Source organism: Perognathus longimembris, chromosome 6 (assembly GCF_023159225.1).
Source record: "Perognathus longimembris pacificus isolate PPM17 chromosome 6, ASM2315922v1, whole genome shotgun sequence".
Classification (NCBI taxonomy): Eukaryota; Metazoa; Chordata; class Mammalia; order Rodentia; family Heteromyidae; genus Perognathus; species Perognathus longimembris.
Genome location: NC_063166.1, coordinates 75558932 through 75661156, shown reverse-complemented (window position 1 = coordinate 75661156; position 102225 = coordinate 75558932). Strand labels below are relative to the sequence as shown.

Sequence of the window (102225 nt, the reverse complement as noted above, 5' to 3'; positions counted from 1 at the left end):
TTGTTCTGAGTCTGTCTGTGCTCAAGGCTAGCGCTCTACCACTTGAGCCACAGCGCCACTTCTGGCTTTTTCTGAGTAGCTTATTGGAGGTAAGAGTCTCACTGACTTTCTTGCCTGGGCTGGCTCTGAACTGTGATCCTCAGGTCTCGGCCTCCTCAGTAGCTAGAATGACAGGCGTGAGCCACCAGCACCTGGCAGATGCCCAGTTCTGATTCTGTTTTCAGATACTGACTGGACATGGCCAGACCCGAGTGGAAACTCAGAGCTTGCAAAGCTTTTAACTGTGGTCCCACAGAACTGCTCACATTGAGCGTCCTTTGGCGGTAGCTGGGAGGCGGGGGGTATGGCGTAGGGGAGCGCTTTGGGGGTTAGAAGGGGCATTCCGGGTAGTGGGGTTAGCAGTTGGAGCTGCCAAGGTGCTCCATCTCCATTGAACTGAAGGCTCAGAAGGGGGAGACAGTCTTTCTGTTACCCCTCCCCCCATCTGCTACTGGATTAACATCCCCATCTCTAGCCTTCGTTAATGAAATTCAAGGCACCCACGTGTCTTCTTATTGGGGGGGGGCTTGAGGAGTTGCTGGCCCCTCTGAAGCTCTTTGGCCTGGGAAGCCAGGCCACTTTCCCACTTTACCCTTTGCTTCTGGTCCGCACCAGACTGTGGGGGGGGGGACCCCACCCCCGGGGGGGACCCCACCCCCACCCCCACCCCCACCTCCAGGACGCCTGGCTAATCAGTCACATGGTCTCTTTGGAAGGAAGGTCAGAAGGCCTGAGCTTGGGCATGTGAGAGGAGTCGGGGTGCGCTGGACCGCCTGCTTGTCAACCCATTTTGGAAAACCGTTTGGCAGGATTTTTTTTTTTTTTTGGAAGCTAAGCATATAACCATCCCAGGATCCAGTCTGTCCACTCCCACGTGTTTACTCCACATAACAGAAAACATATGCCTCAGAAGATGGGTGTGAGCGTGTTCCTAACAGCTTCAGGCATCACTGCCAAAACCCAGACACACACACACACACACACACAACTCTCAGCAGGAGATAGGAAAACACACTGCGCTCTGCCATTACAACTGACTCCCTCTCAACAAGACTGGAATAAACAGCAGGCAGCAACATGGGGGAATTACTAAGCGAAAGAGGCAGACGCAGATATACGGCTCTTTACACCCCAGGACCGACCTCCAGAGCTCCGCACGGCAGGGCCAGCCGCTCCTTCCTACAAGCTGAATTAAGAGACCTGGCAGGCCAGCGATGGTGTCTCACACTTACTTCTAGTGAGCTGGGGAGAAAAGTCCATGGGACTCTTTATCTTCACAGTTCCAGCAAAAGGCCGGAACTGTGGCTCATGGGGTAGAGTGTAGGCCTCAGTACTGCCACCGAATACATATACGATGATGAAGGGTAGAAAACGGAGATTAATTACTATTTGTGGTGCTGATAAAAGCTATACTTCCAACTATCACTTCAAATATCTTTGTTATATATAGATACATAGATGATAGATGAAGTCTACAAGTACCGCAAGCACCAATAGGGTATTATCAGAGTTCAGGAGAAAAGAAGATTCATTATGTGGCCCAGGCAGGCAGTGGAAGGCAGCCCTCAGTTCATCTTCAGTCATCTTGGAGCTATACACAGGAGCAAGAGGTTTAAATAGATGAGGAACAAGGGGCAGGAGTCCCAGCCATGTTCCCGTGGGGCTGAGAGGCGTCAGAGATGTTACTCGCTGCCTCAGGACTGGTCACATGGGACATGGTTACGATGGGAGTTGCTGGCACCTGGCAGAGGGTCCAGTCTCCTGTCCACTACTTCCCGGTTTCCAGAGGGCTGGACAGTGGCTGCAGCAAAGAACAGCTCAGGACAAGAGCCATAGATGCAAAGTTCCTGTGAAACGATTAGTAATTTGTACCTCAAATGAATTCCTTTTTTCCTCCCTCTTGGAATTGTGGAGCCAAAATGATGCTGCCACCTTTCTGTTGATACGACCTTTCATAATAGAGGCTTGGGGCCTCAGGATGGGGATGGGGTAGAAGGGAACTTCCAGGGTGATGAAAATATTGTGTATCTTGACTGGGATGGTAAGTGACAGTTGCGCTTGTCAAAACTCATTTGTCTGGGGCAGAGAATGTGGCTTAGTGGTAGAGTGCCCTAGCATGCATTAAGCCCGGGTTCGAGTTCCTCCATGCCACACAAACAGAACAAAAAGCCAAAGTAGCACGTGGCTCACATGGTAGAACACTAGCACAGAGAGGCTCAGGGACAGTGCCCAGGCCCTGAGTTCCATCTGAGCATCCATCTGTCTGCCCCCCCTAAAATCGGAGCAAAACCCATCAGTCTGTACCTCTAAAATCTGAGGAAACCCCTCACTACACACCAATTTACCTCATTAAATTGAATCATTCAGTGGGGCCCTAATTTGGGGGGGACAGGGTTGAATATGGAGACCAAAGGTGGCTGTCAGTGAGCTGTGTTTCTTGCCTGCGATGTCAGGATTCTACTCAAGTCCACTGTTGGCTCTGAAGCCCAATTTGGCAAATTAACTTTTCTGCTTAGGCCTAGCTACATTATGCTGCAGTTCTTAACTCTGCCCACAAGGAGACACCACCACGCCACACACAAATTTGCTCAAAACTCCTTAAAAAAGAAAAAATCATCATTACTTGGTGATTTAGCACAATACTAACAAGTATTAATTGGAAGCACGTGCTGTGTACCAGGCTTGGCACTAAGCACTTTAACTGATGGATTTCAGACATTCCTTGCTATAGCTCTAGGAACTGAGACCGGATTGGGTCACATAGACAAGAATTCAAGTTGTTGGTTTTCTATTTTCACTGCTATTGGGGTTTGAACTCAGGACCGAATGCTTATTTGGCTGGTGCTCTATCATTTGAGCCAGATCTCCAGCCTATCTTTAAAAACAAAAAACCCTCTTATTTTGGAGATGGAGTTTCCTGGACATTTCTGTCTGGACTAGTATTGAACCTTGATCCTTTGGATTTCAGCTTCCCGAATGCCTAGGATTATAGGCACGGGCCCAGGCCAGAAGCCTTGCCTTAGAATCAGGTCTGTAGGCCTGTCTTTAACCTATATGCTCAATGGAGATTGTAGAAGAGATGCTTGCAGGCTGAGGCAGCTGGCAAGCTTGTGAGATGTTTGTGGCTCACAGGTGTAGTTAATACACACTGAATTTAAACTCACTTCACTGTGGTCCTTGGTACACCCTCTGCCCAGTAGGTCAAAGCTGTCTTCCCCCTCTGTTCCTGCTACCGGCCTGATGCCATTGCGATCGCATGCTTATATGCTCCTAGTAACCTCGTGACTCCATTCATACAAAAGACGTCTTGTTGGTAGTGGCGTTACCAGGACTAGAGCTTGAACCCAGAGTCTGGGGGATGGAATGTGCCTTAGCTTTTTCCACTCAAGGCTGGTGCTCTGCTACTTGAGCCACACTGCTCTCTACTTCTAGCTTTTTGGTGATTAACTGGAGATAAAAAGTCTCCTGGACTTCCCTGCCCAGGCTGGCTTCAAACTGTGATCCTCCGATCTCCACCTCTTGAATAGCTAGGATTATAGGTGTCGGCTACCACAGCCTGTTAAGAACATTAAAATAATCATTAATAATTTTTTTTTTATACTGGAGTCAAAGGAACCAGGGGAAAAACTCGGGGTCATGGAAGACAAAACACAGTGTGGTCCCATGTCACGCTGGAGATATGGGGATGTGGCCCCATTCATGTTGGTTGTTTCTAAGTCACCAGGCCGGATGTGGGGACTCCCCAGGATGCTCCGCAGTGAGCAAGAGATGAAGTCCAGCACACCCTATTTCACACGCACCTCTTTGCAGAAGAGGGATATGGAGCCCATCCTGGTTTTGTCTGTTTCCTTTTACCTGGCCCAGGAGCCACTGGCTGGATTTACCCAGCATCACTGGTCATTCTTGAGTATTCTTTAGGGAATGACCCATGTCCCCTCAGATTTTTACCGAGTACAAACTCTTAGACCAGGCAAGGAGGGAGGGAGGGCCAAGCAGGAGCTGAGGGAGGACACGGCTGCTGGAGATCTGTTACAGTCCCGTCTCCGGAGCATGGAGCCCCCTCCCCTCCCCAGGGGAGGAGCTTCTATTGCTTGGGCATCCTGATTGGACAAGAGTGCCCAGTAAGCCCTGGGTGGGACTGAAGTGTCCACTCCAGATCTGCATGTGGAATTATGGAAGTGAGGCCTTCAGAAGATCGGTTCTGAGGGTGGGGCCCTCATTCGTGGGATCTGTGCCCTTATAAAAGTTATCCTAGACAGGTCCCCCAACACGGAGGACATAGGAAGATAGGGACACCCTCGGCTTTCCAGACTCCGCAAGAGAAATACATGTCTGATGGATGCTTACCAGCCCCCCTATGGGTATTCATCCTAGCTCACAAGTAGAAGGCATCCATCAGCCTTCTGTACTTCCCATTAGCCCATCTGTTCCCGTCGGCGGCTCTGCAGCTGCAGATCACACCCAAGGGGCAGCCCTGGTGGTCTGTAGGCAGCTATTTGCATTCAGTGTCCTGAGCAGCCAGCCCAGACCCCACCCTGGGCACATGGACACCTGCCGATGCCCCTCCCCCCCCAGCCCATGGTGCCACAAGGAGGTCTTGAGCTGTGTTCTGAGGAACCGGAGTCCCCAAGTTCTGACCATTTCAGGCTGTCTGTGTGGCTCCCAGGATGCTGCTCTCTCCCTCGTAAAAGCACAAATGGAGTATGAACCTGCCTAAGCTATCACTGCGTAAATGACAGGCTCCACGCAGGAGAGGAAATTGTAACCACATGAAATATTGATGTTCCACATTACCTGGCTACAGTGGAATTGACAGCCTGGTGTGTTTGTTTGTCTGGGACTTCTTTTTCCCAAAGTGGATTACAACCTGCCCTCCAGTGAGGAAATTGCACTTAGCAAGCCTGCTCCCCCCCACCCCCCGCCCCCCGGCTGTCAGCTGGAAAGAGGGGCGCCAAGCTGGGAGGGGGAGTGTCTGTGGGCCCTCCTAAACATTAGGAAACGTCTCTGCATGTCCTTGCCTGGTTCAAAACAACTGCCATGCCCCCTCCTCAAGAGAAGGGTGTAGCTGGGCATCACTGGGATACAATGCCGGGAATCCTAGCAAATCTGGAGTCCGAGACACAGAGAATCAGAGCTCAAAGCCAGCCCAGAGTCTGCGAGATTCTCATCTCTATTTAACCCACAAATTGTGAAACTGGAGGAATGGCTAGAATGGTAGAGCACCCGCCATGAGCAAAAGCAATAAGCTGAGCAAGAGTTCAAGATTCTGAGTTCAAACCAGAGTATTGTATGGACAACAAAAAGGAAAAAGTGTGTGACCGTTGTATTGGCCCCAAAACTCTCCCCGGCAGGCAACTGAATCCCGACAGTTAAAGGAATCACATAGGGGCTGGGGATATGGCCTCGTGGCAAGAGTGCCTGCCTCAGATACACGAGGCCCTAGGTTCGATTCCCCAGCACCACATATACAGAAAACCGCCAGAAGCGGTGCTGTGGCTCAAGCGGCAGAGTGCTAGCCTTGAGCGGGAAGAAGCCAGGGACAGTGCTCAGGCCCTGAGTCCAAGGCCCAGGAATGGCAAAAAAAAAAAAAGGAATCACATAGCATTCCTGGATCTAAGGGACGCCCTGCCCTCCAGGCCTGCGGCCCCCGGGGGAGGAGTGTGGAGGGAAGGCTGGCGGCTGGCACCTGTTAGTGGGGTCCACCGCCTGGTGGTGCTGTATCCGCAACCCTGCTCACCATTGGGTCTGCGCCCTTACCCTCTCACTCTGCCCCCAAATACATGAAGACATGAGCGTCTGCAGTGCACATAATCAGCTGCAATCTTTTAATGCCAGTGTTTCCTAGAACATGGGTGCTTTGGGGGTGTTTTCTGGACACTAGGGGTTTCTGGAGGGACAAGCTTCACATAGAAGGCTGATGTTTCTGTGTGTGTGTGTGTGTGTGTGCGATGTCTTTGACGACTTCAGCACACTTTAGTGACCACTTACTTTGTGACATGCACAGTGCTGAGTCTCGTATCTCTCTTCTGAAAAAGCTTTAGTCAGCAAGGCCTGTCAGTGTCAGTCCCCTACGGATTCAGTCTTGTCCGCGCACGTGGGCACGTGCACGCGTTCATACACACACACAAACACACACCACACTTGCTTGCCACTTTTCAGAAGTTTTATTATAAAGAGATCTGAGAGAAGCACTGGGCCACCAGGACAGACATGTGTCAGGGCCCAGAAAACAGCTGCAAACAACTTCAAGAACCCCAACCCAAACCGAACCCCCAAACACGCACACATTAGGATCAAATGCAACTTAGTTCTCATGTTTTCTTCATAAATAGGTGACCAAAAAACAAAAACAAAACAACCAAACAACCAGAATCATCACTGGCAATCTTTAAATAGATGGACACACGGTTTAAGAAATAATAAAGAGCAATGCCTCCGAGGGCGGCTAGAAATCGTCCGCTTTTCTCTCGCTATGCTGATAAACGGAGTGTCAGCTTGACCGCTGCTTGTGCATAAGTCTCCCTTAAGATAAAACTTTAAAGAAGAAAAGAAAAAGAAAACCATTGTGCTAAGGGTCATAGAAAACGCTGTTTTTTCACCTTAAAGGAAACTACTTGTCTTCCCCCCACAAAATAACCTCACAGATGCCTTCAGCACAGGTCTAAAACACTCAGTAGCTACTTACACGAAGCCCACGGTCTGAATGTTTCCTCACAGTGAATAACAGGAAACCAAATTTGCGCACCTGTGGCCGGCCAGGTCCTCGGCCCAACATCTGGGGTGGGTGGGTTTCTGTTGATAAAGGACCTTGCCGGGGGTCAGGGAGCTCAGTGAGCCCGGGCTGGGGCCAGACATCCAGACATAGGGTACAGGGCAGGTTGCGGGGTCCACAGCGACCCTGGTGCAAGCGGGTCAGTCAGCGGGCAGAAGGTTCCTGCAGGTTCTTTGGGCTGGCAGTAGGCGGCTGGCAGCCTCCGCAGAGGCTGATGGGACGGCGAGGAAGAGACTGAGCCCAGGGTGGGGGTGGGGGGCACTGGCACGTCACAGCTGGTCACCCCGCTTGCTGCCACAGCCTAAGTCCTGTGGACAGCCCTTCAGGTGCTGAGCGGTGCCCTCCGGCGAGCCTCGGGGACGGAGGGCGGCAGGATTAGGTGAGGTAGAGCGATTTATCCCTGGGGAGCAGGCTGCGGGACAGAGAAGGGGCTTGTCACAGGCACCCTGGTTGAGGGTGGCTCACCCTGAACCTTGATCTTCCCCTGGGTGTGTCAGAAGTGGGGGTACACAGCCAGGGTCCGCTCAGTGCTCAGGAGGGCTGTCAGGGTGAGAAGCCACATGCAGGAAGGTGGTGGTCGGGGGCCAGGGGAAGCTTTATTATTATTTACTTTTTGTAGGTGGTAGGACTTGAACTCGGTGCCTGGGCTCTGTACCTGAACTCTTTTGATCAAGGCTAGCGCTCTTGAGCCCCAGTTCCACTTCCGGTTTTGGAGTGGTGACTTGAGCTAAGAGTCTCACGGGGACTTTTCTGCCCCAGGCTGACTTCGAACTGCACTCCTAAGATCTCAAGCCTCCCGGGAAGCTAGCGTTACAGGCGTGACCCGTTGGCGCCTGGCCAGGAGTAGCTTTTGCTTGGCACAAAGAAGGCTACCGCACACCAAACACAAGCGCCTCATCTGCACGGCGTGGGTCTATGCTGAGCCAGGGTCAGTGCCACCAGCCCGGATGGAGCGGCAGGGAGGAGCTCTGAGGTCCTGGGCTCCGAGTAGGAAGAGAGGGTCGGCCCCCGGGAGCGGGGGTGCCTCCCCCAGCACCCCTTCTGCCCACCCAGCTGCCCCTTCTTCCAGGGGGATCGTCCTGCCTGGGTGGGGGGAGATGGGGCAGCTCCGAGGCAATGGCTGCCTGACTGAGCTCGTCCCTGGCCTTCACGGCATCCTCTGTGGCTGGGGTCTCTGCTCCGGGTCCCCGCGGTCAGGAAGCACCAAGTTTCCAGCCCAGGCTGCAACCGCTCCCATCTGTCCTGTCTCCCCTACACGCACGCAGTGCTGCATGCACGCACACACACTCACACGCACGCACCTCCCCTCCCCTATGGGCATCCTAGTTCCCATGGTCTGTTCTGCTTCGAAGACACTTAGCTCTACAGGCAGGGTTTGGGTGGGGGGACAGATGTAAGGGGCGCGGCTGGCCTCACTTTCCTAGGCCCGGGGACCAAGTCAGCCGAGATCCCCGGGGACCTTGCTTTGCTCTGTCCGTAGACTCTGCGCATGGATAAGCAGGGCTGCCGATGGTCACCCTCATTCTCCTGAGCGATCCCCCCATCTCCGCTCTTACCACCGCCCCCCGCCCCACCCTGGGCGGCAGGATACAGCAGGGCCCACAGGGGCAGCCATGGAGGACTGACCTGCAGGTGCTGAGGCCTCGCTCCGCGCCCGGGTAGCTGCTGTCCCAGTCTCCGCTGCTGCTCGTGGGGTTGGATGGGCCAGGAGAGCGGGAGCCAGAGCCACCGGGGAACTCAGCTATGTGTGGGAACTCCTGCGGGGACAGAGGGGCGTCAGAGGGGGACCGAGGTGCATTCTGCAGACCCTTCCCGGGGACCACAGAATGTCCACCCTGCCTCCCTTCCCCCAGTGGAGCACCCCACAGAAAGCTCCGCAGGACTCGGTGGTTGAGCCAATTGCCTAGCACGGGCCAGGCCCTGGGTTCCATCCTAGCACTACAAAGTAAAGGGGAAACGAAAATAAAAAGGGGAAAAGAGCTGGGTGCTAGTGGTTCACATCTGTCATCTGGGGATCACGGTTCAAAGCCAGCCTGGGCAGGAAAGTCTGTGAGACTCTTAACTCCAATTAAGCACCAGAAAACTGCAAGTGGCGCTGTGGCTCAAAGTGGTCGAATGCTAGCCTTGGGTGGAAGAGCTTAGGGACAGCACGCAGGCCCTGAGTTCAAGCCCCAGGACGGACAAAAACATTAAAAAAAATAAAAATAAAAAGGGAAAAAAGAGAACATCTGGGCAGATGCAGGGAGCAGGCGGCTCTGCGTTCAGGGCCTCTCTTTTTCTGGGTCTCGGCGGCCCAGTGTGTCCTGTGGAATTATCGAGTGGCACGAGAACATGGAATGGTCCCGTGGAACTGAGTGGGAGCGAGGCCTTGAAGGCTTTGGGGAAGGCAGAAATCACCACCCCGTGTGCCGAGGAGGCCTGGGAACAGCGGATCTACCCGGCAACTCGTCAGCCGTCTCCGGCTGCAGCGTCTCGCGTGTGAGGTGCATTGACCCATTACACAGATGGGGAAAGCAAGGCTGGAGACAGGCACGGGCCGTGGCTCAGGTCACATGGCGGGGTGGGGGTTGGGGAGTGTCACAGAAGGCTGTCCCCATCTTTCTTGCTTACCTGGGTCCCAGGAGGCGAGGGGCTCATGGCCAGCTGTACCTGGAGCGCCATGGGGGCGGGCAGGACAGGAGGCTGGGGGGCCGGGGACATGCTCACAGGGGGGCTGAGGAGGGCGCTCTGGGCGTGTGGGGGCAGTGGCAGCTGCTGGTGCAGTGGGGGGCTGAGTGGGAAGGAGGGGGGCGGAGAAGCACTGAGGCCGGGCAGCAGCGCCTTGGAGCCCAGCGTCCGGGCGAGGCTGGCGGGAGAGGCCCCGCTGCGGAAGGCCTGCAGGTCGGAGGGCGTCAGGAAGGAGGCCAGGCCGGGCATGGCGTACATGGGCTGCTTTGGGGGGAGCATCTTGGCTGGTGGATTCGCCTGGGTGCTCTTGGCCTCGCCGTCTGGGGGGCTCTGGAAGGAGAGGGAAGGCAGTCACTCCGGAGGCGAGGGACAAGTCTGAAGCTGGGCCGCGAGGCCCGGTGGCCCGAGCTGACCTGCCTCTCCCGCCCCCGGAGGGACAGCATGGACTGACCACTGCTTAGGACGCCCGCTCTGACCACCTCCCCAGGGGGGCCTGCCCGCCCATGGCACCCCTCATGCTTTGGCTTGGCAGTAAGGCCAGCACCAGCAGCCATGCCATCCTCCATCCGGGCTCCTCCTGGTCTCTCACGCACTGTTTCCTCAACTCTGAGAAGCCTCTTTGCTTAACCCTCACGGTTCCCCACACCTAGTGACCTCTCCTGTGTGACTGACCCCCGGCCCTGCTGGCGTGGATTCGCACACAGAGCAGCAGGTTAGGAGTCAAGTCTGGCAGAGCAAGGTTTGAACCTAGAACCTCTGCTCAACTGGACAGTTCCAAACATGCTGCTGACCACCTCTGAGTACTGGCTTCTTGTTGGAAGTGCCCGGCATGGGCCCCACACCCTACGGGTTTCCTTTCCGAAGCCTACGGCAGCCATTCGCATGGAGCCCAGCTCTTGCTCCATCCCTCAAGTGGTCCAGTAGTCTCAGGGCGTTGCCTAGGGATCCCGGTTACCTTGGAGACGAGGCTAGCCCTGTAGGCTGCCAAAGCTTTCAGGTACTCCTTCTTGGCCGCTTCAGTCTTCCTCTTGTAGGCCTGAAAGATGCAAGCAAGACATGGGCAATGGCCTGGATGCCGGGGCCAGGCATGGAGGAGGGCGTTGGGATCCGAACATGGGGAACCTGGAGGCCAAATTAGATCCCCGAACTTCAGCCATGTTTCTGTGTCTTCTTGGACAACATGCTTTACCTCTCTGGGCTTCCAGGTCACACTTTACTTCAAGAAAGGGCTCCGGAAGGCCCTCTTCTGAGGCAGCACAGGGTGGTTTTCTTAATAAAGATTCTATTTTATTTATTCTTTTTTCTGCCAGTCCTGGGGCTTGAACTCAGGGCCTGAGCACTGTCCCTGGCTTTTTTTTTTTTCTCTCAAGGACAGCATTCTACCTCTTGAGCCACAGAATCATGTCTGGCTTTTTCTGTTTATGTGGAGCTGAGGAATCAAACCCCGGGCTTCTTGTATGCGAGGCAAGCACTCTACCAGTAGGCAACATTGCCAGCCCCAGCCTCCTATTTTAATTCTGGCATGAAACTTACTTGTTCAGACACATCAGTCTGGATTCACGTTTGCTAAGAACAGTATTAGAAATGTTAGACCCAGGGCTGGGGATATGGCCTAGTGGCAAGAGCGCTTGCCTCGTATACTTGAAGCCCAGCCCCACATATACAGAAAATGGCCAGAAGTGGTGCTGTGACTCAAGTGGCAGAGTGCTAGCCTTGAGCAAAAAGAAGCCAGGGACAGTGCTCAGGCCCTGAGTCCAAGGCCCAGGACTGGCAAAAAAAAAAAAAAAAAAGAAATGTTAGACCCAAGTTCTCACTACTGAAATGTTGGCCTCAGTCTGTTTGTGCTTTCTTGTAGCACAGTCCTCCTACAACAAGCCTTGGGTCTCAGTCTTTGGGATTACTTTTGCGAGAGACATGGTTTTGTTTCTTCTATCAAAGTGGGTTGCTTAAAAGTCCCTGCTTTGTGAGTACAAAAGCACAGCAGCAGGGCCCATGGTCTACACTGGACCTTGATGAAAGGGAACTAAGTAACTCATGGGCGGAGATGGGAGGGAGTGACTAAGAGAGGAGGGAACAGCTGACACTAGGCAAAGGGAAAGAAATGTACCTGTCACCCAATATATGTAAAGGCCCCGCTGTATATCACCTCTAAAACAACAGTACTAAAAAAAAGGCTTGACTTTGGTCTGATGGCTTGGTGCTTGTTGATTATTCTTCTAAGACAATTATCAGCAAGAATAGAAAAAAGCACCTTTACATATATTGGGTGGCAAGTACATACTTATACACACACATAATAGACATAAATACATACACACAATATATACACATATGTGTGTATGTGTGTACAAGTATGTATATATCTTTTATTAATATTAACTTGAATGCTCAGGAATCAGTTGAAAACTCACTAGAAATAATAACATAGCTTAGCTCGGTGGATAGTGACAAAATAAATTCTTATCTTTTTAATATATCAACAACAACCTGTTAGAGAAATGAGGGGGAAATGCTCTATTTATAACACTCTTATTTACAATGATCTATTTATTATGTTCTATTATAATGCATTATGCCAAGTTCTTGGATGGAATGAATATACAAAAATATTCTTGGATTAAAAGAAAACACACACACACACACACACACACACACACACACATCTCCCTCTCAAAATAAAAAGGAGTGTGACCTAAATAACAGAGCATCTTTCTAGTAGGCCAGGAGTTTGTAGTTCAAATCCCGGTACTACTACCAAAAAATAAATGGGCCAACATGCTCATTCTCATTTCATGGGTGGGGAAGCGAGATCCAGATGTTAACCGGCTACGCCTGCCACAGCTGGGAAGTGGCAGCACTGAACTCACACCGTCCAGATAGGCAGACTGGGCCCAGGAGCCCCAAAGCCTAGGAGATGGCTCACCTGCTTCTGCTCCTCTCCCAGGCTGTCCCACATAGAGGCCACGATTTTGGACACATCTCCGAAGGTGGCACTGGGGTTCTGCCCCTTGATGGCTGCCTGAGTGTCTCTGAAGAAGAGCGCGTAGGCTGACACGGGCTTTTGAGGCTCATTGGGGTCCTTCTTCTTTTTCTTCTTCGGGTTCTTGGCCTTTTTTCCTGGGTCGGCTGACGGTCTCTTCTCTCCTGAAATCTGACCAGGTAAGAGGAGTCAGAACAAAGTCAGAAGACCGTAGAAGGTCAGGGGCATCCTGCCAAAGATAATACTCTAGCCACACTGAGCCACACTATTCAGATTCACCACTTGCTGGGTGGATAGACAGAAAGACACCCAGACGGAAAAAACAGACATAGACACACACAGTGACACGGGCAGACACGCAGACAGACACACACACACACACACACACACACACACACACACACACACACACACACACATTCACATACACCCTGGGTGTATACAGCCTTATTTCTTTCTCTTTTGCTTTTATCCTGGTTTTTGAGCTTAGAGACTTGAGCTTGTGAGACAGGTGCTGCAAGTAGTTAAGGGCACCAGATGGCAACTGCAGCCACCTGCTCTGATTTCTGGCTATGTGACACTGGACAGCTGACTTCGTCTCTTGGGGTTCCTCAGCCTGCCCATCTGCCAACTGGACACAATGAACAAACAGTGCCTGCCCTACAGGTCAGCCCGTCATGAGGGTCACGTGGATAATGCTTGCTGTGTGCTTAGAACCGTATCTGAAAAGCCAGGAGCCAGCAGCTCACACCTGACATCCTAGCTATTCCAGAGGCTGAGATCTGAGGATTGGGGTTCAAAGCCAACCCAGGCAGAATAGTCCATGATACTCTTATCTCCAACGAACCACCAGAAAACCTGAAGTGGTGCGGTAGCACAAAGTGGTAGAGCACTAGCCTTGCACAAACGAAGTTCAGAGACAGCACCCAGGCCCCGAGTTCAAGCCCCATGACCGCCAACGACAACAGCAACAAAAACAATAGTGTTTTACAAGTGTTTGCTAAATAAGAAGTATGATTTCATCCTGGCCTGGCCAATGACACAGGCTGAGGTGTCCTGAGGGTAATGCTGAACCAAGTGGCAGGGGCAATGCACATCACCCTGTCAGGAGTTCAGGGTCTCCTGGCCCGGGCACCATGTGTGCAGGGGAGAGGGTAAGGCCTTCCACAGACTCAGGAGCCAAAGCCCAAGGCCCACAGCATACTACCTGTTGTACCGGCTCTCCCTCGTCTTCCTCAGCTTCCAGCAAAGTACACGGCCTCCCTTCTAGACTCTTCCAGAGGAAGTGAGGGGGCCATGTCTAGGCAGGGCCCCTCCTCCACGGCCTCTCCATCCCACACACCTTGAAATGCACTTCCGACTCCTCTTCCTGGGTGGAGCTGGAGGGAGAGGGGGTGGCCGACTTGCTTCCTGGCGGGGACGGGGAGCTGTGTGCGATGCCGCCTCGGATGCCCATCTGGGAGATGAGCTGAGACTGGCTGAGGGCGCTCATGTGGCTGGCCAGCATGGCCGGGCGGGCCAGCAGGGGCCCTGGCCGGCCCGAGTCGTAGGCAGCCACCTCGGAGTGGACCATCTCCTGGATCTGGGAGGAGACAGAGCACCGGGTTAGAAGGCTCCTCCCACCGCCCTGCCCTCAAGCAGCACACCCAGGACTCAGAGGAGAGGCCTCAAGGAGAAGAGCAGCAGGTGGCACCCCACTGCGCCATGACACCCACAAACAGGGTCCCCGAGGTAAATCTCCAGGTGAAGTGTCATTCTCTTTTAACCTGTGCCCAACAGAGTATCTGAGGGGGGCACTGTCTTCCTGCTGGCATGCCCCCTGGGCATTTGCCCCCAGTGCCTAATGAACACAGTGAATAATGCCCCCACCATTTCAGTTCTGCCCAAGCTCAGCCCAGCTGGGAGCAGCCTGCCTTACAATCTCAAATGCGTCCCTTCTGCTCCTCGTTTGCAGTTCTTCACTATCTCGTTTTGTCTTCGTCAGTCCCTGGGTTTGATCATTGGCCTATCTGAAGATGCTACACAAGCACATGAGGCTTGTTTGAAAAGGGAGCCCCTAAAGTTCTCCTAAGGCTGCGCCTCTCTGAGTTCTGCCAAAATGGGCAAACAGCCTCATGACCCTGGCAGCTGCTCAAACACCAGTCTCGGTGTCTGCCATGCCCAGGCACCCTTTGGCCGGCCCTGCCCACAGGCTCTCCCTCCAGATCAATACCTACACCTCACCACCCTCTCCCTCCCACCGCACCCTCTAAGATATGTGTACCGGGCCATGCTGCCCCCCTTTTACAATCCAGTCTAAACAACAACCGCAATAATAATTGCTTTTTAAAAAAACCTCCAAGTTTCTTTAAAATAAGAAAAAAGGCACTATGGTATTTTAACATATGGACAATATTCTTAATTTTGCTGATAAGCTCCTCAATAGGTTCTCTCCAGCAGAATGTGTTCTACTTTCTCCCGATAAGCAACATTTTCTATTGCTGTTTATTTGATTATTGCCTCCCACCTCCCAACCCCCCAGAATCTCCCATTAAACACATCACGATCCTATCTTCTCCATCCTAATTTTGAGCTCCTAGCTCCCCCCTTGGAATCTCTAAGAAAATCTTGAGCTAATCATCTTGGCTTGCTTGGTTATCTGCAGTGTTGTTCTGTTATTCCCGTTGAGCTTTAAAATCCAATAATCACTTAATTTCCCTGAAAGCAATCTTGCCTGATTCTGAATTTTCCCTTCACATGGCTGCACTATGAAATAGAAGTTTGTTGAGAAGGTCTTCCTATTCCCTATTTATTTGGGGGGGGGGGAGAATCCACAGAAGTCACTTTCTTAGATTTTATAGAATGGGCCAATGACCTCTCTATACATTAGGAATGTAAATTTCTAATTCCTCGATTAGGGTCTGCATACAGCAAATGCTTGATGCATCTCTTGACTAAATGAATCCAGAGAAGTGGACTCAGGCGTCATCTAGAACAGATGTCAAATTTTCCACGGAGCAGCTTCTTTTCACTGTGATCACAATATATCCCCAACATGCTCTTGTGGAACTTCCCAGGAAGTGATGGGACAGGATGCTAAACTCTGGGGGTACAAATCCCTCCTCCCCCCCTCTTCTCACCATCAGGACAAAGACAGACACCCCCCCCCACCCCAAAGACAAAGTGTGCCTGACTGTGATTAGATGTGAACCAGTAAGGTGTGGCCATTGCACTCCACAGCCCAGACTTCCTAGGGCGTCTCTGGATGTGCCTGCCCTGGGCGCTACAGGTGCCGGACCCCATCCCCTGTGCCCCCATATGCTGGAACATGCTGGCGCACTTTCTTCCTTCAGGGAAGTGTCATTGGCCAAATGGGAGCTGCCACTTTCAGGATCTGTGACACCCAGCCAGCCTTCAGGGTGGTGAATGTCACTGTGTGGCTGGGCAGATGTGGGGGTGCAGCCAGCCAGCCCCTTCTTCTGTAGTACAGCTTGGCCCCACGGCTCCCCCTTGCATCCAGCTGAGGCATGGCCCAGCGGAAGCCACCTCCTCGCACAGCCATGCGCCTGCGACCCTGCTTCCGGCACCCCCATTGTTGAAGGCTCTGCTTCTAGGCATCTCACCTGACACCCCTCTGCCTGGACGCCTGGACCCCAACTGAGGAGGGACCCGAGTTGGTGGGCCCCTTGGCTTCCCTCCCCTCAGCGGGGCAGTTCTGAGTTGGACTCCAGTGGGGATGGCCTTGTTGCCCACGAGCCTGTCTACCACTGGTTGCCTTTCTGGTTTCAAACGCTTCATGGCTCAAAGGGTTTCTAGACTACACCACCCGCCCCCCAGGAACTGCTTGCACCCAAGCCTCTCCCTCAGGTCTGCTTTTGAGTGTTCCCAGACCATGGCCTAGCCTCTGCAGTACAAAATGTCTCCTCTGTTGGGACATGACGGTACATACCTGTAATCCTAGCACTCAGGAGGCCGAAGAAGGAGAATGGAGAGCTGGAGCTAGCTCTTCTGACTTTTTTGTTGTTGTTGTTGTTGTTGCCAGTCCTGGGGCTTGGACTCAGGGCCTGAGCACTGTCCCTGGCTTCTTTTTTTTTTTGGCCAGTCCTGGGCCTTAGCACTGTCCCTGGCTTCTTTTTGCTCAAGGCTAGCACTCTGCCACTTGAGCCACAGCGCCGCTTCTGGCCGTTTTCTGTATATGTGGTGCTAGGGAATCGAACCCAGGGCCTCATGTATACGAGGCAAGCTCTCTTGCCACTAGGCCATATCCCCAGCCCCCCCTGGCTTCTTTTTGCTCAAGGCTAGCACTCTACCTCTTTGAGCCACAGCGCCAATTTGGCTCTTTCTGTTTATGTGACGCTGAGGAATGGAACCCAGGGCTTTGTGCATGCTAGGCAAGCACTCTACTGCTAAGCCACATTCCCTGACCCTGTCTTAACAACAACAGCAAATCTCTCTGCTTAGCATCTTTCAGCATTCCCCTGGGCCTACTCAGCACTGATCTGGTAAAATGTCCCCAAAGACCCACACACTCTCCCTTTAACCCTTTCCTACAGCTTCCTGGGGACAGGTGGGCATCTCCCTAGATGTGGCTCCCCTCTGTCCTCGGCTTCCCAAGCTTCCCTGAACACCCCCCCCCCCCCAAACACACACTTCCCCAGAAGCCCTCCCCCAGCTCTTCCTTCTCCCAGAGCCCTGCCCCCAGAGTGCTTGGCGTCACTGATGGGAGCCAGGCCTCACCTGGCTCGCAGCCTGGCAAGGGCAGACACCTGGCAGTTGGTGCCAAACGATATCTGGGACGCTCACAGAATGGACGTCCACTTCCGGCATGGACACACGGGGCCGGGGCCAGGAGCCACATCTGCCTCCGAGAGGGGAAGGACTAGGAAGTGGGGGTGGCAAGGAGGTCACGGCCCCGTGAAGGAACTATTATATTCACAGGCTTAACAGAGTCCAAGGGCCGTGGGGACGCAGAGAAGCTCTGCACGGATTCTCAGCTGCACGTCTCTAGAGAGCTCCTGGATGCTGAGCATGTGTGCAGCAGAGAAATTGCAGTGAGAAAGTACACACATACCCCCCCGCCCCCCCGCCCCCCCCGCGCCTTCTGCTAAGCCTGGAACCAACGCGAAGCCTGGCACGCTTCCCGGAGGAGGTGTCAGTAAACACGGGCACAGACAGGGGAGCTGGAAGGCTCTCCCTGGGTGCGGCAGTGGGCCTCTCCACGTGTCCAAGTCCAGCCTCCCTTCCAGGAAGCCCCCAGATTCCCTCATCGTGCCCACTAGGAAACACGAGTGCCCTGGGCGGGGCTAGGGGGAAGGAGCAAATGAATAAACAACTTGCCACCAACTCAGACTTTGATCGAAAGCTCTTCCACACAAGATCGACCCTCCCTTCCTCCCTCCCTCCCTCCCTCTTGAACTTGTCTAAGGTGTGTACTTGAACCCGTAGAGACTCACAGGCCCATGATGCCCTTTTCTCTATGTGTCTGGGACATCTCAAAAGGAGCATGCTCACTCCAGAGGCCCCCACGGGAGGGGCCGAGGCTTCTGCAGGATCACACTTCAACTTGGGTTCTTTCTCTGCCCAATCCTGCATCCTTCCATCCTCACCAGCGATGCTCCTTGCATCCACTACCCTGTCACACCCCATCTCCATCAGTCTAATGCCAGGAAGTAGCTGGTGTATAGGGAACGCATGCATGGGCCCCGGGGCTGGGCACAGGGGCATCTTGGTCAGGAGGAATTCCTGGGCCTTCCTCACTACCATCAATGAAGTGGGAAGTCCCAGACAAAGCCCCCGTACCCTTCCCCAGAGGCCTCCTGCTTTTGGAAATCTCTTTACACATGAAGAACCAAATATTTGAAAACCATCCTCTTTTGGGGAAAAAAGATTCCAGGCCCAACGAAGAAGGAAAGAAAGCCAATAGAAAGCTTCCCCTGGTGCCTGGCCCTCACCCGGAAGCCTCATTGGTAAGAATTTCTAATAAACTTCCATGCTTGGTAGGAGATCTTTTGCACACTGACAAATTTCTTCTGAAATTTAGATGTCTTGTTCAGAGTAATAGCTCCAGTGCACAGGTGCCCAGCTGCTACTGTAAAATCAGTAAGCATTTAATTGAAACAAACGACTATAATAATAGTACATTATCCCTGCAGGCCAGGCGCCATCGCAGTTTTAATTATTGAGTGAAGAGTCACACTAATTTATCCTTTAAAGCAACAGCCCCGTTCCCGCTACACTGATCATCTCGTTATGAATATGAAGGCCCAGCAGGGAAGGGCTGAAAGGGAAAGCAATATGTTTTGTCTGTGAAGAGAGGTTTGCAAACACAGAAAGCTGCTGCTGGGCAAGACGTGTGTGTGTGTGTGCGCGCGCGTGCGTGCGTGTGTGTGTGTGTGTACTGTACAAGCTGGGCTGGGAACCTGGTCCTTAGGGTTGCCTTCATTCCCCTACACTGAGCCTGCACTGGCTCCGTACTGATTGCAAGAGTGCAAGCAATGCCCTTACTAAGCCATGGCTCCGGTGACAAGCTCCCCTTCACACACCCCTAGTGTCACCTGGCACCTCTCTCCATCCTCCTCCCCTCTCCTGTATGTGTGTGGGGGCTACCTCTCCGCACAGTACCTGGCACTGTCTAGGCTCCTCAGCAACAGAAACTAAGGCCTATGAGCTGTCACTCCCGGTGGCAGCCCACAGCCACAAGTCGTGGGACACAAGAAGGCAGACGCACAGGCTTTGCTATTCAGGAAGGGCCACTACATGGAGAGCCCCACAGACGTGTGAGATGACCACACCAACAATGCATGCACCGCATGCAATCCTCGGACACCCTCCCCCCACCCCTGCTAAGCAGACTCACCCTCACCCCTAGGCCTCCCTTCTGGAATGGCCAGGCCAGCCCTCTAGGAGTTCTGATTCCAGCTGCGCCTGCCAAGGGTGCTAGAGCATAGGGACTCACAGGCCACTCCTGTGGCCAGTGACCTACCTCCCCTACTGTCCCGAGGGGCTGTTTTTGCCCTTGATTCTGAACACCTACCACCAGAGGACCTTAACAGCCAGCCGCCTCTGGCCAGCTGCCTTCCTGGTCTTTCTCGACAGTTCCTCAGTGAGGACCCCATGGGCATTTCCAGGGGGAGCCTGTACATCCTGGAGGCCCACTGTGGCTTTCCCACGCTCTGCTCATACAGGGCCACACCCTCAGCACTTTGTCCCAGCTCTACTTTTTCCCCTGTCATCTTTAGGAGTTAGTAAGCTTTTCTGGGGAGGATGGTTGTACTTGGGTGAATGCAGCATCCGCATCTTTCCTCTGCTAAGTGTCAGGTGCAGTTCAAAGCGTTGTGGATCTGCCCCACGAAGCTAACTCCCAACCATTGCACAGGCTGCAAGATGGAAGACCAAAGGCAGCCCTGCGGGGCTGGGAATGTGGCTTAGCAGCAGAGAGTTTGCTTAGCATGCATGAAGCCCTGGGTTTGATTCCTTAGTACCACATAAACAGAAAAAGCTCGAAGTGGTGCTGTGGCTCAAAGAGGTAGAGTGCTAGCCTTGAGCAAAAAGAAGACAGGGACAGTGCTCAGGCCCTGAGTTCAAACCCAAGGACTGGCAAAAACCAACCAACCAAACAAGGGCAGACCAGGGCGCAGCCTGGCCAGAGTGGAGAAGCCGGGGAGGGAGGAGCTCAAGGGCAGGCAATGGGTTGGGAGGAGCTAGAGGACCAAGCAGGGCCAGGCCGGAAGACACTGGACTTTGTGTTGAGAGTAACCAGGAACTAGAAGTGTGTTGTCAAAAGGCCAGCGTGGCCACGTTGGTAGGTGGCCCTTCCAGGTGAGGAGTGACAGCCTGTGGCACTCAGCCAGGTGACAGGTGTAGGAGAGGTGCCAGGGGAGAGAAGCAGAACTTAGGTTGCTCAATGATGACACCTCCCACCAATGGTGCTCACAGCCTGGCCACACAGGGAAGAGACTGGACAAGAGGGGAGGGCGGGGGAGTGGCCAGCCATAAGCAGCCTGAGCTCAGGAACAGAACCCAAGTGGAGGTCAGAGAGAGGAGGAGAGGGAGAGAGGGAGAGGAAGAGACAGACAGAGCAGCAAAGGAGCCTGAGAAAGGGTAGCTTGGTGTGTCAGACTTAGGAGGGAGTGGCCAGCTAGACTTTTAAAACAGCCAAAGTCAAACCTGTGCCAAGTGGAGACCACCAGCATCTCTAACCAGAGCGGCTATGGAGTCATGAGGAGGTGGGCGGGGGGGTGTCAGAGTGAATACATATAACCAGGGCTGATGAACCCGCCTGGGGCGATGGGCAGTTGTCAGCCAAAGGCTGGCCTTCCACTCAGAGGCTAAGGTGGAAAGACAGGCAGGCACAGGGCCTTGCTAACACTCCTGGGGAGTTAGGCCTGGTTTGCCACGTCCTGCTAGGGACAAGCTCTCAGCCTCTGACAGTTCTGAGACAGCCGCTGCCACCTCCACTTCCCAGTGGACTCCCCCATCCGAAGCTCACAGGGAGCAGCGCCAGGATGTGAACCCAAGGCTGTCTGACCCCAGAGTCTCTGTGCTTCCCACTGCTGGGGGCGGTGAAACCCTGGCCCCCCGTGTGCCCCCCCCCCCCACAGCTGGCCTGGACCCACCGCTCCTCTCACCCCAGTGTCTGGGGCTGGCGCAGAATTATCTGTCTTGTTTTGACTGATCGCTGCCTATCTCTGAAGGGAGGGGACTGCCGGGGTCACAGCAGAGCAGAGCTGGGGAAAAGTCAGCACCCAAGGGGCAGAGGATGGCGGGTAACACAGCAGGGATAAAGCTGGGGGAGCAGAAGGGGCTGCTCACTGGGGATGAGGCTTATGCTCACAGACAGTGGGGAGGCAGGATGAGAAGACAATGGTCCAGAGGTCACTGTGTTCTGCGTAGGAAGCAGAGACAGGATCAGGAGACCCCTAGAGCAGACTTGATGGTGGGCAGGGGTGAGTCGATGTGTGTGTGGTGAGCATCCAGGCTAAGAGTCCTCCATGCTCCTGAATTTTACCTTCAGACGCTCTTTGGGAGGGCGCCTGAAGCCCCCCCACAACCTGGGGCTGGCAGGATGCGGGCTTCTGGGTAGCTGTGGCAAGGAGACTTCACTTCGCCATTTGGGCTGCGGGCACATAGCTCTTGTCTGTTAGCAGACCTCACTGGCCTATCAGGAGTGGAGGTCTGCCTTGCTCAGGGGGGAGACTGAGCAGCTGGTACGGAGTGGGGCGCAGTGAGAGGGGTCGAGAGAGTAAGTGGGTGCCTGCGTGGACCTGAGAAAACAGCTTGGAACGGGGAAAGAAGGCACCTCCCCTTCCAGCCACCACTTCCTCACGGGTGGATACCCTCGTCCTGTACCTGGCTTCCCATCCCATCCCCCTAGGCTGACCCCACTCAGGCTGCTTCTGGGATGCCTCCACCCTCAGCATCTCCCGGTGGAGCTCTGCCGCTGGGACTCAGTTTCCCCCCATATCCCCTCTCACTCTGCAGGTCTCTACTCTCCTGCCTAGGTCAGGGTCCTGGTGACCCCTTTCACGGCACCATGGAACTAGTCCGAGTTGTAATCATAGGTGAGTCTATGCCCGTGTGCTCTGTCCTAAGTGGGACCTGCCCCGACCTCCCCCCTAAGCACCAGAGGGGCTCCGTGGCCAGCTAGCTCCCCACCAGCCCTGAATGTGCCCGCCTGCCCACCTTTGCCTATGTCACTCCTTCCACCAGGGATGCGACCAGCCCCTGGCCCACATCAGCTGGCCCCTGGGTGCCCCCAACCAGGCACGTCATGTAACTGGGCTCCTTCAGCCAAGGGTATGAGACAGACAGACAGACAGACAGACACAGAAAAAGACAGAGCTCCCACTGGCTGCTCAGGGGTGAGGAGAGAAGAATTCAGAAGCAGGAACTGCCCAGTGGGCTTAGAAGGGCTGGAGACCCCTGTGGCAGGTGGTGAGACTCACCCCCCCCACACACACACGAGAGGGAAATCAAGGAAAGGCCAGGGTGACACACACCCTCCGCCTTTGTGCTGTAACACCCTACACTCTGAATTAGCACATGTGCTAATTAAAACCATCTTTCCAAAGAATTTATTATAGAATATTGTGAGCTAATTATATATTCTCTGGAGTGATCCCAACCACTTTGCTAATGCAGTGTTGAAATCTCTTTGGCCACCCTTGTTTAAATTATTCATCAGGCCCCGCAACAGTTGTGAACTGTAATTTAAACAGTCAGTTCATGCATATTCAATTAATACAACAAACACTGGTATGTTTTACCGCCTTGGGCTCAGTGTTTTCTATCCTCTGTTTACATGTTTATGTGTTTTTATGAACTCTTGGAGGAGGAATGTGCTGCCTGTTGAAATCCTAGGCTAAGCTGAGGCTGGGATTCCAGAAAGGGCCCGGCAGCTGGGAATATGGCCTAGTGGCAAGAGAGCTTGCCTCATATACATGAAGCCCTGGGTTCAATTCCCCAGTACCACATATATGGAAAACGGCCAGAAGTGGCGCTGTGGGCTCAAGTGGCAGAGTGCTAGCCTTGAGCAAAAGGAAACCAGGGACAGTGCTCAGGCCCTGAGTCCAAGGCTCAGGACTGGCCAAAAAAAAAAAAAAAAAAGGGCCCGGGGCCAGGGATAGGGCTCAGCAACCTCATCCTACCAATGAGGGATGGCATAAGGCCCACGGAGGATCAGAAAGCCTGAGGCACAGGCAGAGCTTGGCATTCTGGGCAGACTCAACTGGCCACAAATGGACTGCGGGAGGCAACAGGCTGCCCACAGTGCAGGTTGGCCTCACCTTTCAAACTCTAGGCCAGGGGTCCCCTTTCCCACTATTTGCTTTAGGACACCCCTCGAACCCTACCAATCCAACAGAAGCTCTGAAGCTTCCACCTGTCTCCTCGCGTATCCTCATGTCCTTCCTGGGGGACCAGCACTGAGTCTCACTCGACAGATGACAGCCCCAAGGTGGGGAGAGCTGTGAAGTTTTGGTAGAGTTGGGCTCAGGCTGGGCCCTGCTCGCCTCCCCTCCTCTCCTCTCCCCTTCCCTCTCCTCCCCATCCCCCTCCTCTCTATTGCATCCAATTGTTAAATGAGGGAGGGGTTCTGTCTTGGGGTCTGGTGGGGCTGTCACTCAATCTCGTACTTTACAAAATATGGAGAAATGTGGAAGTGAGGACAAACATAAAGCATCTTCTTTTTCATTGTGGGGACACTGGGGTTTGAACTCAAGGCCTTGTGCTTGCTAGGTAGGAACTCTATCCATGGAACCACATTCCCAGCCCTTTCTACTTTTCACTTATTGTTCAGATGGGCATTGTTTTTGCCTGTGGCTGGCCTTGGACTGGAATCCTACTTTTGTCTTCCATGTAAACCGGGCTTAAAGGCATGGACAACCGTCACCAGGATTTTTTTGGGGGGTGGGGGCGGAGGGGCAAGGAGATTCAAGTGTCACTAATTTTAGCTAGTTTTCCCATGCTGGCCTAGAACTCTGATCCTCCCATCTCTCTGCCTCCCCCATAGCTGGGAATGACAGCGAGGAAGTTCTGAACCTGGAGATACTTTCATTTCTATGGTCATCACCACCATACATCTTAACTTGGCCACATGCTTCAAATCACTGCCCACCACCCATTTGGATTTATTAAAAATAGTCACCCAGTGTCTAGTTTCTGTCCCAGGCATCAATTGAGGGGGACAGAGATGCAACTGCGAACGAGACAGGCCAGGTATCTGCTCTCAGGGGTAGCTGCGTTCTGTCAAGGGAGTAAATAACTGTATCCCAGTTTATCAGTGGCAAGGGCCCTGCTGCAGGGAAAGGGCTGCTGGGGGAGGCAGTGCAGGGGCTTGGGGATGCCATAAGCATGAGGCTTTTTCCCTTGAGAGATACAGAAGCCACTGGAAGCTTTTGAGCCAGGGCCTCTTAACCTCATTGTTTCTTCAGGAGAGCTCCCCTGAAGAAACAATGAGGTTAAGATGACTCAAGTGTGGGAGGGGAGAGAGGAGGGGAGGGGCACGGAGGAGTAGGGAGGGAGAGGAGTCAGGGCCTTGGCTTGGAAAGAGTTTAGATACCCACTGAGATAGTCAAGGCTGGAGATAAAAGGTGGACATTATCAGCTAGCAGATGGTGTTTTAAACCACAGGCAAGTACTGGCCCACAGGGTATCCTGCCACAGATAAGAGAGAAGAAGGAGGAGGCCTGAGTCCAGGGACCCCTTGTGCTCAGAGTGAAAACAAGGAGCAGAGAGAAGTGGGTGTCCTGGGGGTAAGGAAGGAGTATATTTGAGCAAGGATTTAAAAAAAAACTTTACTGCCAGGCGCCAGTGGCTCACGCCTGCAATCCTAGCTACTCAGGAGGCTGAGATCTAACAATCATGGTTCAAAGCCAGCCAGTCTGGGCAGAAAAAGTCCTTGTGACTATTGTCTCCAATAAACAATTCAGGAAAAAGCTGCAAGTGGCACTGTGGCTCAAGTGGTAGAGCGCTAGCCTTGAGCACAAAGAGGGACAGCGCCCAGGCCCTGAGTTCAAGCCCCATGACCAACAACAACAAAAAAAAAATTTAAAAAATGAGAGATGGTCCAAATGTCCACAAACAGAAGGTTAAATGGCAAGACATTCACCCAATAGAATGCTATGGAACCCTAAAAAGAAGGGCATGACTTCTAATTATGGACATGGAAATATATCTATAATGGGAGAGCTCAGATAGAATAGACTAGAATGTACCAAGAAGAGGCAACACATTGTGCCCCTTCATGAGCTTAATACGTGAAGATATGACTGGTAAGATAAATGGCAAATGGCTAGGTTAATAATGGTTATTTGTGAATGTTGTAGTTTTTGATGGATTTTAGTTCTTATTTGCATTTGCTGGTGTTTAATTTTTCTTTTTTAAAAAATAATAAAGACATTCCATTTTTAATAAAAATCCACAAAGCTATGTATTGAGAAGAAAAAAAAAGAGAAGATGGAAGAACATTTCAAAATTTATGAGACACAGTTTAAAGCCATCTTTGGAAAAAATATATACTGCCATAAACTTTTTGTTATTAAACAATAAACAATAAAAGTAAATGAACAAAAGGAACAAAAATGAAAAATTTAAAACAGCGACAGAAAGGGAGAGGAGGAAACTAATAAACATAAAAGAGAAAATGAATAAATTAAGAGGAAGGAAAGTCATAGCATTGAAACATAACTCTGACAGTTCTCTGAATAAAAATGAATAAAACGGGGGGGGGGGGGGAAGAAAACCCAATCACACTGACAGACCAGTAGAAACAAGCATAAAAACAGAGAAAGAAACGACAAAAAGCGCATCACTTCAAGCCTGCGAAGGGGTGTGGCCACATATAAAAAGCCTAAAAAAATAAGATTGTTCTATATCTATTCAGAGTAATAACAGCAGAAGTCTTAGGGAGAGGACCTAGTCATTGTATGAGGATGGAGCTGTGTACAAAAATACAGAGACCCACTTTAGCATACACAACAAGTTAGAGAAAAATCCTGAGGAAAATAGCAACATAAATCTAGCTTCATATTAGAATTATACGTGTGTTCCTGTACATGTATATTCCTGTACATGAGTGTTTCTGTGTGTACACACCCATGTACATGTAGCCAAGCAGACCGTTATCTGTGCTGGTTTCTATTAGTCAGCTCATCACCTCTATGAAAGGAAGACCAATGCTCCCAGCAGTTCTAGGCACTTGAACAAGCTCCACTGAAACTACAAGTGAAGTGGGAAATTAAGAATAAAAAAAGTGCTAAAGAAGATCGACTTCATATCCAGGGTGAATCACATTGCCCGTAAGCCAGAGAAGACGACAAAGGCTACTTGCCACTAATGTCACTTCTATTAAGTGAATGAAGGTTCAACCAGATGCAATAAACCCAAAATAAATGGCTTTCGGGCTCTGCAAAGTCTCTTCTTTGTCCATTTGAGAGCATAGCAAGAAGCTGGAAAACCTCCATTTCCAGCAGGGAAAAGTGAGTCTGAGACAGGGGACATGAAAGTTCAGGGACTGGCTGCCCCAGTGAAGCTCCTGGGGGCTGGAGGTTTGCACCTGCGAGGCCTTCCATGCCGAATCCCATGTACCAGTGGAGGTTAAGAAGGGGAACGGAAAGATTCTAATCATATTAGCAATGCAGACATGAAAAACAGTATCAACTAAAATTTAAAAGAAATATGCTGCATGTTAGCTTTATGTGTAAAATAATTAAGAACTTGCAAGTAGCACTTAATATATATCTAGAGAGAGACAGTTGCTTTATATAACAACTGTGTTGCTAGCTTCTGCTAGAAAGAATATAATTTCATTTTTGTGCCAGCATATTTATAACAATTAAAGTACAGACACGAGCAGAGTATGGAGCTGTGTTGTCAATGTATGGGCCCCTAACCATATTGGTACTATTGAGAAGTAATTGGTTATAAATTTTAAGCTGAAGTTTAAAGACTTACTATGAAAAGAAAAAGGATTTAAAATATCTTACTAATAACTTTTATGTTGACTATGTGTTTAGCAATTTTTGGATATGTTGAATTCACTAAAATGTTTTAAAATGTTAAAAAAAAAAGAGAAATATGCTGGATCTATCTATCCATCCATCCATCCATCTATCTATATTCACACACATACATATGCAAATATATTTAACTGAATTTACTTTAAGCAGAAATTCACATGATGTTTCTGAACAGTACAGTTCAACAACCATATAAATTCTCCAGCTCCCTTTTTCTTTTTCTTTTGGTACCAGTACTGGAACTTGAACTCATACTCTTGCTTAGCTTTTTTTGTTCAAGGCTGGTGTTCTATACCACTTGAGCCACAACTCCATTTTTTCTGGCTTCTTACTGGTTAACTGGAGATAATCTCTTGGATTTGTCTGCCCAGGATGCTTTTGTACCATGATCCTCAGATTTCAGCCTCCTGAGTGGCTAGGACTATAGGTGTGAGTCAATGGTATGTGAAATATGTATTGCTAGATATTAAAACATACGATGAGCCAGGAGTGGTGGCTCATACCTGTAATCCCAGCCACTCAGGAAGCTGAGATCAGTAGGATCCAAGGTCCAGTTCACTTCAGGCAAAAAGTTAGTGAGACCCCATCTTAACAAATAATCTGCACATGACGGCACATACTGTGACCGTTGCTAAGGGGAGGCATAGGTAGGAGACTCACAGTTAAGGCAGGCAGGCCCCAGGCAAAAAGACACAGAGGTATGGCTCAAGTGGTAGAGCAGCTGCCTATCAAGTACAAGGCCCTGAGTTCAAACCTAGTACCACAAAAAATGAATAACCAACCAATGAATAACCAATTTGCTACGAAGCCAAAGTAATTAAAAAAGTATAGTTAAGGACATGAAAGAAAAAGTGAGCACACCTAAGAAGAACAAAAGAAAACTTTTCTATCCTTTATTCTCCCTCCCTTCTCGTCTTCCTTAGGTTCTAGGCCTGCACTGTGGCCTAGCATTTCCCCTTGTGTCTCATCTATGTGCTGCCTACTTCTTGGCAGACTTAACACAACCAAGGTCCTCCTTGGGGATTGTGTGATGACCTGCTTGGGGCTGGGGGTGGGTGGACATTAAGGACACTCAAGCCAGACCCAAGGGTCCCTACACCAGCTTCTAAGCCAGGCAAGCCCTGCTATCAGAGGATGCTCTGCTGGGAGAGCACAGAGAAGTCTGGCTCTTGGGTCTGGAGGAGTTGCCAAGGCCAAGCTTCAAGAATATCATGAACAACAGCTCCAGAAGAGCCCGATGGAGCCCGCTCCAGCTGTGAGCAGGCTTCTCGGCCCCTGCAGAGCTGGGGGAACAGACCCAGAGGCCATGTGTCTCCGATGCATGAGGTTTGGGAGGGACCCAAGCATCTGCACCTGTGGCCTGGAGGCTGAGGCACCAGCGTCTGTGCGGTTTATACGCCATGGGAGCCACACAGAGCCCACTGGCAGCGCTGCCTTCCTCCTCAGAGCCGCCCTAGCCAAGGGAGCCTCTTGCCAGGAGGATACACACAAACTCACCACTCCTGGCTCCTGACCCATGCCTGACCCACACCCCTCATGGGGTGCTGATGCCAGCAGAGCTGGGCCTATGGAACCCATGCTCCAGTGCTCCCCCTGTGGGACCAAGCTGACCCCATTTAGCTCAGATCTGCAGAATGTCAGTGCTAACAAACAACCCCAGGAAGAAACGAGCACGGAGAGGTTAAACGGTGTGGCTGCAGTTACCCAGCTGTTTACATGGACTGCCAATGCATTGTCAGATCCCAGAGCCCTTCCTCCTGAGCCTGCAGGACAATGGTGATCCATGGATTTGTCTCCATCGTCTTGAGCAACAGCCTATCCCCCCCATCTAGGGATGCTTCAGAGACCCTCCCTCCTCAAGGCAAGGCAGGTTTGACTCTTCAGCATGTGCAAGAACCTGGGACTGGAGGAAAAGTGACTCTCCCCACCCCTCCCCCCATCTGTCAGTGGCAGCACAGACAGGAAGTAGACCCAGGCCCTTGCCCTCCAGTCTTGCTCTCCACCTGTGGGAGTGGGTAGGGACGACTCGCCAGGCCCGCAGCAACAGGTTTCCACTCAACAAAGCCTTTCCACCAGCAGCATTCAAGACTCTCCATCAACCCATGGGCAGACAACACTGGTACCAGCCTCTTACTCAGGGCTCAGTGAGAGACAGCGACTTGCCAAAGCTCATCCTCCACCAGGCAGAAGAGTGACAGGACCGGAGGCTGCTGGTGGCAGGCACTGGATGGCCTGGGCGCCTACGGCCACCGTCACAGCTGAGCTTCACCCTACTGGTGTGCTGAAAAGCCTTCACCAGAAATGCTCCCCTCCCCCATGCCTCTCACTTCCTCCGGGAGAGCGTTACTATTTAGATGAGTTTTATTTGTCTTGCTGTCTCTTAAGAAAGACTCGGCCAAGTCCTAAATAGACGAAGCCACACGATGAGAGAAGAGAGTGCACGAGACCGGCTTTTTACGACCCAGCCGGAGCAGTTGGAAAGCAGCTCCCATCAATCTCAAGTTTTATGTGCTCCAGACATGCCGCGGAGCCGGTGATGGCTTCTCAGCTCTGCTGACGGAACATTAAAAGCTCATTTTCCCAAACATGGCACCGAATATGCACTCAGAGGCAAGAGCCATTAGGCGGGACTCATAGTGAAGCTGCAGCTGACAAATGTCGCTGCAATTTCCCCTGAATTCTCCGCCGGGCCACGGGAGCAGGTGTCAGGGCTCGCCCTCAGCCACCCAGCATGGCCTCCTGCCCGGAATGGCAGTCAAACACCTGTCCCCTGCCCTCCGCCAGGCTGGGGGTCATGGCTCCGATTAGCAGCCTGGCAGGGGGTGGAGAGGCCGGGCTCCAGAGGGGCTGCTAAGTGACTATAAAACATCGCAATTGTTTTCTGAAGCCAAGCAGCAGAGGTGGGGGGGGGGGTGCGTGTGTGTGTGCGTGTGTGTGTGCGTGCGTGCGTGCGTGCGTGTGTGTGTGTGTGTGTGTGATGAAGTTGCCTTTCCTGTGGCTTCTATCGCTGTCTCCGGGCTCTCACAGCCCAGCGCTCACGTTACCACCTCCAAGAAGCACTCTGCAGTGTAAGAGGTACTTGCCCATCATTCATTCATGCGTGCGTTCATTCACACCTTGTCTCTAAGCCCCACAGAACTTCTCCTTTTCCAAGCTCTCTGAACATCTCGACTTGTCACTGCCCACACGCTGTGGGCCTCCATCCTGCCTTGCTTACTCTCCCCCTCATTCATGGGGAGGCCATTTAGCTTCGTGTGGACAGCAGTGAAGGTGGTCTACCCGGGTTCAAATCCATTCTGTTTTCTTTTTTTAAATCTGTGCCAGTCCTGGAGCTTCAACTCAAGGCCTTATGCTCTCGCTTGGCCTTTTCTGCTCTAGGCTGAGGCTCTACCACTTGAGCCACAGTTCCACTTCCAGCTTTTTGCTGGTTAACTGGAGATAAAGGGTCTCCTGGTTGACTCCAAACTACAATCCTCAGATCTCAGCCTCCTGAGCAGCTAGGATTACAGGCATGAGCCACCAAGCGCCTATGGGACTCTACATTTCCATAATTGTGTAGTCAGGTCATTACCTTCCTGAATCTCTCTTTCATCATCTGTAACATGGCAACAACATCAGCTTCTCCTCCCAGGCTCCAGGATGAATGGAGATGACAAATACACAGAAATAAAGCAGCAATCAGGCACATTGTAAGTGCTCAATAAATGTGAGACCATTATGACTGTAGAAAATCTATCCATTCATCAAGTAAAAGTTCTTTAGAGGTTGCAGGCTCAGACAAAAAGGCTGTGTCTGACCACGTGTGAAACAAGCGGTGCTCAGGGCCCGGCTATGGTGGTCTGTAATTCATGATACTACATCTGGGTGGGTAGCTCTTGCCTAGCATGGTGAGGCTGAAATGAGTTGGCCACAGGGAGCGCCCAATGATGCGAAGAGGAAATAGGGCTGCTAGTCCTTGGCCCACTCCTAGACTGTGAGCACCCCAGGGCATCTCTAAATCACTCACAGCCTGGGTACCACTCTGCAGACAGCGGAAACCCACTCCATCCATGTCTACAAGATGCTGAGAGCACTGGACTTGGAGCCAGAAGCCTGGGCTCAGGTGCTGGCTCAGCCCTTTTCCTAGCAGTGAGATCTTCAACAAGGAATTCCCTTCTCCCTTCCATGTGGGCCTAAGCAGGCACTGAGGGTTATTGCCTAACCAGCCCCTTGCTACTGCCAGGGAGAGGGAGCCCTCCTAGGCCAGGCCTTCTGGCTGGCAGTTCAGTCTACAGCCACATATTCTGTGCATTTATAAGGCTCCCACACCTTGATGCCAACTTCTGACATGTTGTTATCACGAGTTTATCTGGGGTTGCTTTTGAACTTTGTTATTTTTTTTTTTGGCCAGTCCTGGGCCTTGGACTCAGGGCCTAAGCACTGTCCCTGGCTTCTTCCCGCTCAAGGCTAGCACTCTGCCACTTGAGCCACAGCGCGGCTTCTGGCGGTTTTCTGTATATGTGGTGCTGGGGAATCGAACCTAGGGCCTCGGGTATACCAAGGCAGGCACTCTTGCCACTAGGCTATATCCCCAGCCCCTGAACTTTGGAATTTTTTTTGCATTCCCTTTAATTGGATGGAAGAGGAGGCCGGAAGGCCGGAGCCTTGCGTGTCTCCCTGTCGTCTCAGCTCAGAGGATGCGCGAGCCTCACAGAAGGTACCACTTTTGAATTGGGCCCGAAGCAAGGAACTGGGAGTTCACCAGAAAGACAAGAGAAGAGTCTTCCAAGCAGTGGGAATGGCATGCTGGGATTCTCAAACAGGCCGTTTTCCTTCCCCAAGGGACAATCTGGCATCATCTGGAAACATCTTTGGTTTTAATTTTGATTAGAGGACAGGAGCACTGCTAGACTCCTGCTGACACTCAGGACAGCCCTCCACCACAGACAATCGCCACACCCATGATGACTGTGGAGCTGAGCTTGAGAAATCCTACACTAAATAACAAAGGCGGGGGACATGCACACAATGCAGTTCGGGCTGCTCCTGGACCATCTCAAGCCCCAGTTTTTGCATCTGAAAAGTGGGAACAATCCGTGTAGAGCAGATGCCCATCTCCCTACCCTCTGAACACACCCCAAACTTTAGGGCAGATCATTCACAAAAGAGATGGTGCCCCTAGGTTCCAAAGAAAAGGCAAACACAGAAAAAGAACACGTCTTATCTCCGTCCTATTGGACCTTTCTCCTAGGGAAATCTATGAGACAGAGACAGACAGAGAGAGAGAAAGAGAGAGAGAGAGAGAGAGAGAGAGAGAGAGAGAGAGAGAGAGAGAGAGAGAGAGAATATGCAAGCCAATACTAGAGCTAGAACTCAGGGCCAGGGTGATGTGCTTTAATTTTTGTATTCAAGGTTGGATCTAATACTTAAATCAGAGCTCCACTTCTGGGACTTGAACTCAGGGCCTAGGCACTGTCCCTGAGCTTTTCTTTTGCTCAAGGCTGGCAATCTATCATTTGGGGTCTCAGCTCTACTTCAGGTTTTCTGGTGCTTAATTGGTGATAAGGAGTCTTATGGACTTTCTTACCCAGGCTGGCCTCAAGTCTCAATCTTCAGATCTTAGACTCCTGAGCAGCTAGTATGACAGGCATGAGCCACCAGCACCCAGCTGCTACTTCTGGTGTTTTGCTGGCTAATTGGAGATAAAGAGGCTCATGATTTTCCTGCCTGAGCTGGCTTTAAATCACAACCCTCGGATCTCAGTTCCTGAATAGCTAGGATTACGCACATGAGCCGCCAACACCTGGCCAAAAACACAAATCTTACCTCTTACACCAAATGTGGAACAGCTACTGTGTGCTGGCTTCTCACTGCTTGAGTTTGAACAAAGTGAATATTTGTGACCGAGTTGTAAACCTTTGCAAAAACCCTTTTAAAAATGAAAACGTGCCAACAATTAACTACTATAGCTACTAAATTAAGCATGAGAGATGGAGTGTTGGGAGGAGCGAAAGAAAACAAAAGAAGCCTTCTAAGAGTTAGTGGAAGTAAAATAACGTTCATTAAAAATAGAAAAACAAACACACACAAAAATCTTTTGTGTTCAACTTCACACTCGTACATCATAATGTTCTAGTAAAAGGCCATTTCCCTTGAGATAATAAAAGAATTGAATTTTTCCTTATCGGTCATCTATTTTTCTAGCCCAAGCTATTACTCCCGCTCTGGGGTTGCTAGGCAACAAGAAATATTAATAGCAGCTTTTATTAGCTTAGCTTTTGCAGCGGAGTACCAGAATGAGAAAATGGGAAACATAAATGTGTTACATAAATCTTTCAACCTTTCAGAGCCGGTGTTAGTCTCTGTTTTCATAATGATTTATTGAAGTGATGGTTCATTTATGAGCAAAAGGAGAGCAGGATAAGAAAACGGAGCTATCCAGTGCAGGGGTGTTGGAAAATAAATAATTATAGCCGGGGAGCAAAAGCTGTTTAAAACCATTTTTCTGAGTTTTAGAAAATGTAAAAAGACATATTTCTTTCGCTTACTGCCTCTGAAAAACAGGGGATGAGAATTTTACCCAGACTCAAGTGCATATAAAGAAGGCTCTGGGCCCTTACCCCGCCACGTTTATAGGGCCCTCCTTGGGCTTATTTTGGGATCATTCTCTTCCACTCTTACCCCCAGAGCGACAGCACTGTGGCATCCTCCGATTTTTACCATGGTGGGTCCATACTCTGGCCACAAGACCAAGGAAAGGTTAGGATGAACCCTGGGTACCCTTGCTGTCACTTTGCTGTTGCTTTTTTTTCTTTTTTGATACTAGAGTTGAACTCAGAACTTAGCAAGCAAGTGATTTACCATGTATACCACACCCTTAACTCTTGTTTGCTTTAGATTTTTTTTCGTCCAGGTAATGACTTGGGGTTCCCCCCCCCCACCACCCAGGACTGGCCTTGGACCATGATCTTCCTACCTAAATCTCCAGGATAACTACGATGACAGATAAGCACTACTCACCTGGCTTGTCTGCTGAGATGGAGTTTCACTGAACTTTTTGCCCAGACTAGGCTTCAAATCAAGAGCCTTCTATTTCTACCTCTTGAGTAACTGGGATTACAAGTATGAGTCACTGTACACCTGGCCTCTTGGCTGTGTTGGGTTTTTTTTGGGGGGGTGGGAGGTTGTGGGCTTGAACTGGGGCCCTTGGCACTATCCCTGAGCAATTTTTGCTCAAGGCCAACACTCCACCTCTTTGAGCTACAGCTCTCTTCTGGTTTCCTGGTAGTTAACTGAAGATAAGAGTCTCATGGATTTTCCTGCCCTGGCTGGCTTCGAACTGCAATCCTCAGATCTTTAGCCTCCTGAGAACCAGTACCTGGCTTTTGCTGTAGGTTTTAAACACCAAGCACTGACCTAGGTCCTAGAATAATAAACACATCCTGTCAGCTCCAGGTTGCTCCACCTACTTGGCCTCTGACTTGCTTTCTCAACACCCACCTCTGCAGGCTGTCTTAAGCACTTGGCCTGCAGCTCTGGACAAACATGGGCCACTACGTCCTGCCAATAAACCAACTGCATTAATAAACACAGTAGCTTACACTCATTAAACACCTACTGTGTGCTTCTTCCCTACATCTGACCACTGAAACTTCCAGAGTTCCTACAAGGCAAGTATCGTCGACCTCCATTACGGGAGGGGGGGGGAGGAGAAGAAACCGAGGCTCGGGGAGGAGGGCTGCCTTGCTCTGGCTTCCAAGGTGGAATGGGTTTTGGACTCCGGTCAGCCTGACCCCCATTGTAGCTCATGGAACAAAATTTCAAGAAAACAAAGACCCTCCTCGCCCCTGGAAGCAAATGGAAGGAAGTGGCCCTCGTCCTGCCTTTCACCCTGTGTCCAAGGGTGACTGCCACCTATCCCTTTAAGAAGTAGAGTCCATTTCTCTACTCATGATTCAGGGGTTGGCCATATGATTGGCTTTGGCCAATGGGAGGGTATATTGTGCTAAGTATGCAGAGGTCTGAGAAGCCTTTGCATCCAGGGGCCATTTCTTCTTGATGTGCCTGGGACTCCCACAGGCAGGTAGGTCACTGGGGAAGGAGGGACTCACAGTCAAGTCTCCTCCACAGTTCTCTATGGTTTCCATGAACCAAGGGCAGAGACTTGTGACTAAGACCATTTTAGACTGGGGGCCCCAGAACCCCAGAAATGATCTGTCTGAGCTGGTCCAGATAAAAACAACCACCTTGCTGGTCCAAAGAATCCAGGAGAAATAATCACAATGTGCTAGTTTAATCCTCCAAGTGTTGTGGTGGTTTGTTATACAGACAAAGCTGCCTGCTACAATCATAAAACAAAACTAAGAATGATAAAGGCAATTGTTTGGACTCAGGGTCTTCTATAGCCCTCAGGGACTCTGACATCTAGATGGTTGTGAGGAGGGATGCTGCCTATTTTGTCCCTGTGCCTCCAGCTCTGGAGGGGATCCCGTATCCCAACTCAAGCAGATCAAAGAGGGACACACTGAGCCTGGGGCAGGGGTGCAACGGGAAGGGAGACTGCAGGGGAGCAGCACTGACCAGGAAGGGCAGATGGTAGGAGATGTATGAAGACCTCTCAGAGCGGACTCACGGGCCCTGCCCCGGGCTCCAGGCCCTGGGTCAGGACTGCAGGTTCCCATGAGAAACACCGCTGAAGCAACTCAGGGGTCGTCGCTGCTCCTAGCAGCCATCCCAAGCCAGCAGCCTGCCAGAGCTGGCAAAGCAATGATGCCTAGTGATGCCCCTTTTCACAGAGGTGGATTCCCCACCACCGTCTCCTAAGAAGGCAAGGAGAGAAGGGACTTGTCTGAAGTCCCAGAGAAAGCCAGAGAGACTCAAAGCTGGGAGGAGAATGTCTGGAGAAGACCTGTACCAATGCTGTGCCACAGACTGGATCACTCACCCCAGAGACCCAAGGGCTTAATCTACGGAAGCCCTAGATCCCCCAGCTCTTTAGAATTCATGGCAAGAGTGGGGCTGGCCCAGCCTCCACCTGCCCAAAGCTCTCCTGGCTCCACCACAGCTAGCGGTTCCCAGGAACTTGGATCCACCCCTGAGCAGAATAATTCCTCCCCTGGGGGGCAGCAGCATTGTGCCGGGCCAGCATCTCCAAAATCAACCATGTCAGACTCAAAAGAAGCTCCTTAATAAATTCCACTCTTGGCGTTTTTCTTTGGGTATTTTAGAAACCTGATTTATACATACAATATCTCTCTCAAAATGAGACAATCAACACTGGATAAAATTATTGAGTTATGAAAATAGGGGTCAGATGGAGGTGCAGCACTTTAAATTAAACTGGCAAAATATATCTTTCATACTAAATTGACTCTTTTTTGTCTCGAAAATGAATGTTTAATCAGTTAAGACGCTGAAGTCGAGGGAGAAGCCTTGAGCATATTTAATTTGGTGGAAGGAGCCTGATTCTAATACTCTCCATGATTCTTGCTGGCAGGCATCCTTTCCAAGGATGGAGATCTGACTCCACACGCGTCCATGGGACTCAGCAGCCAGACAGGGGACCAGAAGAAATGAACTGGTGGCCCCTGACATCAGAGCCAATAGGACTGGGGAGTGCTGAGATGGCCCTACCCCCCTCTTCAGGGACAACATCCCTGGGGCACTGTGGTCTGCACAGATGAACACGTAAGGCATTTGCTAAGCTCCTACCTACCCCTGAACTCTAGCTCAAATAGGCATAGAGAGAGAGAGAGAGAGAGAGAGGCGGGAAATAATTAAGGATCCCCTGGGCTTGCAGGAATGGGTTGGGAGCAATAAGCAAAAGGTATGGGCTTTTGCTAGTGGGCCAGTGGCTCACACCTGTAATTCCAGCTACTCAGGAAGCTGGGATCTGAGGAACAAGGTATAAAGCTGGCCTGGGCAAGAAAAGTTTGTGAGATTCTTATCTCCAGCAAAAAGCTGGAAGCGGAGGTGTGGCTCAAGTGGTAGAGTACAAGCCTTGAGTGAAAAAAAAAAAAAAAAAAACTCCAAGGGAGCACAGAACGTAAGGTCCTGAATTCAAGCTCCAGTGCCAGCACATGTACGTGTACACACACACACACACACAAATGGTTACAGGTTTCTTTCAAAGGGTGATAAAAATGTTCTAAAAATCCCATGTACTGATGGCTATATGACGCTACCGATCTATGAAAAGCAACGAAATCATATACTTTCCATGGGTGAATCGTACGGCACGTGAATTACGTTTCAACAAAGCAGCTGAAAATAAAAAGTAGAAGTAATACAGCAAATCCCAGTTTGCCAGACAGACACAGAGCTTGCAGAAGCGAGAGTTTCCCTCCACGTGCGTGCCCAGCGGAATGCAGATCCCTCCCCGGAGGGTGGGGGAGGGGGTCAGGAACCTCAGGCCCCAGCGCTGCCATTCCGTTTCTCCCCATCCCATCCTGCAGGAAGCCTGGCAGGAGACGGGCACTCACCATGGGCAGCTGGCCTGACAGCAGGTGGCCGTCCTGAGCCAGCATGTTGGACACCATGATGGCGGGGAGGTCCATGGCCTGGTAGGAGTAGGCAGGGAGCAGACCGTTGGGTGTCAGGCCGTGGCGCAGGGAGTGGTAGCCAGCGTCGTGGTCTCCCAGGTGCAGGAGGGACGGCTCGGGGAGGTTGGGCGGTGTTATGGGGGGAATCTCATAGTCTTCGTTGCTCTCGTTCTGGCTGCTGTAGGTCTAAAACATCAGAAGGGGCATAAGGTTGGGGGGGGGGTCAGTGGTCTTAAGCCTGCAGAACACACCCACCCCAGTGGATGGGGTCCTCTGTCAAGAAAAGGGGTGATCCCTCTAGAAGGCGGTGGGGTCTCAGGGCTCCTGATTCACTCTGACTGCTGCTTCACCCCCAGGAAGATGCCCCCCCACACCAGTAGAGGGCTAAAGCCTGGCTCCCCAGCCCCGTGGATGCCTCCTCCCTGCTTTCCCACCCAATCGCCCATCCCTGGGATCCATCTTCCTGCAGTCACCACCTCACTGATCTGGGGGCTCAGGTCCCTCGGAGAGAAAGGACCATTGGAAGCTGCCCCGGGTTCTTTCTGGGCAGCTAGATGGTTTTCTGAGGAATTCCCAACCATCGCCTGTCTGTCTTTCTCCCATTTCTTTCCATAGAAGCCCGTGCTCAAAACTAGGAGCCATCCTGGGCCTTTCTCCCATGCTCACCGTTCATCCCACTCTGGGGCTGATCAGCTACAATGACTGGCCTGGACTCAACCTCACATCCCCAGTTCTCTGCATGGTGCTGCCCTGCACACCTGTCATGGCCCCCACCCATCACCTACCCACTGCTACTTGCTCTGTACCAACAGGTTAGCTCATGCATCTTCTAGTAAACATGGCTTAAACGTCATCCAATAAAAACCAGAGCAGGCCAGACTCCAACAGGACACCCAGGACCTCCTGGCATTTGTCCCTGAGAGAACTCCTGTAACTCGGAGGTGGCTGACTTCCGGTGCATTTGTTTCACGTTCAATGTTACTTCTGCTTGCTGTCCTCAGTGCTTCAGTCAGGCAAGTATGAACTCACAAATAATTCATAGAAAAATTGTTGAGTAGAGGCCAGGCCTGAGGGCAGACAGGCAAATAACGCACCTCACTTAACCTTTGGGACCACCCTGGAGGTGTGTGTGTGTGTAGTACCGTAGTCACTATGATTTGGGAGTCAGGGTGGTTGTAGTAGTTAAGAGGCATACAACACAACAGCAGGATGTGGTGGTAAATGCCTGTGTTCCCAGCATTAGCCTGAGGCAAGATATTGGCAACTTGAAGACAGTTTGGGATCTCAAACCAACAACAACCAAATAGACCCAGGCAGCTTGGGCTTGAGCCCTGGCTCTGCCACTTACTTCCGGAGTGTGATTCTAGGCACATTATTTCCCCTCTCTGTGCCTCAATTTCTCATCTGTGAGGAGGAAGGTAAGGAATATGCCTCTATAGGGTGGCTGTGCAGAGCCAATGAAGTAATGGATGGAAACAAATCGGGACAGTGGCTGGCACATTCAGCCCCGAGTGCTAGTTCTTACTGCATCCTTGTCATGCTTGCTGATGGCTCTAGATATTAAGACCTTCTCCAAGGACATGAACGGGTGCCTGGCCACTCACTGGCTCAGCAGCCTCTCTAGAGAATGCCCCTCACTCTCATGCCACACGTCTATGCATCGTGGGTGACATCTGTCTTCAGCTTCATCCTGGAGGTGGGCTAGGGGGTCGAACGCCTCACATGGAATCAGCCATGGGTATGACATTGCCCCAGAATGCAGTCTCCCCTCATCAGCCCTTTCCTCCTGTTCAGTCACCTCCTCCAGAAAGCCTTCCCACCCGCCTACCCATCTTACAGCCAGACAACAAACACCCCACACCTCCAACTTGCTCTCAGCCGCAGGTTCTTGCCTTCCCCATAGTGTGTGTGTGTGTGTGTGTGCGCGTGTGTGTGTGTGCGGGTGTGTTGTATATGTGCATTGCCACGTCTTTTATCTTCTACTTGTGTCCTCTATCCATCCCCTCCTCCACTATGATTTCACACTCAGTGAGGTCACAGGTTAAGCCTGCCTGGTCCCCAGTAACTAGGACACAGCAAGTACCCAATGACAAGGCATCAAATGGGCCCACAAAATGGAAAGACATCCCGGGCTGTGTCTCCTTGTCTGTTTCTCCCAGTAGGCTGTAATTCCCCCCAACAACCTACTAACCGTCGTCTGCAACCTGTGTCTGTCCCCCATGATCCGGAACAGGTGCTGGCACAGGGCAGGTGCCCAAGGAGTGCCAAGTAAATACACAAGCCCATTCTTTTCAGTCAAACTCCCACCAAACTGGAACCCGTCCAATGGACCAGAAGCCCTTTGAAGAAAATAAGCATATGTTGGATCCAAATATTGAAACAATGTAATGATGACAATTCATTTAAAGAGGCAATTAGCACACTTGAAAATAAGTATGCAAACACATATGCCTCTTCTGAGTACAGTGAATCCCCAAACACCTCAACACAAGCCAACCTGAGACGGATGGCCCTGAAGGCCCTACTGTGTGCCAGCCATACACAATCTCCACAAACGCCCTACTATGTGCCAGAGCCACCTCCACATTTCTATACACTCTGTCCATTTAATGGAGCCTGCCTTGTCTTTACAGACAAGGAAGATGGAGCTCAAACTGCACAGGTGCTATACAACCAGTGTGTGAGATTCAGATTTGGGACGTGTGAGTCCTCATTCCGCAGTCTGTGCTGAGCAGAGTGATTTGCACATTACAATGCCAGCCCACCCCATATGCATCGGGTCAGCCCCTCAGCATGGCAGAAGTGCCATTACTGCCTTCCTCCTGAAACACAGAAAGAGGCACCAGGTGCCTGAGCTGCATGAGCTCTGGTGTGGCCCAAAGACGAAGCGGGGGTTCTCCATGACCTGATTCCAAGATGGCAGACATGCTGGGCAAATCCAAAGACCAGGGGATCTGCTCTTGGTCAGAGGTCATCTCACAAGACTGGGAGGAGGGAGCTTAGCACACTGAAGGCACTGACTAGAGGAGGCAGGCAGGAAGGCCGGATGTAGGAAGGGAGTGACTGCTAGAGACAGGGAGGACACGGTAAGGCCTTAGTGATAGGGAGTGGTATCTTCATTTTCCTACAGATAAGTGACACTGAGCACCTTCTCATGCATTTCTTGACTATTTACATACCTTCTTCACAGGAATATCTGTTCACATCTTTTGCCTGCAACTGATTAGTTGTGGACTGTCTGTCGCTGCACTGTCAGAGTTCTTTATACGGCCTGGGTACTAAGCCCTTGTGACAAGTAACTGGCAAATGTGTTCGGTTCTCTCCTCCCTTTCTTGACCGTGTCCTTTTTGGTATGTGAAAGTTCTTCACTTGGATGAATCACAATCATCTGGTTTTTACTGTTCATGGGTTTGAAGTCAGATCCAAGAATTCATGGGAAAAGCCAAAGTAATGAAAGGTTACTTTCATGGTTTCTTCAAATAATGGCTTTAGCCCAGATGTTTGTTCCTATCATGGATCTTTTTTTTTTTTTTTTTTTTTTTTTGCCAGACCAGGGCCTGGGCACTGTCCTTGAGCTTCTTTTGCTCAAGGCTAGCACTCTACCCCTTTAGCCACATCACTACTTCCAGCTTTTTCTGTATATGTGGTACTGAGGAATCAACCCAGCACTTCATGCATGCTAGGCAAGCACTCTACCACTAGGCCACATTCCCAGCCCCATGGATCCATTTTGAAGGCACTCTTGCTGGCATGTGGCACCAGGCAGAGTCCAGCACCGTTGCTTTGCATGTGGCAGCTGGGGGGCCCCCGGCATCATTTGGTGAAGAGGCTATTTCTTTCTGATTGGCCCGGCACCCTTGCCAGATGAAGCTGTATACAGTACAGCCTCTTTCCGCGTCTTCAGGGCTCTCCCACTGTCTCCATGTCTTCACTCCAGTGCCACAATGGGCTCTTTTAAGAACTCTTATCTGTTTGGAAAGTGGGAGAGCTAAACAAAGAGGGTGAATGAGGTAGAATAAGGTCCAAGCGGTTAATTTGCATCTCTGGAAACAGAAAAATGAAGCCTGTAGAAGCTGTTTCCATAAGATGGAAGGCAATAGGGGAAAGCGAGGGAGGGGGCGAGGATACACTGTTGACACACGTGGAAATGTCACCGTGAAACTTTCCTTGTACACGTGCAGGCTATGAAAGTGATAACAAAATAGAACAATTTTAATGAAGACCACAATAAGCAAAAGGTGACAGTATTTAAAAAAATATTTCCAAATCTCCGGTGAGGAACAGAGAACCTGAAATAAACAAACATCAGAGCACAAAAGTATGTAATTACTCTGTTAAAAAACCTTTTCATCTGTCTCATTAAATCCAGCTGTCCTCCAGCTCTGGAAGCAGTTAGAAGGGATGATGACGTTGGTTACAAGCAGAGTTGGTCAGACAGCAGCTCGGCGCTCCCGGTCACTGTCTCTCTTCATCTCTCTTTCTCGGTGTTGGAAATTAAGCCTAGGGCATTGCACATGTTAGGCAAGCCCAGGACTGGCCTCAGACCACAATCCTGCTGTCTGTGTCTCCCACGTAGCTTTGACCACAAAAGCATGCGCCATTGTGCTCAGCTTGCTGGTTTAGATGGGATCATGCTAAGTTATTTTTCCTGAGGCCAATCTTGAACTGCGATCCATTTTCCAAGCAAGTGGGATTACAGTCATAAGCTACAGCACCCATCCTTGCATTTTGCTTCTCAGAGTCTCAAGCTAGCTTGCCTGGCTGGCCTCAGACTCACAATCTTCTTGCCTCTGCCTCCCATGCTGGGATGACAGAGGTGCACCACGCCTGGCTTGTGGACACTGATGTGCACTCTCTTGCCACACACCTGTTACCATGTTGTCTTAACTATGATAGCGGGAGCAACTGGGAACCTCCTGCAAGGTTCCTGGTGCTGTGCCGGCCCCTAGCAATTTCATACCCATTTGCTGCTGGGGTCTCACATTCCTGCTGTAAAGGCTGGGGTGCTGTGGGGTGGGGCTGGTGGACCCCCTTAGCTTACTGTAAGTCTCCCCTTCCTGGGGAGGAGGGGTGTCTCCCGGTCCTCTGCAAGGGCTTCTTCCCATTTCCAGTTCAGGTCTCTTCAGCTCCTTCCCCAGTGCTTTCTAGCTTCCGGTTCATGTGGCTTTCACCTTCCTGTTTGGATTTATTACCTCCTTGCTCCATTCTTCAGATGCTATTGTCTATCGGAACTGTTTTCCTGGCTTCTTTATTTGGTTTATCCAAATGCAACTGACTTTTCCACGTTAAAACCTATGTCTCGAAGCTTTGACAAATTCAATTATTAACTACTTTGTTATGGTGTTTTAAAGGAAGGCAGGAAATTCCATCCTATTCAATGAGCACGAAAGAAAAGGAGAACATAATTAAACCCACCAAACTCTTAAAAGGAAATAAAGATGAACTATGAGACTACCAATAGTCTTCCTGAAAATGACAGACGGTACTAAATATTAGTAATTACAATAAAGAGAAGTGGTTGCACATTCTTAACATATAAAACTTAGTATTTTAATCCAAATAAGTGAATTCAAGCCAGTCATGGTAACAGACACCTGCAATCCCAGCACTCAGGAGGGTCCCAGGTTCCAGTCGTTATACAGTGAGAAACTCCCAACATAACCAAGCAAAACAAAACACACATAAAAATACTACAATGCTAATGAAATAAAATAAATGAACAGTGCACATATAATTTAGAAGACATACTCAAAACAATGTGACATGGGCAGTTGAAAACAGATGTATCAAGCAAATGTAAAGGGAAGAATGGCTAAATTAATTGTAAACTAAGTGTAGAAGTTAATAGCAAATTACAGGCAGAAAGCATTAAAGAGACCAAAAGGAACACTTTCAACGATACAACCCACTATCAAGAAATGACAAGACGGGCTGGGGATATGGCCTAGTGGCAAGAGTGCTTGCCTCTTATACATGAAGCCCTGGGTTCAATTCCCCAGCACCACATATACAGAAAATGGCCAGAAGTGGCACTGTGGCTCAAGTGGCAGAGTGCTAGCTTGAGCAAAAAAAAGCCAGGGACAGGGCTCAGGCCCTGAGTCCAAGCCCCAGGACTGGCCAAAAATAAATAAATAAATAAAAAGAAATGACAAGACATAAACTTTTATGTAGACTGATAAAAGCACCAGAATATACAACGCTAGGGGCTGGGAATATAGCCTAGTGGTAAAGTGCTTGCCTCATATGCATGAAGCCCTGGGTTCGATTCCTCAGCACCACATATAGAAGTGGCTCTGTGGCTCAAGAGATAGACTTGAGCAAAAAGAAGCCAGGAACAGTGCTCAGGCCCTGAGTCCACACCCCAGGACTGGCAACAAAAACAAGACCAAAAAAAGAATATACAATGCTAAAAGCCATTAAGAGTTCAAAACCATAAGCAAACTGAGACACTTTAACACATCTCCTCAAATACTGACAAGTCAGCTGAGTAGGAATAAGAATAACTGACTCAAAGAAAACAATTTACCTTCTTTTTGTGCATGTGTGTATGCAGGCACTGGGGCTTGAACTAGGGCCTTGGTGCTGTCCCTGAGCTTTTTTGCTCAAGGCTAGCACTCTATCACTTGAGAAACAACTGCAATTCTGGCTTTTTGTTACTTAATTGGAGGTAAGAGCCTCCTGGAGGTTCCTTCTTGATTTATCTCTGAGGCACATTCATTCCTAATGTCTGTGGAACACTAAAAACACCTGTGTACTAGCTACAAAGACGATCTCAAACTTCAATCTCAATCTCAAACAGTAGAGAGCAAAATGATAGAGTCCACATTCCAAGGTTTAAACCAACCTAGTAATTAACACAAACCAAACAAAGGAGAGAAAGAGGGAGAAGGAAAACAATGGAAAGACAGAGACTCTCCTAAACATCGCATTTATTTTTTTTTTTGGCTGGTCCTGGGGTTTGAACTCAGAGCCTGCGTGGGCTCTGTCCAGGAACCTCTCAGTGCTCAGGGCTAGCACTCTACCACCTGAGCCACAGCACCACTTCTGGCTTTTTCTGTGTATGTGGTACTGAGGAATCGAACCCAGGCCTAAGGCATGCTAGGCAAGCACTCTAGCACTAAGCCACACTCCCAGTCCCAACACTACATTGTTTAAGAGCAAATTTCTAAGTTACTTTTGCTAAGGAGGAAATCACAATAAACTTCAATTAAGTCTGTGACCCACAATGAAAAATATATACTTGTTACCTAAATAACTTTACTAGAGACAAGAAAGACAAGCTAAATGAACGCAGTACTCAGTTCAAACAGATAGAATAACACAATAACCACAAGTCAGCAGCAGGAGAAAGGCAATAAGTAGAAAGCACACTTAGAGGAGAAACAAGCTGGGTGCCAGTGGCTCACACTTGTAATCCAAGCTACTCAGGAGCCTCAGATCTGTGGATGAAGGCTCAAAGCTGGTCTGGGCAGCTAAGTCCGTGAGACTCTCAATTCCAACTAACCAGCAAAAGACCAGAAGTGGAGCTGTGGCTCAACTGGTAGAGCACTAGTCTTGAGTAAAGAAGTCAAGTGAGAGTATCAGGTCCCGAGTTCAAGCCCCAGTACCAGCTCTTCTTGTGTTTCTTTAGCTATGCCACCTCATCAACAGCAAAGATGGATGGTATACAATTGTCCCACAATATGTAAGGAAGGAACATGGAACACAGACCTCAGATGGAAAGCAGGACCAGGAACTCACATTCCCAGCTTACACACGAGGAAACTGAGGTTTGACAGAGGTAATAAATAGCCTCTCAGGGAACAAAAAGTCCTGTCTACCTGAACGAAAGCGTGTTCTAACACATCACACTGTTCTTTCACTCTGAAAGGGTCCTGGGTTCGAGGATAAATGATATGGCCACCTGCCAACCTGTTTTAACAAGGGACTGCCCTGCCCCCCTGCCTGGGAAGGACTATGCCATTCAATGTCTTTCTCTACTTGGGTTTCCAGAACAAGGAAAATGGTTTCTTATCCAAATGGCTAACCGAAGCAGGGGTCTCAGAGCTACCACGTGCTGTGTGCACTGGGATTTGATGGGTTCTCCAGGGAACGAAACGCAGTTCTGCCCAGGCATGTCCGTGTCCATACTGACCGCGTCAAGTCATGCATGCATCTTGGATGATGTCCCTGCATTTAACAGATGAGGTGTTTCATCGAATCTTTCAGATTCCTAGATCAGAGCCTCTGAGACCAAGTTCTGTAGCACTTCTGAGAACCTTCCGGTGACCGGCCATTTTCCTGCACTACACTGCTCCTTGAAAATCGATCAGTCAATCAAGGAGCAAATAGGAGTGGGAAACCACATTGTTAAAATTCCAGGTGGATGCTAGATAGAGGAAGCAGGGACAGATTTCAGGCCTTTCTTATCCAGCTGGAGGAAGGGGTCCAACACCCTCCCTGGCTGACTGTCCTGCTGTCAGCCATGGGCACTCCGTGGCTTCTCCTGACCCTGACGTGGTTGGACCAGAAGAGGCAGAGGCTTGGTAATAAATAGGCAAGGACAGGCAGATGCATTCACCACAGGTTTTGTCCCTAAAGCCCTATCAGGGAATGAGTGAGTTGTGACTCAGATACTCGCTGAAGTTTAGGCAACTTCTGGAGTGATTCACCCGGGGGGCAGGGAGAGTTCTAGAGGGGAAGGATGTGGGCTTGGGATTTGGGCTTTCCAGGTTCTCAGGGGGCAGGGCTGGGGATGTGAATGAGGTGAGGCGGTCTGAGCAGAGCTGCCCGCCCTCCCAGCAAGGAGCAGAGGAGCATCCTGTCCTTGTCATTCACCAACGTTCTATAAGCACACAGTCATCTACCTCTCAGGATGCTCTGAAGGAGGACTCAGCACAAGGCCCTGACTGAGTTCAAGTCAGAGAGAGAGACAGAGAGAGAGAGAGGGGAGAGAGAGAGAGAGAGAGAGAGAGAGAGAGAGAGACAAAGAAAACTACTATCTTAAGCTAGTGTGACTAAGCTATCTAATGCTAACTTGTCCCAGACATGGGTTTGAACTCAGGACTTGCTTTCCCGCACCATAGAACAGGCTACAGTGGGCAGAAATGGAATCTCCTTTAGCTTTAAGACATTGTGAGATGGTGAGACTTCCCTTGAAGTGATGTCAGGGTACGTGAAGGCTAGCACCCTCCCCACATGTCAGTGCTGGGGGCTTCACAAAGAAAGTGGGTGTCCTGGCTCATCCACAGTAACTCTGCACTCGGGCCCGGGCCTCTCACAGTCCACGCCCCACACGGGCAAGGGCTGCTCTGAAGCTTGTCAACTCCAATTCTCAAGCTCTCTCATTCCTGTCCAGCCACATTGCTCAAGCATGCCGGGAACAGTTTCACCCCAGGGCTTTCCTAGCTCTCATTTCCTCAGCTCTTCAAGTCTTTGCTCAAATGTCACCTCAGCAGGCATTTCCTTGACCACCTTATTTGCAACCACGCCCCCACAGGTCAGGGGGCATAGCTAGTCCCCACGGCCTGCTGTTTCCCTTCTGAACACTTCCCTCCTGATATGTTTTACGAACAAGTACTGTCCATGCCCTTCACTGGACCACAAATCCCACCATTCGGTCACTGACAGTGCCTTGCACAAAGTAGCCCCTCAATAAACAAACAGTTGCCGAGTGAAAGAGCGCATGGTGGGATGAAGATGGGGGTCTTTGACTGCTTTGCTCAAGGTTCAAATTCAGAGCCTGCACGCAGTGGGTGCTTTAGTAAATAGGATTCTGAAGGGAGACATGTGTGAGCACAGGCGCTATGGGTCCCGGCCTCACTCTGTACAGCCTTCTCCTGAGAGCCACTGCCTGGCATGTGGTCATGAGTGGATGGTGAGGCTCTCCTGCTTCCAGATCCTTCGAAATTATTATTTTTTGGCCAGTCCTGGGGCCTGAACTCAGGGCCTGAGCACTGACTGTCCCTGAGCTTGAGCTTCTTTTTTGCTCAAGGCTAGCACTCTACCTCTTGAGCCATAGCACCACTTCCAGCTTTTTCTGTTCATGTGCTGAGGAATCGAACCCAGGACCTCATGCATGCAAGGCAAGCACTCTACCACTAAGCCACCTTCCCAACCCCAGAATTACCTTCTCAGGAAAGCTCAAGTCAGGCCGTGACCTTGGCCAAGTCAATGCTTTTGTTGTTGTTGTTGTGTTTTCAAGAGACACCAGCTGTTCAGAGAAGATGTTGGACCAAGGGATGTTTAAACTCAAGTTTCCTTTCCTTTCCCTGCCATTGGTTTTTGCAGGTATGCAGGCGCACACAAGGCCGAGCTGCTTTTAAAAGCCTTTTTAAATTGATGAGTAGGCTTTCTAGTTGTTCCTGTGCTAAAATAGCTTCTGGGAGAAAAAAAAAATATGTCTATTTGCAGCTTTTTTTTTTTTCCATTTCCATTTCTACCTTTTGAAAAACTATAGAAGTAGCATCGCCTAAAAGCCTGGCAAGCCAGATGCCTGTGGACAAAAGCTCCAAAGTCTTGCAAGTGCCCTGTGAGGGGCAGGGCGAGGTCTGGGTCCCCTCTGCGGGGAGACACTCACTGGCCGGTCCGGGCTCTGTCCCTGCTGGCTGCCGTTGGAACAGGGTCTCAGCATCAGCCTGGCTCACTACCACCCTCACCTGACACCAGGCCCAGGGAGCCTGCGGCAAATCCCACCCCACCCCACCCACCCTGGGTGCCCAGGCTCTGATCAGGCTGCTGAACTCTAGGTGACCATTTGCTCACTGGCTGTTCCTCCACTATGTCACCTGCCTTCCCAGGAGGAGGCGCCGAGGACTGGACTTGAGGCCTGCTCGGGGCAGAATGGAAAAGGCCCATTTATTCCTCCTGTAGTTTGGCCCCCAAGCATTCCAGGAGAGGGCTGTGACTCACCCATCAACCCCTCCCCCTAAGGTTTATGGAGAAGCCACCAGGAGCCAGGACGGTGCTGGGACACAGAGGTCCTACTGAAAGGGCCTCTCTCCTCGTGGTGGCCTTTCTCTACAGCTTAAAAAAAAAATGCAGGGAAATGGATGGACCTAGAACAAATCATGTTAAGTGAGGTAAGCCAAGCTCAGAGACACCAACAGCAGCCCACGGTTTCTCTCACAGGTAGAAATGGATGCCAGAAAATGGAAACAAGAGGTTTAAAAAAAAACAAAACTTTGTTCTGTTTTTGTTTCTTTTTGTCTTGTTCATTTATCTGTCTTTGGGAAGGTAAAGGGAAACACAGAAATGGAGGGACAAAGGGTGAACAAATGCAGCAGTGGTACTCACTAGTTGAAAATGCACCATACAACTTGTAGGTAGGGATGGGAGGTCAAAACGGGAAGAGAGTGAGGGAAGGGGTGACACTGTCCAAAAATAAATGTACTCATTACCTAACTTATGTAACTGTAACACCTCTGTACATCACCTAATTTAGAATAACAATAAAAATTTATTTAAAATGCAGTTAACGAGCCAGGTACTGGGGGCTGTGCCTACAATGCTAGCTACTCAGGCAGCTGAGGTCTGAGGACCGTGATTCAATGCCAGCCTGGGCAGGAAAGACCATGAGCCTCTTATCTCCAATTAATCACCAGAAAACTGGAAGTGGCACTGTGGGTTCAAAGTGGTAGAGCGCTTCCTTGAGCAAAAGAGCTCAGGGCCGGTGCCCAGGCCCCACGTTCACGCCTCAGGCCCGGAAAAAACAAATGCAGCAGCAGCAGAAAGCTTTTCTATAGCACTTATGGCATCTGTGGATGTGGGTCCCTGTTCTATGTGCTTCCCATACATGCCGGTATTCACCCATGAAGTTATAAGTGCTATCACCATGTCAATTCCATGCAGGAAGAAATGGGAGATCTTGTGATATGCAATCTGCCCATAGTCACACATCTGAGAAAAGGAACAGAACCAGGGAAACAACTCAGTGTCCTGCTAGGCACCGGGTTCTGCCAACAACCACCAGAGGGCGCTCTGCCGCGAGCCAGCCTTCAGATGAGCCATCAGAGGAGGTTACCCTGACAGCCACACCCCACATAGCCCCTGAGAGACCCCAGCCAGGCCACACGTGGAGTCCTGACCTGCAGGAACTATCATACCATCCATACATATGTACTTCAAAATAAAAAAAAGTTCATTGCAAAAATAAAGCCTAGGTCTTGAAGCTGGGAGTCTTCTTGGCTGTAGTTCTGTGTCTCTAGAAAGAGGGGGCCGGGCTTCCTCCTGTGTTGTGTGACCCTGAGCTTCCTCTGCTCACTCTTGCCTTCACAGGGTGGGGGGGGAGGGGGGAGGGAAGAGGAGGCGGGGGAGAGAGGTGCTGCACCTTGCCTCAAAGCATCTCAGCCTGCAACGTGCACACGGGGTTGAGGGGGGGGGGCTGCCGTGTGTGCATGCAACCCTGGGTGGCCATACCCACAACTGGGCGTGTCTGCAGACCCGCACACTGGCTTGGGAATGTGTGTCAATGCACATCTCCCAACAGGGGTGTGAGAATCGCTGGCAGGAACTCAGATCCTACAATCTGTCCACTCCAGGTCACGAAGCAAGTGATCATTAAACTGATGCAAAATAAGTAAATAAACAAAACCCTCTCATGCCTGTGTGCCTTGCACGTACACAAGTACACGAGTAATGCTCACGACAGCCCCAAGAATCAGGAGTCATTATTATTCCCATTTCACTGAGGAAACTGAGGCACTGAGAAGTTCAGTAAGTTCCCAAGAGTCACATGGGAATGGTTCATGTGTGGAGAGGTACATGTTGTGAGTATGCTCGTGTGAGTGCAGTGTGCTCATGAACACACGTGCATACAAGCACATGTATGTGCACGGAGAAACTGCCATAGGTGATTTCAAATATTCCAGTCACCAGATTTTGCAACGCCACAACAGAGCACCCTAAAACCACACACACACACACACACACACACGCACTTGGAGATGTTGGTGTGGAGAACATTCCCTAGAACTCTGGCTACAGAGAAATGGAGGTAAGGCTGCTGCCTGCACAGCTGAGATTCTTCAGATCCCTGAAGCCCAGCCCCCTCCCCTCAAACCCTGTGCAAGCCACGGCGGAGCAGTCGTGTTTGATAGCAGCCATCATCCATTGTGCGGCTAAAGGAATTCTTCTCATCCCAGGCGGTCCATTGTCCAGGCCAAGGTCAGTACATCCACATCGCAGTGGCAACACGTCACTCAAGAAAAGAAGGGAGCAAAGCCAGTTAGGCCTTCTCTTCCCCATTCCTGCCAGACTCTAGAAGAGATACTGAGGCAAGCACCAGGCCTCCATCCTGTGGCTCTGTATTGGAACACACGACCCCAACAGCAAAGTGCACGGTGTGTTTGCTCAAAGCAGACAGATTTCTATCACCAGCTCAAAGGAAGAAAGAACCATCTAGTGGCTTCAAAGACTCGCCCTACCTACCTACCAGGAAGCCACAGCGCCCATCTCTGCCCCCATGCGTCCACCTTGCCCGTCTGTTTGCATCCATGGCATCAAGTAGAATGTTCTGTCACCTGCTCCTTTCTCATTCATCTAGATGAAGATGGTTACAAATGGAAGCATTGTCGTGGCTGCATGGTGTTCCACCCGGTAAGAATATTCTACTATCATTTATCCACTCTACGAGATTGGTTCTGGTTTGGTGCTTTTATGAGACCATTCTTTGACACGTCTTCTCATGAAAATATGAAGACGTTGATGGAGTTGCTGATCATGGAGATGTGTGTTCAGCTTTTGATACAGCAGAATGGTTTTCTACAGTGGTTCTACCAACTGACAGGTTCACCAGATCCTTGTCCAAGGGCTTAGTACTTTCTGTCTCCTTCAGTTTCTCTATCTTAGGAGATTCTTTTTTTTTTTTTTTTTTTTGGCCAGTCCTGGGCCTTGGACTCCGGGCCTGAGCACTGTCCCTGGCTTCTTCCCGCTCAAGGCTAGCACTCCGCCACTTGAGCCACAGCGCCGCTTCTGGCCGTTTTCTGTATATGTGGTGCTGGGGAATCGAACCTAGGGCCTCGTGTATCCGAGGCAGGCACTCTTGCCACTAGGCTATATCCCCAGCCCAGGAGATTCTTTTATAAATTTAAAAATATTTCCTCACTGTTCCCCTGATACACTTCCATTGCTATTCCCAATGAGGGTTTATTTTGGCCCGTAGCAAAACCCAAAGAACTCTTCCACGTTTATGCATTGCACAAATATCACTATCAGCCCCAGCCACACACCCCTGGGGCCGCCTCAGCACAGTAGAAATGCAGAAAGGAGTTAATGCCAAAGACCTTGAGTAGCTACAAGACCTTCAAACCTGAACTTTTCTTGTAAGACATTAAAATTAAGGAAGATCCCATATCCTCCCAGGTCCGTCTTCCCCTCCCCCCCACCAAAGATCTGTACCCCACTGCCCGCCCATCCCGTGAGCCACGCTCCTGACTCTGGCTGGCTGGTGGTCACACAGATTGCCACCTGCCAAATAGATATACTGAGTTGGGCTGTAGGACGGGTATGGAGTGAGTTCCCCATGCTGGACTTTGATTTACATGAAGTGCAAGCCTCCTTCATCTGGTCCCCATCCTGAACAAAAATGTTCACAGAAAACAGGGCTGGCATTCTTCCAGCTCCTTTCCTACTTTGCTGCCCTTCCCTCAACTGTAAATTCTGATGGAATGACTTATCAAACCTCTCCCATCACCCGCCTCGGTGAGCTAGTTAGCTAGCTCCCACTTCTGGGTCTCCTAGCTATCTGCAAGGCAGGTATTGGCATGGCCAGCCGCTCAGGGTCCCAGGAGCACAGAGGTGCCCCCTGCGGCCACTAAACACCACATCTCCATGTTTCCCCAGGGTTCTTCTCCAAGCCTGCAGCTGGCAGACGCATCCTCTCCCTCTTGGTCCTTCCTTTTCCCCTCCGAGCCTCAGATTCGGGACCGGTGACTGATGAAAGAATGGGCAGTCAGACCCAGACAGACAGGCCTGAGCTCCAGACTCAGGGGCCTGAGCAGCCCGGGGGCAGTCAGATGGTGGAGGCTGTGGGTCTCCAACCAGCCAGCTAGATAAGATCAGGAGACCTGTCACTAGTTTTGTGATTTCAAAGAGGAAAGGCCTCTCTGAGCACATTTTCATCTTCACAATGTCCGCGTAACTAACCTAAGGATAACGCCATCTAGTAATAGCTTACCATTAGGTAAGAGCTGCCTGGCCTCTCCTTGCTGGGTTTCCTGAGCCAGCCTCGCTCCTGCCAGTTGTGACCTCAGTTTTATCACCTGTGCTATGGGCACTTTAGTAACACCTCATGCTCTCTATCACGTGTTCTGCATTAAAGACTTTGGGTGGAAATGACTCCCGCATCATTTTGAAGGGTCTTTTAAACATGCAGTTGAGTCTAAGAAAAAAACGCTGGTCAAGTGATCCAAGGTCTGCCAGCCACAGAACAACACGCTCTGTCTCCTCATGTCATTTCTCTGATAGTCCATCTGAACCACAGCGTCTCCTCACGGCCATCCTGCCGTCTATAGACTCCCACCCAGACACTCAAGAGTCACTGGCTTCATCTCCAGGCCTCTTCTGCACTAGCAAGACCCTGCCGGGGGGGGGGGAGGGTCACTCTCTGGTGTTGGCACAGAAGTAACATTGCCCCTCCTCGGCATTCAGGCAGACAGGGAAGAAAGCCAAGCTCAGGCGCAACAGGGCATCTATGAGCACCCATTAGCCAACGCAGGAGCCATGGCCGAAGAGGGCAAACCACCTGTCTAAGGCTCAGTGAGGGAGGTTGGAGGGGTGTGGCGGGAGGACTCCAGGCTCCTGAGCCTCTAGAAACTCAGAGCCTATGCCATTCTGGAAGGGCTCCAAGACACCCCATTTTCTGCTTGTTCACCAGAATGGGTATGTGCTACTCCCCAGCAAAGAGCCAGGCCCTGCAGGCATGCGAAGCTCAATGCCGCTAGGGAAGGGGGAGGGGGTGCTGCTTTGCAAAAAGGAAAAAGAAAACTGGAAAACACATTTCCAAGTGGGGAAGGAGGGGGGCTCCTCCAGCCAGGACACTTCCTGCTTCAATCTCATTGTTTCCATCCCATTTAGAGAGAGCAAACGCTTCCTGGGATTCAATTTCTCTCATAATAGTTGGAAGGAAACAAAGCTATATATTGTAAACATTCACTGCTTTGTCTGAGAAAGAAAATCTTTATGGAGGGTAGAGGAGAGAAGCCAGCACACATGTAGATCAGGACCGCCCCCCCCCCAATCCACCCATCCCTAGTACCTTCGCACGGTACCTTCGCATGGCACCCATCCCTTCACATGGTACCTTCAAATATTTAAACAGCTCACATCTCAAGCCAGGAATCCAGGGCTTTAAGACAAATGTATTTTTAGCTACTGAAATGCAAAATTAAGATTGGGTAGATGTAAGTACCGAATCCCTCTCCACAGCTTTCTCTCAATGAAACCAAGACAGAGGCGCGAGGCTCTGTGCTTAGGAAGTGAGTTCTGCGTGACATACACTCAGTCTTCTGCACAGACACAGGACGGGGGTTCCTCTCCCTTCCCCACGTTTCATTCTCCAGCTGTGAAGTGATATTAAATGTCATCAGATCCGAGCAAAATCTATGGTCTGGAAGCAGTTGCCTTTAAGGCCCCCTCATATTTATTCAAAATTCATGAATCATGTTCCGATAACACAGCCATAATTATTTTTAAAGTGCGGAGGTTTGTGGCTTTAATAGGAAACGCTCGCAAAAGGCCTTTTCTCTTTGATTGTTTGTAATCTTAGCAGTAATCGCCGTGGTTACCTTCACCTGCACCACAGCGGCGAAACACAATTTCATTTCAATATGAATCGCGAGCTCTTCACCCAGGTTTTAATTAAAGCAATAAAAGCCCTGTCATCTTTGCCCTTTCCAATGTACACAGACTCAGAGGCCAGAGTTATATAGGAGGACTAGATTCTGAGATCCCAGCTCTCGGGGGAAGAGTCTCCTACAGCCCCAGTGCATGGCTTTGTTTCTGAGAAGCCCTGCTCATCGCTGTCTATGAGCTGCTACGTGTGTGCATCTGTAAAATGGGCACAGCAAACTGTACCCCGTACAACGATCAGCTGAAAGAGGCCATGCTCCAAGGAAAAAGAGGGACTGGGCCTCATATCTGAACCCAAACGTTAATTTAACATTATTATCTATTTTTATGGCTAGGAAACCCAATAGACATTCATTCCTGATTAGCACAGGGAAACATTCCAGGTTGATAGGTGTGAAAGGAACCAAGTGGGAAGAATCTTGAACTCAAAACTTCTTGGATCTTTCTTTTTTTCCTTGTGTTCTGAGCATTCTATACCACCCCCTACTGGGTTGGACACTTCCAGCTCAAGGCCATAAGCACCTCAGGTATCAAGACTGCAGGCACCAGTTCTCTTCTCCTGAGGTTTGCTTGGTTGTTTCTCTATCCACCACAGATCCAGCTCTAGGTGTTTGCAAAAACCTGACCAGACACACTTGGGAATCTACAGAGGGCTGATGCACAGACCCAATGGGTGGTGCTTGGAACCAAGTGCAAGAATCCAGCCAGGCACCAGTGGCCCACGCCTGTAATCCCAGCTACTCAGGAAGCTGAAATCTGGAGATTGCAGTTTGAAGCCAGCCTGGGCAGTCCATGTAACTCTTATCTCCAATTAGCCACCAAAAAGCTGGAAGTGGAGTTGTAGCCCAAGTGGTGGAGCACCAGTCTTGAGCACAAAAAGCTCAGGGACAGGGGCTGGGAATATGGCATAGTGGCAAGAGTGCTTGCCTCGTATACATGAAGCCCTGGGTTCAATTCCCTAGCACCACATATATAGAAATCAGCCAGAAGTGGCGCTGTGGCTCAAGTGGCAGAGTGTTAGCCTAGAGCAAAAAGAAGCCAGGGACAGTGCTCAGGCCCTGAGTCCAAGGCCCAGGACTGGCAAAAAAAAAAAAAAAAAAAAAGCTCAGGGAGAGCACCCAGGCTGAGTTCAAGCCACCTCTCTCCCCCCCACACCCCCATCCCAAACAAAAACTCACTAGTGGTTCATGCCTGTAATCCTAGCTATTCAGGAGACTGAGATCTGAGGATCATGGTTCAAAGCTAGCCCAGGCAGGAAAGTCCCCACGAGACTCTGATCTCCAATTAACCACCAGAAAACTAGAAGTGACGCTGTGGCTCAAGGCTAACTGGCCTTGAGCAAAAAGAGCTCAGGGATAGTGCCCAGGCTCTGAGTTCAAGTGCCACAACTGAAAAAAAAAGAATCCACGAGGCTCCAAGTTCTTGCCTATTTGGGGCATGCAGGTGAGGTGAGACACCGGGAAGTCTCCTGTCATTGTTATGTTATTGAATGTGTCATTTTTCATGTGTGCACATATTCCTGTGGAGTACACTTCCCAAACAATTTCTGGGTTAGAGGTCAATGCATTTATAATTTTAATAGATGTTGACAATCTGCCTTCTTTCAAGGTCACAGCAATTTATTCTTCCTATAACAATATATACTATCTGCTTTTCTCTCTCTTTTTCGCTTTACTCTGACAGAGTAGGTTATCCAACCTTTGGATTTTTGTCAACCCTACAGGTGATAGATGGTATATATATATCAATGGTAAAAAAATATATCAATGGTATTTTTTTTCTCTTATGAACTATTCTTAGCATCTATTCATATACTGAAAATCCATGTGTAGTTTCCTTTCTGTAATCAGCTCCTTGTTCTCTTCCAGAGTTTTAAAATGGATTTCTAGTAATTCTTCATATATTATTAAGGAGGTTAGTCCTTTCGATTGTGTTGTAACTTCTTGAATGTATTTCTTGCCTGATTCGCCTCCCTTCTTAAACTGAGGGCCCTGTACTAAGCTAACTTCCCAACCCCAGTTAATTGTTCAATTTCAAAGCCTTTTCTTCTAAGGTTTGAGTCACAGGAACATCTTCCCTGCTCCAAACTGTAAAGTCCATAAAGATCCTTTATTGGTGCATTTGTGGTTTCCTTGAGTACATGTAAGTCTGACTTACTTAAAAATGTATGATAGGGAATCAGCTGTGAGCCTATCATCTTTCTCTAAATCTTTCTTTTCTTAATTTCCTCTGCCCTTGGTTTCTAGGACTCCAGGTTCTCCTACGTCTCAGAACTCCCCTCCCTCCCCGGCTTCAGTTTCAGATGTTGGAGCTCAGAATTTAAGGATCATAGATCCTCTGATCTACCATCTAGATCCACAAATCTCATCTAGGGTTTTGAGGATTTCTGGTACACTTCTCCCACAAGCTCCAGGCTGGTACCACCACAGCACCGACCACTTGCAGACTCCTCCACTTCAACTTGTACCCCAGATGTCACGTCCCAGCCTGACCCCATCAAACCTGCACCCCCCCCCCCCAGGCCCTCCCCACCTCAGAAGATGGCACCACCATGCTAGAAAGCAGGGTCACAGTAGAAACTTGTTACTCCCACATCTCTCTCCTCTTCTATGTCCATCACCCACCCTTCACTTCCTACTGACTTTATCTCTGAGACACAGCTCAGACCATCTCCCCACCTCGACCTCCATCACAACCTAGGGCAAGTGTCCCCTCACCCGGCCTCACTATGCTGATGACCACATCACTCAATCTCAATTTCCCCCTGACTCTATCTGTTACACACACTTACACACACACACACACACACACACTCAATCACTCTTTACAAAAACCTCAGATCTTTAGCCAAAAAAAAAAAAGATAAGGGCCAAGAGAGTGGAAAACAAGGCACCGCCAGGAGGGCGTCTCGTGAGGAGCTGACGGCTGCAGGTCTTCCTTCTCCTCCCCAACCCCCATGAAATAAATACACGAGCATTTTTGGAGGGGATTTCCATCAGAGGAAGTGTCTGTAAACACACAGAGGTGGCTGGGGACCCATCTTGTGTCACCAAAGCATTATTTATGGTCAGAAAAACAGTGACAATGAACCATAGCTAGTTTTTTGGAAAATGTGTTTTGCCTAACTCTCTCAGTTGAGATTCCCTAGAAGTAGCACCTGGGGAGGGGGATTCCTATGAAGGGGACCCAGTATAGGAGGGATGCTGGAAGCAGGGAGAGAGGAAACGGGGAAAGGACAGGACAGGACAGGGCAGGAGTTAAACAAGGATGCAGCCTCAGCTGGAGCTCCATGGAGAGTTGCAGAGCTGATCAGGAAGTACCCACACACCCCTTCTAGCTCACTGATCAGTACCCACACACCCCCTCTAGCTCACTGATCAGTACCCACATACCCTCTCTAGCTCACAGTTCTTATTGGGTAAAGGCTGAATTTCTAGAGCAGTTAGCAGTGAACATCCAGCAGCTGGACAGGGGTGGCTTGGCTGGTCAGCACCCACAGAGCCCACAGCCGTACCCTGTTCTCCCGGAACCCCACGAGGCAAGCATCACTGTCTCCTCTCAATAGTAGAAGAGCTGGAATTTGAACCCAGGTCTGCTGAAGCCCAAGCCTACTTCCTGTCCCCTTTGCCCCTTCCCAGAACCATCTCCTTCATGCTGGGATGGTGTAGCCAAGAATGACCAATCCTCTTGACCCCTGGGCGGGGTCTGCACTCAGCAACGCAGTTCTTGAGGACGCAGCCCTGTCTGAGAGAATGACATCTCAGTCTGCCCAGGAAAGTCGGGGACCAAAGTAACTCGAAGACAGGCACAGAGGAGGAGGGAGGGGCAGGATAGAGGAGGGATTGATCATTTATGAAAGCTAAGGTAGCTAGGCAGGAATTGTGTGGAGATTTAAACACACACACACACACACACACACACACACACACACACACACACACACACACCAAACAACAGAGCATGAATTTGCAAAAGCAACGTCCAACCTATTAGAACCAATTGGAAAAGTGTATGAAGGAAGAGACACAGGGCTAGCCCATACCTAATGGGAGCCTTGGTTTAGGTCTAGACTATGGCTTCGCAGTAAACAAAAAACATACTGCAGGAAAGAGCAGGTTTGTGACAGGCCAGCACTGGACATCCTGAGGGCAAAGACATTCCAAAACATGGCTTCCTGCCCATATCTAGAGCCTGGGACATCGGAAGTGCCCAATATACATTTTCTAGGGTAGGCTAACCAGATTATTTAACTGTACTTAGAAAGTGTATTTATAGCACCCAGTGCTGGTGGCTCATACCTATAACCCTACCTACTTAGGCGGCTGAGATCGAAGATCACAGTTTGAAACCAGCAATAGCAGAAAAGCCCCCAAGAGATTCTTACCTCCAATTAACCACCAGAAAGCCAGAAGTGGAGCTGTAGCTCCAAGTGGTAGAGTGCTAGCCTTGAGCAAAAGAGCTCATGGACAGTGCCCAGGCCCTGGGTTCAAGGCCCACTACCAACAACAGAAAAAAAGAAGGTGTGTTCATGATGTAGATCTATGAGAGCCTTGGGACCCCTGCTGGCCCTGAAGCCTTTATTTTGACTGCCTCATCTATGTCAGTAACAGGGACACACATCACGGCATGCCGTCCACCTGTGTTAGGTGGTGTGGGTACTCTAGAAAAAAGGCAAGGTATTAAAGACTAGCTGCACACCTGTGGCTCAGTCCTGTAATCCTAGGAGGCTGAGATCTGAGGATAGAGGTTCAAAGACAGCCCAGACAGCCAGGTCTGTGAGGCTTGTATGGCCAATTAACCAGTAAAAAGCTAGTAGTGGAGCTGTGGCTTAAGTAATAGAGAGTTAGCCTTGAACAAAAAAATCATAAAAAGCTAAGAGACAATACCTAGGCCCTGAGTTCAAGCCCCCAGTACTAGCATAAAACAAACAAACAAACATGCAAGACTAGAGGCCAGTACTAGTACAGGACTGGGAAATGTGAGAGTTATTCTCCAACAAAATCAGCAGGAGCCACACTCTGTGTCTCCCACATGTAGTCTTTAAAAAGACCACAACACTTTGCAGCCACTGCCATCAAAAACTGGTCTCCATTTCCCCACTCCTTGGCTCTGTGACTAGCTGTGACCAGTAGGAAGAGCTAGCAGTCATGACATACCAGCTTCAAGTCGAGGTCTCCTGAGATCCTGCAGTATCTTTCCTCGCTGCTCTACAAGGCAGCCTTCCACCCTGTGAACAGCTTCAGGCTGGCCTACTGTAGGACAAGAGGCCCTGCGGGAGCAGCAAACCTCTTTCCATCCCACTCAGGCCTGCCCTCGAGTTCATTGCTCATTCTAGCTGAACCCAGTCAAACTGTAAATGAATGCAGCCATGAAATAAATATAATCTTAAGCCACTACAACACGAAGTGCTTGTTTTGCAGCGAAATGGGCAATGTTCAAAGGAGCCTGGGAGCTAGACACACACCTCTAATCCCAGCTCCTGGGAGGGGAAGGCTGCAGAATCACACCCCAGGGAAAAAGTGAGACCCCCATCTTTTAAAAAATGCAAAAAGGACAGAGGGGCATGGCTGAAGTGGTAGAATCCTTGCCTAGCATGTTAGCCCTGGGGTCAACCTCTAATATCACACACAGGTACATGGCACAAACATGATCGAGTTGCAAATTTTGCTTATACGAAAGTTGGCCCATGCTACAGGGTAGACTTAGAATCTCAGCAACTTCTAATGCCTGCTTCATAGAGTGTGCAGTTAGAGAAGCCCTGTGTAGGGGTGAGAGCCAGCACCACAGCTCTGGAAAGACTGGGAGTCCAGTTACCCTGCTCTCCTGTTAGGGAAAGCAGAGAAAAGCGAGGGTCACTTTCCTCCACCACCCACCCACCACACCGGCGTTTCCTGACTGCCTGCTGTATGCCCGACACTGGGCCCCACTGGAGTGCAAGCAGTGCAGGGAGAGACATGGAGTTACAGAAAATGATCCAGTGCCATGAGAAACATGAGGAGGGGGGTTGATTGGATTTGGGGGTCAATTACTTCCTGGCTTAGGAAGTAATATGAAGGGTCAATTAAGTCAGTGGCCACCTGGGAGTGGACAGTACCAGGCTCTCCAAAGGCAGAGCAAGGTCAGGGATGGAGCTTGGTGTGAGCCCCTGGCTGGGTCATCTTGGCGGAGTCAATCAACATCCTGGAGCCTCAGCTGTATCTACCATGGCCTTGGCAGTAACATGAAGATGGCTAAGATAACCACTGAGAAACATTCTGCAGTCTAGTTGGTGCGAGAACGACAGCTGAGACGGCTGTTATCCATAGTTTGGGGGGAGAGGACATTATTGTCTCAGAGTCTCCTCTCAAGGACTGTACCCCATCTGTGAAAGCCTAAAAGCAGACACAGTTCTCAGAGCCCCAAGTTCCTTTCTCGGTCGGAGGTACCAAGACTTTGTACCAGGGTGACAGCTAGACCTGACTCCACTGGTTCTGAGCGCCAGTGCTCAGCACATGAACAAAAGGCCATACAGACCAGGTACCAGTGGCTCAAGCCTGAACTCCTAGCTACCCAGGAGGCTGAGCTCCAAAGACCACAGTTTGGAGCCAGCCTGGGCAGAAAAGTTCACAAGACTCTTATCTCCAATTCACCACTAAGAAGCCAGAAGTGGAGGGGTGTGTGACTCAAGTGGTAGGGTGCCAGCTTTGAGCAAAGAAAGTTCAGGGACCATGCCCAAGCCCTGAGTTCAAGCCCAAGTAATGGCACAAAAAAAAAGCAATGAAGATAGTGTGAAAAGGCACAGGAGATATTCTGGAGTTAGTTCAGGAGGACAGCTGCATTTCCAGGTTGATTATGAACGTGTGACATCAATGGATGCTCCAGGGGCCTGGAGTTTTGTCCGTCAGTCTTACAAGGTGGCACATGTAAAGCAATGTAAGAGAACATAGCTGCAGTAGCCTGGTGCTTACACTGGCCAGAAAAGGGGCATGGTGTCACCTTAGCACATGTAGCCTGCCCTGGCAAGGGAAGGGGAGGCAATGTCCTGCGAAGGCCCCACTGGGACCACAGGAGCTTCCTCCCTGGCAGGGCTGAGGGTCACAGGCCAGCCTCTCATTCATTGGCTGCCCTCGGGGACCTACCACACTTAAGTAAGGCACAGAAATGTCTGCTTCCTTCCCCGCCTGGAAAACAGACCCAGCCTGTTGGTGGAGAGACCATCCAATTCAGACTCCACAGACAGAAGGTGGAGGTCAGGAACAGGGCCGGCTTTCTTCCCACAGCGCAGCAGGTTATGTTGCAGCTATGCACTGCCCGGCTTTTGAGCTGCACTAGCAGGCTGCAGGTGGCACGGGCCTCACTGGCCCACTCTCATGCACAGTCTGTGATGAGGACCCTCCCCCAGGGCTGCAAGAAGGATGTCCACAGCTGGGAGAAATGCTCACTTTCATCTCTTTATGGAAACACCACTCCAGTTTGCATGTGTGGCCCCCAGAAGGCTGGCGTCAGACAGTGACACACACATACTCCCCACTCACTGCCAGAAATGACCCTGCCGGAAGCCTCTGCTCCCCTGAAGTGCCAGGTCCACACCACCAGCCTCCCCAGTGGCCTCTGACATCTGACTCCAGGCAGGCAGAGAACCCTGATCGCCTAGGCCTGGTTCTGTAGGCATCTGCTATTAGCATGTCCCCAGCACACTGCAAGCAAGAAACGGCCAGCACCTGGGAACCCCCCAAATTTTCCCTGACATCACATTTTGAGTATCATCCAGTTCCTACTATTTCATCACAGGAAGCCACCAGCAGCCAGGGGAGTTGATTTCCAGAACATTCTTCTCCGAACACAGTTGAAGAACTCAACTGATCTTCTTGAACATTCTGAGAGGGAAGAGCAGCAGGTTGTTCTCCCTAACTTTCCAGCCCTCCTTCCTCCACACCCCAGGGGCAGCTTGGCTCCAGCAAGCCCGAGCTCAGACCCCACTCGGGGGGGAAGGGGCACCCACCTGGCTGGTTGGCAGGAGCTCTGGGTTGCTGTCACTCATCCCCACGTAGGCACTGTCACCATCAAACTAGAACAGAGAGAGAGAAGCAGTGCTGATTAAAACATGTTCAGAGTGGCGGCAGGAGAAGCCACCAATGGAGGTCAGGGGACTGTGCCAACCGGAATGGACAGAGGAGCCTCGGACACCCAAGGCCCCCTTCCAGCAGGGCTCCATGCTGTCACATGGAGGATGAAGATGGAGACCCAAGCCCTGCACTCCACTCCCTGGCCGGGCATGCTCGGAGCCTCCGCATCCCAGAAGGTTGCAAGCACCTCGCAGCCAGTGTCCTCCAGGCAATCAGCGAGAGCTAGACTCCTATGTGCCTGCCAGGCAAGGCTGAGAGCTCCCCAGAGAGCCTTGGGGCCATCGCATGACCTTAGACGTGTCTAATATTCCCCAGTGAGTGGGTAACGTGCACGTGTAATTCGCTGAGTAGGCAGGTGCACTTACGACTTTGGTAAACACGCTCCCCATGCAGTTCATGCTCTCTCCTTAGAGACCTCAGCCCAAAAGATCTGGCTAAGAGTGCTTAGCCTGGCACTGTGAAACACGCTTCCTAAAAGGACAGTTCTAAACCCTCGTGGTAGACTAACAAGGAACGTGCACTTTTCCCCTGCTAAAAACCAAGGAAACAGGTGGGGGAGGGTAGGATAACTCCCCCTGTGGAGAAACCGAGACTGAGCACCACTTGGTTGCTTTGCCCTGCTCCATCTCTCTAACTGGGCTGCAACCTCCCTCCCTGCTAGCAGAGATCAAGGATTTTCTAGATCCTTCCAAGGACCGAACAATTCGATTCGCCCAGAGCTCAGCACATAGCAGATACTTGACAAGTGTGTTAGAGGCTCGGGGAAGAGAAGAGTTGTCCTCAGCAACCATTTTGGAGACCACTGGTTGCTGGGGAGCTTGGCCCGCAGTCTTGGAAAGGAGACCCTGGATTGAGGGAGCGGACAAACAAGAGGGTGGGCAGATGCCTGTGAGGCCATCAAGGCATGTCTGAAGGTGGCTTCCTCATTCACACTTTTGTTCAGCCAACATCTAAGAAAGATCTGCCCTGTGCTGGAGTAAACTAGCACCTGGCTCTCGTGAAGGACTTGGCCTGGGGTCTGCCTCTGTGTCTTACACAGTGCCCCAGAGCATGCTGGGATGGGAATCTGAACAGAAGCCTGAGGCTGAAGAGAGACCTGCCCTTTGCCCACCTTTGCCAGAGCTCCAACCTGGCATAACCTCTAGAGTGGGGACATGAGGAGGGAGGGGGACCCCGAGGGCTCTGCGGCTACCCTCTGGCTTGGCCTGTGGCTTGGTCTCTGCCACTAAGTCCTAGGGTTTACACCCTTGCACACACTCCTTCAGAGCAAAGAGGGGGTCACAAATTCGCCTCTTCCCCCAGACGCAGCAGGGCCACCTCTATCTCCAGATCACCATTGCTCAGTGTGTGCTGAGGTGACCTGGGTGGCATGCAAAGACACAGGTGCACCCAAGGCCCGTGTTGGCATGGGCCTGTGTCATACAATAAACAAGAAAGCACATGGCAGGGCTGGGAATATGGCCTAGTGGCAAGAATGCTTGCCTCCTACACATGAAGCGCTCGGTTCGATTCCCCAGCACCACATATGGAAAACGGCCAGAAGGGGCGCTGTGGCTCAGGTGGCAGAGTGCTGGCCTTGAGCGGGAAGAAGCCAGGGACAGGGCTCAAGCCCTGAGTCCAAGGCCCAGGACTGGCCAAAAAAAAAAAAAAAAAAAGAAAGCACATGGCCCCCCATGCCTCGCACCCCTGGGTAACACAAACCAATGCACGCAGAGCACAAGCACAAGGATGCGCATGTCAGATTGTGTGTGTTGGACACACAGTCCCCAGAGCAGACACACAGGAAGCAGGGTGCACCAGACACGTGGAAATCCACCACACATCTGCAGCTCTCTAATGCCATCCACCTAAGTGTGAACACAAACACACAGCAAGTATGGATAGGGAGACTCACGGGGCCTGAATCCCGTGCCTCTTTCATAATTTATCAGTCCTTCAGCCAAAATAAATAAATAAATAAATAAAACAACCCTGTTTTGATACACCACACAGCCTTCTGCATGCTTTAAATTGTGAAGAAGAAATGGGGGGGGGGGGAACCACAGACTAAGAACTGCCGTGCAACTTGTCAAGAGAACATCCTCTTAGCCACTGCCTGGAATAGATTAATTTTCCCCATTTCATATTCTAATTATAATTCCTTTTCCCACTGCCATCTTCAGTCCTCATTACAGCTGGAAGATTGTTCTGCAAAAGCCAGGCCTTCATCTTCCCTTCCCAAGAGTTTTGTCATGGAAATGAGTTTTGGAATCTGAAAGAACTCACATTTTCGCAAACATCGAATGCAAAAGGATAACCCTTTCACAATGGCCACAAGACGTGTTCACAGAGGCTTCTCAAGGGTCTGCCTCTCCCTCTGTGTGGTCCCCTTGGGGACAGGCGATCCTGGGTCCCTATTCCAACATCCACCTCCCAATCTAAGTATATCATGTTCTCGAAAAGGGTGTTTTTTTAATCTTAAAGCAAACCTAGGCTCATAGCAGGCAATGTGCAAAGTAAAGAACACTGGGTCTTAAGAGTCAAGAGCCCAGCTCCACCTGTCCCACCTCGGCAAAGTTCCTCAGCTAGTCCTAGCCTTATCTTTCTGACTCTGAAAATTATTGATTCATGATAGATATCAATAAAATATGTGGGGTGGGCACATAAAATAAGTGGGTGGGTAAAAGGGAGAAATGAAATAAAGGATGGGTGGGTACAAGGATGCATGGATACAAACCCAGATGACTAATGGATGAATGATAGCTGGGTGGATGGCTAGATGGATGGTGGCTCTTAGATGGGTAATGGATAGTATAAATAATCCTTGTTCAACAGAAACTTAATACAAGTCATAAATGTGAGCCGCACATGGTAAATTTTCTAGTAGCTACAGTTTAAAGGGTATATAGCCTATTTAACCTAAAATATTTACAATATCATGATCTCAATATGTAATCAACATAAACCTACTAACACTTAATAAGATGGTTTATTTAATAGGGTAGAGGAATGAACAAATGCATGGATGGATGGTCGGATGGATGGATGAGCAGATGCAGCTGGGGATGTGTAGATGGCAATGGCTGAGAGAAGTGGCTGGATAAACAGATGCATGCATGAATGAATGGATGCATGGATGGATGGATGGGTGGATGGGAGAATGAAGTGCCTGGGTAGATAGACTAGGGTGGATGGGTGAATGGGATGCAATGGAGTGTTAGATAAGCTGTCTGGTATTTCCTGCTGACTCTTTTTGTACTTTCCTTGGACAAAGTCATGGCTTCTCGGAATTGCAGTATGTCGCTGCCTCTGAATTCCTTATCACTAGCTAAGTTACCTCAATATTCCCATGTACAATGTCTCCCTGGACACTTCCCCGGTTTAGTTAATGAGCTCCTCTCCTCCAATCCAACACTGAACGCCGGACAGGATGAACCTGCTATTCCTCCAGCACTCCCTCATCATGGTGCAAGGAGTCACTCCACAGTTCCACCTCCACACCCCTGGGTAGCCCATCCAGTCACCCCTAAAAGCTTTCTGCTTGGTGAACCCACAGATTCATTTTCACCTTGGCTATTACTAGTGATCTTTCACAATCTCCTCACCTTTCAGATTAAACCCTACTTGTACTGCATATCTCTGAGCCCTACATCCAGATGCCCCCATGCCCAGCCCAGGGACTCAGATCCAAATGCCCTCAATGTTGTAGAAACAGCCTGGAGCATTTGCCTCCTGCAGTCCTCTCTGCATTGAAGTCCAGCCCTTCCTCCCTCTGGCACTCCCTCCTTCCCCATCTGCCTTACCCACCCCTTCCAGTCTTGCTTCTTACAAATCCACAGCCGACTAGGAATAGCCTGGATTCTGAGCATTGGTTCCACTAACTACTGGCTGGTCACGTGACCTTGGATTTCTATACATTTAACCTTGGATTTCACTTCTCTGTGCTTTCGTTTCCTCACCTGTAATACAGTAGCTAATATTCCCACTTCATGTCATTCTTGACATCTGTGATGGGATATTAGGAGCTAAGATCTGTGACCTGTTTAATGATGTTAGCCATTTCTAACAGATGCTTGACAAATGTTACCTATTACTGCTATTTCATGCTAAGCTCGTATCCTATAGCCAGGCCTTCCCCCAACTACTTACATCACCACCACCCTGTGATTCTGAATAGGTCAAGCGTCTTCCTCCAGTTCAAGACCAGTCCCTTTGCTTTGATCCCAGCATTTCTCCTATGTCTCCACTGTGCTCATTCTCCTTCTTGTTCCCAGGCCTATGCTGCACCTACAATGTACCAAGGACCAGATTCCCACACACTGGGGATTCTACAGTGAATGGTTGTTGTTGCTGCTCCCTGGGAACTTGCAAACATGTGAATAAATAATGGCACTAGAAAGAAGGAAAGAGAGATTAAGCAGCCATTCACAGAATACCATCTGCCAGGCTCTTACTGTGTTCCAGACTTGTTCTAGATGCCAGGAAGACCATAATAATGGTCAGGACATTGCCCTGCTTCCCAGAAGCCCCCAGTCCTCTGAAGAAGCCAGTGGCCCTTTTACTCCTTCCTGTTCTCCAGAACTGCAATGAAAAGCCAGTCTTGACCATAGCCTGAGCTCTAAACAAGTGATCACAGACATGACTAAAAGCCTTCCTGATTGGCCAATGACAGCTTTTCTGTAACTCCCATTCCACCACCAGCCCTATATTCACAGATGGGAACAGCCATCCCTGGAACTTGTGCCTCCTGAACTCCATGTTTCCACAAACTTGCAAAGCCCAGCTCTTGTTTAATTCAGAAAGACTAGCCGTGTGGAATACTGTGGTGAAACACATTCAGATTCTTGTTGTAGACAGTGACGCAGGTGACAGGGCCAGGACCAGGCTAGCACAGGGGACAGAAGCAGGAGGTGGGCTTTCCCATACAGGTATTGTAAAACAGTGACTTAGAAGCTCTACCCTATGAGGGATATAAGAGGTGGCAGGGTAATGAGCAGGTGCACAACACCCAAGGCTGCTGTGCACACAGGCTGGAGAGTACCTACAGTATACCAGCCCTTGACCTGTGCCAGATCATCTCACTGGAACCCCGTGGAGATGGCAGGCCTGCCATGACCACCCCTGCACAGACAGAGCAAGGTGATGATCAGAGTATTTGGGAACGTGCCAGTGTCAGCCTGCCCAGGTACCAAAGCGATGCTGTTCTGTCTGACAAAGCTGCTGCCTGCTCCCCTCGGCACAGAGATATAGATCAAAGGCCAAGGAGGCACAGACCTGGAGAGGTGCGCCTCCTCTCTCTTTGGATCGCTGGGGAGATCTAAAGGGTAACAATCAAAGCAGCACAGAGCGCTCCCGCCAGCCCCCACACGTGCCCCCGAGAACACTCATTCTGCACAGATAAAGCCAAGACAGAGGCGCAAACCTGGCAGCTGTGACCAGGGCCCTGCCGCGGGTACAGTTTCACGTGGAAGTAGCCCAGGGAGATACGAATCAGGACAGGAAATGCCAGGCAGGGCGGGGACAGAGGCCTGGGCAGATGGAGAAGGGACGTCTCAGGCTCCAGTCAAGGTCCCATCCGCCATGTGGACAAGCACATGATGACACAGCAGTTACAAACGTGAGGCCTGGGATGCAGGTCACCAGGGTCCAAATTTGTGGGTGTACTATTTTCCACCGTGTGTGATTTCTTTTTAAATACGTATGCTTCTGTCCTCATCTTGGAAATGGGTATGATGATCACGGAGCCTTGACTGCTGCATTCAGTGAGTGACAATGCAGAAAGCGCTCAGTACATTGCCTCAGTACTGAGAAAAGCCTCCGCATCTGGTTTCACCACAACACATGGGGGTCACAGTGACGACCTCTCTTATGGGGATGAAGGACTGAGGACCATTTCCCACAAAACTCTTGAGGTCCTAAGCATGAGGAAAAGCATTGAACCTCCTGCCTATTGTACACAACTTGGAAAAAAAAATATCCTAAGTTCCAGTCTATAAAAACTCCTACTGAGCCGGGCACCGGTGGCTCACACCTATAATCCTAGCTACTCAGGAGGCTGAGATAGAGGCTCCCGGTTCAACGCCAGCCCTTGCAGAAAAGTCCATGAGAGTCTTATTTCCAACTACCCTCCAAAAGCCAGGAGTTGGGCTGTGGCTTCACTGAGAAAGCTAAGGGACAGCATCTACGTCCTGAGTTCAAACCCCAGGACCGGCACACAAAGAAAAGGAAGTTCTACCAAGGGCTAATTTTTTCCATGATGACAACTTTCATACAGTGTCCTCAGAAATGTTGAATCTCAATTTCTCTCCAACTAGGTTTTCTCCTGGTTAGTCTCCTTGCATTGCTGGACATTATGTTGGACATTCTACCTCTCTGTCTACTTGGGAAATTAGTGCCGCCACTGAGGCCCAGAGAGGCTGGGGATCTTCCCAAGGCCACACAGCCAGGCTGAGCCCAGGCTAAGTCTCCACACTCACACAGATTCCTACTCTGAACATGTATAAACTGTGTGACCCAGAGCAGGTGACCTTATGACCCCGGATTAGGTTCTGGGGAGACAAGTCTTGTGCCCAACATGCCAGAAGGGTTGAGGATATGCCTGGTGGGCAAGCTCAGAGCTGTGGACCCCTGTAGATTCCTCAGCCCCACTAGGAGCAGAAGTCACACCACTTGTTTTAGTCAGCTAAAAACAATAAGTCAGGAGGCAGCATACAAATGGCGGTGGTCCACACAGGGATGCTGGGTAAATGCCATCAGGTAGGTGCATGCTCTGGAAGGCAGGAGTCACTGTCCCCACCTCACAGACAAGACTCACCATCCTCCAGCTGGCTCTGACCCATCCCCTTCTAACCTTGTGCCAGCCAGAGGGCGGCCACCAGCCTGGTCGGCCACTGAACACTCAAAAGGCGACACCCACACTGAGCTATGCTTGCCTGGAACATGGACCCGAAGACACAAGACCAGAACAGCAACAAGAAGGATGCTCAGTATGCCATGCGTGTGGTTAAGACAGGTCACACATGGGTTCAACACACTACCAACACACACCGTTGAAGTTCCTAACCACTAACTTTACCTTTGTATGTTTGAATACAGCGACAAGGAAGTTTAAAACCACCTATGTGGTCGGCATTATACTCAGTTTTTAAAGTGTGTGTGGGAGGGGGTATCAGGCACGCTGAACTACCACCGAGCTATATCCCAGCCTGGCTAGTGTCTTGTTCTGGAAGAAGGTGACAGTCCAGACACACTGTCTCAGCCACTGCTCAGACCCCAAAACCCAGCCCATGGAGGAGCTGACTTCCATCCACATGTCTAATTTCCCTGGGTAGATGTGGGGAAACTGAGGCGCTGGGACAGAGAGACTTGTTTAGGGCGAGTGTCCAATAGAGAGGAATTTATCCATTCAGCAAATGTTACTTAGGCCCTCCTATGTGCTCTGAGTGTTGGTACACAGCAGGGAAACAAAATAGGGGGCCCACATTCCATTCCAAGGCTCAGCTCTGCTGCGGTGTGCAGGCTAGGCATGGCGGGCAGAGGACCAGAGTGATTCTGGAGGCCCGGACAGCGGAACTCAGCACAAAGCCCTTACTTCCCACAGGTGTCTCAGTCTCAGGGCTCACAGCCTATACATGTGGCAGGCCCAACCCCAGCCCATAGCTGGGGTCTACCTCCGAGGCCCACCACAGCACAAAAGCCAGCTGCCACTGCCAAGAAGGACCTGAACAGGGCAGGCCCAGTTAAGCAAAGAATGAATAGTGGTTTAGCAGCCCTAGGACAGCCACTGGTAACTTTGCACATAGACTGCATTACTGCAGATTTACAGCAAAAATTATCCTCTCAGCCCCGCTGAAAGCCATTCGGAGCTCGCTCCCATCCCCGATTATAAATCTAATTGCACATTCCAAACAGACAAGCGCTCATTAAGCTTTAATTATGCACATGTTGTTTTCAACAAACATTTTCATTTGGCCGCTGTGTGGAGGATGGATCCATGCAAGGAGCGGGGTTGGGAAGAAGTGGGTCAGGGTGTGGCTAGAGGGGGGCCATCGGAGGGGTAGGGCCAGGGCTGCGCTAGACTGGCTCATGATTTGATGCCCTTCTTCCGTTCCCAGAGTTCCCCTAAGCTGGCGCCCATAGGCCAGCTTAAGTAGGAACAGGGAAGAGAAGTCTCCACAGCCCTGCTCTTAGGCATCATGATCCTGCGGTTTGCACTCTCATTCTCCAACACCATCTTCCCATTCTGTGTCCCCCTACTCATTTCCCTCACCATTGTTTTCTGAGCATTGAGGGGTCAAAGCAGTGAGGGGCCAGACTCTGTCCTGGTCACTTTCTGCTCAGACCCATTTTCCCCAGTGGGTCACGATCTGAATCCTTTGTTGTTGCTGTTCAAGGCTAATGCTCTACTGCTTGAGTCGTGGCTCTGCTCTTGGCTTTTTGCTGGCTAACTGGAAGAGGAGAGTCTGACAGCCCTGTGGAGGCATCCCAGTTGGAACTTCCTAGCTCCAGCAAGCACTTTATTTTAACCCAAATGGGCCAGGTATCCAGCCCAGGCTGCCAAGACCTTCCCAGTGCGCCCAGGGCCACAGCCAGGGAGAGGCTCAGCCTCACATGAGCACCTCGGTTCCCAGTCCTAAGGAGGAGCTGGCTGGAATGTGGAAGCACCTACTGTAGCTATGGTCGTGGCTTTTGTTTGAACGCACCTGTGCCACGCAGGCGCAGTACGTGCTACAAGCTGGATAAATGACAAATGTCAACTCCTGCCACCCTCCCAACAACGACTCAGTGAGGTGAGGTACTGTTACAAAGGCTGCCGTCTCACTGATGAGCGCAAACTTGAGGTCATGTGGGGTTAAGCAGCTTACCCAAGAGCACACAGCGCCTAAGTGATAAGAGCCGGGATTCGAACCCAGGAAGTCCAACTCCAGAGTCCAAAGCTCCCCATGGCCAGGCTAACCTACTTCTGTGATCTTGCCAAATCCTTTCCCACAGTGTGGAGCTGTTCCAACACCCAGGCTCTTCCCCAGAGGCTATGCTGTGGTCAGAGTGTAGTAGAGCTCCATGGGTGCTGCCAATATTTGTGCCTGACAATTATCTACCAGGCACGCGGTTGGGAACAAGTCCCAAAAGTGATCCTTGCCAAAGACAATTAACTAAAAGCCACATGGGCGTGCTTGGGGTGGGACACTGCGGCTCGGGGGAGTGAGAGGGAGTGAGACAATGCGCAGCAGATGATCTAGGAGATATTTTCTCCCCAGCACTACAAAACAAGCCTTCAATCATACCACAAAAGGCTTGTATTGTTGGAAGGGAAATATGTCAACCACAGCGTTGGATTGTAGGGTGTTTTTTGTTTTGTTTTGTTTTAAGAAGAGGAAGAAAAAAAGATCTTTTGAAATTGTCATTTGACCTAGAAAGGTTTTTCTAGGTCACCTGAGCTTGGCATTTGTGTGCATCTAACCCCCAAACCTCACACAGACCTAGCGCCAGCTCTCTTCCTTTTGTCAGTACCAGATAACACAGGAAATGGCATTTGTAAACACTGTTAATACATATTTTTTTCATGCCGGTGTTGGGGCTTGAACTCAGGGTCTGGCAGTCTTGCTTGGCTTTTTACACTCAAGGCCGGCATTCTACCATTTGAGCTACACCTCCAGTTCCAGCTTTTTGCTGGTTAATCAGAGGTACGAGTCTCACGCCCAAGGCTGGCTTCAAATCATGATCCTCAGATCCTCGGCCTCATACGTAACCAGGATTTCAAGCATGAGTACCTGGTGCCTGCTGATGATTTTAGATCCTACATTAATGTCCGCCTATGGTGCAACTCTGAAGTAGATGGACTTGAGTTCAGATTCAGGCTCGGAATTTGTCTTGGGTGGCTCTGGGTAGGGATCTTGCCTTTCCCATCAGATTCCTCCCCTGGAAAGTGGGAATGGAGCTGGCACAGTCGTGCACGCAGCCTGCAGTGGGCGGTGCAGCAGGATGCCCTAGAAAGGCTGCTTTGCACCCAGCCACTCCCTCTGTCCTTCACCACAGAACCCTTATGCTCCAGATGGCTATGCTCTGCTCCAGATCGGCGGTGGAGGACTTGCCCAGTAAGACCTTCCCCTCCAGACCAAAACAGAAAGACTAATGCCGTTCTAAGACACAGATTTTGAATACACACTATTCTAATTTCTCTTCACTGCCTGCCACCCAGCTTTGACAGTCACTGATAATAATAAGGGACTTTCAAGCAGAATCAAGAACAGGAAGCATACACACGCTAGCCTCTGGTTAAAAACTTGTCTCAGTTGCTGATGGTAACCCAGCTGAAGATAAATCACAAGGAATCAAGACTGGCCATGCTTCGGACACTTCTCAGTCTTACACTGGGGAAACTGAGGCCAGGACACCGGTGGTACCCACAGCATACCAGGAGCGACATCCGTCATACTGCTGGGTTCCCCGAGCCCGCAGCTCAGTTACTATCAAAGCTCTGCCCTTAGGCACCCACAATGTCCTTGGCCAGGTCGCATGCTCTGCGGGGCAGCTGGGACACAGGAAAGACCTGAGGAGACACTAAAGTGAAGCTAGACCCAGGACAGAGCAGGTGGCACATCTTGTCAGGTAGAGGGGCGAGAGTGAGTCTAGGCCAGGCAGCTGGAACAAGGGAAACCTCGTGTGAGCAAGGAGGCCGAGATTCATCTTCAAGTCCTCTGAACAGAAGGAGCACCAACATTCACAGAAAGGAAACCAGGCAAGCATGTAAGGCTGTGAACAGAGCAATGGCCAGGCACCCACAGCACACGCCTACCATCCTAAGCTACTCAGGAGGCCGAGATCTAAGGATCAAGGTTTGAAGCCAGCCAGGAAAGCCAAATCCGGGGGATTCATCTCCAATTAACCAGAGGGGGGAAGAAAAAGCTGCAAGTGGAATTGTAGCTAAGCAACAGAACAGGACCCTTGAGCAAAACAACCTAAGCAACAGCTCCCAGGCCCTGAGTTCAAGCCCCACTAGAGGCACACACACACACACACACACAAACAGAGCAGCCAGAGCCTGCTTTGGCTATTCTGCAAAGCAACTATTAAAGCAATGCAGCAGTGACATAAAAATAAAATGAGAACTTTCAGCCGATGAGACAGAAAGAATTAGACCCAACTAGGCGTGGAAATGCCACGACTAAGGAAGCCGTTTACTCTGGGCCAGGCACCATTCAACGGACTTCACGCAGGACAATGCGCTCAATCTTGGTGTCAGCCTGGGCAGCAGACATTAGCATCCTTTTCACAGAGGCCAAATCAAGCTCCATTTAGCCTGCATGTTTGTGGGTCACCTGGCTAGAACCTGGCATTGCCAGACTCAACTCTCCCTAAAAGTCACGTCTGCAATGACGACTCAACTGTTATGTTTCTCCTTGTTGAAAACAATGATGACAAAGACCGATGATCTAATAAATGGAAGAAAGACCAAGGAGTTATCCTGTGTCGGAACATTGAGCTAGTTATAGCCACTCAAGCTGCCCACCCAAAGCACTCTGAATGGATTAAAGAGTTAAGTGTAAAAAAAAAAAGTCATGTTAGAGCAAAAAGATCTGAGCACAGTGTACAATGTTTATCAGATCCATGCAAGACAGCTTCCCCAGCCTTGAGCAATCACGGAGGAAGAGATTGACAGGTTCAAATATATACGCATTAATATCTTCTGTGGAAGGAAACATAATAAAACCAAAATGAAAAGGACATCAGACTAAGAAAATATCAGCCCCCACTAGGAGACAGTTAATATATACACTGTAGGAACAACTCCGTCAAATTAAACAGAAAGCAAGCACTGATAGACAAAAAGACACAAGATCCAAACAGAAAAAAGGCACCGGAGAAGCAGTATTTCCAAGAAACAAATTCATGGCGGGAGTGGGGTGGAAATGCACATGAAATAGACCTGAAAGTGTGAAAAACTGACTATCTCACTGCACCAGGGACGTGCAACATGCCACCCAGCTTATTGGAAAGCAATATGGTGAGTGACAACAGCTGGCAGAGAATCAGCTAGAAATGGGGGGATGGGGACCTCGGGTCCCTGTTGCTGCCTATGACCCTGTCCCCTCAAAGGCTGCCTGTCTCAAGTACAAATGGGCTGGCTGGCAAGAGCCTTGTGCTCTGAGCAGTGACAGAAGGACAGTCTTTTGTCTCCCTGGGGCGTCGTCGTCTAGGGTGGGGACAGGAGCAGGAACCAGAATCTGAGTGACTGTAACTACGCAGGGCTTGACAGGGGCCATGTAAGATTTCAGGGAGGGGGAGGTTAATCTAAGCAGGCTCTCTGCAGGATGAGTAGAATGAGCCAGGTGAGGGGACAGGCCAATAAGAAAAGCAGCAAAACAGGACCTGTTCATTGAACCCGGAAACCAAAGAGACGCAGAGACAGAAAAGCAAGAAACGCGACAGAAAAGTAAGCAGGGTGCATGGAGTGTCCAAAACAGAGGCCTGGGGTGTAAACCTCATTTTAGAAAGTGGCCTCTGGCTTCCTGGGGGAGAATGGGCTACAGAGGGTGAGGCCAGAGTCTACCTAGGAAGCAGCTGTGCGATCAGGTGATGGAGCCAGCAAAGGGCATGAAAGGAACACTGCAGAAAACAGTGATAAGGATATGAGAAACTTCCATCTGCGGCTAGAACAGGAAGCGGTTTGGATCCAGGATAAAATGACCCCGGTTCTCAAGTGTTCTGCAGAATCTGAGCATCTGAGAGTCTCAGTGAAATGAGCATTGCTAAGGGCAAAGGGATGACCCAGCAGTCAAAAAGGGGGTGACGCATGCAGGTCGCAAACCCTAATTTCCTCTCCTAGGTCACACACTTCCTTCTGATTTCTGATGATTCATACGAAGAAAAAAAACAAAAACCTCCCCCCTTCTAAATTCATAGCGGAAATGTTAGAGCACTTGGCCTCCGTGTCCCAAGCTTTAACCTCTGCCTCTGAGCCAACAAAACCCAACTTAACCCCAGGTGAGTGTGAAGATAGAAGAGTGTGGCAGCGATTCGGAGAGGACAACCCCTGCCACCAAACACACTCTACTTCTGGGGTGTTAAGTGCATCCCATTACAAAGAGCCCTACATCAGAGGTCGGGTCAGGAGCTCCCATGAGCCAGCAGCTTTCCACATTTCTAGTTAAGTGCATTTCAAGCAGAATCAAGTACCAGAGATACATGCTAGCCCCTGATTTGAAAACTGTCTCTTTGCACACGCAGGTGGTGCAAATGAGAAACTGAGGTTCCACAAAGGAAACTGAGCAAGGTCCTCAAGGCTGTGAGCCATGCCCTGGGTTCTGATCCCCTGTCATCATTCCCTTCAGCACAGGAAGAAACGGAAAGTCCCTGAGGTCGGCAGGGAGAAAGCGCTCCTGGGGGAGGAACGAGGGGTCTGAGGCAAGAAGATGTGGGTCCTTGGGGCCATGCCAGAGCACTTACGACTGACTTTCTTTACCCCATGGGGAGCCCACAGAAGAGTTCTGCAGCAGAGAAACATGCTATGAATGACGTCTTCAGAGATTATCCAGGCAGCCAGAGGGAGGAAGAGTCCATGAACGCCATTTAGAGTCTTCCCCATTTATAAAAATGGGCTCATGACGGCTGCCAGTGGCTCACACCTACCATCCTAGCTACAAAGGAGGCTGAGATCTGAGGACACTGGTTCAAAACCAGCCCGGGCAGGAAAGTCTGTAAGACTCCCATCTCCAATAAACTACCAAAAAAAAAAAAAAAAAGCCAGAAGTAGTGCTGTGGCTCAAGTGGTTGAGCACTTGTTTGGGGCAGCAATGCTCAGGAACAGCACCTAGGCACTGAGTTCAAGTCCCAGGACTGGCCTCACAGAGGAGGGGCAACAGGTGAGGGAGTCCAGCAGGTCCTGGCAGGAATTGGGGATAGGGGTGAACATTCCAGGCAGCACAACAGCCAGTGCAAAGGCCCTGCTGACGTGCGAGTGTGCTGGAGTCATCCTGGTCAGCCGAGGGACAGCAGGGTGGGCAGGGGAGGCAGCAGGGGAGGCCAGGGAGGCAACTGGGGGGCTGTGTGCGCCCACAGACGGCACTGCGATTGTCCTCCCTAGAGAGGAAGCTAGCACTTTTTCCATGGGCTTATCTGATGCTGTGGTTAGAGGAACCAGCACGGGCCAGCGCAAGAGACGCTTCCCCAACACATCTGAGCAACCTCAGTGAGGCGCAGGGCAGCTGACATCCGCCCAGGGCCTGCGGCTTCCACAGCTCCAGGGGCCCTGGGGCTGCTATTTTTGCTCTGTTTGGGGTTCTAGGGTGGGGCAGGGCAAGGGGGTCCACTGGGCCTGGCCCCTCTTTGTGTTTGCTTCACTCAGAGCAAGGTGGGGAGGTCATTCAGGTACTCCAAGTGTCCAGCAAGTGAGAAGTCTGTCCTATGTGTCTGTCATCTTGTCAGACGTGAGACTCTGCAAGCTCAGAGAGGTTAAGGTGTCTGTCCAAGATCACACAGCCCAATCAAGCTGCAGACTGGTGATTCTAAGCCTACGGGGCCTTCATTCTCTCTTTGCGTTTACTGTAGACAAGAGAGTGTCTCAAGCAGTTGCTCAAGGACGAGGTTCACTGCCAGAGGAGGAGGGCCAGGCATCTCTAGAGCATCACTGCGCTCAGGGAAGGCTCGGAGCAGAGACCCAGGACTTCTGCAAAGCAGGAAGGCCTGCCTGGGGCAGTGGGAAGGACTGGAGAGATCCTGTGGGAAAACAAGTCTGGAGCTGGAGGAACTGGGAAGCAATGGCTTAGCCAGAGCCGTTGGGCCTGACCTAGCATGAAGGCAGGTGAGAGGACCTCCAGGGGGCACGGGGACAGGGGTTCACATAGACACCTGGGGTGAGGCTCCTGGAATCACCAGGTGACTGGTAACACAGCAGGGCCACGCAGGTGGAGCAGGGCTCAAGGAGGATTCCAGGCCCGAGGCCTAAGTCCATGGGGAGCTGGGGAGGGAGAGGGAGAGTCTGAAGAGAAGACCCTGCAGGGATGTCTGCTCTAGGTGAGGACAGAGGTGAACGCCGAGGCCCAGGCTCATCCTCGCTCAACACACAGCACAGGTGAGTTGTGTGAAGCTTCTCAGCCAGGGATCCAGAAGGCAAAAATGGAAGACCCAGGCTCACAGACCCCACCCCAATGCTCATCCAAGCAATCCCATTAAGTAGGGGGCTTGAGGCCTGCCCTAGAAAACAGCTCCCAAGGGCTGGGAGAAGCCAACCATACAGGCTCCGGGGGCAATGCTTTCCTCCAGCTCCCCAGCAGGTGTCACTGCGGTGGCTCCTGCCGGGTGCCAGCTGCCTCCTGGGACCTCAGACAGCATCCAGCTTCTGATCCAAATTTCACCTGGTGGTGGGAAACAGGGCCCAGGGTCTCCACGTGGAAATCCATCTCGAACATGACACCCATCCTCTGAGGCCTGGATTGCTTTCCTGAGTGGGCAGAGAACTGGCCTAAGATCACCCAGCTCTGAGCCATTAACCAGGTCACTAGCAGCAAACAGTGAACTGGAGTTGCTGTTCCTGGGCCTGCCCATGTGCAGTACACATCAAAAGGTCCTACGGGATGGGGATGGGGGTGTGTGGGGGAAGGGAGGCACCACTGCTGTGCTTTATGTCCCTGGACTTGTGTGAGAGGTCACACAGTGGGCAAGACACAGAGCCATGACTGTAACAGGTATGGCTCACCAGGCAGGAGGGGGTAGACAGCTGTTCCCAGCCACACTGGGCCTTCCAAGGCCACAGTCCCACCCAGCCAGGGGCTCTCAGAACACAAGTCACTGCATGAGCACTGGATGGCGGTGCCCCTCAGAACCCCACCAACACACAGCTGCCTTCAGGAAGCTGTTCAGAAAGTGTGTAAGCCAGAAATGGACTTTAAGAGCCCAGGAAGTCCTACAATGAGTGTTCCATCCAGATGCCTGTCAGCCTGCCCCCTCACCCCGCCCCCAAGGGAAGGCAGTGCTAAGCACAGGGGGAGGCCCTCCGGCCACAGAAATTTGCACCCAATCACATACCCTGCTGTGAGACTCAGACCTCGCCCCACTGAACTCACGTTCTGAGCCACTTGTGCACTCACTCATCATTCAACATGTATAGAGGTCCTGCCACATTCTGGGCCAAGGGTATCATGTGATGTGTGTACACACATACACACACATGCACACACAGTCATCACAACAAGAAAGTAGCAGTCGTGTCCCTATTTTATGGATGAGAAAACTAAGATCTGGAAGGCTCGAGGAGTCTGTCCTCTATTCCAGACTCAATGTATGATACAGCTAAGCTCAGAAAGCCATACCCACCCCAAACCCTGGGGCCTAAGCAGGCACCCATGGCTGTCCCTCCCTAGTGCATCATCCTGTTGCCCCCCTATCCCCCACATACCCAGCCAGGCCCATTGCAGGGTGTGATGAAATGCTGAATGAATGAACAAACAAGTGCACACACCAACGAGGGCTCCCTAAGACTAGGCAACAAGACCCGGGCTGCCCCTGCTCTACAAGGCCAATCCCACCCAATCCAGAATCTTCTTCAGGAAGGAGCCACCCACTTAGATCCTGGGCCCTCCACAGCACCTTCATTGCACACGATGATAGAAGCCAGTCCAGGTCCCTGTCCACCCCAGCCAGCTTCACCTCATGAGGCTCCAATCCCCACTCCTCCCCCCCCACCCCGACGCTTACCTTCTGCAGAAACACACCTGCAGTGCCCCCACGTCTTGCAAGTAGAAGGAGCCCGAGTCTCATTCCACACAAGCCCAGACAGGGAGAGAACGCACCCTCCACAGCCTCTGTGCAAGTCTGCTGCATAATCAGCAGAGAAAGAAAGGGAGGAAAAAAATGCCAGAAATAGCAAGCTTTATAAGCCCTCCTGACAACTCTTGGTCCTGTATTGGCTGGAGGCCTGGCAACCTCCTCCCATCCCATCCCTACAAGGTGAAACGGGAAAACCTGTTATTTAACCTCTTTTTGTAAATCAAAATCCATCTTCTATCCCAATTCGGGCCTGCATGTTCAAAGCTCTGGGTAGCACTCGCCACACTAGGTCTCAGCGAGCAGAAAGGGAGATGGCCCTGTACATAGCCGGCTCAGCTCTGCGTCATCTGTGGCTTCAGTCTTTCTGAGTTCTGCACATACCCTGCCTGGGAGCCGGCTCTGTGCCAGAAGGGCCTGCACCAAGGCAGGTGGGCTGCACCTGTCAGCCTATGAGGCTTGCATGCCTTGTCACTCTGCAATTAGACTTCTGGGTCTCCAACCTGCAGAAAATACCTGTTCTCCCCTGCACGGATGATACCTACAGATGTGGCTTGTTGCTGGGGGAACCCGAGGCAAGCTAGAATACTGCTGGAATAGGCTGAGACAGAACAGGGTGGGATGAGGTCTGCAGGTGCAGCCTTGGAACTGGCTGGAAGAAAAAGTCAAGGCTAGAGTCCTATTTTCACAAAAATTGTGTGTGTGTGTGTGTGTGTTGTATGTGTGTGTATGCAAACTAGTAAGAGTAACAGTAGTCCCCTTAGGAAGCAAGCAGGAGAAGGCGGTATGTTCAATTGCTGTTTTTTTCTTCCTGGCTTTGTTCCATTCCTTTTTTTCTCTCTCTCTGTTTTGCAGAAGCAAGTTTTCCCATTTGTCACTTAAAATTAAAACACAGGAGCCTCCTTGGTTCCTTATCACTGGAATGGAGCCAGAAGGCCACGGGCCAAGGTCATCTGCCACAAAGCTGGGCTGGGGACAGTGCTGGCCAGAGGCTCTGTGGGTCCTTGCCCCACTCCCCACCCCCAATCTCATCAGCTTTCATAGAACTCCAGTTACATTAGGGCTCCGGGGGAATGTGAGCTGTGGAAGAAAACTGGGTTCAAGTCCCAGCTCTGCCTGCTGGGACCGCTGACTTCCCCGAGCCTCAGTTTCTCCATCTGCAGAATGGGAGAGGCTAGACCTTTCTGTACCATAGTTTCTGGGTGCTCTTAAGCCAGATGTTCATGTTTGGAAATATCAGATGCCGGGAAGTGTCACTGAGTCAGCAGCGTATCTGGGACTGAGCTAGCGGAGTTCTCAACACACCTATCAATGATAACCTCAGTGACAGAGAAGGGCGGGTCACAGAAGATGACAAAGGGGGCTGGTACCCCTCTGCATGAGAGCCAGAGAGGAGGCCTCCATGCCTCTGCACTTTTCTTTCTCTCCTATTCCCTCCGTCTGCATGCTCTTCCTAGCACTCCTACAACCACCTTCTCACCCTTCCTGCCCTCTCTCCTCAGAAGGGCTTTGCTGACCCCACTTACACTGACCGTGCTCTGTAGCAGGGCCCTCCACCACTCCAGACAACGGCTTCTGCACGGAAGGGGTTTGTCTGAGTTTACTGTGCACCTCTCTCATTGGGGGGGGGGGGTCAGCACTCCTCAGTGCCTGGACCATCGGTCATGTTCACCTCTGGGTCCCAGCTCCTTGCACAACAAGGCCCGACTCACAGTAGGTGCTACCCAAGTTTAAGATGGGAAAGAACTCTCTAGGTCCCAATGCATACAGACAAGGATTTTTTTAAAAAACTACATGGTTATTGATATGAAAACAGAAAGGACAATGAAGCCCACTGATCCAGAAGAGATTAAGTTAAACCACTGCTGTCTGTATAAGGGAATGCTACACAGACAGGAAAAATAATCAGCACTTATTAATGTGGAAAGAGCAGGCTACTTGTTTGTTGAATGTTAAATTAGATTTTTCTCAAGGCTGTGGGTTCTAACCTTAGACTACCAAAATTAGAAGGAAAGCAAAACAAACAAGAAACCAAAGATTCCGATAAGTTAAACATAAAAACATGACGCTAAAATCCTCCCATTATCCCTCACTCCCGTCATTCATTCTTCTGTTCCTTCTGTCTATGCTACTACTGCATGCAGAGCAAGGCTGTGGATGTGTCCCTGCCCTGCACCCCTGATCGTGGGTGTACAGGAGAACCAGGGAGACAGGGCCCACCCACAGCTAAGGACCTTGAGGTCATCGGCAAGCCAGGGCTTAGAAGAGTTGTCACCAGGGGTGGGATGTGAGGCAGAGCTCCGAAGTGCAGGTGCTCCCTGACTCACAGTGAGGTTACATCGGAGAAACCCATCCTAGGGGGAGTTGGAGGGACACTAAGTCAAAACTGCCCTTGAAGCCAGGTCCTGGTGGCTCACGCCTGCAATCCTAGCTACTCAGGGGGCTGAGACCTGAAGATCACAGTTCAAAGGCAATGGGGGCAGAAAGGTCCATGAGAATCTGATCTCCAATTAGCCACCTGATACCTGGAAGTGCTGTGCCACACACACACACACGCACACATACACACACGCACGCACACACACCAACAAAAGAAAACCAAAAACTGCGCTTGGGACACAATCTAACCAACACCATAGCTCTGCCCCATCCACCCATGCGGGTTCCATCTCACCTGGCACAAAGCCGGCTTGCTCACCGAGTTGGTGAGCTAAATCCCCAACTCCAGTTAAATACACTCCCAGGAAGTAAAAGTCTAAATGGCCATCCGGCTACTCCGAGTATGGTTTCTACTGAATTCTGTCAGGTACTTTCACATCAAGCCCCCCCCCCAAAAAAAATCATCCTAAATCAGGAACCATTTGAAAAGGCAGGGAAGTCACTGAATTCTTCACGTGGGGCTCAGCCCCTTACCCTTCTCCATTCTCCACCTGTGAGAAAGGGGGCTGACCCTGGACTTGTGGGGCAAGGCAGGATTGGTGGGGGGGAGGGGTTGGCCTCCTTAGCAACACAGCAGGCAGAGTTGGTGCTCCGGTGCCTGTGTGGTCGGCTCCACAAGGGGAACCCCAGGATGTGGGCCTGCTCCAAAACCAGCGTGGTTCACTCGGTACTAAACACATGTGCCACGACCCAGGGAGGGCTGGAGCGGCCCATCTCTCCTGACTCTGCTCAGCCACGTGTCTCAGGATCTCGACGGTTACCATATTCCTATTCAATTCTGTTCTTGGGCTGGGAATATGGCCTAGTGGCAAGAGCGCTTGCCTCCTACACTCAATTCTGTTCTCTTCTTGCTCCCAGAGACCTCCCGTTGGGCTGTCTTGTTTCCCTGTGCTCACTTGTTCCCAGCGGGCAGTGGGGAGGGATAAGGAGTAGGGGCAGGCTCCAAATTTGAATCCTGGCCCTGCCCTTACTTGTCCAGACAACCTGGATGAAGTTCTATCCTCTCCTAACCTCTGTTTATTAATCTGAAGGCAGGAGCTGTGGTTCCTGCCCAGAGCTATCTCACAAAGTAGCAGCGCCAACTGCAAAGGTCTGAGCTGAGGTTTGGCACAACATAGGCAGGTCATAAATACCACGGGGCTGGACAACAGGCTCCGTGCCAAGGGGCTACAGAGACAGCCTGGACAACCTCATTCCATCTGCACACTTGCACAGCGTGCATCTCCATCTGACAGACGAGGAAACAAAGGCTGGGAAGAGCCAGCTGACTTGAGTCCTGACTTCCCAATCATGCCGACAGCCCAGACCAACGCACAACCAAGTCCAGTGCCTTTACTGGGGATAAAGAGGTGGCTGGGACAATCCAACAACAGCTTCAAAACAACAATTCCACTGAAATCCGTGTAGTGTCCACCCCATGACTACACTCCTTCCTCCAGTTCACAAAGAGCCAAGTTGTCCCCACAAGCAGGCACAATGTCCCCTGGATATGCCAATGTCCCCTGGAAGGCCTAGGGCCCATACTTGTGCAAATCACAGGAACCTCACCTGACAAGGACCGAGAAGCTTAATGGCTACCTTGCACCATGATGTTAACACTGGATCTCTCAGCCCCGTGGCCCAGAGCTGATATTATAACCAAACACTCAGAGCAAGTGAACACCAGGTAAACCAAGGCGGCCACACCCCACTTCCTGCCCCTTCCCCAAGCCTCACCGTTGGCACAGGCTGACAGAGCTACCTTAATAGTAGCTGACTAATTTTAAACCCTGTGATTACCAGGGCTGATTTCCATGGAACCTTCCTTCTTACAGCACCGAGAACCTCTCAGGAGCTGTAATTGCCAAGTTCAATTTTTAGCTCTGTCAGGCCCATCCATGGGTGCTGAGGCGGCTGCTTCGTCGCCGTCAGGTAGGCCTGTAACCAAGTCGGCTTCACAGCGGAATTTCACAATATTTTGATGCCCCCCGTCAGCACCTATAAATGCTCACAAGCTGAAGTTCTCCTGGAACAAATCTCACCCAAGGAAAGCACCCAACGCCGCTTTGCGTTTCCATGGGGAGCTGTCAGGATGACGAGGGTGCCGGATCCCACCCGGCCTTCCCACAAAGTCCTGTGACAATCCCGAACCCACAGCCTGGCCAGGCCCTCCTCCTGCTGGTATGGACCCCCAGGAACACCCTCTCCCACACATTCTCCAGATGAATCAGTAGTTTCCTTGCAGACGCAACCAAGAAAAGTAACTCCATACCTGCGGTTCCCATTTTAAAATTCACGGCTGGCCAAGCATGATAGTTCACACCTGTAATCCTAGTTACTCCGGAAGCAGATGTAAATCACGCATGGCTCAAGCCTAGCCCAGGTTAGAAAGCTAGTAAGACTGCATCTGAAAAATTAAAGTTAAGTCAGGCATGGTGGGTGGCGCATGCACCTGCAATCCCAAGTACATGGGAGAGTGTAGGTAGGGGCATCACAGTCTGAGATTAGCTTGGGCAAAAAGCACAAGATCCTATGGGAAAGTCACTCAGACAAAAGGGGCTGGAGGAGAGACTTAAGTGGTACAGTGCTTGCCAAGCTTAGCAAGTGCAAGGTCCAGAGATCAAACACCAGCATTGCAAACACACACACAAAAACTATGATAGGTAGGTAGGTAGGTAGATAGGTAGGTAGGTAGGTAGGTAAGTAGGTAGATATAGATATAGATGGAAGGACAGACGAATGGACAGACAGAAATAAAAGCTTCAAAGACCCCACTATCCCCAGGCTGAAGGTCTCACACTGCCTTTCAAGCCCTCAGAACCACTGCCCCTGGCCCCGGCACAGTCTCAGGCCCGTACCTCCTGTGGCTCTGGCCTGCACTGTCCAGGGGAACAGGCCCCCATTTCCCATAGGTCCCTTCAACTCAGAAGGAAACCTCTGCTGAACAGCTGGGCAAAACCCCTATCGCTCACTCAGCAGTGGCACCAGCCACCTTCCAGGAATACCTCATGTGACACTCTCTGGGCACTTAGTGAGCAGCTACTATGTGTTGGGCACTGGCATGCTCGGTCTCCCTTTGGATCTTCAAACCACTGCTTCTCTTTCTCAACAGGTGGTTACAATGGAGGTCCACATGGCTTCAAGATTCAGGGTCATAATTCAAATGTAAATCCAGTCAGGCACAGGCAGAATTCTTGTGTCTGACTAGGCATCTGGTCTCACCAAATGACCCCTCATTCCTCCTCAGTGCCACTGTGTGAACGATGCCACAGCTCAGTCTCATTTGCTAACCCCCATGCTGGAATCTGCTTCACACCCTACACACATATGCCTTACGTATATACATATACTGTACACTTAGGGCCATCTGAGTAGAGTCAAGCTTACTGTGTTGCTGACTTTAGTTCCTGCCCAGAAATTGACAGGAGCCAGAATAGGGTTCCATCCTTTCTTCTAGTCTAACCCCTCTCATCCCCATGGGATCAAATTCCCATACAGACCCTGCCACCAATTAAACACATGCAGTTAATTCTCCCCATGTTATAGTAGATGAGCCAGGCACAGAGAGAGGAAGCAATTTTTACTAGATGAGCACAAGAGAGTAACTGTCAAGAGATGAGGTTGGAACTAAAGCCCTAAGGCCTTGCAAGCAAGCCTGACCACCACGCTATACTGTCACCCAAGCGCACAACATCCTGACTTTATAAATAAAGTCACAGGTTGCACGGGTGTGGAGAGAGAGGAGGCTGCCCAGGCCCCGGCTTTGAGGTCCAATCTGGACGGCCACATTTATAGAAAGCGAAGGTGCATCTGACTAGAAGCCAGGCCCCAAGCCCACCCCCCACAGGAGCTGCCCTCCCCGTAGACATTGTGCTGAGCATGGCATCGGAAGCAGGCAGACATGGGTTCAAATCTCAGCGTGGGCCAACCCCTGGCTGTGAATCTGGGTGAGGGGCTGCTGGCTCACTACCAAGCGAGGTATTAATGTTGTCTGTCCTCACTGGGTACTGGATATCTGGAAATGGAAGAAGCCACAAAGCTGGTTCTCAGGGAAGATTCTCCCTTGCTCTAACCACTCCCACCCCCTCACCCCCATCCCCGGCAGCATCCTGACAATACCTTCTCCCGCCTCCCTCAGGAGATGAGGATAAGGGTTACCCCGGCCTAACTCATGTAAGCATGCTTTCAAGGACAAGCCTAAACACTGAAATAGAAAATCCAAAGTCAGAAATGCTGTTTTTCTAGAACTTGTTCCTGCCTCAGGCAGGCAGGCAGGTAGGGAGGGTTCCGGGGTGTTCATGGGTCACCCCGCAGCAAGTAAAGTCAGACACAGGCCTGCTCCGTGTGTGGTTGCTCCTCCTCCTCCTGGCCATCCCCACCCCCACCACAGGCTGAGCCCACGTGATGCATTACGGTTGCCATGGTTTCTGTTTATTCTGGGACAGACATCTTCCCTGACAGTGGCCCTGGAGGAAGGGTGTTTGTTCCACTCGCTCCAGCCATTCACCATGGTCCTCAAGTGCACACAGGCAGGGGCAGCTCCCAGTACAAGGACAGGCCTTCACTGGATCTCCTCAGGCATTCCCTGTCCCGGCTTGGGGCAGTGGGGGACCAGGCCCCACTTCCAGATCACTGCAGGCAGTCTCTCCCCCAGAATTCCATGGTGATGGAAATGATGAGCAGGGATCCAAGTTCAACATGTCCAACTGGTCCCATTTCTTCCGATCTCTCCTGGCTTATTTAGCAGCGCAATCCTGGCCCCCAGCAACCCTTTTCTCAGAGCCAGGCCCAAGGCTCAGGTGACCCTCCCAGCCTGGCAGGTGGGCACAGAGGCTGGTTTAGGGTTAGAGGCTTAGGGCTGGCTAGGGAGGGGAGGCACTCCCCTAGCCCTTCTTTCTGAGCACCCTCACCCCCTGTGGCTCCCCACTGTGGGATTCATGGGGCCTGAGGTAGGTCACTAGTTTACTGGTCTACTGTAGGAATTGGGGAACCATGAAGGCAGTTAACCAAGCCAAGCTGGGAGTGTAGCGTCCATGGTCCCTTCTGCTCTGGCAACTGTGAATCCGTGGCTCTGGTTTGAGCTCTCAGCCCACAGTCACCAGAATTCTTGTTTCTTTTTGATTATAGAGGGACTAGCCCCACGGTTTGCATGTTAGACTTCAGTGAACATCTTTGCCTTTGCTTCCTTCCTGCAAGGACCTCGCCGCCCCACTAGGCAGCCAGGAAAGGGCTCCCCAAAGACAGCCCTGGAGATAAGTGCTGGATTGAGGGAGTGGCATTCTCCAGAGCTCTGGAGCAAGTACTGGGGTGAGGGTAGCAGATGTCTGTGACTCAGAGAAAGATGCCCCCGGCCCGGCCTGAGTTGGAAATAGGGAGCTGCAAATCCGGAGCTGGGGATGAGTGAGCCCCACCGAGAGACTGCCATGACCTTTGAAGAGGCAAACGCAACTGCCAAGCCCTCTGAGCCCAGCAGACCCCAGGGCCACCCCCTGCACCCTGCCGTATGTTTGCACAGGAACACCCTGCAAAGCTCCATCAACTCTACCCGGTCGCCCAGAGGAGAGAGGCAGCTCACCTCCGCTAATCACTCTAATTCACTTTTTATTACTAACTTTCCTGTTGTCTATTTGCCAGCTGATTGCAGATATTACCACAGGCACTTTATTTTTTAAAAAGCATCTGATCAGACCACATGGGCGAGCCTAACTGCTTTCACCGAAATCTGCATCGTGACACATGTTAATTCTCTCATCAGAAGACCTCGGGGGTCCTTGTGTTACACGCCGAACAGAGGCAGGTTTGGGGGGACAGAGAGGTACACTGACACAACGGAAGGATTGACCAAAGACAATGAGCCATGCCCGCAGGAAAATGGGTACTTGCTCTTGGTGCAGCCGATAGGAAAAGTGCTCACTCCTTCTGACCCAGGAATCCTTCGCCAACATCTGGGTCTTATCCTGCCCGGAGGCCCACATCCAACATCCAACCCATCCCGACGCCCCACATTCTACTTCCTAGTCTCTAACACGCTCCTCCTCTTCTCTCACCCCAGCCCCAAAAGAGCCGGCCAGTAAAACTTTCTGAAGTAATACAAAATGCTGCTTCCCTTTATTTCAAATGGAAGCAGCCAAGTGTGGCTGGTGGCTGCCCTATTGGGTAGTACAGCCACCAGCCACTGCCAGTTCTCTGCTGGTCCAAGGAAATCACCTCCCAACTGCTGTCCTGCGTTCACTCTCAGCCCTTTCCAATGATATGGTCCTCCATCCCTCGTCCCAACAACCACCAATGTTCTAAAGTGTCACGCATACCTCTGAGACTCCCGCTGCCCTTCAGACACAGTCCAAGCTCGCAGACTTGACCTTGGAGGCCCCATCTCATGGGGACATTGAGCCATCCGGCTCTCAAGGAGTTGAGTGTGGCAGAGGATGGATGGGGTAAGGGCAGCGGCACTGGGGACGACATGAGGGAAGGCTTCCTGCAGGAGGTAGCCCTCGCATGTAAGGATCATGTATGTAGGAATTTGCTGGTGGGTGAGGAGGCTGGCAGCCAGAGATGCAGCCATCAGAGTTGTTTCATCTTCCCAGCAAGTAACTGAGATTCTGATCCACTACAAAGGATAGGGGAGGGGAACAGGAGGGAGAAATACCACCTGTATACAATGATTAAACAAAACAGTGTTACAAAGGAAAAGAAAAAGGCAGGTGAGGTCCAGAGGGTGTGTTAGAACCATTTACAACCCTAAATGTTGAGAAAGGGCAGCAGGTGGCTCCTCCGCTCTTCCTGTGCTTGTGGCAGGTAAACTCGGGTTCATAATTTACAGTCCATAATAAGAGAGCTATGAGGCCTTTCGGACAGAGGCCACCCACAAGTTCTGCTGTGCTCAACAGAAACATTCCCATGGCTGGAGAGAGATTTCGTTATCTCTGAAGGCCAGGCCGACTATGCCCCAGATACCCCAGCCCAAACAACCGGGACTGCCGCCCGGCCTCCCTCCTGACAAAGCCAAGGTCACCACAGGCTGGGAGATGGGAAGTGACTCACGCAGGGCCTGGGTCTTCCAGCCCTGCCCCAGAGCGAGAGTCAGCATAGATTCCAAGCTGTAAGGGTGAGGACTTCTAGCTTCAACACCTCTGGCCAGCGTTTTAACTTCCCTTTCTGGCTACACTTGAGATGCTAGACTCTTGCTAGGGAGAGATTTGCATTTATCAACACAAGCAAAGTCAAAATCTATACACACCCCCCACCCAGCATTGTGTTCCTCTTATGCATGGGCTACGCCTCCCAGCAACAATGTACAAACAAGATGAGTAAGGCCCAGAGAGGGTGAGTAGATAATTCTGGGGAACACAGCCTGGGATCCATGATGGCGGTATCTCTAGAAAATATCATCTACCACATTCCTTTGTCCTTTTCCTTTCAACAACTTTGTGTTGAGCAACTAATATAGACACCCTGCTAGGTGCTGGAGACCCACCTGGGCATGAACAGAACAAACAAGTTCCCCCTGGTGCTTGTTTTGTGCTGGCACTGGGGCTTGAACTCAGGGCTTATGCACTATCTCTTAGCTTTTTTTTGCTCACGGCTGGTGCTCTACCACTTGGGCCACAGCTCCACCTCCAGCTTTTTTGGTGGTTCATTGCAAAGTCTCGCAGACCTTCCTGCCTGGACTGACTCTGAACCATGATCCTCCGATCTCTGCCTCTTGAATAGCTGGGGATAACAGGCGTGAGCCATTGGGGTCTGGCCCCAATTGTTTTTGAAGCCTAGGATTCCCCAAGGGGGAATGACCCAGTAATTTCACAAACACATTATACTATTAACAAAAGGAAGAGAACACATGAGATGAGAATGGAGCAGGGGGCAGTGACTAGCTGAGGCCTAAAGGAGGAACGGGAGTCAGCCACAGGGAAAACATTGCAGGCAGTGAGAAGAGTATGCACAGTAGCCCTGGACTAAGAGACAGGGAGGGGATCAATGCCCACCATGAGTCTCCAGGGCAGAGCCTGAGCCTGAGCACAGTGGCTGGGAATAAGACAAGAAAGACAGCAGCGAGGGGTGGCTAGACAGGCCCTGGTCAGGACTCCCTGGCCCAAACAGGAGTCTGAAGTTATCTGCACAGCAGGGGGAGCCTGCCTGGAAGGTTTTAGTCTGCATGAATCCATCACCTGGCACTGGAAAGCCACAGTAGGTTGTGACGAGATTGGACAAAGCCAGTTTCTGTATCAGAAAAACTCTCCACAGCAGGAGTCTCTAAGAGTCTCTGCCGCTCGCTCGTCCCTGCCAGTCACTTTGGGTCATGGGTCGTAAATGTCCTCAAACTCCAGGGAATGCTCAGGTTCCCCAGCCAGTAGGCAGGAGGTGGCCACCTTCCGAAAAAGCAAGACAAACAGCCATGGGATGTGTGAACAAAGAATCCGACAGAAGCCTGGCTGTCAGCAGATGGAAAATGACCCAGAAAACTCCTGGACAGGGCCCTGGCTTGTGGTTAATGTGGAGCCATTAAGAAAAGGCTATTAGGTGCTCCATGGATACTGTAAGACACAACCCAGGCCAACATTTAGCGCTCCATCTGTTACAGTTTGTCTGTCATTTTTTGGGGGGGAGGCGGGGAGTGGGAGGTAGTATGTTTGTTTTTCTTACTCAGGATCAAACCCAGAGTCTTGCACATATATTAAGCAAGCTCTCTACCACCCAGTTATGCCCCACCTCTTAACGCTAAGCCTGAAAGAGTGTTAAGCGACCCCCGCATGTTTGTGCTGCGTAGGGGATGGAAGGCCCCTTCAGTGTTTGTAGTTGTTTAAAATCAAAGTCCAACTCTTGGGCAGCTGTAGCTAGATCTGGAAAGGGAATTCATGTTCACTGTGCCAGGTGCTTCAAAAGACATTATCATCTGGTTTCATTTCATAAACAAACAAGTGTGCTTCATCTCATTTTGTTTTGGTTGGTTGTTTTTTTTTTGTTGTTGTTGTTTTTTTTTTTGGCCAGTCCTGGGGCTTGAACTCAGGGCCTAAGCATTGTCCCTGGCTTCTTTTTGCTCAAGGCTAGCACTCTGCCACTTGAGCCACAGCGCCACTTGTGGCTTTTTCTATATATGTGGTGCTGAGGAATCGAACCCAGGGCTTCATGTATACAAGCCAGGCACTCTTGCCACTAAGCCACATTCCCAGCGCGCTTCATCTCATTTTGAAGATGGGGGAGACTGAGGCCTAATGACCACGAAGAGCTTTCCAATCCAAGTGTCCCTAACTCAGTCTCCAGCCTCACTTCTTGACGCTTGTATCATCCCTCTTGGCCTTTCCACAAGCCATTCCTTCTACCTGGAAGGCTCTTCTTGCCTTCTCCACCAAGGCAAGTCCAGGCGAGTGTCCCCTCCTTTGAGAAGTTCTCCTTGTCTAGCCCCATCCCGGCCGGGTGTTTTCACCATGTCCAGTGCTACTTTTGCCTGGCACTTACCACACGGGTGGAGCTGTTTACACGTGCCTAAGAGGCCTGCAGCTCCTGCAGGGCGAGGACCATGCCGGAATCACCTATCCATGCCCAGCATGGACCACAAAGTTTGGCACACAGAAGGCTCTGGATGTACTTTGGATGGCTGAATGAGCAAAGAAGGAATTCCATAATGCTTAAGAAGTGGTAAAGCTAACTAAGTTTACAGGATTTTTCAGTTTTACAATTATTTGTGCAGTCAACTTGAAGATGAATGAGAAAACTGAAAATATACAATTGTGAATGGGAAGAAAAAAAAAAAAGAAGTGGCAAAGCCAAGACCTGATCCTAGGTCAGCAGGACAAAGCATCTCTCGTGTGTGTGTGTGTGTGTGTACGTGTACAGTTCATTCACCCTACAAAAGAGATGTGTCGAGGAAAGCTGGATGATGACTATGGAAGATGGTTAGCCATACACTGTCTCAAGAGAATTTCACCTTTAGCCAGATATGGTTATGCACATCCATAATCCCAGCTACTTGACGGGCTGAGGCAAGGGTGGATCGGTAGCCTAGACAATCTAGTCAGTAGTCTGGGGAGGGGGTGGAGAACAAGGGGAAAGAAAGGAAAGAGGAGAGGATAAATGGGAGGGGAAGTAGAAGAGGGGCAAAAGGAGGGGAGAAGGAGGGAAAGGGGGAAGAAGAAGGGGAAGGGGAGGGGTCCACTTTCCACATGGTGAAAATACAACCCAATGTAACAATGAAATTTATGCACCTTTCATGTCATGCCAAAACACAGCCCAATGTGACAATCAAGTTCATGCATGAGATCGGCTCTAGGCCCTAGGTTAAACTACAGAGCTGGGTTCATTTACAACAGGTTCTCCAATCATTCTTGCCAGTGACACCCAAGCCCAAGATAAGCTGCATTTTAATTATCTGTAATGTGACAACAAAGAAGATCTAAAGGTAAAAACTAGGGCAAAAGGCCCAGATGGCAATTTCCAGGCCCCCTAGAAGAACCAGTTCTTGGACAGCAAAAGTAAGGTTACATCTGTAATCCCAGCTACTTGGGAGGTGAAGATTGGGGAGGATCAAGGCTTAAGTCCAGCCCAGGCAAAAACAATTTGGTGAGATTCTATCTTTAAGAAGCAGCTAGGTGCTGTGTGGCTCATGCCTGTAATCCCACTAGGAAGGAAGACATAAGGACAATCACAGCCAGAGATGTCCCAGCCCCAAAGCCTAAGACCCTAACTGAAAAGTAACAAAAGAGGGCTAGAGGTGGACCTCAAGGGGTAGAGCGCAAGGGCTTGAGAGCATTGCCCTCCCCTGCCATGGGAGGGAGCTCTATAGCAGGGGCAACAGAGAGAGAGATAGCCAAAATCAGGATCCTCTGCCCCCAGTGTTCCTGGGTCTATTTAGCGCTCTCTTTTCTCCCTTACATCATGGGGATGGCAAGTGTGCAGTTCTCATGCAAACCTGATCAATGAGCCTGAGTAACATAGTCATGAACCAGTAAAGAATTTGTGCTTACTTCAACCCTACTATGCTGCTCAAAGACATCACAAAATGTAACAACAAAATCAGTGTGAGGGAACTTTTCCCCACGCCCTCTTCTGAACCTTATGAAGATGATCCATTTAAAGAAAAACCTATTTAGATCTCCCCATAGGTATAGATAAGAGAGTGCCCCCCTCTCTCCAAGCACATGCATACATATATAATTCTAACACATATATGGATCTGTACATGAGAGAATAGAATCACTCCATAATAGCCCACCTAGGCTGAGATCAGAATGAATACCCGTAGTCTGTGGGGACTAAGGAGCCAGCACCCCCAATACAAAGCCCCTACTTTCCAAACAAAGCCCAAAAGGTCCCAAAAGAGATATAGCAGGGGTAAAAGGACACACGGGGACACTCTGATGTCAGCCCAAATCTCCAGGAGAAGCTAATGGCTGGCTCTGGGGTCAGTAATGAAGCAACACAGGGAAGTTCCTCTCAAGTAAACGCTACTTCTCCACCTCAACCCAGCAGACAATTTTGGATATGTGACGTGTGTGTGTGTGTGTGTGTGTGTGTGTGTGTGTGTGTGTGTTTCAGGGTAGGATGTTTGGTAGCATCCTGGTCTCCCCCTCCCAAGCTGGGACCTCCATGTGTTCAGACTTCTCAGTAGTGAACAACCACCAATCTGGAAAGTGAGGGCAGATAAACTAGCAGAGGATGGGGGGGGGGGGGGGTAGGGAGGGGCAGAACCCTGAGACCAAATTTCCTGATTTCTTTGTCAGTAAGTCCTGTTTCCATGTGGTTCACTCGTCTTATTTACACAGACCCAAACCTTCAGGGTGATTTTTCAAGATGCCTCAGGAGCCGTAATAAACACATATGGTAGATAATTATTAATTTAATGACTCATGGTAAATCATCATTTTCTATCTCGGAGAAAATATGTTGGATAACACAGGATGATAAATTTTCATCAATTACTCTGATGCTTAAAACCTGCTCCTGTACAGTTGCTGGAGTGAGCAAGAAGGCTGTGTTTGTGCAACACTTCATGACCTTTGTACCAGATATTCTCTTGAGGGCCTACTGTGTGCTCGGTACTGGGGATTCAGCTCTATAATGGAGGTTGGTTTACTCGAATGGCAGGTTCTATTTCCGAGATGATTCTAGAGAAAAGGCTATGATATCCGTGATCTACTGGCTCAAGATGCAGAGCAATAACTAAGCATAAAATAAGCACCAAATCATCTGGGGGCAGTGAAGCAAAGTGGCTCATGCCTTCAATCCTACAATCCTAGCGACTTAGGAGACAGATTTCAGGGGAGTCACAGTGAAAGGGCAGCTTGGGCATAAAATTCATGAGACCCGATCTCACTCATGGGCTGGGCATGGGGGCACCCACCTGACATCCCCAAGACCTGGGAAGCACAATTGTGTATGCCTGTCATCTCAATGACACAGAAACACAAGAAGGAAAATCACCGCCTAGGCTGGCCCAATCTAAAAAACAAAAAACTAAGAAGGAGCTCTAAGAGTGTTCGCAAACAAGAGGCTCTGAATTCAATCCCCAGTACTGCCTTAACACACACACACACACACACACACACACACACACACACACGTGTGTCTAGGGCAGAGAAGCAGCAGGTAGGCTTCAGGGAGTGGATGGAGGTTACTCTGGACTGGCCAGCAGCCCTTGCAAAGGTGGCATGGGGAAGGTCACCCTATCCAGCTGGCAACCACACCCAGAAGTTTTTGGTTAGAGAAGAGTCTAGAAGCAAGGGGCTGGAGCAGAAGGGTGGAAGTCTGCTTGCTGGGTTCTGACTGCCCTCTTGAGACCCTCCTGTCTTCTGCTTGTGTTTCACTTTCCCAGGTGCTAGGAACACTATGCTCCTCAAATGCTGGCCCAACTCAGTCAGAGGGAAGGTAGCTAAGAAGACGGGGACTCACTGCTGGCCAGGGTCCTACGGCCCAGGCTCAGACACAGGAAGATGGCCCTCTCCAGATTTTTAACATTGGGCTCCTTTTAAACAGTCTAAGATGGCCCTGAACCTGTGGGAGGCTTGTTTGTGGGGGGCAGGGGGAAGAAGAAGCCCATGGATGGAGGGCTCGCCTGTAAGGAAGTGAGGAACCATGTTCAGGCAGAGGAACAGGCTGGCAGTGGTTACTGAGGAAAACCAGTCAGCTCTGGAGTTGTTCCAGCCTAGCTACAAGACCACCCATGGCTTTGACTCCGGAGCCATCTGTCACGGGCTTTCCCTGAGCCGGGGAATTCCTGCAAGGAAGCCCAGCCAGCCAGCTCCCGTGGGGGCAACGTGGGAGCCCAGTCTCTGATGCCCTTACGGGTGGAGGACAGGTACATGGGAGAGGGAACCTCAGAGTCTGTTTGGGGGAGACACATCTTGGGGAGAAGCTCCCACGAACTCTTGTGCACGTGGGAAAATAGACCAGGACGGCGAAGTAGGCTGCCCCAGGTCTCCATCCCATCAGCAAGTGGAGTGGTGGGGATGAGAACCGGGGCTCTAAGCCTTCAAATGCCCTTTTCGCTCCTAGAGGAAAGCCCTAAGGTTAGGAACCTACCTCCTGAAGGGCAGGGCAGGGCGGGACAGCTCCACCTCCAGGGATGGTGGGGGGAACCTTACAGCATTTGAGCTTAGTGAGCTGCTCTCTGAATGCCAGGAAAGCATTTCCAGCGAGGGAACTCCAGGGCCATGGCAGAGCCACTGACCAACACCTATGCAGACGGAGACATAAGCACCTGATTTAACTTGCCCCTGCTAATGAGGGGAGAGACTGCATCCACACCCAGGTCTGCCGGCTTCCAGAGTCCACGCAGTCCTCAGTCCTGGGACCAGCTGTAGAAAATCAAGGTAGCAAAACACTAGGCCTGATGCAACCACATGGAGGCACAGGGCCCGCACAGCAGAGAATGGTGGTGGAGCTCTAGTACCTGCTGGCTGCGCTCCAGGATATAGGCCTGCTGGGGGGGGGGGGGGGAGATGCCTCAAGGAAAGCCTGCCTACCCAAAACACTCCTGGCCTCCACCCTGCCCCCGACTCCAGTACTCCCCACAGTCTGCAGACTGTGGGAGCCAAACACAGGCTGAGCTCCCGAAGGGTTCTCCCTCATACTGTATGTAGCTGTATAGGACCTCCACAGCCTCTTTTTTTCATTATCTCCACACCACCACCCTGTGGGGCCCGTGAGCACTGATTAACACCGGGGAGCAGAGACCAGAGAAGGGCCCTGGAAGGCTCAAGGTCACTCAGCAGACTGGAGTGAGCATGGACTACAATGCCTGAGACACAAGCCACGGTCCTGGCAGAGCCTTCAAGACAGGTAGATGACACGTTCGCATGGAATCTCCAAGGCAGACGCACACACCTTTCTGAAGCTCCCTAATTCCAGCCTTTTGTGGGCTCACAGCCTACCTAACCCCAGGGCTCCTCCCGCAGGTCCCACCCACAGACACCTGTCCTTGCAGAAGAGAGCAATGCAGTTCTCACTCCAGGCGATGCTATGCAGGCCTCAGATACTTCAAGTTTAGGCGAGGCAGTAACAGCTCCCACCGCACAGATTTTTGTCAAAAGGAGACTCCAATCAGTCACTAACCAAGCTCATCTGTGCCTCATCCTTACACAATGCTGAGCCCAGGACACGTGGGTGGAGTGGAATTGTTCACTCGCCAGCACATATTAACTGAGAAATTAGGAGGAGGTACGGTACCAGGTGTTGCGGCCAGGATGTCACAAAAACCTGCACACAAGCAAACAAGTCAGGGCGACACAAGATGTGGGCCCTAAACCAGCAGTCGCTTCACCTGGGGGCTCACTAACCATGCAAATTCCCAGGCCAAAAGAATGTGCATTTCTGGGGGTGGAGCCTATGAGTCTATTTTCAAAGCCTGGCAGATGATAATCAATGCATGTGTACACTGGTCAGAAGGGCTTCTTCAACTTTTCTATGGCAAACTGCGAGCCAGCCCCCCGGGCCCTGGCTCCCCTTCCGTACGTCCTGTTTCTCCAAAGTTGTATTTCCATCCGTCACCCAACTGTATGCTTCACCCGTATCTTCCTGACCTCCCATGCTGGCGGCAGCCATTTGAGCCCCTTGTCCTCAATGCTGGAGAGCCAGCATCATGCCCAGCACAAAGAAGTGGTCAATAAGGATTGGTCAATTGAGTGATGAATGGCAGAATATGACATATAGTGGTACACACTAGTTGTTCTTGGGCAAGCGGGAATGGGGGGGGGGTGGAGAAAGAGGGCTGGTTGGCTTTGAGGATATTCAAACCTGGGATGAAGGATGCTCAGAATAGAGATGTCAAACCTCTCAGATGGTTTATACCACAAGTTACTTGATTAGTAGCTGGTACCTACCGAGGCCTTCGTACCCTAGCTGCATCCCTTAGCTTAATTAACTCTGCTGAACCTCAGAGGTTAAGTAATGTTCTCAGAGGGGGCGATGAAAACTCAGTGATACTGGGGCTGGGAATATGGCCTAGTGGCAAGAGTACTTGCCTCAGTGCTCAGGCCCTGAGTTCAAGGCCCAGGACTGGCAAAAAACAACAACAACAAAAAACTCAGTGATATTTAACAATTTATCCTGCCCACAAATGTGTATCAGAATTTCATAGCAACTTTATTTCTATTATCTACAGCCTGAAAGCAAATCTATATGCTACTCCACAGGTGCAGAGACCAACCAATAATGCTATATTCGTACAATGTAATACAACTCAGCAATGAAATGGACAAACCACGCACACAAACACATGCACATGCAACTCAGGTAAATCTTGAAGGCATGTTGAAAGCAGACATAAAAACATTCGTGGGCTGGGAATATGGCCTAGTGGCAAGAGTGCTTGCCTCGTATACATGAAGCCCTGGGTTTGATTCCCCAGCACCACATATATAGAAAGCAGCCAGAAGGGGCGCTGTGGCTCAAGTGGCAGAGTGCTAGCCTTGAGCAAAAAGAAGCCAGGGACAGTGCTCAGGCCCTGAGTCCAAGCCCCAGGACTGGCAAAAAAAAAAAAACAAAAAACATTCGTGCTGCATGTGAAGTTCACATACAGTTCGTGTACTTTAAGCTTAGGTAAAACAGTGGTAATAAAAAGCTAAGAAAACAAGAAGTTGCCAAAGTAGAGGGGCTAGGGGGCTAACTGGGAAAAGGTATCACAGAGATTTCTGGGGTGGTGGAAATAATGTATATCATGATTTGATTGATGGTTACCTGGATGTTTGCATTTGTCAAAATTCCTGGAAATGAATGACTAAAATGTGCATTTTATTGTATTCCCATACCTGTTTAAAAATGGGCTAAATATCCTTTGTCCTGAGACACAGAGCTACAAATGAAAATGCGAAATGAGCAATATATCCAATTCCCATAACCAGTAGACGAAATGGGGAGCTCCCTGCAGCCCCCACCCCAGTCTGGTAAAGTGTCTTGGCCAAAATCTACATCGAGGGCATCTTATAGTTTTCCTAAGTTGGAGGTCACAAGTTCCAAACTCCTAAATTATGACAGACTCATGGGGAAGTCAAATTAGTGCCCTATGGGGAGTTAAAATTTTGGGGTTCAAGCTCCAGTTGTGTTCATTTGCTATGTAATCTGTGAGTACACTGCTCCTTGACTCAGTTTCCCTTTTTATGAAGCAAAGAAGAAGGAAAGGGGAACAATAGTATCCCCATCTTGGGACCCCAGATCCTGGGGTCCACTGGGCCACAAGCCCCTCTGCTCACCAAACACTGTTATTACACAAAATAACGTGCCTGCCTCCTACGTGTTAAGCAATTTTTCTAATGCAGGCTAATATCACTGTAATGACTAAATATGCACATCTATTTCAAAGCAAAAATAAAACCAGAGAAGCTTTCCGTCACTGTGTATTTTCTCAGACAAAAGACTATCCAAAGACCAACCCCTGCTCATGACTTTGGTGTAAGGTGGCTGGGACTCTCTTTGGAGAGGATTGCTAAGGGGACGGTCGCCAAGGGGACAGTCGCCAAGGGGATGGTCGCCAAGGGCCCTTCCAGGTCAACTGCCCCACGGCTGTCCCCCACCACCTGGCCGCATGCTTGCCCTGGTGCTCCCTGGGGCCTGGGGCCTCGTGGCTGGTCTTCAGGAATAGTCCCAAGTGTGGTCACTACTGTATCTTGGACTTCAGTGTCCCCTAGCTCTGAAGTATCCAGTTGTAAGGGTGGAGACTGAACGTTTTTTTCTCCCCAATGGAGCCCCTGAACTACCACCACTGGAGACCACTTGTTATTTACAGCCCACAAGACCCAGCCCCTAGCTGAGCCAATGATCTCCCCACACACACACCCGACCCCCATCCCTCAGAGGCTGAAGGACTGAGCAACAGAGCCCTTATTCAAGCACAAGTCAGACCTTCCTTTTACACATCCTGGTGGGTCCAACTGGACCACCCCCCAACTCTGAACACATCCTCAGCTAAAGGTCCTGAATGGTCCAGGGGTCTCGGATCACAGACAGGAACCACTGTGGGTAGCCAGCTTCTTTCTCAAGCCCTCTCCTCCTGGGCCCTCCCTGCAGCTTTTCTGTGGTTCTGGTGCTGAGTCAGAGGTTTTGCAAAGCTTCAGAATAAAGCAGGGGCCCTGGCAGGGTCCTGCTAACCCAAAGGCTTGTGAGGTGTGGGACAGCCCCAACTCTGGTAGGGTTTACAAAAACATCACACCAAAAAGCATGTTCTGGGTTAAGCCCCTACCCCTTCTGCCCTCCCGGGCTTTAAGGCACAAATCCCAATGCATGCCCCCCCTCCCCCCATGGAGACTCAAAGACACCTTGCCCACTTGATGTTTTAAAAAATAACAAGGCCAAAGACAGTAGATGACCGGCTGCCCTGACACCCAATCTCCTCCTCCCTGGAAACTCCATTCACTACTTTCAATCTGTTTTCTCTCCTTCAGAATGGAAGCAGGAGAAGCCGCCTTCTCGCAAGTATACCATCCCCCCCCCCCCCCCCTCAGGCTCCTAACTTTGCTGGTCACTGACGAAAGATCATCACCAGCAGCCTCCTCAACATCAACCGCCTTCCTCCCTCCTCTGCCCCCCGGGTCGCCCGGGGCCTGGAGGTCCGGCCTCCCTCCATGCCCTCCCCTCGCTGGGCGCGCATGTACGCAGCTCCCCTAGGGCCTGAGCACGCACTTGGCGAGGCCCAGCCCCAGGGCCCGGCGATCGATCGGTGGTGGGGCGCCGGACACCCCCTCCCGCACCACCCCAACACCAGGGACTAAGTAAGAAGTCGGCGGGGAAGGGGAGAGACCCTCAAAGGGGCTCCGATACAGCCGCCCGAAGCGCACTCACCTCGCTGCGCCGCGAAGCCCGCGCGTCTGCGCCGGGGCCGCGGGGGGGACCCACGCGCGCGGTTCAATCCGGGCTCCGAGTGACGAAGAGCCGCGCTCGGCTCCGGCTTGGCCCCGGATCGACGCAGCGACCCGCGGACGCACAGCCCGTCTGCTTTCCCAACTAAGTTGGAAAGTTGCCTTCCCCGTGAGCATAAGAGGAGGCGAGCCTCCCCTAAACCATCCCATCTAGGGTCTGCGGCCGCGGGGAGCGGACGCCTCGGGGCCCCGAGTTGGGTCTGGAGCGCCAGGACCTGCGCGGGGCGCCGCGCAGCTCGGACTTGGCTGCGGTGGGGGGCGGCGGTCGTGGCCCGGAGGGGGAAGGAGGTGAGCCCGCTCCTCGCTCCCCGGGAGGGGACGGGTCTTGATTGGCCATTGCCAACCCGGCCTCCGAGGCGCCCACGGGGCCGGCCTGGCCAATTAGTAAAACGACCCAATTAGTGCGCGCGGCGCGCCCGTGAAGTTAGAACCCCGACGCGCGAGTGGTGGGTGAGGTGGGTGCGAGGGCGGCGAGTGTGCCGGAGCCCGCGGACGCCCCCGGGTGTGACCACGGCCGTCTGGGTCCGCTGTCCGGGGGGGCGGCGCGAGTCTTCCGTGCCCCGTTGTGACGGGGCGTGGGAGCAGGTGCGGGTGGCTGGAGGGCGCGCCCGGTGCGCGGCTCTGCGTGTGCGGCGGCGGGCAGCGTCCGCGGCGCGCGGCTGTCGGCGTGACAGCGGCTCGCTGGGTGTCAGCTCGGGGATGAGCGTGCGGCGCGGCGCGGCGCGGCGCGGCGCGGGTGAGGCGGCCACGGCGGCGTCGCGCGGGGCGGCTGTCGGGCGACTTCCGTCTGCCACCCGAACACCGCGTGGGTGACCGCGAGGGTGTGGGGGGTGAGCGGCACGTGCCCGTCGGCGGGGCTCCGTGTGCGTCACCCTCGTGGGCGCCCCCAAAGTGCCCACGCCCCGCCAACTCCGGCCCGGAGTCCCGAGGCGCGGGCCCCGCCTCGCCCGCTGCCCGCGCCCCCGCGCCTACCTTGCCGCAGTGGTAGTAGTCCAGGTGCGCCAGGCCGGCCGGCTCGGGCCCGGGCCGCGCGCCCACCGCGGGCGCCGAGGGGTACAGGCGGACGTCCATGGCGGGCGCGGCGGCGGCGGCGGCTCCCGCGGGCAGTGCCTGGGCGGGCGGCGGTGGGAGCCCACTGCGAGCGCGTGTGCGAGCGCGGGGGGCGGGCCGGGGGGCGGGGGCGGGCCGGGGGCGGGGCCCCGCCGAGGACCCCGCCCCCCGCCCGCCGAGGACCCCGCCCCGCCCCGCCCGCGCGCGCGCTTTTGTTCCGGCCTCCCGCGCTGCTTAGGGCAGGGGCCCCGGCCGGGTGCCCAGGTCTTTCATCCCCGCTGAGTGGCTGCCAGGGCCCCTCAGCCCCAGAGGGTGGGCAAGGCTTAGACGCCCCTTGCCTGCCTTTCTTTCACCCCCAATGGCGAGGAGAAAGGAGAAGCCGGTACCATCCCCATCCAAAAGTGAACATCCTTCCCTCCCTAAGTGTTGGGGGCGGCGCTGACCCCCGCACGGCAGGTGGGGCGGGGAGGGGGGGCGGGGGGCAGAGAAGGCGAAGACCTGTGGTGCCTTCCCTGGGTGTCGTTCCTGAGTTAAGGCTAGAGGGGTGCGAGGGAATCGGTGCGCATAAACTTTAGTTTTACCTGTGGAGAAACTGAGGCAAGGATTTGGGCCGTGCGAACAGGCTCTGCTGCTCCTATAAGGAGCTCGGAGGGAGGGGCGGATCTAGACGTCCTGGAGTGAGAAAGGAAGGAAATGGACTATCCCTGGTGGCAGGCCAGAGAAGTGGCTGTGAGGTAGACTCTCCCCCCCCCCCCCCTTAAGGAAAAAAAAGACATCCAAGTTCTTCACCTTGCTCCTCCCCCTTCAATGCAAGAAAGTACACTAGCAGTCCCTACCCACTCACACCCCGCCCACTGTCCTCGAGATCCTGGGCTCCTGGCTCTGGAAACAGCCAGAGCATCTAGAATATCCTTTGAAAACCTCCTTGGGAAAGGCCAGGAGGCAGAAATGAACCAGAATGGGATAGCCAGAATGTGCTGTGTGTGGTATTTGAAAAGGCTCCAGTCTCTTTGATTACTCGGCCCCCAATTGCTGCTTGGGCTTCCCTGCACCTAGCCCAGCAGCTGGGATCATCTGTAAGGATAAAAGCCCAGGAACACAGAATAGGTGTGGGAAACAGGCTGGCCCTGGCAGTTTGGGAGCAACAGAGGGGAAATGATAGCTCAGAAAAGAAAGAACTTCAAAATACACTTTAGCAATCTATGTTTCTAGAAATGTAGTGCCTCATCTTGTCAAAAAGGGAATTTCCCAGTAGCTTTTCTCTTTTGTTT

General features: G+C 51.1%; 1 protein-coding gene across 1 annotated transcript; it reads right to left on the bottom strand.

Annotated features, from left to right (window-relative positions):
* Positions 1–6203: 6203 nt before the first annotated feature.
* Tox2 (TOX high mobility group box family member 2) lies at positions 6204–100975 on the bottom strand. The gene is made up of 9 exons (XM_048349460.1): positions 100877–100975; positions 62282–62347; positions 37414–37659; positions 13801–14040; positions 12402–12629; positions 10434–10514; positions 9422–9808; positions 8438–8568; positions 6204–7223 (listed from the first exon to the last, which is right to left on the bottom strand). Exons 1-9 carry the CDS (start codon positions 100973–100975, stop codon positions 7187–7189), a joined length of 1515 nt encoding a protein of 504 aa, XP_048205417.1. The 3' UTR covers positions 6204–7186.
* Positions 100976–102225: the final 1250 nt, after the last annotated feature.

Coding starts and splice junctions, on each gene's coding strand:
- Tox2 (XM_048349460.1), bottom strand. CDS start 100,975: ATGGACGTCCGCCTGTACCCCTCGGCGCCCGCGGTGGGCGCGCGGCCC. Junction 8,569..9,421: donor CCTCGCCTCCTGGGACCCAG/GTAAGCAAGAAA, acceptor CTGTCCCCGCAG/GAGTTCCCACACATAGCTGA. Junction 7,224..8,437: donor CGAGGCCTCAGCACCTGCAG/GTCAGTCCTCCA, acceptor TCTGTCCCGCAG/CCTGCTCCCCAGGGATAAAT.